Below are 139,031 nucleotides of genomic sequence, written 5' to 3'. Positions count from 1 at the left end.
CAGAACCAGGGGCCACAGTTTAAGAATAAGGGGTAGGCCATTTAGAATGGAGATGAGGAAAATAGTTTTCACTCAGAGAGTTGTGAAGCTGTGGAATTCTCTGCCTCAGAAGGCAGTGGAGGCCATTTCTCTGGATGCTTTCAAGAGAGAGTTAGATAGAGCTCTGAATGATCGCGGAGTCAGGAGGGAGAGGGCAGGAACAGGAAAATGATTGTGGAGGATCAGCCATGATCACATTGAATGATGGTGCTGGTTCGAAGGGCCAAATGGCTTACTCCTGCACCCATTGTCTATTGTCTAAGTACAAGATGGGGCACTCGACCCTGGAAGAGGTGAAACATCATCCCTACCTGGGAGTGGAACTTAGCAGTGATTTGAAATGGTCTACTCACATCAACCAAACAACCACCAAGGCTAACAGAATGCTGGGATTACTGAAGAGAAATATTTATTATTGTAACAACAGAACCAAGTCTATAGCCTATAAGACTCTGTTAAGACCCAAACCTGAGTATTGTTCCGCGGTCTGGGATCCACAACACAAAACAGATGGGGACAAGTTAGAAAGAATTCAAAATAGACCTGCAATGTTCACCGTTGGTGATTACAGCAGGGAATCCAGTATCACAGTATGACTGGCCAAGTACAACACCAACTGGATCTTTATGTTCACTGATGATACCACCGCTATTGGAAGAATGTAAACAATGATCAGGCAGTGTAGAAAAGATTGAGAATGTAGCGTCACGGTGACAGGACAATAACCCAGCCAGGTATCGGCAAAACTGAAAGATGTGAACATTTAAGATAGACACAAAATAGATCAAACGTAGATTGGACGATCGTTTTGCGGAGAACCTTCGCTCAGTCCGCCTGAACCTACCTGATCTCCCGGTTGCTGGACACTTTAATTCTCCTTCCCATTCCTACACGGACCTTTCTGTCTTCGGTCTCCCTCATTGTCAGAGTGAGGCTAAACGCAAATTGGAGGAACGGCATTTCATATTTCGTTTGGGCAGCTTACAGCCCAGTGGTATGAATATTAATTTCTCTCACTCCAGGTAGCCCCTGCATTCCCTCTCTATCCCTCCCCCACCCAGGTTGCACTAGCTTCTCGTTTTCACCCTACAAACACCTAACAATGGCCCGTTTCCTTTTTCATCGTTACTTTTTTGCATATCTTTTATTCATTGTTCTTTTTCTCTCCACGTCATCGTCTATGTCTCCCATTTCCCTTATCCCTAACCAGTCTGAAGAAGGGTATCGACCCGAAATGTCACCCATTCCTTCTCTCCAGAGATGCTGCCTGTCCCGCTGAATTATTCCAGCTTTTCGTGTCTATCTTCGGTATAAACCAGCATCTGCAGTCCCCTCCAACACAAAATACTGGTCAGCGGGTCAGGCAGCATCTCTGGAGAAAAGGAATCGGTGACGTTTCGGGTTGAGACCCTTTTTGAGACATTGAATTAGCTTGCAACCTAACGGTCTAAACATTGAATTCTCCAGTTTTACATAATTAAAAGGCAAATACCCCTCCTCCCCCCCCCCCTTCCCGTGTCCCACCTGGATGCGCACCCATTTCTCCCACTATATCTTTGCACTAAATGTTGTATCCTTTATCTTTACACTGTAGATTATTTGATTATTTATGTATAGTCTTTTTCTTGACTGGATAGCATGTAAAAAGCTTTCCACTCTAAATACATGGGACAATAATAAACTAAACTAAAACAACAATCCTATACCCGTCCACTTATGTCCCTTCCTCCGGCTTCACGTTTCATGCTTCTTCTCTCCTTATCTCACAACCTTTTGTCGTTTCATCTTTGGTCTTTGTCCAACCATCTGCCAATCAATGCCCCCCCCCCACTTATCACTTGCCTGGTTTTGTCATGCCCCCACCTCTTTTCCAGCTTTCTACCCCCTTACTACAATCCTGAAGAAAGGACAAGACCTAAAGTGTCACCTATTAATGTCCGCCAGAGAAACTACCTGACCTGTTGAGTTACTCTAGCATTTGGTGTCTTTCTTTGTGGCAACTGCTCTGTACTTGACCACCTAAACCTGAAGAGAGCGTTGAACACAGCCCAGCGCATCACAGGCTCATCACTTCCTTCCATCCAATCCATCTTCACTCTGTGTTGCATCAGGAAACCTGGAAGAATCGTCAAGGATGCCTGCCACCTTAGCCATTCCCTTCCCTCTTCTACTGTCTAGGAGAATATATAGGATGTTGAAAACTCAGATGTTCAGACTTCCAAACAGTGTCTTCCCTTCTGCTATCTGATTCCTGAACAAATTGGTTGGGAGTGTTACTCCCTTGTAAGTTCATAACAAAACCTTTAATTTGAATACCGAAAAAGGTTGACACTCAGTAGCAGTGTTGAAGAAATCTTCCATCTTTAAGCTAAAATGTTTGCACTTTCAGAAGATGTCAAAGATCCTGTTGTACTTATTCAGTATTTGATGTCCTAGCCAATTTTTATTCCTCAATCCACTGCTGAAACATCGTTCAATAACTGTGAAATTGTTTGTAGTGATTTTTACGTTTTGCACACTGAATTCAATTTGGAAGTATTTAATGATGTCCTGTAAGGATAATGAAAATGATGTAATTACAAATACTTCTTTTGATGTATGTGATTAAATGCTGGTGCTCACTTATTTCTTGTAATCACTACTGTCACATCCCTTAAAATTACTTGCTTAATCTTGTCTCACCGCTCCTAAATAATTATCAGAACAGGTCTTAAGTTTACCTCCATATTTTTTTAATATATCTTTTGTGTAAACTTTTATCAGTCGTCTCTGGGAATTTAGTGTTGTGACTTCTCCAGAAATTTTACGCTTTGTCAGTGTTTCTGATGGAATCCAGTATTTTCTCCTCTCCTGATGTGAAATTGAAAATAATGTAACTTTGTTTGGAGATACAGTGTGGAAACGGGCCTTTCAACGAGTCCATGCCAACCAATGATCACCTGTACACTAGCTCTATCCTACACACTCGGAACAATTTACAGAGGCCAATTAACCTACAAACCTGCACGTCTTTCGAATGTGGGAGGAAAATGAAGCAGCCGGACAGAAACCCCATGCGGTCGCAGGGAGGACGTCCAAACTCCGCACAGACAGCACCCATAGTTAGGATTGAACCTGGGTCTCTGGCACTGTAAGGCAGCAACTCTGTCGCCCCCTCACTTCCATTTTTTTCTCTTACCATTTTCTTTAAAGAAACATTAGTTGCGACTTTCCTGTCAAGGACGGTGCAATCACCTGTCATCCCAAAAATTGAATATAACATGGTAATGTTTACATGTGTTCCTCACTCACAAAAAAAGGAAATGTATATTTCTGTGCATGCTATGTTGCAAAGGCAGAAATCCTAATTCTAAAGCTTTGTGCGATTCAGTTCAGTATAGTTTATTGTCATGTGTACAGTGAAAAGCTTTTGTCGCGTGCTCACCAGTCAGCAGAAAGACAATACATGATTACAATCAATGCATTTACAGTGTATAGATACATGATAAGGGAATAACATTTAGTGCAAGGTAAAGCCAGCAAAGTCTGATCAAGGATAGTCTGAGGATTATCAAAGAGGTAGATAGTAGTTCGGCATTGCTCCCTGGTTGTGATAAGATGATTCAGTTGCCTGATAACAGCTGGGAAGAAACTGTCCCTGAATCTGGTGGTGTGCGTTTTCACACTTCTATGCCTTTTACCTGGTCGGAAAGGGGAGAATGACTAGCATATTTAAATTTCCTCACTTTTTTAATAGCTGAGGTAGAATGCATCTACTCTTGAAGATTTGCAGACTATAAGGTCTGCTTTTTTTGTGAGTGGGGAACACATGTAAACATTACCATGTTATATTCAATTTTTGGGATGACAGGTGATTGCACTTCATTCTCCGTCCATGACAGGAAAGTCGCAACTAATGTTTCTTCAAAGAAAATGGAAAGGGGAAAGAAATGGAAGAGTGACTGCCTTACAGCGCCAGAGACCCAGGTTCAATCCTAACTATGGGTGCTGTCTGTACAGACTTTGGACATCCGTCCTGTGACCGCATGGGGTTTCTGTCTGGGTGCTCCATTTTCCTCCCACATTCGAAAGACGTGCAAGTTTGTAGGTTAATTGGTCTCTGTAAATTGTTCTGAGTCATACAACACAGGAAACAGCTCTTTCACCCACCACTTCCATGTTCATTTTTTTACCCACATTTTGTCCATTTGCCTGCATTACAACCTTGTCTATTCTATAATGTGGCGATGCCTTGTCTATTCTATAATGTGGCGATGCCCCGTTACATTCTCTACCACTAAATCCAACACATTTGTTAGAACATATCTGTTTTTCAAGGATGTTTAGAGTCCGGTGGTAGGGTGCAAGGCTTCACAGCTTACATTTCAGCCAAGAGGAGAAAAATCCACCAAGACAAACAAAATCCAAAAATCACTGCTTATACAAGCTTACTTTATACAAATAATTTGCATATCCTCTGCCATTCATCTCACTGACCTAAACCCAGTCTCCAGGTCATGTCCTCGTCCCGTCCTTATTGGTCCCGATCCCAGGGGTCTGGTTGGCATTACTTCATGACCTTTGTCCAAATAAGGGTTTGGGTTACCCATATCGAATTCGATTTTGTCAGTTATAACCTGTTCAGGCTAGTGGCTGGACTCGGATTACCCCAGTAACAGGCTGTTCTTTGTCCCTGGGTTCAAGTTACTTCAGCTTGCAGACTGTTCTTTTCAAGGAGTCAGCAGTTTCTAAGGCTCACTCCACCAAATATGAAGTGTAGATCTGGGCCCATAAGATTTAATGCAACATTTCTCCGCTTTAACTGCACCAGTGGGGAACAGTGGGGACTTGCCCAAAGATTGATATTTTACCACTGTGTGTTTTCTTTAAAGTTTGCTGCTATAACAACAGATTAAAGGATGCCCAATTGAATAGACATACAGGGCATGTCTTCAACAAGTTGGGTCAAATGGTATCCTGTTGTATTATATATTTCTATAATTATGATTTCTTGGTGCTTCTACAATAAAATAAAGTTTGAAATGTTAACAATCCACATTGGAATGACACAAACAAGCACCTGAATGTGCAAAAAAAGCTGGAGTAACTCAGCAAGACAGGCAGCATCTCTGGAGAGAAGGAACGGGTGATGTTTCGGGTCAAGACCCTTCTTCAGACTATCCTTGATTGAGACCCTTCTTCAGAAGGGTCTCGACCCAAAACATCACCCATTCCTTCTCTCCAGAGATGCTGCCTGACCCGCTGAGTTACTTCAGCTTTTTAGAAACATAGAATCATAGAAAATAGGTGCAGGAGTAGGCCATTCGGCCCTTCGAGCCTGCACCGCCATTCAATATGATCATGGCTGATCATCCAGCTTAGTAGCCTGTACCTGCCTTCTCTCCATACCCCCTGATCCCAAGATTTTGTGTCTATCTTCGGTTTAAACCAGCATCTGCAGTTCATTCCTACCTATGAATGTGCAATGTCATTTTTTCTCTGGCATATATGATATGGAAAGATTCAGAGAGAGAGATAAAGCAAAATAAAACTTAAAATTCACAAATAATTTTCAGTCAAAATTTTGGGGGGGTTTCTCCCAATTTCATTGTGGCTAATTGATACTGCAGAGTGATAACGATTTGTAAGAGATGCCCTTTACCCAGTAATATTGTGCGAACTTACTCAAATCTTACAGCTTATTTAGAACATTGCAGAACAGCTCGAGCTATTTTCATTTGGCATTTTAACTGCATTCAACGTGAAATACTTAAAATCTTTTCTATTTTTAAAATTAAACAAACAATTAACATCATCGCATTTGCAGGAAAGGAATCATTTTGCCACCTATTTGAATTCTGCTGCAGGTCATTGGTAAAATTTTAATTACAGTCCCAGAATTTCAAATCTAATGATTTGAGCACAAATATTAAATTATTGCTTTATAGAATGTTACACTGTTTTACCAATGCAATTTACAAAAAACAATGAATCATCTTTCCTCCCATTTGGATCACATCCCAACATCTGGTCTTAACAATGTTATTAAATGTGCACCTTGCAGCATATACAAAAAAAACTAAGCTGACTGTATTTACAGTACCTTGTGCAACATCGCTTATTACTAAGTGGCACTGCACGAGCTTTACTTGAATGCCACCAAACAAAATCTGACACAATGCCACATTAGAACAGGTGACCTAATGGTGGTTGAAAGACGTGTGCTTTCAGAAACGTTTTAAAGGAGGAGGAAGTGGAAGAGCAACAAACAAGCTTGAGGGAATTCCACAAATTTGGGCCAAGCTAGATGAATTCACAGATGGTTTAGGTACAGTGATGACAATCAGGAAGCACAATATTTCATACTGGAGGAACACAGATTTTAAAGTTACACAGCTAGAGGCAAAAGTTTCTGCCAGATGTCGCATTTTGAGAAGTCATGCCAGGTCAGGACCTTCACGGTGAACGATTGTGCCCTTGTGAGTGTTGTAGAGCAGAGGGATCATAGTGTCCTGAGAGGTAGATGGGGTGGTGAAGGCCTTTGGCATGTTGGCCATCGTCAGTCAAGGAATTGAGTGCTGAAGGTGGGACGTTATGTTACAGTTATTCAATACATTGGTGAGGCTGCACTTGGAGTATTGTGTTCAGTATTGGTAACCCTGCTATAGGAAAGATAGCACTAAGCTGGAAAGAATGCAGAAAAGGCGAACAAGGATTTTGCCAGGACTTGAGGGCCTGAGCTATGGGAAGAGGTTGGGCAGGTTAGGACTTTATTCCTTGGGAGTGTAGGAGACTGAGGAGAGATCTGAATTTGGAGTCTGTTTGGAATTTGAAGTTTTCAACCATCTCTACTTCAGCGCATGCGATGTATGTGTACCGCTTCGCTTCTTGAAATCGATCACCATCTCCTTTGTCTTGCTGACATCGAAAGAAAGGTTTTCTCAACAGCAGGACGCGAGGTTTTCAATCTTCTTTCTATACTCCATCTCATTATTATTTGATATCCGGCCCACAATAGTGGTGTCGTCTGTGAATTTGTAAATTAAATTAGATTTGTAGATGGTTGCAGAAGGAGTAAAGAAAGGGGGCTGACAAATGTATCTTTGTGGAGCACCAGTGTTGAGGATTATCGTAGAGGATGATTTGTCTCCTCACTGATTGGGGTCTGTTGGTCAGGAAGTCAAGGATCCAGTTGCAGAGGTGAGTGCTGACTCCAAGTACCGCGAGTATGGTGATGAGCTTGGAGCTGATGAACATGTTTTCTCAGTTCTGATAAGGTCTTTGACCTAAAATGTTTACTCTTTTTCTTTGTTTACATAGATACTGCATGACTTGCTGAGTCCAGCACCCTGTTTTGTTTCAGAATTCTTTGGTTTTTTTGGTTCGCTTTTTTGGTTTACAGGGCTGAATGATTGTTCCATCAGTTTTTACAAATCTTTCTTGCTAGGATACTGCATCTCAGTAGAGCACATCTTTTTCACAGGATGAGGGTATCCAGAACTAAAAGGCATAGGTTTCAGGTGAGAATGGTAAGATTTAATAAGGATATAAGGTCATAAGTGATAAGCGCAGAATTAGGCCATTCGGCCCTCAAGTCTACACCGCCATTCAATCATGGCTGATCTATCCGTCCTAACCCAATTCTCCTGCCTTCTCCCCCAAATCCCTTGACACCTGTACTAATCAATAATTTATCTATCTCTGCCTTAAAAATATCCATTGACTTGGCCTCCACAGCCTTCTGTGGCAACAAATTCCACAGATTTACCACCTTCTGACTAAAGAAATTCCTCATCTCCTTTCTAAAGGACCTGAGGAGCAACTTTTTCACGTGGAGGTTGGTGCATATATGGAATGAGCTGCCAGAGGATGTAATTGAGGCAGTTACAATAACAACATTTAAAAGACGTTTGGGCAGGTACATGGATAGGAAAGGTTTAGAGTTATCTGGGCCATTGTGGGCATATGGCACTAGTTTAGATGGGGCATCTTGGTCAGCATGGATGAGTTAGGCCAAAGAGTCTGTTTCCATGCTGTAAGACTATGAAGTGAGATGGAGTTGGAACCAAAGCAATTAATTTCTCATCCGTGATTATCCATTAAAGACTTTTGGATGTAAGGTGATAAGTAATAGGACCAGAATTAAGCCATTCGGCCCACCAAGTCTACTCCGCCATTCAATCATGGCTGATCTATCTCTCTGTCCTAACCCCATTCTCCTGCCTTCTCCCCATAACCCCTGACACCTGTACTAATCAAGAATCTATCTCTGCTTTGTAATTTTACAAATCTGGGAGATTTTTGCTAGAATATTTCTACAATCCAGTTATCGATGAAATTCTCAGGCGCTTTTATGAGGTTAATCAATAGACAATAGACAATACGTGCAGGAGGAGGCCATTCGGCCCTTCGAGCCAGCACCGCCATTCAATGTGATCATGGCTGATCATCCGATTCAGCATTTATTTGCAGATTTTTATTACCTTAATAACGCTTGTCATTGCAGCAGCTAACTGACAAGGATAATTTTAAATATTCTATAAAGAAAACATTTCATTGTTCCATGCCCAATTAGCTTCCAGTAAATTGAACATCAGAACCTATAACTTGTCATGTCCACGTTTAGGAAATGCTCAACTTCTGATGTTGATTCTATGAGAATTCACTTTTATCAGTTGCTGTTGGTGTAGTGTAGGGACATACGGATTAGCGGGGGGGTCTCGAACCCTCGGTTGGGCTAACGAGGCATGAGATGCGGGAGCACGGGATATAGTTGTGTCTGGCGACCAGCTGGAAAGATGAGATTAGATTATTATACCTAGTTAAGTAGTGTGTGTCCAAAAGCTGCAGTCTGTTTGCAAATACCTTTGAATAAAGACTTTGAACAAAGACGCTCGTTGTGGACTCACTACATTGGTGACCCGAACGCGAAGAAAACACGCAGCATGTCGCAGGTGGGAGCGAGCGCGGGCGAGGTGCACCTACCGCCGTTCTGGGCCCATCAGCCGCACCTGTGGTTCGTACAGGCGGAATCACAGTTCCACATTAAAAAGGTGGATAGCGAACTGGAGAAGTTCCACCACCTCGTGAGCTGTCTGCAGGCGGAGGTGGTGGCGAGGGTCAGTCAGTATCTGACCAGTCCACCCCAAACGGAGCAGTATGTGGGGCTCAAGAGGCTCCTACTGAAGAAATTCGGCTGGAGCCAGAACCAGCGGGCTCTGAGGCTGCTCCATCTACCAGCGCTGGGGCAGCGGCTGCCGTCCGAGTTGATGACGGAAATGCTGACCTTGGTGGGCGACTATCAGCCGTGCATGATGTTCGAGGCGGCATTTCGAGAGAAGCTACCCCAGGACGTCAGGCTGGTGTTGGCCGACGTCTCGTTCGACGACCCGGAGACGTTCCCCGAGAAAGCCGACGTGCTCGTCAGGGAGCGGCACAACCGGGACGACTCGGTCAATCGTGTCTCGAGGCCCAGCGGCAGTCGGGGGAGCGGCCGGGAGAGCGACGGCTCGACCGCTATTTCGCAGTCTGCCAGGCAAGAGGGGGCTGCAGAACATGTTTATTGGTCGCGGGCACAACCAGCACGGCAGAATAAAAGCGGCTGGTGTTTCTTCCATCGGCGGTGGGGCAGTGATGCCCGAAGTTGCAGAGCCCCGTGTACGTTTCCGGGAAATGCCTGGGCCGATCGAACGTAGAGGCAGTTTCGATTGGCCGTAATTGCCGCCTCTACGTGACGGACCAAGAGACCAGGATCGTGTTTCTGGTGGATACGGGAGCGGTTGTGAGTATTGTGCCTCCTTACGGCTGTGAAGTCCAAGCGGGGGGGAAGGGGCCGCCCCTCATTGCGGTGAACGTTAGCGCCATCCGCACTTACGGTAAGAGGACTATGTCCCTGTCCTTTGGGTCTAGGACCTACCGTTGGAATTTCATCGTGGCGGATGTGGGCCAGGCCATTTTGGGTGCAGACTTCCTATGGGCGTTTTCGTTGGTCGTAGACGTCCACGGTAGCGGCCTGCAGCCCTCGGCCGACGTACGGCCCCGAGGTACGGGGCCTGCGGCCCCTCCAAGCGCCGCCCCCCCCAGTTCAGCGATCCAGGCCATCACCACGGCCCCCGGTCAGTTCGATGCGGTCCTAGCGGAGTTCCCGCAGCTCCTCGTTCAGCGTTTCGATGCACCTTCCGAGAAGCATGGGGTGGTGCATTTCATTCCGACCGAGGGCCCGCCGGTTTTTGCCCGGGCACGGCGCCTCCCTCCCGAAAAGCTGGCCATGGCTCGAGAGGAGTTCTTGAACTTGGAGAGGCTGGGAATTGTGCGGCCTTCAAGTAGTCCGTGGGCCTCACCCTTGCACATGGTTTCCAAAGCATCTGGGGGGTGGAGACCATGTGGGGATTTCCGACGACTTAACGCGGCAACACGGCCGGACCGCTACCCGATTCCGCACATACAGGACTTCTCAGCTAGCCTGGAGGGGGCTACAATTTTTTCAAAGATCGATCTGGTGCGGGGGTATCATCAGATCCCGGTCCATCCGCCGGACATCCCAAAGACGGCTACCATTACTCCGTTCGGATTGTTTGAGTGGTTGCGCATGCCTTTCGGCCTTAAAAACGCAGCTCAGGCATTTCAGCGTCTCATGGACCGTGTGGGTCGAGGGTTGCCGTTCGTGTTTATTTATCTCGATGACATTTTGATTGCCAGCCGTTCGGTCCAGGAGCACTTAGTCCACCTCCGCACTATATTCCAGAGGCTGCAGGACCACGGCCTGATTCTGCACCCGGACAAATGCCAATTCGGCCTGTCGGTGGTAGATTTTTTGGGTCACCGGGTTACATCGGCCGGAGCCACCCCTTTGCCAGCTAAGGTGGAGGCGGTCCGCTCTTTTCCACGTCCTACTACCATCAAGGGATTGCAGGAATTCGTAGGCATGGTGAACTTTTATCACCGGTTCGTGCCTGCAGCAGCTCGGGTCATGCGCCCCCTTTTTCTATGCCTCGCGGGTAACCCCGCAGAGTTGGTATGGTCCGCATCTGCAGAGACGGCTTTTGTCGCGGTCAAACAGGCCCTCGCCAACGCCACCATGCTGGTGCACCCGCGCTCCTCCGCCCCCACGGCGCTGACGGTGGACGCCTCAGACGTGGCGGTGGGTGGGGTTTTGGAGCAGCAGGACGAAGGTCAATGGCAGCCCCTGGCGTTTTTCAGCCGGCAGCTGTCGCGAGCCGAGCTCAAATATAGTGCGTTTGATAGGGAGCTCCTGGCCCTCTATTTAGCAGTCCGCCACTTCCGCTATTTTTTGGAAGGCCGTTCTTTTGTGGCCTACACGGATCACAAACCTCTGACATTCGCTTTTGCTAAGGTTTCTGATCCGTGGTCAGCTCGCCAGCAGCGGCACTTCACCCTAATTTCGGAGTTTACCACCGATGTCCGTCATATTGCGGGTAGGCTTAATACTGTTGCTGATGCCCTGTCCCGGCCGGCCATTCCCTCCGTTGCCATGGTAGGCGGACAGGTGGATTTCCAGGAGCTAGCGGAGGCTCAGCGCCTGGAAAAAACGGCCGAGGTGTACGGCTCCACAGCCTCGGGACTGCGTTTGGAGCAGGTGGCATATGGCCCCACAGGTACCAAGTTGTGGTGTGACGTTTCCCTTTCACGCCCTCGCCCGGTGGTGCCTGCCGCCCTGCGGCGTAATGTTTTTGAGGCCATTCACGGCCTGGCACATCCGTCTATCAGGGCGACTTCGGCCATGGTGGCCGCCCGGTTTGTCTGGCACGGCCTGCGGAAGCAGGTGGCAGCCTGGGCACGGGCCTGTATTCCGTGCCAAACCTCCAAAGTTCATCGCCATGTCCAGCCCCCATACCAGAGTTTCGAGGTTCCCCCAGTCCGTTTTTTCCACATCCACGTGGATTTGGTGGGTCCATTGCCTTATTCCCGGGGTTATACTCATCTGCTGACGGTGGTGGATCGGTTTACACGTTGGCCGGAGGCGCTCCTATTGTCGGACACCTCGGCGGCCTCCTGTGCACGGGCCCTGGCATTGCATTGGGTGGCCCGTTTCGGCGTACCGGCTATCATCACCACAGATCGGGGAGCCCAGTTCACCTCCTCCCTCTGGGCCGCGCTGGCACAGTTGTATGGGTCTCGCTTACAGCAGACCACCGCCTACCATCCCCAATCCAACGGGATGGTAGAGCGCTTCCATCGGCAGCTTAAGGCGTCCCTCTGTGCCCGGCTGACCGGCCACGATTGGGCTGACCAGCTGCCTTGGGTCCTCCTCGGCATTCGTACGGCCCCGAAGGCCGAGCTAGGCACATCCTCGGCCGAACTCGTCTACGGTTCGCCTCTGCGGGTACCAGGTGACATCCTCCCTTCCGCCCCCGCTTTGCCACCACCCGTTACGTCGGTGTTGGGTTCCCTCCGGGCACGGGTAGGTTCTCTGGTTCCAGTCCCGACCTCCTGGCACGGAAGCACGGCGGTCCACGTCCCGTCGGACTTGCGGGACTGTGATTTCGTGTTCCTGCGGAAAGATTCCCACCGCCCCCCTCTTCAGCCGGTTTATCAGGGCCCGTTTCTGGTACTTAAGAGAGGGGCTGTCACTTTTACCTTACAGGTGGGTAATCGCCAGGAACTCGTTTCCGTATCCCGGCTCAAGCCGGCCCATTTGGACCAGGACCTCCCTGTGTCGGTGGCCCAGCCGCCGCGCAGGGGCTGGCCTATGGCCGCCCCCCTGGTGCCGCCAGCGGCGCCTTGGTTGCCACCCCTCAGCCCCCCGCCGCCTATGGTTGGGCCCGGGCCCCCGTTCCCGATCAAGCGCTCTCCGTCGCCTACGCCCTCCACATCCATGGCCCCTCCATCGCCTCCGGCGGCGGCGGCCTTCCCGCCTCCCGTCACATTGGCGGTATCGGGTTCCCCCCTCCGTATGCGTTCCGGGAGGGAGGTCCGGGCACCCGTGAGGTGCGGTTTCGAGGGTTCTGGGGGGGTTCATGTAGGGACATACGGATTAGCGGGGGGGTCTCGAACCCTCGGTTGGGCTAACGAGGCACGAGATGCGGGAGCACGGGATATAGTTGTGTCTGGCGACCAACTGGAAAGATGAGATTAGATTATTATACCTAGTTAAGTAGTGTGTGTCCAAAAGCTGCAGTCTGTTTGCAAATACCTTTGAATAAAGACTTTGAACAAAGACGCTCGTTGTGGACTCACTACAGTAGAATCTTTTACATTTAACTGACATTATTTTATTTACTTGGGATTATTGAATTTATTTGCTTTTCTTTCGTATCATTGCAGATATTAATCTAGTGGAATAATTTTCTTTTTTTTTGTTGAGACACTAATTAAAACATATTTAAAAAATTATAATCAGTTACTGAATAAGAGGAGAAACATTGATCAAGTATCTACACAAGTTCCTTCAAGATTTTCTCTGAGCAATAATTCCAGTGGTGTCAATTATTGCATGTAAGTATTGATGTTCTATAACATCATTTATATTCATGATTATCTACAGAATTCAAGTGAATATCATATCATATCATATCATATATATACAGCCGGAAACAGGCCTTTTCGGCCCTCCAAGTCTGTGCCGCCCAGCGATCCCCGTACATTAACACTATCCTATACCCACTAGGGACAATTTTTACATTTACCCAGCCAATTAACCTACATACCTGTACGTCTTTGGAGTGTGGGAGGAAACCGAAGATCTCGGAGAAAACCCACGCAGGTCACGGGGAGAACGTACAAACTCCTTACAGTGCAGCACCCGTAGTCAGGATCGAACCTGAGTCTCCGGCGCTGCATTCGCTGTAAAGCAGCAACTCTACCGCTGCGCTACCGTGAATATATATCACAAAAACAGGGCAATCAGACACTGCTACAGTTTTGATCTCAAACTTTGGAAAGAATCTACATACTAAAACTCTCGTTTGTTTGTTTGTTCCTGAACTAAAAACGGTACACAATAGCACGACAATTTTAGGCCCACCTTACTCACCGTCGTCCCTTTGGTGCTAATGGAAGAAGTTTCATTGAAATCGGTGTTATATTTTCAAAGCTATTCACATTTTAAAGTTCAAATCTATCTCCTAGAGAGGGAGGAAGGGAGGGAGTGGAGGGAGTGAAGGGGGTGGAGGGCGGGAGGGAAAGGGGTGGAGGGAGGGGGGAGGGAGGGAGAAGGGGGAGGGATGGAGGAGGAGGGAGGGAGGGGGAGAGAGGGTGGGGGATGGGGAGAGGAGGGGTGGGTGGAGGAGAGGGTGCTGCACCAATGCAGGAGAGGTTTGGGCCCAACGGGTCCACTTGGTCTAGTAAACATAGAAACAGCAAATTGGTGCAGGAGGAGGTCATTTGGCCCTTCGAGCCAGCACCGTCATTCATTGTGATCATGAATGAATGAATGAATAAGTTTATTGGCCAAGTATGCATATACAAGGAATGTGCCTTGGTGCTCCGCTCACAAATGATAACACAAACATACAGTTAACAATTAAGAATAAAGCATAAACACATCAAAACAATAAGGATACATCATTACGGTCTAAACATGTGGGTGAAAATAAACCAGAGCAAAAAAGAGACTACAGATTTTGGTTATTGAGTAGAACTATCACTCGTGGAAAAAGCTGTTTTTATGTCTGGCGGTAGCTGCTTTGACAGTCCGGAGTCGCCTTCCAGAGGGAAGTGGAAATGATCATGGCTGATCATCCACAATCAGTAACCTGTGCCTGCCTTCTCCCCATATCCCTTGATTCCACTAGACCCTAGAGCTCTATCTAGCTCTCTTTTAAATTCATCCAGTGAATTGGCCTCCACTGCCATCTGTGGCAGAGAAAATAAGTAATGAATATAATCTCCACCCAGAAACTTTCAACTTTGCAATTACACTGCAGTGAACTGCCAATCCATTCTGTAACAAAGACAGATGTATTAGTAAATAATTAAAATCAAAGGGAAATTGGGTTGTGAAAAATAATTCACAAAAGCATTATGAATGTGTTAAGATAATGACAGCAAAGGCCACTTGAGTTGTCCCATATTTTTTATCAATACTGTTGAGACCTGATTAACACAGGTGAGTGAAAATTCACAACATAGATAACCATTTGGCTCATGTCTTCTGCACTAATTGAGTAAATTTGCAGTATTCCACCCTCAGCACAGGTCATGCAACCCCGTCCAACACCATCCACCCTTAACCCTCTGCGATTCCCAGCACATTTTCGTGCAACTTTCGGATGTGATGTGTGCTTTCACTTCAAGCATCCTCCCAGACACAGAGTTTATAGTTCCATACCATCACTAGGCCAAAGAGACTCTTCCTCCCCTCCCTTCTTATCCTTCCACCACTTAAATCTCTGCTCCTTGGTTTTTGATAGCTTTGCCATTGACCACTAATTTACCTCAATTAGGCTTCTCTGGTAGAAATGTTTAGACATCCCGACACATAGAGCAGAAGACTTGACTTGACTTGACTTGACTATACTCAAAGAATGGAGATCAGGGAAGCAGTGTGGTAATGGCATTTTCACATACAGTGAGAAAATAATGTAGAATATTTTACGGCAACCTTTACAAACAACTTATTTTGAACTGACTAGTATATAAGCCATATGATAGTGATTATAAAGAACAGAATTGATTACTAGGAGCAAATACAAAGAATTACATTCTTACTTGCTGTAGCTTAACAGACCTGTAAATAAAATAACACACAGATAAATACATAATAAAAAAATAGTAACACGGTCACCATAATCGTGCAAAAATCCAAATCTATAGAGCAACCAAAGAGACAGTCCATAGAAGATCATAGTTGTTGAGGTAAGTACAGTGTAGTGTTAAAAAGCCTTATGATTGTTGGGAAGAAGCTATTCTTGAACCTGGAGGTCCTGGTTTTCAGGCTCCAGTCCTGACTTTCCGATGGTAGTAATTCTGTCTTTCTCCATAGTTATTATCTGATCTGCTGAGTAATTCCAGCATTTTATGCTTTTTTTTCATGAGGGACATATTGGGTTTTGATAATACAGAATTATTAGGATAAAATTGAGGATTAGGGAATAACTTTGAGGTATAAATGGTTATGAGGACTGGCCACACAAACTTGAGTAAATTTCTCCCCTCAATATTAAATGAACTATAATTATCCATTTTACATTTTTAAATAAATGTGGTTAATTGGCTGTTTCTCCTAATAAACTGTAAAAACATGCCTGAAATGTAATCCCTGAAGAAGGGTTCCGACCCAAAACGTCACTTATTGTTTTTCTCCAAAGATGCTGCCTGACCTGCTTAGTTACTCCAGCATTTTGTGTCTACGGTATAAACCAGCATCTGAAGTTCCTTCCAACACCTGAAATGTAATTCCTCAGCATATCAATCTTTTAACACACCTTCCACAAGATACAGCCCATTAGGCTCAGGTACAATTTTCCTTTAGATTCTTCCAGGAATGTGATACTAGGCATGCAAATGGTGTGATCTGTCCATTGGAGTATACTGAGTGGAACAGGGGTCACAATACTGGTTACATTGGCCTGGGAGAGGGCACTGATGTTAGTTTCCTTATCCCTCCAGTGCATTTCTGGAAACAATATTGATGGTATCTTTCTAGAGCATTGGGGTATCTACTGTATGTAGTCCAGGTCTCAGAAGCATATTGGAAATCAGGGATTATTGCTTATCGATAGACCATGAGTTTAGTATCAGGTCTGTGGTCTTGATCTTTAAACATCTTTTTCTCAGTCAACCAAAGGCTGTGCTGATGTATTGAAGACAATGTTGAATTTTATTATTGATGTCTGCCTTTGCTGAAAGATGGCTCTCAAAATATGAGTTAACCTATGTTTTCCATGGCTTTGCCGTGAACTTTTATTGTCAGAGGGTAATATTATAGATGGGTAGTTTGGTGGAGTTAAGTGTAGAGTCCATCTCCAGTGGTTCAGGGATCTTCTGATAGTTTATTGCACTATGCTGTGGTGGAGGAAACTTTTTATCTCTTTCCTCGTTGGGGAGATACTTTTTCACGGTGTCTCTCTGCACTGCAACATCTAGGAGCTTGTATCTTTGTTGTCTACACCAGGTTGTGTAGGAAAATAACAGCAGATGCTGGTACAAATCGAAGGTATCACAAAATGCTGGAGTAACTCAGCGGGTCAGGCTCAGTCTGAAGAAGGGTCTCAACCCGAAACGTCACCCATTCCTTCTCTCCAGAGATGCTGCCTGACCCGCTGAGTTACTCCAGCATTTTGTGATACCTTGTCTACACCAGGGATCAACTGCTGGAGCTCTGACCATCCAGACCGGCTGGCTTCGCCAGGCTTACATCAGAAATTCCCAAGGAACTGAGGAGAAAATACAAGGGATGCCGGCCGGGAATAAAATGACTTGTGGAGAAAATGAGGTACAAGCCATACTTGCCTTCCATCACAATGGGGAATGTGAGATCGCTGGCTAACAAGATGGATGAGCTAGCTGCACTAGTGAGGACCCAGAGGGAGTACCTTGAGAGCAGTGTGATGTGTATCACAGAGACATGGCTCCACAAGAACATCCCGGAGTTGAACACGAGTGTGGACGGCTTTCAGACTGTTCGGGCGGACAGGGACTGCAGCGAGTGGCAAGTGTAAAAGGACTTGCTATTCTCGTTAACAACAAATGGTGCAACCCTGGTCACGTTACAGTTAAGGAGCGTGTGTGTAGCCCGGACATTGAACTGATGGCTGTGAGTCTCCGTCAATACTATATGCCATGGGAACTTTCACACACCACTGTAGTGGCTGTTTACATTCCCACCCACTGCGATCATGTGACATCATCCACACAGTCACCGCAAGATCCCAGACACAGCACCCGATTACTTTCATTGCAATCTCGAGGGATTTCAACCACGTGACTTTGGACGCTACCCTACTCACATACACTCAGATTGTTGACTGTCCCACCAGGGATATGAAAACATTGGACCTGCTGTATGCCAATGTTAAAGAGGCGTACAGCTCCATAGCCCTTCTGCCACTGGGAAGATCCGATCACAACCTGGTTCACCTCCTGCCCAGTGACCACAAGGTCAGTGAGGATGTGGTCACAGGGGGGCTATGATGCTCTACAGGGCTGTTTTGAGGACACAGACTGGGACGCACTCTGTAGTCCCCATGGAGAGGACATTGATGGACTCACGGTCTGTGTTACCAGCTACATAAAGTTCTGTGTGAATAACGTTGTCCCTGAGGAGACTGTACACTGTTTCCCCAACAACAAGCCCTGGGTCACCGGTGACATAAAGACCCTTCTCAACCAGAAGAAGAGAGCCTTCAGGAATGGTGACAGGGAGGAGGTGAAACAGGTGCAGAAAGACTGAGACAGGGCAAGGACGACTTCAGGAGGAGCTGAAACTTCAGCAGAACAACATGAGGGATGTGTGGAGTGGTATGATGAGCACTACAGGCTACAATAAGACAAGTGGCCTGGGATGGGAAAGCAATCGGGACTGGGCCATCGAGCTAAACCTGTTTTTTTAAATAGATTTGATGGCGGGGTCTCTGCCCACCCTCCCCCCTGCTCCCCGACACTCTCCCACTCAACCCCTCTGGTCCACTTCCTCTGCCCTTTCTTTGTCACATCTGGCCATCAAGGCTGAGCAGGTGAGGAAAGAGCTGAGCAGACTCCACTCAGGCAAAGCCATGGGTCCCGATGATGTCAGCCCTAGGGTACTCAAGGCGTGTGCCAGCCAGTTGTGCAGAGTACTCCAGCATATCTTCAACCAGAGCCTGAGCCTGGAGAGAGTTCCTGTGATGTGGAAGACATCCTACCTGGTTCCTGTATCAAAGTGGACATGTCCCAGCTCCTCCAATGACTACCGACCGGTGGCGCTGAGCACTCATCATGAAGTCGCTGGAGAGGCTGGTGCTCACTCACCTGCGACCCCTCGTTAAACCCCACCTGCAACCCATGCAGTTCGCTTACCAAACATAGATGGGGGTTGAGGACATCATCATCCACCTGCTCCATTGTTCCTCTGCTCACATGGATGAGCCGGGAAGTACTATGTGAGTCATGTTTTTTTACTTCTCCAGTGCTTTTAAAACCATCCAGCCTGCATTTCTAGGGAGAAGTTTGAAGAAGGCTCTCGACCTGAAACGTCACCCATTCCTTTTCTCCAGAGCTGCTGCCTGTCCTTCTGAGTTACTCCAGCATTTTGTGTCTACCTTCCAGGGAGAAAACTGACGAAGATGCCGCTGGACACTCCATTGGTGTCCTGGATCACCAACTACCTGACTGGACGACCACAATATGTCAGGCTACAGAACTGTGTCTCAGACATGGTAGTGAGCAACACAGGGGACGGTCCTCTCTCCCTTCCTGTTCACCATCTACACCTCGGACTTCAGATATAACTCGGACTCCTGCCACGTGCAGAAGTTTTCAGATGACTGCAATGGGCTGCATCAGTGAGGGGAGGGAAGCTGAATACAGAAGTGTAGTCAACGACTTTGTTGAGTGGTGTGGGCTGAATCACCTGCAGCTTAACACCGACAAGACTAAGGAATTAGTGGTGGACTTTAGGAGGAGAGGAGCACCCCTGGCCCCTGTCTCCATCAATGGTGTGGATGTGCAGTTTATCAGGGAGTACAAATACCTTGGAGTGTACCGAACAGTAAACTGGACTGGTCCAGGAACGCTGAGGCCCTACAAGAAGGGACAGAGGTGGCTGTACATTTTGAGAAGGCTCCGCTCCTTCAACGTCTGCAGTAAGATGCTGCAGATTTTCTACCAATCGGTGGTAGCCAGTACCATCCTCTTCACTTTCGTGTGCTGGGGCGAAGGCCACAGACACCAATAGGATTAACAAACTCATCAAAATGGCTGGCATCGTCTTGGGGGCAGAGTTGGATTCATGGGAGGTATTCTTGGAGGGGAGGATGCTCCTCAAACTGCGGAGCATCTTGGACAATACAGCTCATCCCCTCCATGACACACTGGTCAACCTGAGGAGTACTTTCAGCAACAGACTGGTTCCACCAAGATGCAGGACAGAACGCCACAGGAGATCCTTCTTCCCTGTGGCTATCAAACTGTACAACTTTCTGTCGTGGGCCCACTTTCGCATCCTAAACACTAGGAGCAATTTACAGAAGCCAATTAACCTACCAACCTGCACGTCTTTGGAATGTGGCAGGAAACCGGAGCATCTGGAGAAAGTCCAAGTAGTTACAGGGAGAATATGCAGACTCTGCATGGGTAAAACCCATAATCTGTCCTGGGCCTCCTCCATTGTCAGATTGAGGCCACATGCAAACGGGAGGAACAGCACCTCATAAAGATTGTGCTTTTTGATAGGTACAGTAAGTGTTGTGGAATAACATTTTAAAATTTGCAGATGAGTAAGTCTTGGGGGGTCAGGTAAACAGTGAGGAACATTATATCAGATTGCAAAAGGACATAGATAGGCTGGCAGAATGGACAGCGAATCAGATGAAATGTAATAAAGAGAAATGTAATTAATTTTGGTAGAAAGAATAAAGAACACATTGTAGTTTCAATGGCCATTTTGTAGAATGAATATAAACAAAGCATCTATCTATATACTAAAACTCTCGTTTGTTTGTTCCTGAACTACAGCCAAAACGGTACACGCTAGCACGACAATTTTAAGCCCACCTTACTCACCATCGTGCTAATGGAATACGTTTCATTGAAATCGTTGTTAAATTTCTAAAGTTATTCACATTTTAAAGTTTAAATTTATCTCCGAGGGAAGGAGGGGGGGGGGAGGAAGGAGGATAAGGGGGTTGAAGGGGAGGGGGAGAGGGGAGGAGGGAGCGGAGAGGGAGGGGTGGGGGAGGAGAGGGTGCTGCACCATTGCAGGAGAGGTTTGGGTCCAACGGGTCCACTTGATCAAGTAAATCTTTAAAAGTGCCGGAACACATTTAGAAAGCTGAAAGTAATGGGTTATTACTTCTGGCCAACGTCCAGTCCCTGGAGAACAAGCTGGATGACCTGAGGGCAAGGATCAGATTCCAGAGGGACATAAAGAACTGTAACATCCTTTGTCTGACTGAAACATGGCTGACCCCGCTGGTGCCTGACCAGGTGATCTGCCCATCCGAGTCCTTCACTGTTTTCCGGGCGGACAGAACGAAAGAATCTGGGAAATCCAAGGGCGGAGGAGTCTGCTTCTTGACCAATAATAACTGGTGTAATCCTGGGAATATTAAGACGCTTTCTCGTTCCTGCTCGCCGGACCTGGAACATCTAACTATCCTATGCCGACCATTCTACCTACCCCGGGAGTTCAGCTCGGTGATCATCACAGCCGTCTATATCCCACCGCATGCGGACACCGACGTGGCACTGTCCACCCTACACGATGTGTTGTGTCAACACCAAAACAAGAACCCTGATGCGGCTGTGCTGGTGGCTGGAGACTTCAATAGGGGAAATCTCAAAAAGGTCATGCCCAACTTCTACCAACACATCACGTGTGTCACCAGGGGGGAAAGAACTTTGGACCACTGCTACACGCCGTTCAGGAAAGGCTACAAGGCCGTTTCTCTCCCTCCTTTTGGGAAATCTGACCACGCTGCCATTTTCCTGCTGCCGGAGTACAAACAACGGATAGTACGGGAAGCGACAGTGACGAGGGACGTAAAGCGGTGGGCTGACCATTCAGAGGCCATGCTGCAAGATGCACTGAGCGAAGTCGACTGGAACATGTTCCAAGCAAGTTCCAGAGACGTAAATGAGTTTGCGGAAGCGGTTACGGACTTCATTGCCACAATAGCCGATACCATCATCCCCACGGTAAGGGTCAGTATCTTCCCTAACCAAAAACCCTGGGTAGACAGGTCTATTCGCGTGGCCTTGAATGCTCGCACCGCTGCTTACAACTCCGGCCTGGCATCCGGCAACATGGACGACTACAAGGGAGAGTCCTACCGACTGCGAAGGGCAGTGAAGGATGCAAAAAAGAGGTACCGGGACAAGATGGAGTCACAGATGGAGCAGCAGGGCACCAGGCGCCTTTGGCAGGGGCTACGGACTATAACTAGCTACAGGTCCAGCACCCCCTCAACCGGAAGTGCCGGCTCCTCCTTAGCTGATGACCTGAACTCTTTTTACGCACGGTTTGAGACGGGTAACACCACCAGCTCGCCGTCTAAAAACAGCACCGAAGGGGCGCTGGCTAGCGAGGCTGGAGGGGGATCCACCGCCGGGGATGTGCACACATTCTCGGTGTCCGAGCATGAGGTGAGGTGGGCTCTGACGCGTGTGAACACGAGGAAAGCTGGAGGCCCAGATGGTATATCTGGGCGAGTACTAAAGTCTTGTGCTACTCAGCTTGCTCCAGTGCTCACCACAATATTCAACCTCTCCTTGGCAAAGTCCGTGGTCCCTGCATGCTTCAAAAGATCCATCATTGTACCGGTGCCAAAGAATGCCTCTCCAGCGTGTTTAAATGACTACCGACCGGTGGCCCTCACCTCGGTTGTCATGAAATGCTTGGAGAGGCTAGTCAAGAAGCACATCTGCGCCCTCCTTCCTCGCAACATGGACCCACTACAGTTCGCATACCGTCCGAACAGGTCCACGGATGATGCGGTCTCCCAGGTTCTACACACCGCTCTCTCTCATCTGGACAGCCAGGGGGGCTATGTGAGGATGCTGTTCATTGACTTTAGTTCAGCATTCAACACAATAGTCCCCAGCAGACTGGTTGAGAAGCTGCTGGAACTGGGGCTTAGCACCCCTCTGTGTGCCTGGGTCCTGGACTTTCTCACTGCCCCAAGTGGTCAGGATGGGGGAACACACATCTAGCTCCCTCACCCTGAACATAGGATCCCCCCAGGGCTGCGTCCTTAGCCCCCTACTGTACTCCCTGTACACACATGACTGTAGGGCCAGGTTCAGCTCAAACTCCATCATCAAGTTTGCTGATGACACTGTGGTGGTGGGCCGGATCTCCAACAACGATGAGAAGGCCTACCGGGAGGAGGTGGCTGATCTGGCACTCTGGTGTCAGGACAATAGCCTCCTCTTGAATGTCACTAAAACAAAGGAGCTGATTGTGGACTTCAGAAGGGCTAAACATCCAAGGACGTACACGCCACTGGAGATAAATGGGTCTATTGTGGATAGGGTGAGCAGTTTCAAATACTTGGGAGTCCGCATCGCAGAGGATCTGACGTGGGCAACGCACATTGCCGCACTGGTGGGTAAGGCTAAGCAGCGCCTTTACCACCTTAGACAACTGAGGAAATTCAGAGTGTCGCTGAGGATCCTTCATTGCTTCTACTCTGGGGCTGTAGAGAGCATACTGTCCGGCAACATTACAGTCTGGTTTGGGAACAGCTCTGCCCAGGACAGGATGGCCCTGCAGAGAGTAGTGCGTTCGGCAGAACGCACCATGGGAACTACACTCGTCCCCCTGCAGGACCTATGCATCAGGAGGTGCAGATCCAGAGCAAGCAAGATCATGAGGGACCCCTGCCACCCCAGTAACAGACTGTTCCAGATGCTACGGTCAGGCAAACGCCTCCGCTGTCACGCTGTGAAAACGGAGAGGATGAGACGGAGCTTCTTCCCACAGGCCATCAGGACTGTCAACTTTGATAAACCCAGAGACTAAATTTTTGTCGACACTTTTTGTGCTATGTTTAGTAACTTATTAACTTTATTTATATGCTGTAACTGTAATTATTTTTGTGCACAACCCGCAGGCATTGCCACTTTCATTTCACTGCACATCGAGTATGTGTATGTGACAAATAAATTTGACTTGACTTGACTTGACTTGACATAGCATGGGATATTGGGCAGGTGAGTCATGTTGAATCTTGATATATATATCACAGAAAGGTTTTTTATGGGAATGGGAAGATTTTTAGATTTAGATATACAGTGCGGAAACAGGCCCTTCGGCCCACCGAGTCCGCGCCCCCCAGCGATCCCCGCATTAACACTATCCTACACACACTAGGGACAATTTTTACATATTACCCAGTCAATTAACCTACATACCTGTACGTCTTTGGAGTGTGGGAGGAAACGGAAGATCGTGGAGAAAACCCATGCAGGTCACGGGGAGAACGTACAAACTGCGTACAGACGGTGCCCGTAGTCAGGATCGAACCTGAGTCTCCGGCGCTGCATTCGCTGTAAGGCAGCAACTCTACCGCTGCTCCACCGTGCCGCCGGAGTAGAAATGATTAGTAATTGTGAGATTCAGCAGGCCTTGGCGGACTGAGCACATGTTCAGCAAATTGGCCGCTTTGTCTCGCCATTGTAAAGAAGGCCACATCGGGAGCACCAAATGCAGTAGATGTCCCCCCTCACTTTCCAAGCTTTGTCCTTCCCCCCATCGCTCTTTCAGCTTGTTCCCCCCTCCCCCCCCCCTCCCCCAAGGGTCCTGACAAAAAACACCATCTATCCAAGTTCTCTTGAGATACTGCCTGACCCATTGAATTACTCCAGCATTTTGTGTCTTTTTTCCTCTAGTTTGTGTTTGACTTCACCCTGGCAGAGGAGGAGGCCGAAGTTTTAATTTAATTATTGCTACTTAATAAAATAGAGACCATCAGACTTTAATTTCTCAAGGGCTTACAAATAGAACATTTTGATTACAAATGGTTTGAAAATCATTTTTATTTACCTCTCTATATTCACCTCTCTCAAACAAAACAGGCTGTATAAATTGAATCAATAAGTTACCAGAGCATTTTAATTGTCTGAAAGTGTAGCCACTTAAAACATAATGATTTATTCTCTATAAATATCTTCTCTTCACTGATCATCAGCACACCTGCATCCCCACCTGCATTATCAATTTGTCAACACCACCACTGCTGTTGCCGAATCATGGGTGGTTTTGAGTCAGAGTACAAGAAAGAGATAGAACAGTGGTACGGCAACAGCAACCTCTTGCTCAATGTAAACAAAACCAAGATCCTTATTGTTGACTTCATAAAGGGGAAATCGGGGGACCACGCAGCAGTTTTCATTGGTGGGTCAGCGGTGGAGAAAGTTAGCAACTTAAAATCCAGGGTTTTAACTTCATAGATGACTTGTCATGGGCCCAGCACATAGATGTAATCACAAAGAGGCTATCTCTACTTCCTCAGTTTAACAGATTTTCAGTATGTCACCAAATCTTCTATATACTAAAACTCTTGTTTGCTTGTTTGTTTGTTCCTGAATTACAGCCAAAACGGTACACGATAGCGCAACAATTTTAAGCCCACCTTACTCACCGTCATCCCTTTGACAATAGACGCAGGAGGAGGCCATTCGGCCAATCGAGCCAGCACCGCCATTCAATGTGATCATGGCTGATCATTCTCAATCAGTACCCCGTTCCTGCCTTCTCCCCATACCCCCTGACTCTGCTATCCTTAAGAGCTCTATCTAGCTCTCTCTTGAAAGCATTCAGAGAATTGACCTCCACTGCCTTCTGAGGCAGAGAATTCCACAGATTCACAACTCTCTGACTGAAAAAGTTTTTCCTCATCTCAAGATCTGTGTGTTAATTATGTTATGAATTTCTTTTATAGCTACACCAAACTGACATAGGGATAAGAATACACCTTTCAGCCCTTTATGTTGTTCTACATTTGCTCAGATCAGCTCACCTGCTTATGATACTTGCTAAGTGTGTAGGAAGGAACTGCAGATGGTGGTTTAAACCGAAGATAGACACAACTTTGGAGAGAAGGAATGGGTGACGTTTCGGGTCGAGACCTGAAGAAGGGTCTTGACCCGAAATGTCACTCTTCCCTTCTCTCCAGAGATGCTGCCTGTCCCGTTGAGTAATTTCAGCTTTATGTGTCTATCTTATGATACTTGCTGACCTGATCTCATTCTTGAAGATTTAAATGGATTGAGAATTCACAGGATTTCCATAACATTGAGGAAAAGTGATTTCTGCCTCACTCCCAGAGGACATATTATATGGTTCTTTCGAGATTCTCTGACATGATGTAATAACTTTTCTGTATTTATTCTGCCCAATCCCATACTCATTTCAGCCAAGATATGCAGACTGTCTTTATTTAACCTAATGCCTCATATCAGTGTCAAAGTTGTGCTATATATTTTTTCCAAGACCAAAATATATTTTTCTAAAATTCAGTCCTCCATAAAGAGTCTATTCAGTATACAACTGATACACCATATCCAGTCTCACACATTTTGCCATATTTTTGATAAAAACAACATGATTTTATAATATATTAATTTATTGGATTTGTGAACATGGACTCTAACTCCCTTCCCTGTTCCACATATCTTGGTCTCTCATTATTCATAAAATATTCTGATCTGCATTTCTCAGACCTAGAGTTTGTTTAATCTGATAATTTAGGTATACAGCTGTCTTAACATCCAGATTAGTTGCATACATTGCAAAATGCTGAGCCACAGTAACACTCCTGTTTATCTTTTCATCCTACTTCATGAGGTCCCATGTACTTTCTGTTTATTATTCTAGATTATCTCTGAATGGAAACTCATCTAGCTTTTAGAAATCTCCATTGACACTTACTTCCGTAGTGCTTAAAGTCTGTGATTTGATTGGTTATTTTTGAATGTGAAAGTGAAAGGTAAAAATAGAATTTAAAAGATATATATTTTGAGTATTTTGTTTAAAACTGACCAAGCACTGTTGAGGTTTAATTAGATTTTTATTAATAGCAGGGATTGTAGTGTTGAGTCCAGTAACAAGTAATATTTTGCTGCCAAGATGCAGCTGTGTTAAACTGACCTTCATGTCACAGTCTAATTGTTGCACATGGATAAACCTCAACTCAATTTAGTCTTAATTATTGTTTTCAATAAAAATATAGTGTGACAGTTAAATTCTACAGAAACCTGAATTAAATGAATGTTATTTTTAATACTTTCAACATTTTGAAATGAATGTTGATTTGAGAAAGACAAATTGCATATTCAAATCTTTAATGATATAATGATGGATGGATTGAAGTCCTTCATTACTTGTCCTCCATGAGCATGGCAAATATGTTGCCACAATTTCTAAACGTATTTTGCTCCACAGAAACTAGACGATAAGTACCATTTCAAAATCATTTATACAAAAATAAGTAATAGTGACTAAAATTGTTCCTAATTTGCGTGAGAATGCAGGATGTTCTGAGGAAGGAGATTAAATTCAAGGACATCTGTATAAACGTATCAATAATGCTGAATAAACATGCATGGCATTGAATATGAAGTGTTACTAAAAATACACATGTGATTATAAAGTGAATGATCCATCATTTTAAAATAACTAGGTGTTCGGTCGTATGGTAGTCTTTTGATTGTTTTGTAAATGAAATCAATGTTAAAAATGTACTATTTATTTCACATTCATGGTTTACATCTCAAAAGTTCAAAATATTTTAGATTGTAAGCTTAAATAATAAATTATAAAAATACTATTATGTTTTATAAAAACAATATTATAAAACATTTTATATATTATATTATAAACTTTTTCTAATTATCATTTAAATGTAATGTGCAACATTTTATTTAAAAACAAATAAAGGGCTGTATTCTTTTTAAAGCAGCTGCGTTGAGAAAAACTTTAAGATTGTCACGGAACATTAAAACTGTCACACATTATGTAATTATGTCATGTCCACTTCACTGAAAAGCATTAGTGACCCAGCTGATCTTTTGTTAAGATTTGACAGCTTTCATGGTCTTTTGGGGAGGGCATTATTGGATTTGAACTCATTATCACTTCATCACTAGTATTCTACAATAACCAAGGTATTTAGCTAGCTATAAAAGTTTCCATGACACCATCTTGAAGATGACCTGAGCAATATATCTTGTCCAATATTTATCATTTTATAAACACAAAATCATATCATTTACATGTTATCATGCTGTTCTTTGTGGGAGCTTGGAATAATTAAATTGGGTGTTGTATTTTCTCTGTTACAGCGGTAACTATGGGCAGCTCGAGTAATGTAAGGGTTCCATTCCTGAGAATTGTCCGTAAGCCCATTTATCCATAAAATATTTGTTTTCCTAGGCTACAGGTATCATCACACTTGCTATAATTCATTCATTTAATTGCATAAGGCACCTAATGCTCCCCGTAATTAAACTAATGGGATGTACATTGCATCCAGTCATTGATGTATTCCATGAAATGTTTCATTATTGTTATCATGGGTTTGTAAAATGCTTTAAAAATGTATGGGAAAATTTGCATGAAGTTGGATTTTGTAAATGAGATCATTCGTAACACAGTTAATGCACTTCAGGTTACTTCATTTGAGCATCCTGAGATAATGGCTACATAAATCTAGGCTCTTACTATTACTGTCACAACTTTGTATGATATCAATAAAAAGTGTAAAATATTGTAAAACCTACAAATTATCAAATTTTCGTTTGGGTGGAGTTTCATACCCCTGTGGGAAGATTCCACCAATAACTTGAAGTGTATTCCGACTTATAACGATGTCATGCATCTGCTCTTGTGAAGCTAACCAGAGACCATGATTTTAAAATAACTTGTACTTTATGCTACTTTTAATTTAATTAAAATATTATAATATGTTTCACAAGAGTTTTATCAAATGAAATTTGATGTTGCACTGAAGGTGATATTTTACGGCCTGTAAAATAAAATATAAATGTTACTATTCACGGACATAATTTATGATTGCTGCCGTGAAATAACGTTAAATGCTTTAAAATTATTTAAAAGTAATTGTTAAGTATTTCCTTTTCCTTAAATGTCCGGAATTTTCACTTGGGCATCTGCAGTTTTAGAATCCACACCAACCTAGGGCCAGGAAAGTGGCATCCGTTGTATATCCTGTCTCTTTAGAAATCTAAGTCAAGAAAGTGTGGAAAGCGATTGCATATTATGACAGATTTGTCAGAAGAGTGGTGAAGTATCTGAAAAAGGCTCCTACCTGAAAGGTCGCCAACCACAGATGCTGTCCGACTTACTGAGTTACTCCAGCACTTTGTGTTTAGTATTAGAAAAAGTCATGATAAATTTGAATTGACACCAGACAGGTAAATCAAATGGTTGAAAATAGATATAACAGGAATGTAATAAAGTTTAACATTTTGTAGCGATGTGATTGACATATAATTTTGCTGCAAGCGAATTTATAATACCAAGACGCTGAAAATTAGCAATAGCACATTAGATTGGTGTTTAGGTTGAGCCGGGCGATTAACAAACTGAATTAATTTCAATGACTATTCGATGCAAGATTGTGATTTGGGGGATGCAAAGGTCGACCGTCGGTAATGGCTGCCATCAGATGCATTTGGCCTACACGCCACACGTAACATCTCCACCTCACTGTGCTGCTGCAATGAGCCTGTTGTATGTGAGCTGCATCAACAAGTCGGCGAGTGAGTATTGTGACAGGTCGCCTTGAGGCGGGTGTCATTTGACACGGGTGCGGGTGAGGGGTGGAGGTCTGGCCCTGTCCAGCTGGACAGTGCTCCTGGCGGCCTGAGTTTACTGAATGAAGATTAGAGCGGGCAAGCGCTGCTGCCACACCACTGCTGCCGAGTCCGGAGCGGAGCCGGCGCTCGCCCTTCTCGCCGACCCGATTCGCTTGACATAGAGCTGCAGTGCGCCTGCGCGGAAGCGCCGCCATTTTGGCCGTGCTGATAGTCTGATGTTGTAAGGGAAGGCTGAGCCGAGGCCGAGCAGCGTGTCGCGAAATGGCCAATATCGCAGTCCAGAGGATTAAACGAGAGTTCAAGGAGGTCTTGAAGAGCGAAGAGGTGAGGTTCGCACTGCGCTCGCTCGCCCTTAATCGCCTTGGTTGAGCGGCTGCTGACGGGAAGCTGGCGGGCGGGGAGAGTGGGCTGGCGGTGACGGGCTGGGGACCGGCTGACGGACAGGCGCCGGCGGGGGCGAAGCTCGGGGTTGCGCGGCTCGCCACAGGTCACTTTTAAATACATCTTTGAAGCGTCGTCACCTCTGCTCTTTAACGGCATCTCAGGGAGGGCCAGGTCAAGGGAACCGCCGTAAAGCCAGCGAAATCCAGCATTTTGGGAGATCCGGCCGGTGTGTACAGCGAGAGGATGATGACTGCTGGTTGGCATTTGTTAGGTGGGATTAGAATGTGTACATTTATTTACACCTTTACAGTTCTAAGCAAAGGAAAGTGTATTAGTACAGTCAAGAGTGTTTTATTGTCATATGTCCTGAGACGGAACAATTAAATTCTTACTTGCAGCAGCACTAAAAATATGTAAACTTAGTACTCCGTAAATGCCATAATAAACAAACAAGTTGTGTGTATATTATATCTATATATATATAATATACACAAATAATAATAGTACAAAGACAAAAATTATCCTGAAGTCTCTGTAGTTCGAAGTTTATTTGGAGGTTGTTTAATAGCCTGATGGTTGTTGGGAGGAAGCTTGCTCCAGGACATCATAGTTTTCAGGCTCCTGTTCCTTCTTAGACAATAGACAATAGGTGCATGAGTAGGCCATTCGGCCCTTCGAACCAGCACCGCCATTCAATGTGATCATGGCTGATCATTCTCAATCAGTACCCCGTTCCTGCTTTCTCCCCATACCCCCTGACTCCGCTATCCTTAAGAGCTCTATCTAGCTCTCTCTTGAATGTATTCAGAGAATTGGCCTCCACTGCCCTCTGAGGCAGAGAATTCCACAGATTCACAACTCTCTGACTAAAAAAGTTTTTCCTCATCTCGGTTCTAAATGGCCTACCCCTTATTCTTAAACTGTGGCCCCTGGTTCTGGACTCCCCCAACATTGGGAACATGTTTCCTGCTTCTAACATGTCCAACCCCTTAATAATCTTATACGTTTCGATAAGATCCCCTCTCATCCTTCTAAATTCCAGTGTATACAAACCTAGTCGCTCTAGTCTTTCAACATATGACAGTCCCGCCATTCCGGGAATTAACCTAGTAAACCTACGCTGCACGCCCTCAATAGCAAGAATATCCTTCCTCAAATTTGGAGACCAAAACTGCACACAGTACTCCAGGTGCGGTCTCTCTAGGGCCCTGTACAACTGCAGAAGGACCTCTTTGCTCCTATACTCAACTCCTCTTGTTATGAATGCCAACATTCCATTGGCTTCTTCACTGCCTGCTGTACCTGCATGCTTCCTTTCAGTGACTGATGCACTAAGACACCCAGATCACGTTGTACGTCCCCTTTTCCTAACTTGACACCATTCAAATAATAATCCGCCTTCCTATTCTTAACACCAAAGTGGATAACCTCACACTTATCCACATTAAACTGCATCTGCCATGCATCCGCCCACTCACACAACCTGTCCAAGTCACCCTGCAACCTCATAGCATCTTCCTCACAATTCACACTGCCACCTAGCTTTGTATCATCGGCAAATTTGCTAATGGTACTTTTAACCCCTTCATCCAAGTCATTGATGTATATTGTAAATAGCTGCGGTCCCAACACCGAGCCTTGCGGTACCCCACTAGTCACTGCCTGCCATTCTGAAAGGGACCCATTTATCCCCACTCTTTGCTTTCTGTCTGTCAACCAACTTTCTATCCATGTCAGTACCCTACCTCCAATACCATGTGCTCTAATTTTGCCCACCAATCTCCTATGTGGGACCTTGTCGAAGGCTTTCTGAAAGTCGAGGTACACCACATCCACCGGCTCTCCCCTGTCAATTTTCCTAGTTACATCCTCAAAAAATTCCAGTAGATTAGTCAAGCACGATTTCCCCTTCATAAATCCATGCTGACTCGGAACGATCCTGTTACTGCGATCCAAATGCTCCGCAATTTCGTCTTTTATAATTGACTCCAGCATCTTCCCCACCACTGATGTCAGACTAACTGGTCTATAATTTCCCGTTTTCTCTCTCCCTCCTTTCTTGAAAAGTGGGATAACATTAGCTACCCTCCAATCCACAGGAACTGACCCGGAATCTATAGAACATTGGAAAATAATCACTAATGCGTCCACAATTTCTAGAGCCACCTCCTTAAGCACCCTGGGATGCAGACCATCAGGCCCTGGGGATTTATCAGCCTTGAGTCCCATTAGTCTACCCAAAACCTTTTCCTGCCTAATGTGGATTTCCTCCAGTTCCTCTGTCACCCTAGGATCTCTGGCCACTAGAACACCTGGGAGATTGTTTGTATCCTCAGTGAAGACAGATCCAAAGTACCGGTTCAACTCTTCTGCCATTTCCTTGTTCCCCATAATAAATTCCCCTGCTACTGCCTTGACTATTTTTTTCCTCTTCACATACCTAAAAAAGCTTTTACTATCCTCCTTTATATTATTGGCTAGTTTACCCTCGTACCTCATCTTTTCTCCCCGTATTGCCTTTTTAGTTATCTTCTGTTGCTCTTTAAAAGAGTCCCAATCCTCTGGCTTCCCACTCTTCTTTGCTATGTTATACTTCTTCCCTTTTATTGTCCTTGACTTCCCTTGTCAGCCACGGGTGCCTCTTACTCCCCTTAGAATCTTTCCTCCTCTTTGGGATAAATTGATCCTGTAACTTCTGCATTATTCCCAGGAATACCTGCCATTGCTGTTCCACAGTCTTCCCTGCTAGGGCCTCCCTCCAGTCAACTCTGGCCAACTCCTGCCTCATGCCTCCGTAATCCCCTTTGCTATACTGCAATACTGACACCTCCGATTTTCCCTTCTCCCTCTCCATTTGTAGAGTAAAACTTATCATATTGTGGTCACTGCCTCCTAATGGCTCATTTACCTCGAGTCCCCTTATCAGGTCAGGTTCATTACATAACACTAAATCCAGAATTGCCTTCTCCCTGGTAGGCTCCAGTACAAGCTGTTCTAAGAATCCATCTCAGAGGCACTCCACAAACTCTCTTTCCTGGGGTCCATTACCAACCTGATTTTCCCAGTCTACCTGCATGTTGAAATCTCCCATGACCACCGCAGCATTACCTTTGTGACATGCCAATTTTAGCTCCTGATTCAACTTGCACCCTATGTCGAGGCTACTGTTTGGGGGGCCTGTAGATGACTCCCATTAGGGTCTTTTTACCCTTACGATTCCTCATCTCTATCCATACTGATTCTACATCTCCTGATTCTATGTCACTCCTTGCAAGGGAGTGAATATCATTCCTTACCAACAGAGCTACCCCGCCCCCTCTCCCCACCTGCCTGTTTTTTCTGTACGTTGTGTACCCCTGAATATTGAGCTCCCAGCCCTGGTCCTCTTGTAGCCATGTCTCAGTGATTCCCACAACATCATACTTGCCAATGTCTAACTGAGCCTCAAGCTCATCCACTTTATTTCTTATACTTCGCGCATTTAAATACAACACTTTAACTTCGGTATTTACCTCCCCTCTCACACCGGTCACCATTGGCCCTGACCTTACTCTCATATCCCTTCTAGAACTTCCCTTCCCATTCATACGAGAGTCCTTTACAGTTTCTCCTGTATTCGCTTCCCCTTTAACTCCATATTCCCAATTTGTCAACCCCTCCCCCCCACTACTTAGTTTAAAGCCACGCTTGTAGCACTAACAAACCTGCCTGCCAGAATGTTGGTCCCCCTGCTGTTAAGGTGTAACCCGTCCCTTTTGTACAGGTCACCCCTACCCCAGAAGAGATCCCAGTGGTCCAGAAATCTAAATCCCTGCTCCCTGCACCAGCCCCTCAGCCATACATTCATATCCCCGATCTCTCTGTTCCTGCCCTCACCAGCACGAGGGACAGGCAGCAGTCCAGAGATAACCACCCTCGACGTCCTGCTTCTCAGTCTTCTTCCTAACTCCCTAAACTCACGCTGCAGTATCTCCTTCCTCTTCCTCCTGACGTCGTTTGTGCCCACATGCACAACTACCTCCGGTTGATCACCTTCCCTCGCTAGGATGTTCTGAAGCCACTCCGTGATGTCTTGAACCCTGGCACCAGGGAGGCAACAAACCATCCTCGACTCCCGCCTGTCGCCACAGAATCTCCTGTCCGTACCTCGGACAATGGAGTCACCGACTACTATGGCTCTTCCTGACTTCGGTCTCCCCGGTCGAGTTTCCTTGCCTGGGATAGAACCGCCAACGCGACTGCCGCTCGGACTGGAAGCGTCTTCTGCCCCAACAGTTCCCAATAGGGTGTACCTGTGTGCAATAGGGTCTCCTGTAGTCCACGTTCGCTTCCCCCTGAAACGGTCTCCCACCTTCGCTCGACCTGGACCCTTGGCGTGACAGCCTCACAGTAGGTCCTGTCCCGGAAACTCTCGCATTCCCGGATGGCCCTGAGGTCAACCAGCTGCTTTTCCAACTCTGCCACACGTCCAGTCAGGAGCTGCACCTGGACACAGTTCTTGCAGGTGTAGCTCCCAGAAGCTCCAGCAGTGTCTCTACCTTCCCACATCCTGCAGGAAACATACTGCACCAACTTGTGCGCCATCACTTCGGTGTCAAAAACAATTCCGGCTCAAAAAACAAGCGTAACCTCCTCGCCGAAGACTCGCACTTTACTCACAGGGCACTTCCCTCAACAGGGCTGCACCCCTTGTGCAAGCCTTACTTATATCAGTCACTAAATTACTTAAATGGTCAATTTACCAATCGTCTGCTTTAATTGATCAACCAATCTCACTTCTCTGCTGCCTTCCTGACCAGCTTCGAGTTATGCGCTCTTATTAGTCTGCCTTTTCCACTGCAATTGCCAATTACTTTTCTTCTCAGCCAATGGGCGTCCTTGCTCTGCTCCCGGACTTTTCAAACTGACTACTAGCGTCCTCTTGGCGCTCTTTTTAAACTGCCTTTTCCACTGCAATTAACACTTACTTTTCTTCTCAGCCAACGGGCGTCCCAATGGCAGGAGTGAAATGAGAGTGTGGATAGGGTAATTTGGGTCTCTGATGATACGGGCTGCCTTTTTTGAGGCAGCGATTCCTGTACATCCCTTCGATGGTGAGGTGGCCAGAACCTGTGATGGACTGTACAGTGTTTGCCACTTTTTGCATTCTTGCCGAACCAAGCTGTGAAGCAACCAATTAATATGGTCTCTACAGTACACCTGTAGAGGTTCAAGAGAGTATTCATTAACATACACAATCTTCTAAGGAAGTAGCGGCATTGATGTGCTTCCTTTTTGATTGCATCAATGTGCTGGGTCCAGGATAGATCTTCGGAGATATGCATGCCGAGGAATTTGAAGTTTTTGACTCTACCGCTGTCCTGTCAATGAAGACAGGTTTGTCGATCCTCGGCCTTCTTCTATAGTCAACAATGAGTTCCTTGATTTTACTGACGTTGAGAGCAAGGTTGTGGTTCAGGCACCATTTGGTCATTCGATCGATCTCCCTCCTGTACTCCGACTCATTGTCATCTGCAATTTGTCCAATAATGGTGGTGTTGTTGGCGAATTTGAAGATGTAGATGTGTCTTTGTGGCGACACAGTCATGAGTAGAGTGTGGGGGGTGAGCATGCAGCCTTGAGTTGCTGATGGCTATGGAGGAGGAAGTGTTGCTGCCAATTCATACAGATTGTGGTTTGTTGATGAGGAAGCCGAGGATCCAAAGGGATGCAAAGAGATCCAGTTTCGTGAGCTTGGTAACCAGATTGGAAGAGATGATGGTATTGAATGCCAACTGTAGTCTAGGAACAACAGTCTGATGTATGTGTTTCTATTGTCCAAGTGGTCCAATGCATAGTGGAGAGCCAATGAGATCCCATGGTAGACACAAATTGCTGGAGTAACTCAGTGGGACAGGCAGCAACTCTGGAGAGAAGGAATGGGTGACGTTTCAGGTCGAGACCCTTCTTCATCCTTTGTTGACCTGTTTTGTGGTAGGCAAATTGTAATGGGTCCAGGTTCTCGTTGAGGTAGGAGTGGCATTACCAAATTCTCAAATCACTTCATCATCATGTTAGTGCCACTGGTTGGTAGTCATTGAGGCACGTCACCTTACATAATTTTGACTGGGTGATTAGTGGGTTTCCGCTAATGATATTTAGCTATTTTGCTTTGGTAGTGTGTTTTTTACTTTTTCTTCCTCATTGTAGTCAAGTTCGTCTTTTAATAAATACATGATAATGCAATTCAATGACAGGATTAAACAAAACTGTTGTGAAATATTTTATGATAGCTATGACTTCAATATTTGCACCTTAATTGCTCATTACACTTTATCTCTACACATATTTGAGACTCTTAATGATTATTTAGTTTTTTAGCAATGTTCCTATTTATTTAAAGAATTATAATCTGGCTTGTCATTATGGGGATAGACACAAAATGCTGGAGTAACTCAGTGGGACAGGCAGCATCTCTGGAGAGAAGGAATGGGTGATGTTTCAGGTCGAGACCCTTCTGTCATTATGGGGAACTGTTATTAGCATAGTATGATGTACAGAACCCTTTATAGTTCAGTGGTTGATATGTCTACTTGCCTTATCATTTTGTTGTGTGCCTCTACAAATATGTAGTTCACAGATATTTAAATTAGACATTTAGTGGACTCATTTAGAGGTTGTTAATAATGAATACATCTCAATGTGTTTTGTAGTGGCTCAGCTATCTTTTGAAATATTGAGTTTTTCAAACAACAAATGAAATTAATATAGGTGGCTAATCTGTTTTGGAGATAATGACCGATGGTGTTGACATGTACATTAGAAGTACTGATCTTTTACGAACAGTATAATTTTTATCTTTCAAAAATAAAAAGTTAGAATTTGAAAAGAAACAGGAAATGTGGAAAATGGGCCAGGCAGAATCAGTAGAGAGAGAAACAATTAATATTTTAGGCTAATAAGTTATTTTATGTCAACTAGAACAAACAGATAGGATCTCTATTTCTTGTTTAAAATATGGCACCTCTGACAGTGCATCTTCTGCCAATTATGTTTTGGCCTGCAATGAAGTAAGCCTTAGTCTTACAATCTTGACTGAATTGAAGTACTTTGAATAAACTAATCATAGCTCTCTAACTGTAAGTGTAAGATAGAACACAGAACAGTACAGCACAAGAACGGGCCTTCAGTCTACAATGTCTGACGAATGTGATGCCAATACAATCTCTTATCTACCTGCGTACAATCCATATCCCTCCTTTCCCTGCATATTCATTTGTTTATCCAAAAGTCTCTTAAAAGCCACAATGGTATCTGCCTCAACCACCACTACCAGCAACATGATCCAGGTGCTCAGCACCCTCTGAAGTTAAAAAAAATGTTGCTCTGCACATCTCCTTCAAACTTTGCCCCTCTCACCTTAAAACTATGCCCTCTAGTATTTATTTTTTCCATCTAGGAAAAAGGTTCTGATTGTACTGCATACCATATCTATGCCTCTGATCATTTTATTTTCTTCTACCAGGTTTCCCTGCAACCTCTGGCATTTTAGAGAAAACATTTCAAGTCTGTGCAACCTTTCCTTGTACCTAATACTCCCTAATCGGGGCATCATCCTGGTAATCCACCTCTGCACTTTTTCCAAAGTCTCTACATACTTCCTGTAATGAGAGCAACCAGAACTGCATGCAATACTCCAAATGCGGCCTAACCAAAGTCCTGTTAAACTGCATCATGACTTTCTGACACTTGTATTCAATGCCTCAACCTATGAAAGCAAGCATACCACATGTCTTCTTTACCACTCCATCTACTTGTGTTGCCACTTTTAGGAAAATATGCTCTTTGACTCCAAAATACCTTTGTACATCAATGCTTTTGTGTCATACTATTCATGTATATTCCCTTACGTTTGACCTCCAAAAATGCAACACTGCACACTTGTTCATATTAAACTTCATTAGCCATTTCTCCACCCTTTTCTGCAGCTGATCTGTATCTTGCTGTATACCTTGACAGCCTTTGACGCTGTCCTCAACCCTAGTAGTCTTGGTGTAATTCACAAATTTACTAGCCAACCCATCTATGTTAATGTCCAAGTCATTTATATATATCCTAACAGCAGAGGTCTCAACACAGATCCCTGTGGAACTCCACAGGTCGCTGACCTCCATCCTGAATATTGTCTGTCCACCGCAACGTTTTGTCTTCTATCAGTAAGCCAGTTCTGAAACTATACAATTAAGTTATTGTTAATCCTGTGCCATCTTAATCTTTTGGATCAGCCTACCATGAAGGACTTTAACAAATGCCTTACTAAAATCCATGTAGGCAACAGTCACCACCCTACCTTCATCGATCACCTTCATCACTTCCCCAGAAAACTCGGATCAAGTTAGCCAAGACATGAGCTGCCATGTACAAAGTCATGCTGATTGTTCCTAATTAACCCATTCTCTTCCACATGGGAGTAAATCCTATCCTGAAGCATCCACTCCAAGAGCTTCCCTACCACTGACATGAGGTTCATTGGCCTATAATTTCCTGTATTCTCTTTACTTTTCGTAAATAAAGAAACAACATTAGCTACATCCAGGCCATCAGAACCTTGCTTGTGGCTAGAGAAGACACAAAGATCTTCTTCAAAGCTCTTGTAATCACCTCTCTTGCCTCTCTCCTGCATAAATCTCATCAGGTCCTGGGGATCTATCCACCTTGATGCTCTTGAAGAGCCACCGCCATCTTAATCTCAAACTACTCTTGCATACTGATATTCACCACAGTGATCTCATTGTCCTCCATATCCTTCTTCATGAAAGTAAATGCAAAGTACTCGTTTAGTGCCTCGCCTGTATCCCAGACTCCACACACAAATTCCCTCCTTTATCCCTAGGTTGTCCTACCTGGTTTCGCTCTTATTTTGAATATGTGTGGGATTTTCCTTAATCTGACTCGCCATAACCATTTTGTGGCTCTTTTTGGCCCTTGTGATCGCCCGTTTGATTTATTTCCTCCTTTCGTTATATTCCTCAAAAGCCCTGTCTGATTCCATCTTCCTAAACCATGCATGTGCTTTGTTTTTGACTAAATTTACAACCTCCTATTTCACTTAGGCAGTTTACACCCCAGTGGTATGAATATTGAAATCTCTAACTTCAAGTGACCCTTGCTTTCCCTCTCTCTCTATCCCTCCCCCTTCCTAGTTCTTAGACCAGTCTGACTGTCCCCCTGATTAAATGTTATCTCTGTATGCTTTGTTGTCACTTTCTCCAAGTTAACAATGATCTATTCTACAGTTTCCTTGAGCTACATACCCTTTGATGTCTTGTTTTCACACATTACACTTCCTTATGTCTGTGTCTCTGTCTCCTTTGACTCTTTGTCTGAAGAACGGTCTCGACCCAAAACGTCACCCATTCCTTCTCTCCGGAGATGTTGCCTGAGTTACTCCAGCATTTTGTGTCTATCTTTTACAACCTCTTTGGTCATCCTAGATTCTCTTTCTTTGCCAACCTTATCCCTCCTCCTCACTTAGAACATGCCAGTTCTCAACTTCAATCAAATGGCCTTTAAACAACTCCCACATGTCAGATGTGTTGCATAGTTAAACCAAAGATGGACACCAAATGCTGGAGTAACGTTGCGGGACAGGCAGCATCTCTGGAGAGAAGGAATGGGTGACGTTTTGGATTGAGACCATTCTTCAGGCTTGTATGTCAGCTAGTTTCATAAGATGAAATTTACTGGGTTCTGCTTCCTGTGCTCGTGGGGAAAAAAAAGACATAAAAGTATGTCCAATTGTCCAAAAAATCTGCTCGTCTGGTACACCAAAGTTCTGAAGATGCTGGAGTATCTGGTCTTTATCGTAGCGGGAATCATTTGACTCTTTTTTGGAGCTGCATGCACAATCCATCTTTTGCATCACCACTTCACCTTGCAGCAAAGTTACAGATATGTAAAGAGAATTTGTGACAGATCAAATTGATTTGCAGACCTGCTTGTCTTAACAGTCAAACCAAAATGACTGTTCTTTGACCACAAGGCAAGTTAGGAAAAAGTTAGTTGCCTTATTGGTTATAGCCCACCTGTTAATCTTTTGGAGCAATATTTATGTAGTTGTTAGTTAGATGACTTGCACACAATCTAATCTGTTTCTATTTATCACCCACCGTCTCAGTCTCCAATTTTCACCCATCCTGGCTCCATCTATTTGTCATCCTTCACCCCTCCTCTGTCTACCTATCACCTACTGGCCCTGTCTCATCCCTCTTTTTATATAGCTATCTCCCCCTTCATTCTCACTTATGACCCAGTCTTGGACCCGTCTACATCTACTATCCCTGTTCCCACCACAGCTGTTGCTTGACCCACTGAGTTCCTCAGCAGTTTGTTTTTTACATGTATCTTATTTTTCTCTCCTTTTCCTTGTTTTAATCTATTCCATTGTGAAAGTAGAGAAAAAAGCTAGTATGAATGCTTATAGCTCAGTAGTTCAGTAAAGTATTATCCTATTTTAATATCACTATTGAATGGCGCAATCAGAACAATTTTTCAGTTCTTGATTTTTTTAATTTTCCCTTCCCATCATCCAATAATTCACTTCATAGAATGAATACATTTAGCAGTTTATTGACTTGCCTATCCAAATTTAGCAACTGATTTCAGTGACAGATGGAATTATTGGATACCTAAAAGGACAAACTTAATTGTGTAATTTCAACAATGCATCAATAAGACAAGCCAGTGGAGAGGTTAAGGGAAGTTACTTCATTAGAAAATGAAACAGTTCCAAACCAGAGTGAGCAAAGCTGGTGAATTCTTCATTTGTCATGGAATTATTGAAGAAAATGTAATGTAGACAATAGACAATAGGTGCAAGAGTAGGCCATTCGGCCCTTCGAGCCAGCACCACCATTCAATGTGATCATGGCTGATCATTCTCAATCAGTACCCCGTTCCTGCCTTCTCCCTATACCCCCTGACTCCGCTATCCTTAAGAGCTCTATCTAGCTCTCTCTTGAATGCATTCAGAGAATTGGCCTCCACTGCCTTCTGAGGCAGAGAATTCCACAGATTCACAACTCTCTGACTGAAAAAGTTTTTCCTCATCTCTGTTCTAAATGGCCTACCCCTTATTCTTAAACTGTGGCCCCTGGTTCTGGACTCCCCCAACAATGGGAACATGTTTCCTGCCTCTAACGTGTCCAACCCCTGTAATAATCTTATACGTTTCGATAAGATCCCCTCTCATCCTTCTAAATTCCAGTGTATACAAGCCTAGTCGCTCCACTAAAATCCTGTGTGTACAAGCCTACTCGCTGTACTAAAATGATAACCGTACAAACAAAATTGTGTAAATTAACCTGTTAGTGCCACCCCTGAGTATGTTCGGGTCATGGCCAATAGTGATAAAAAAACATGACAGTGACCAGGTTAATGTTAGAATTTGCATTTATGATTTTGTTAGAATTCTGACTTGCCAAACTGTAGTCATTTTTCCAAAAACAAGTGGAGGTTTAGAGGGGGGTGTGTCACAGAGAAATACTGTGGGTGCTCAATCTCAAAACAAAGGTTTGTTGGGAAAAGTGAATGGATTTGACAGCATCTTGAAATTAACTTTTAAGGTTGATCTTGTATTAATCCCATTGTCATGTCAAGCTTATTGTCATAGGCACAAGTGCAGCGAGGTACAGGTACAATGAAAATCTTACGTGCAGCAACATTACAAACATATAGACTGACAACACCAAAAAACATAAATTATAAGTATATTAGCATGAAAACATACTTGCATCACAGATTAGCTTGGGAACAGCTCTGTCCAGGACCACAAGAAATTGCAGAGAGTTGTATTGATGTATGGTATTATCTGATCTGATTGGATAGAACTTTTCACTGTACCCCAGGTTATGTGACAATAATAAAACGAAAACAGTAAAAAGAAAAAGACTGCAAAAGCAGTTAGAAAACAAGTCCACAGTAGTGTCCATGGTGGTTCGTGGTGTTCTGTTGCTGAGGTCGGATTACAGTTGTGCAAGTTGGTTCATGCACCCGATGATCATAAGTAGAGCCAGGATTTTGCCATAAGTGCCTTTTCATGCCTTTTTTGATGATTTCAGCAAGATAATGCCCTTTTCACGATCGAGTGCCTAAATCTGCCTTTTTTTTGCCGTGTTGACGTAACTTACAAGAAAATTTCCACCACTGGGGTGAAACCGGGGGCGCCACCATCGGTCGTTCATTTGTAGGCAGTGGAGGAGGCCCCGGTATTTTGCATTCAGGCTGTAAGTGGGTGTTAAGTGGTGAATGGAGAGGAGTGGATGGGGAAGGGTCCAGTCTTTTCAAACTGGAGTCAGGATGTGAGTAGGTGTGAAGTGTTGGTTGGGGAGGGGGGGAGGGGTACCAGGGTTAAGATTCTGTTTATCGAACCTGCAGTAGAACTCGTTCAGGTCGTTGGTCAGCTGACGATTGTCCAAGGAGCGGGGGGTTTTCCTCTTGTAGCTTCTGATTTCTTGCAAGCCCTTCCAAACTGAAGAGTCATAGCTGAGAACCAAAGATACTAGAGGAACAAGATGGACCACTCCGTTGAAATCGCCATTACTGAAGTGTAGTACGCAAAGGAGCGTAACGGCCGCCATTTTAGTTGACAAAACCTACCGCTATGCCTCTCGCAGTGCAATCAGTGTTTTGGCGGAACAGTATGTGTGATGATACCATTAAAATGCAGAATATTTCTCATCTATCAATTCACAGATTTTTGTTATTTTTCTTTAAAAATGTTTCTGCAAGTTTCTGCCTACTAAAATGGCGCTATGACATACTACGGTTTTTAGGGTCGAGTGGTCTATCTTGCTCCTCTAATATCTTTGCTGAGAACTTGCTCTTCAACTTCTCAGAGTACCTTTCCTTGGCAGCTCTGATTCCTCTTCTCAGCTTGTACTTGGCCTGCCTGTAGAGGTCTGCATCCCTGCTCCTGTAGGATTTACCCCTCAAGCGTCAAAATGCCTAAAGTCAAGTCAATGCCTTATTAAAAAAATGGAACGATTTGGTGAGTGTACGGGAGTGATATATTCTCTACAGTCAACTGTGTGCTGTTTTGCAAAGCATGTGAGAAAGCAGAGAATCATGAGAAGAAATATTTTGTCTCCCAGCATGTACAGACAGCTAAACACAAGTTGGCGGCAGAGAAACTGAAGGCGGGAAATAAGCAAGCTTGTCTCCTCACTACATTTACTGCTGGCTCCAGTCGCAAATCTGAATTTTTGAGTGATCTGTACAAGGCATTCATTGATGCTGGAATTGCACTGTGGAAATTGGAAAACAAATCTCTGAGTTTTTTTTAGAGAAATACAGAGAGGAACATATACTGAATGAGTCATCATTACAGAAAAATGATGTTGACAGAAACTTCAACATTGTTGTGCAGAAAATTAGAGATGAAGTTGCATGCAACAAAATATGGATCTCAATAGACGAGACAATATCTGTGGGGAGATATGTTGCCAATGTGGTCATCGGTACACTGGAGGCAGGTCAACCATCAAAGGAGTATTTGTTGACATCGGAAGTATTGGAGAAGTCAAACAGCTCAACTATTGCTCAGTTGTTTACATCTTCTCTTGCTGTACTTTGGCCAGAAGGTATAAAACACGAAAATGTTTTTCTGTTTGTGACTGATGCAGCTCCGTACATGAAAAAAGCTGCTCGTGCTCTTAAAGTTTTATTCCCCAAAATGTTGCATTTGACATGCTTAGCTCACGGACTTCATAGAATTGCTGAGCACATACGTAGCTTGTTTCCAAATGTTGATCGCCTAGTTTCCACTGTCAAGAAAATCTTCCTCAAAGCAGTGCAGTTGTTGAAGGAAATGGCACCCGAGATTCCGCTACCTCCTCAGTCCATTTTGACTACGTGTGGTACATGGCTCACTACTGTACTCTACTATGCTGCAAATTTGGAAAAGATAAAATAAATCGTCAACTGTTTTGAAGAAGAGGAATCTGCTGCAGTCAGGATTGTCAGTGAAATCATGCAGAAAAAGTCCCTCCAACGCAATCTTGTGTTTATTGCTTCCAATTTTGCAAACTTCCCACAAGCTATCACTTCCCTTGAGAAACATGGTGAAACATTAGTGAATAACTTGCAGGCTTTCAACAAAGTAACTGACGATATTCGTAAAGGTCCTGGCGATGTAGGTTAAGTCATACAAGGAAAATGTGAGAGAGTGATTTTAGGTAACAAAGATCTTGAAGAAACACAAAACATAACTAAAGTTCTCAAAGGCAGTTGTTATGCACAAGATAACATCATGAATATAAAGTCTGTAGCTTGTTTCGGGTATGCACCAGTGACAGCTGGGGTCGAAATAAGTTTTTCACAACTGAAGCATATTATGTCTGACAGACGGCATAGTTTAACACCAAATAATTTGAAAAAAATGCTCGTAATTATGTGCAACCAGGCAACTTTGGTCATTTAATGTAGTATACCTTTATATTATCATTTTTAACCATATGTTGGTGGGGGAAATACATGCTTATGCCTTTTTTTTGTCAATAACTGCCTTTTTCGTGCCTTTTTTGTAATTTTATTATGCCTGTTTGCCTGCCTATTTCAGAGATTTTTAGTGCCTAAACATCCTGGCTCTAGTCATAAGAAAGTAGCAGTTTATTAACCTGGTGGTGTGGGACTTCCGGCCCGATGGTAGCAGTGAGAAGAGGGTGTGGCCCTGCTGGTGGGAATCCTGAATATGCAGTTCTCTTGATGTAGTGCCTCGTGTAGATGTTTTATCTGGTGGGTTGGGCCATGATGGAATGGGCTGAGTCCACTACTTTATTTTTAGTTTTTTGTTTTAGAGATACAGTGTGGAAACAGGAACTTTGGCCCACCGAGTCTGCGCCAACCAACGATCATCCATACACTAATTATATCCCACAAGCTAGGGCAATTTACAGAAGCCAATTAATCTACAAATCTGTAGGAAGGAACTGCAGATGTTGGTTAATTCCACCACTGACCCACCAATGAAAACAAGACAAGTGATTTCTCAACTTCCCCTTTCTCCAGACAACAATTCAGTTCCTTGGTTTTGTTGATGTTGGACGAGAGGTTGTTGTTGTGGCAACAGTCTACCATGTGCTTGTTCTATTTCCTGTGCATTGACTATTCACCACTCTGCCAATAACAGTGGTGTGTTAGCAAATTTGCAGGTGGCATTGGAACCGTGCTTACCCCACAGTCATGACTGTAAAGAGAGTAAAGCAGGTGGCGAGTCATACAGGCCTGCAATGCAGATTGTGTTGATGGTCAATGAGAAGATTGTGTTACTAACCCTTACTGAATGAAGTTTGCTCACGTGGAATTCAAGGATTCAATTGTAAAGTGAGATACATAGGTCCAGTTCTTGGCATTTGGTGATGAGTTTGTAGGGAGTTATAGTGCTGAATGCTGTAGTTAATGAACACCTGATGTAAGTATTCCTGTTATCCAGATTGTCCTGAACAAAGTGAAGTGCCAGTAAAATAGTATCTGGCATTGACCTGTTGTGACAATAGGCAAATTAAAGTGGATTCTAATATGTTCCAAAGCAAGATTTGCACCATAACCAATCTATCATAGCACCTCATTGGAGATGTCAGTGGATGCAAATGCTACCGAATGGTAATTGAGGCAGGTCACCATGCTCTTCTTGGGTACTGGTACAATAGTGCCCTTTTGAAGCAGGTAGGAACCTCGGACAGCAAAAGTGAGAAGTTGAAGATTGTAAGGTTGAGAATAATCAGCCATGATCACACTGAATGGTGGTGCTGGCTTGAAGGGCCGAATGGCCTACTCTTGCACCTATTGTCTATTGTCTATTTAGCCACATGTGCCTTCTGGATAGTTTTGCATAGTTTTACCCTCTTGAAGGATAAAACTTGACTTCAACCTTGGAGACTGAGATCACAGTCGTAGAGGTTGTGGGGGCTCTTGTAAGTGTGTCAATGTCCTCCCTTTCAAAAGCATGCATAGGAGGCATTGAGCATCCAGAAATTATGCATTGTTGCCATTTATGCTACTCATTTTGTCTTATAGCAAGTGTTAGTGTGCAAGTCTTGCAGCAGCTTTTGAGCTTCTATCTGTGATTCCAGCTTAATCTGGAGTTATCAAGTTGCTTTTGATGACCTTCAGAAGGTCATACCTGGACTTCTTGTATGATTAAAGATCACCAGTCTAAATACCTCCGATTGAGATTACAAATTTTCTGATTCATCCAGAGCTTCTGGTTGGGAAGACCTTTGTGGGATTACACTTGACCATGCAAAACTTTATGAAATTGTTGATGACTGTGACATATTCACACAGGTCTTCTAATGAATCCTTATGTGTGGCCCAGTCTACCGATTTGAAGCAGTCCAGTAACTGTTTTTCTGCCCAAGACCAGCTCTTCACAGTCCTCTTCGCTGGTGCTGAATTCTTTAGTCTCTGCATGTTCACAGCAAGAAGTGCAGCCAGCTGACCAGATTTTCCAAAGTGCACATGAGGAATGGAGCAGTCGGCATTCCTGATAGTAATGTAGCAGTGGTTAAATGTGTTAGGTCCTCTGGTGTTGAAGGTGACATGGTAGTTAGGCAGCTACAACTTCAAACTAAACTGACCTCAAACGTCACCTATCCATTTTCACCAGGGATGCTGCCTGACCGGCTGAGTTACTCCAACATTTTGTGTCAATCTTTGGTATTAACCAGTATCTGTAGTTTCTTTTTTTCACAACTTCAAACTAGTTTGTCTGGTTGAAGTCCCCAGTGCTGAAGAGGAAGTCATTGGGGTACGCCGTTATGCACTAGCTGAACGTGGCTCTCAATTCCTTAGGTGTTAGCTTGATATCTGCTTGAAGCGGGGTGTAGACTGCAGTTGGGATGATGATGGAGAAATTTCTTTGTAGGTAGAATGATTAGCATTCAACTGCAAGATGTTCCAGCACGAATGGGACAAGACTACCAAATTTGAACACCACGATGAGTTTATCACAAAGCAGACACTGACCTCTTTTCTTTTACATGATGTTGCCGTCCAGTCCATACAGTGGATGGAAAAACTTGGATTGCAGTGCATTGTCTGGAAATTTGGGGATGAGCCATGTCTCTGTGAAACACAGTATACAGCAGTCCTCGTCCTTTTAATACAGCAGTCTCCCTATTGTGTCTTCTATTTTATTCTCTGGCGATTTGGGTGTTGGCCAGAAGATGTGAGGGAGGTGGAGTTAGGGGTTACATGCCTTCATTACCTTTATGCCTTCATTACCTGAAGACCTCTCTGCAACCATGTGCTCTCTTACAATGGAGGCTTCTCCATTGCTTTCAGGTGCCCTGCTGGTGTTTCTGGGAGTCGGGTCTGCTGGCCAATCGTAAGGTCACAATGCATTTAAAAGTCCATTTCCTACTTTTGTTGTAGATTTCAGCTATAAAAGGGCAAAATATGAGTGTACATGTGTTAAACTAGGTGTTAAACTAGCTAACTAACAGGGATGGCGATTTTCAAGTAGAATAATGGGCAGGAAGTAAAGCAAAGCTGAAAATGGATGAAAGGGGTCTGGATGAAGGGGTATTTAAGGAAGCGAATAAAAGCATTAGTGACAGTGGCACAAGTGACATTGACAGAGTCAACAGTAATGAGAATATCATGGAGGATGAATGAGAACACAGCAAATGCGTAAGGAATAGTAAGATTAAGGCTCTTCTCTGCATGCAGCATTTGCGACTAGAGAGATGATTTGATGGCACAAAGAGCAATAAAGGTTATTATTAGATATGGTTACAAGGTAACCAGGGCTGGAAATTGAATATTTGGGCGTATTTGAAAATTTAAGGATAGACAGAAAGAAAACCAAGATCAGGTAGATTAGACCGAACATCGAAAATGTGTCTCGATTTGGACTTTCGTGACCCATCTCTGGTATCTACTTGAAATTTGGCACAGATTTAGATTAAAAAATCATTGAGAAGTAATTCATAACTCATCAGTGCAAAAGGTTGCACATTAATTAATTAAGCAAATTAGAAAAAGTTAGCCGCGGGCTCTGTCGATCTGCGAGACCTCGCTCTGGCCTGCTCCGGTCCCGGCTTCTCCGTGGCTTTCCGGGAGCTCAGAGAGAGAATTCTGAACATATACTGCAGGGTTTTGCCAGGCTTTACTGCAGAGATATTCTGTTTGTGTTAATATGAAAACTAAATTGGACGGAGAACTTCTTAATCTGTGAATTCACGTTCTTAAATTGGTATCGGTGAATGCACTCTTTATTTAAAACATTAATTCAAGGGATGTGAGCATCACAGGCTGTGCCAACATTGAATTATTCATCTCTAGATGCTCTTGAGAAGGTGCAGGTGAGCTGCCTTCTTGAATCGCTGCAATCCTTGTGTTGTTCATGAGTGAGTGAGTTCCAGGACTATGACCCATCAACAGTGAAGGAACAGCGACACGTTTCCAAGTGGGGATGGTGACTGGCTAGCAGGGCAACTTCCAGGTGGTAGTGTCCCCTTGCACTCGGGGGAGGGGGTAATGAGGACCGACGTAGTCACAGGGGGCCCGCTTCCAATGGACATGGGAAGGGTGGTTTGTCGAGCGGGGGTGAGGGCGCCCTCTAGCCCCTCCACCAGCACCCTTGGGCCGTGTATCTTCCCGGGATCCCCTGGGACTATGGTATGTTCTGCCCCAGTGTCCACTAGGGCCAACCAGCGCTGTACATTCCCCCCGCCCCAATGTACTGCAACGGGTACGTATGGCCACGGGTCTCCCTGCCGGGAGAAGGGCTGCCAACTATATTTGCCGGGGGACCTGGCCACACCCTTATGGGAGCGGGGCAGGGGGTCTCCATCCCTCACCCCCTCCCCCTGTGGATGCAACCCCATGGGTATTGTGACTGGCCATCTGTAGGGTGTCAGGGGGAGGGTCGAGAGAGGACATCATCCCTCTTTCTGGGTATCATCATATCATATATATACAGCCGGAAACAGGCCTTTTCGGCCCTCCAAGTCCGTGCCGCCCAGTGATCCCCGTACATTAACACTATCCTACACCCACTAGGGACAATTTTTACATTTACCCAGCCAATTAACCTACATACCTGTACGTCTTTGGAGTGTGGGAGGAAACCGAAGATCTCGGAGAAAACCCACGCAGGTCACGGGGAGAACGTACAAACTCCTTACAGTGCAGCACCCGTAGTCAGGATCGAACCCGAGTCTCCGGCGCTGCATTCGCTGTAAAGCAGCAACTCTACCGTTGCGCTACCGTGCCGCCCATTTTGGTTCCTTTCTCCCCAGACTCGCTCGTCCTCCCCTGTCAGTGATCTTTCCACAAAGCATAGATGGTGGGAGTGGGTATCCCAATCCACCCTCTCCTTAGGGAACCCAGCGCTCAATGAAGCTATTAACATCTCCTTACGGCTGAGATGGGGGCCGAGATGGAATGTGCCCCGGTCCCCACTTTACCATGTTCTATCTTACGCACTCGGCTACTGTAAGGACCCCCCAAATGTTCCAGCCCCTCCAGGAGAACTAGGGCCTCCCCCACAGATTTTGCCTACGGACAGTCCCAAAAGAGGCAGAAGTATACCTTTCAAGTGAGGAGCTGCCGTTTTCACTGAGAATCCAACCATGGTGGAGGTTAGCGTTCACTCCTCAGGGAATCCCAGCTGCCCATTATAAATGCCACTGATGAGGGCCCACTGTCTGAGAACACTGCTCCCCTCGTCCACCGTGGGCCACTCCTCTCGAGACCGGGTCCCAATCCAGCAAAGAGGGGGTTCGTACCCAGCGAACAGGGCTGGCCATGGTTAAGCATTGCTCTAAATTTTGCTCCAATTCAATTATTCGCTGCTCTTCCCCATGGCCTCGTGTTGGTTCCTAATTAAGGTGGCTAGCAACCTGAAAGCCCCCCCCCCCCCCCCGTTGACTCCCCCTTTTATTTTGGCAAATCCACTATCCCGTAGGACCGAAACAACATGGTAACCCAATTTTGGGGATGGGTCTTGTCTGACCAGCCGACTGGCCACCAGGAGATTAGCCAGAGCCCCAAATCCCTTGGTATTGTCAGACTACCCTGGAATGCGGTACTCCTCTGGACCGTTTGATTTCTTTTTACGAAACATTATTCTATTCGTCAGATCCTGCCGACTACGCTAAATATTACAAGGGAACAGGTTCAAGGATCTGTGTAATAGAACAGAAAAAAGGCACACTCTTCCGTTAAGTGACAAATCAGTTTTATTGGCACGAGAGAGAGCAAAAACAATACTTATCTTGGTGTGCGCGGGGGCCTATCTTACAGCAGCACACCTCCCTCGCGTCCTCCGTCTGCGGGGCTGATCGCAACCCAGCCCTTCGGTGAACCCCTCTCGTCAAGAACTACCTTCTGGCTTACCGGCACCTGCCTTTATAAAGGCAGAAATCAGTTATTGAAATGACCACCTTGGCCAATAGCGCTGCTTCCAAATTCAAACTACAACCAATGGCAGGGGACTGCATCCGAGCAAGGCCCCCCCCCTGCATCCTTTGGAAACAGCACTATCGGCTGCAGACTGGCGCGTAAAACAATACACACAGCGCTACAGACTTGGCATGCAAAGCAATACACACAGCGCTACAGACTTGGCGAGTAAAGGTAATAACACACGGCACTGCCGGTTTGGCGCGCAAAGTTTTAAACAGCGTTGTCAACTCGTGGGATTTTAAACAAAGAGCTGTCGGCTGCAATGCTATGGGTTCTAAATATAGTGCTACTGCCTACAGCACAATGGGGTTTAAACATGGCGCTTTGGGCTTTAAATATAGCGCTATGGATCATAGACTGTTCGGGCAAAATTCTCGTATAACAATCGGTGATGTGAAAGGTACAATTAATGATTTTGAGGTAAAGTATCCCCAAAGTAAGAGTGATCAAAAGTATAGTAGAATTTCAAATTCAGCTTGAGAACGAGCAATTTATGTTTAAAACTGGTGTCCTAAACATAAAGCCAACCACAATGGTACGAAGACAAATGATTGAAATCAACTGGGAAAATTGATTAAATAGTGAGATGGTAGATCAGCAATGGCACATATTAAAGCAGATATTTCACAAATCTCAGCATCGAGGAGAGATTTTTGAGTCCTGGCTGACTGAGATATATGAATACACAGACGTGATGTGCCGGATGGATATCTGGAGGATGGCTAATGTCTGGAGGATAAGAAGGGCTGCAAAGTAAAGCCTTGCAACTATGGACGTAAGCCTGACATTTCTGGTAGGAGAGTTACGAGAGAAGAATCTGAGGGATAAGATATACATGCATTTTAAAGGACAGAGGTCGATAAGGGATAGTAAGCATGGTTCTATGTGTGGGAAATCGTATCTCCTGAATTTGATCACATTTTTTAAAGAAGTATTTAAAGGACAGAGGTCGATAAAGACGCTTGGTGAGGCAAGGCCGTAGTCTAACTGGACTTCAACAAAGCTGCGTTGGAAAGTTAGTTTGCATGGGGTCCAGGACGAGCTAGCTAACTGGATGCAGAAATAACAATGGTTAGAAGCAGAGGGTGGTGGTGGTGGAAGATCGCTTTAAGGATTGGAGGCCTGTTACAAGTGGTGAATGCCAGGGATTGGTGCTAGGCCCATTGCTGTTGTCATCTATATCAATTGTTTGGATGAAAATGTACAAGGTATGATGAGTAAGTTTGCAGATGACATTAAAATAGGTTGTATCGTAGACAGTGAAGGTGGTTATCAAAAATTACCAACTGAACTGTAATCAACTAGGCTAGTGGGATGAGGAATGGCAAACGGTGTTTAATTCAGATAAGTGAGAGGTGTTGCAGTTTGGGAAATCCGACCAGAGCAAGACGGTAGCGCAGCGGTAGAGTTGCTGCTTTACAGCGAATGCAGCGCTGGAGACTCGGGTTCGATCCTGACTACGGGTGCTGCACTGTAAGGAGTTTGTACGTTCTCCCCGTGACCTGCGTGGGTTTTCTCCGAGATCTTCGGTTTCCTCCCACACTCCAAAGACGTACAGGTATGTAGGTTAATTGGCTGGGTAAATGTAAAAATTGTCCCTAGTGGGTGTAGGATAGTGTTAATGTGCGGGGATCACTGGGCGGCACGGACTTGGAGGGCCGAAAAGGCCTGTTTCCGGCTGTATATATATGATATGATATGATATGATATGATAAGACCTTCTCAGTGACAGTAGGGCGATGGAGAGTGTTATCGAACAAAGGGATCTATCAGTAAAGTACAGTAAACCCTCGTCTTTACAGCCCTCTTTATAACGGACTTTGGTAAAAGCAAAGTGTTTTCAGAACACAGGCTGCTAGTTACACCATGGAGGCGACTGAAATTGACAAGGCATTGATATTAACAAACAATCGACTGCTTCAATCGGCACTTAACTCTATTAAACAATGTAACAAACAGCGCTTATTATATTTAGCTTAAAGTAAAAAAAACATTTTTAGTTGTTAAAATTAACTTTGTACACAGCAGGGGGTTAGTGTCATTGGAAGGAGAAACGGAGTTAATGTTAAAGATCGATGTCCTTTCACCCTGAACTTCAGACGGGCAGTTGATTGTGGGGATCTCATTTAGAGCAGGACACTGCTCATCCTCACCCTCAATGCTGCAGACCTCTCCTTTTTCACTCCATCTCTGAACGTGGGAATCAGCAGCAAGGGCAGCGGTTATTTCTGTTCCCAGCTGCGCTGGACAAGGTGGTGCCCGGTGGCCTTCTTGGGCAGCTGTGCGGTGAGAGTGGTCTCACTAGGCTCCAGGATTCTGACCCAGCACCCGGGCAGTGATGTCAATGGGGGATTAACCCTTACTTGTCATGGCAGAGAATTGCCAATAATGAACAACATCACCACCCCCCTCCCCCCATGATCCGTTATAATGAGGCTTTACAGTACATAGTTCCCTGAAAGTGGTGTCGCAGATTCAGGATGGTGAAAGCGGCTTTTGGCGCATTGGCATTCATTAGTCAAGGAATGAAGTGTGGAAGTTGTAATGTTATTTTACAGATGTACAAGATATTGGTGTGACCATACTTTGAGTATTGAGTTCAATTTTTGCTGCCCTATAATAGGAAACATGCCATTATGGTGGAAAGGGTGCAGAGAACATTTATGCGGACATTGCCAGGACTCGAGGGCCTGAGCTAAAGGGAGAGGTGGCGTAGGAAAGGACTGCTCCCTGAAGCGCAAGAGGCTGAGGGTCAATCTTATCAAGTCACGAGGGAAATAGATCAAGTGAATGCACAGAGTCCTTTTCCCAGGGTAATGCAATTAAGGACAAGAGGCATATAGAGTATGAGAGTAAACTGGTGAACAATATAAAAGCAGACAAAGAGATTTGGCAGGTAAGTGAAAAGAAAAAGGGTAGCAAAAGTTAATGTTTAGGAAAGAACTGCAGATGCTGGTTTAAATCGAAGGCAGCTAGAGTAACTGAGCGGGACAGGCAGCATCTCTGGAGAGAAGGAATGGGTGATGTTTTGGGTCGAGACCCTTCAGACTGATGTCAGGGGAGTGGGCGGGACAGAGATAGAAAATAGTCGGAGACAGTAAGACTGGTGGGAGAACTGGGAGGGGAGGCGTGGAGAGAGAGGGCAAGCAAGGCCTATTTGAAGTTAGAGAAGTCAATGTTCATACCGCTGGGTTGCAAACTACCCAAGTGAAATATGAGGTGCTGCTCCTCCAATTTGCGCTGGGCCTCACTCTGACAATGAAGGAGGCCCAGGACAAAAAGGTCAGATTGGGAATGGGAGGGGGAATTAAAATGCTGAGCAACTGGGAGATCGGGTAGGTTAAGGCAGACTGAGTGGAGGTGTTCAGCGAAACAATTGCTGAGCCTGCGATTGGTCTCACCGATGTACAGGAGTTACCACCTGGAACAGCGGATACAGTATATGCGGTTGGAGGAGGTGCAATTGAACCTCTGTCTCACCTGGAAAGACCGTCGGGGTCCTTGGATGGAGTCGAGGGGGGAGGTAAAGGCACTGGTGCTGCATCTCCTGCGGTTGCAGGGGAAAGTACCTGGGAAGGGGGTGGTTGGGGTGGGAAGGGACGTGTTGACCAGGGATTTGTGGAGGGAATGGTCTCTGCGGAAAGCAGAAAGAGGTGGAGATGGGAAGATGTGGCCAGTATGGAGATCCCGTTGGAGGTGGCGAAAATGTTGGAGGATTAAATGCTGTATGCGACGGCTGATGGGGTGGAAGGTGAGGACAAGGGGGATTCTGTCCTTGTTACGAATGGGGGGAGGGGGTGCAAGAACGGAGCTGCGAGATATTGAGGAAACCCTACCGAGAGCCTCATCTATAATAGAAGAGGGGAATCCCCATTTCCTAAAGAATGAGGATATCTCCGATGACCTGGTATGGGAAAACCTCCTCCAGGGCGCAGATGCGGCGTATGAGGAATTGGGAGTAGGGGATCGAGGTTTTACAGGAAGCAGGGTGGGAAGACGTATAGTCCGGATAGCTATGGGAGTAAGTGGGTTTGTAATAGATGTCGGTCAATAGTCTGTCTCCTGTGATGGAGGCAGTGAGATCTGGAAACGGTAGGCAGATGTTGATCCAAGTCAATTTCAGTGCAGGATGGAAATTAGTCGTGAAGTTGATGAAGTCAGTGAGTTCTGCAGGTAGAGTTCGGGGATAGGGCCAGTGTACAACTGAAACGGGGATTGTTTGACGTACCCTACAAAGAGGCATAGCGTGGCCCGTGCGAATGCCCATAGCAACGCCTTGGATTTGGAGGAAGTGGGAAGAGTCGAAGGAGAAGTTGTTGAGGGTAAGGACCAGCTTTGCAAGGTGGAGGAGGGTATTAGTAGAAGGAAAACGGCTGGTTCTGCGGTTGAGGAAGAAACTGAGAGCTTTAAGACCTTCCTGGTGGGGGATGAAGGTGTAGATTGACTGGACATCCAAAGTAAAGATGAGGGAGTGGGGGCTTGGAGAACGGAAGTCATTGAAGAGACGAAGAGCGTGTGAGGTGAATTGGACTTAGGTAGGGAGGGATTGGACCTGGGGGGATAGGATGGAGTCGAGGTATGTGGAAATTAATTCAATGGGACATGAACAAGAGAAACAATGGGTCTGCCACAGATCCCCCAACCCTTCCGAATTTGGCGGAAAGTTTAGGCTTTCTTATTTCATTTCCGCCATTCCGATTTCACCTCACATTTTTCCGCAAAACATGTGCCTCGCCCCTCGCCCTGCTTCTCGCCCCGCCCTGCCCCGCCGCTCGCCTCACACCGCTGGCCTTGCCTTGCCGCTCGCCTCGCCTTGCCGCTGGCCTCGCCTCGCCTTGCCGCTGGCCTCGCCTCGCCTTGCCTTGCCGCTGGCCTCGCCTCGCCTTGCTGCTGGGCTCACCTTGCTGCGTAGCGCGAGGCCCGTTGATGAGGGGGGAGGGGGCCAGGGGGGTCGGGGGATGGAGGAAGGGAGTGGGGGTGGGAGGGGGGTGGGGGTGGATGGGAGGGGGGAGGAGGGGAGGGGGAGTGGAGGTGGGGGGAAAAGTTGGGGAGGGCAGGAGTGGGGGGAAAGGGGAGAAGGGAGTGGGGGGAGGTGGTAGTGGGGGGGGGTAGGGCAGGAGTCAGGGGGGAAAGGGGGAGTGGGGAGAGTGGGGTTTGAGTGGGGGGAAGGGTAGTGGGGGTGGTGGGAGGGAGGGTGAGGGGTGGTGGGGAGGGTAGTGGGGGGTGGGGGGGACATGGACTGTTGTGATTTGCTGTTGAAGACCACTGGAGCAAGTATGTCTTCAATGAATTTAGGTATGTGCAGTTTTAAATGAAACTCTTTCTTCATAACTTAGTCATACATTTTGTGTAAGGATAAAGCAAAATAGAAAAAACTAAACAAAACAATTTTTTCTTTGTGTTGTGAAAAGTATCTCTGTTCAATAACCTTTCTAAAAATAGCAGGATATACTCATGATAGGCCTGACATTGTACATGTAGTCAAAGAACTACAGACAGTTGGAAATAATAGGGGGAGGGATGGTGGGTGTTGAGAGAGTAAGGAGGCATGACTATTGTATGGGTGGGGAGTATCCCTGTAGGAGGGGAGGGGGGGGGGCAGGAGGTCTATTTCAGAGAGGAGGGGGGCATGAGGACTATTGTATTTTGTTTGGAGAGGAAAGTAAATGTTGGTCTCTTGGCAGGGGAGATTGAGGAACTAATAATGGGAAATTGAAAACTGACAGATTCTAAATCAATATTTTGGGTTGGTCATATTAGGACAATATAAGCATCCTAGTAATAAAACAGATAATCAAAAAGTTGTAGGGAGGATTTTCTTCATCACTAGAAAAAAATGTTAGGCAAAGCATTAATGAGTGGTGCAGCGGCAGAGTTGCTGCCTTACAGTACCCAATGCCAGGTCCAATCCTCACTGTACTAGATGCTGTATATTCTCCCTGTGACTGCGTGAGTTTTCTCTGGGTGCTCCGGTTACCTCCCACACTCCAAAGATGTACAGGTTTGTGGGTTTTGGTAAAATTGTAAATTGTCCCTCGTGCAAGTCACAGAGTGACACAGTGTGGAAACAGGTCCTTCGGCCCAACTTGTCCACACCGGGCAACATGTCCCAGCTACACTAGTCCCACCTGCCAGCATTTGATCCATATCCCTCCAAACCTGTCCTATCCATGTACCTGTCTTAACTGCCTCTTAAATGTTGGGATAGACCCTGCCTCAACTACCTCCTCTGGCAGGGTGTTACATAGAAACATAGAAAATAGGTGCAGGAGTAGGCCATTCGGCCCTTCGAGCCTGCACTGCCATTCAATATGATCATGGCTGATCATCCAGCTCAGTAGCCCGTACCTGCCTTCTCTCCATACCCCCTGATCCCTTTAGCAAAAAGGGCCACATCTAACTCCCTCTTAAATGTAGCCAATGAACTGGCCTCAACTACCTTCTGTGGCAGAGAATTCCACAGACTCACCACTCTCTGTGTGAAGAAATGTTTTCTCATCTCGGTCCTAACAGACTTCCCCCTTATCCTTAAGCTGTGACCCCTGGTTCTGGACTCCCCCAACATCGGGAACAATCTTCCCGCATCTAGCCTCTCCAACCCCTTAAGAAATTTATATGTTTCTATAAGATCCCCCCTCAGTCTTCTAAATTCCAGCGAGTACAAGCCCAGTCTATCCAGTCTTTCCTCATATGAAAGTCCCGCCATCCCAGGGATCAATCTGGTGAACCTTCTCTGTACTCCCTCTAAGGCAAAAACGTCTTTCCTCAGGTTAGGAGACCAAAACTGCACACTATACTCCAGGTGCGGTCTCACCAAGGCCCTGTACAACTGCAGCAGAACCTCCCTGCTCCTAAACTCAAATCCTCTTGCTATGAATGCCAACATACCATTCGCTTTCTTCACTGCCTGCTGCACCTGCACGCTTGCTTTCAATGACTGGTGCACCATGACACCCAGGTCACGTTGCATCTCCCCTTCTCCCAATCGGTCACCATTCAGGTAATACTCTGCTTTCCTGTTCTTGCCGCCAAAGTGGATAACCTCACATTTATCCACATTATATTGCATCTGCCATGCATTTGCCCACTCGCCTAATCTATCCAAGTCACTCTGCAGCCTCCTAGCATCCTCCTCGCAGCTAACACTGCCACCCAGCTTCGTGTCAACCGCAAACTTAGACATGTTGCATTCAATTCCCTCGTCCAAATCATTAATATACACTGTAAATAACTGGGGTCCCAGCACTGAGCCTTGCGGTACCCCACTAGTCACTGCCTGCCATTCCGAAAAGGACCCGTTTATTCCTACTCTTTGCTTCCTGTCCGCCAACCAATTTTCTATCCACCTCAACACTGAATCTTCAATACCGTGTGCTTTAAGTTTGTACACCAATCTCCTATGTGGGACCTTGTCGAAGGCCTTCTGAAAGTCCAGATATAACACATCGACTGGTTCTCTCTTATCCACTCTACTAGTTACATCCTCGATAAATTCTATAAGATTCGTCAGACATGATTTGCCTTTGGTAAATCCATGCTGACTTTGTCCGATGATTTCACCACTTTCCAAATGTGATGCTATCACATCTTTAATAACTGACTATAGCATTTTCCCCACTACCGATGTTAGGCCAACTGGTCTATAATTCCCCGTTTTCTCTCTCCCTCCCTTTTTAAAAAGTGGAGTTACATTAGCTACCCTCCAGTCCTCAGGAACTACTCCAGAATCTAAAGAGTTTTGAAAAATTATCACTAATGCATCCACTATTTCTGAGGCTACTTCCTTAAGCACTCTGGGATGCAGCCTATCTGGCCCTGGGGATTTATCTGCCTTTAATCCATTTAATTTACCTAACACCACTTCCCGACTAACCTGGATTTCCCTCAGTTCCTCCATCTCATTAGACCCCCGGTCCCCCGCTATTTCCGGCAGACGGTTTATGTCTTCCTTAGTGAAGACAGAACCAAAGTATTTGTTCAATTGGTCTGCCATCTCCTTGTTCCCTATGATCAATTCACCTGTTTCCGACTGCAAGGGACCTACATTTGTCTTAACTAATCTTTTTCTCTTGACATATCTATACATGCATCCACCACCCTTTGTGTGAAATGATCACCCTTCAGATCCCTATTAAATCTTTTCCCCTTCACCTTAAATCTATGTTCACTGGTCCTCGATTCTGGGAAAGCGACTCTGGGCATCTACCCGATCTATTCCTCTCATGATCTTGTAGACCTCTATAAGATCACCCCTCATACTCCTGCGCTTCAAGGAATCAAGACCCAGACTACTCAACCACTCTCCATAGCTCAGACCCTCTAGCCATGGCAACATCCTCGTAAATCTTCTCTGTACACTTTCAAGCTTGACATCTTTCCTATAACACGGTGCCCAGAACTGAACACAATACTCTAAATGCAGCCTCATCAACGTCTTACACAACTGCAACATGACCTCCCAACTTCCATACTCATTAGGCTGGCTGATGAAGGCCAATGTGCCAAAAGCCTTTTTGACCAGCCGATCTACTTGTGACTCCACCTTCAAGGAACTAAGCACCTGCACGCCTAGATCCCTCTGCTCTACAACACTACCCAGGGCTCTACCATTCACAGTGTAGGTCCTGCCCCTGTTAGACTTCCCAAAATGCAACTCCTCACATTTCTCTGCATTAAATTCCATCAACCATTCCTCAGCCCACTTGGCCAATCGATCAAGCCTGCTGCAATTTGTCACAACCATCTTCACTACCTGCAAAACTACACACTTTTGTATTATCTACAAGATCTAGTGTGCAGGGATCGCTGGTCGGTACAGACACAGTGGGTCAAAGGGCCTGTTTCCATGCTGAATCTGTAAAGACTACGGTCAAACTAATGGGTCTAAAGGTTAGCAAGTGTCCAGACCTGATGATCAACATCCTGAGGCATTAAAGTAGCTGAATTCTGGAGAGGTCCAAGGGGATTGGAAGATGGCAAATGTTATGTCTGTTCAAAAAAGGAAGGGGACAAAAACCATATTGGTCTATTGCCTCATTATTGAGGTAATATTAGGACATTTGGAAAATCTTAAGACAGGCAGCATTGTGAAATGGTTTAATGCAAAGGAACTTGTATTTGACAAAGTCGGATGAGGCCTTCGCACGTGTTTCCTCTATCCCGTAGCTCTGCTTCTTGCTTCCCCTCTCCCCAGTCGTAACAGGGACAGAATCCCCCTAGTCCTCGTCTTTCACCCCATCAACTGTCGCATACAGCACATAACCCTCAGACATTTTCACCACCTCCAACGGGATCCCACCACTAGTCACATCATCCCATCTCCACCCTGTGTCGCTTTCCACAGAGTCCGTTCTTTCCACAACTCCCTGGTTCACTCATTCCTTCCTACACAAACCATCCCAGAGTACCTCCTTAGGTACTTACCCCTGCAACCGCAGGAAATGCAACACCTGTTCCCATACCTCCTCCCTCAACTCCATCCACGGATTCCAACTGGCCTTTCAGGCGAAAGAGAGGTTCAGTTACACCACCTCCAACCTCATCTACTATATCCGTTCTTGGATATATCAGTAAGACCAAGCGCAGACGGGGCGATCGTTTATCTGAATGCCTACGCTTCATCTGACTTGGCCTACGTGATCTTCCGGTTGCCAAACATTTTAACCTCCCTTCCAATTCCCATACTGACCTTTCTGTCTTGGGCCACCTCTACTGGCAGAGTGAATCCACAGGCAAATTTGCCTGGGCAGCTTACAACCCATTCAACTCAGTATGTGTATATTGATATCTCTAATTTCAGGTAACTCCTGCATTCCCTCTCTCTCCACCCCTTCCCCTCTCTAGTTGTCCTGCTAGTTTCACTGTTCGCATCCATATATCCCTTCATAATCGCCGCTTCCACAGTCACCAATGGACCATTGTGAGCACCACTTTTCCTTAGTCATCGGTGCTGGCTCTGATTTGTTCTGAAGCTTTTCATACCTCTAGTTTTCCTCGCCTCTGTCAATCTGAAGAATGGTCACCTATTCCTTTTCTCGCGAGTTGGTGCCTGAGCCGCTGTGTTGCTCCAGCATTTTGTGTCTATTGTGTTTGGCAAACTTGCTAATGTTTTTTGAGGATGTAATGAGCAGTGTATATGTAGTGTATTTGGATTTCCAGAAGGCACACGATAAGGTGTCATAGCAAAGTTTACTACAGAAGACCAAGTGGGTTTGTGGATTGTAGCAAGTATGCAGGAATAGCTAGCTAACCAGAAAGAGTTGGGATGAGCATTTTCAGATTGATAATTATTAACGAATGGGATGCCAGACGAATTGGTGTGATAATTTTATATAATTGTTCAGCATTTTCATTATTTTTAGCATATAGTTGCATTGCATAATCACACTCCTGCGGGGGTTTTAAGATCTCCTGGCTTCCTCCTTGTTAAAGACATTCTACCACTCCTTTTCTTTGAGTCTTAAAACCCGTGTAATGTTAATTATTCCAACTCTGATGAAAGGTTATTGGCTTGAAATTTTCTGTTTCTCAACAATTGCTGCCTGACAAACTATTTCCTGCAATTTCTAATATTTCAGAAATTAATGTATTTCATTATGGTGAAAAATTAAGTTGATTGTCACATGCCTAGAAAATGTGATTAAACTGTGAATGAAAGTGATGATTCTTCAGGTGCAGTTGTTACTCTAGTGTTTGGAAACGTGTTCTATTTTTGTGCTTTTTTTAAGACCAGCAAGAATCAAATAAAAGTAGAACTCGTAGATGAAAACTTTACAGAATTGAGAGGGGAGATTGCAGGGCCTCCTGATACACCATATGAAGGTAAGCGACAATGTTATTCTGTGAAAATTTGGCTCTGAATGCTGAAGGATAATTTTAATCAATTAATTCTAAATTGCACCGTAACTATTTTCATTTAAGGGTTTTGCACGAACATAAGGGTTAGAGAGAAGATTTTTTTTGTTATGAATATTTGCGGAGGATAGGTTTGTTAAATTATCTTAAATGGTTTTTAATGTTGCAGTTTCTTGGGGAGCTATTGAAATAAATGTTTGGAAAAGTAAGACAAAAAAGAAAAGCCATTAGACCCAGATCGTACACAGCCTTGGATATGGCAGAGGAGTTTTGAAATAGCACCAACATTAACTATGATTTTTCGAAACTCTTAAATGCGAATTGCCTTAAAGAATTGGAGAGTGACAAATTTTAAATCCTTTCAAGTCAAGTCAATTTTATTTGTATAGCACATTTAAAAACAACCCACGTTGACCAAAGTGCTGTACATCAGTTCAGGTACTAAGAAACGAACATACAATGGCACACAAACATAACAGCACATACATAAACAGTTCACAGCGCCCCCTCAGAGGGCCTCAAACGCTAGGGAGTAGAAATAGGTTTTGAGCCTGGACTTAAAAGAGTCAATGGAGGCGGCAGTTCTGATGGGGAAAGGGATGCTGTTCCACAGTCTCGGAGCTGCAACCGCAAAAGCGCAGTCACCCCTGAGCTTAAGCCTAGACTGCGGGATAGTGAGTAGCCCCAAATCGGCCGACCTGAGGGACCTGGAGATAGAGTGGTGGGTTAGAAGATTTTTGATATGGGGGGAGGGGCAAGCCCGTTTAGGGCTTTGTATGTGAATAGGAGGAGCTTGAAGTTGATTCTGTACCGTACTGGGAGCCAGTGGAGAGAGGCCAGAATCGGGGTGATGTGGTCCCTTTTACGGGTACCCGTCAGGAGTCTCGCTGCGGCGTTTTGGACCAATTGTAGGCGGGACAGGGATGATTGGCTGATCCCAGTGTATAGGGAGTTGCAGTAGTCTAGGCGGGAGGAAATGAATGCGTGGATGATTTTTTCAATGTTGTCAAATTGGAGGAATGGTTTGATTTTAGCTATGGTACGAAGCTGGAAGAAGCTGGCTTTTACCACAGCGTTGACTTGCTTGTCAAACTTTAATGCAGAGTCAAATATCACGCCCAGGTTTTTGACATGCGGTTTGACCAGGGAGGATAGGCTTCCAAGGCTGCCTGTTATCGTTTTGATGGAGTCGGGGGAGCCGAATAGGATGACCACAGACTTGCTCTCGTTTAGTTGAAGGAAGTTCTGTGCCATCCAACATTTTATGTCCTCAAGGCAGTGCATGAGGCTGATTAAATTTGACCGGTTGTTGGGTTTCAGGGGGAGATCCGCATAGCAGTGGAAAGAAATGTCGTGCCTTTGAATGATTTGGCCGAGGGGGAGCATGTATAGAGAGAAGAGAATGGGGCCTAGGATGGAGCCTTGTGGAACCCCGCAGGGATTCCACAAGGGAAAGGTTGTAATATGGCATTGGGTGGGGAAGGTCATTGAGGAGAAAAGAACATTGCAAATTATAGGCTATCTCTATCTGACTCGGCATGTGCAAGATTGTCTGAATTGGATAATTGTAAGATTTTAAAATATTTCACAGACTTAAATGCATTCTATGTCATTGGATTGTTATTTTAATATAATGCAACACCATGTCTGAGAAATCTACTGCAGTGCTATTGAGTAACTTCAGAAGTACTATAAAAATGGCCTTTTTACCTTCCTTCTCACCATTGAGTGCCCTAATGGTTGCTTTCTGTGAAGCAGCAATATACTTGTACAATTAATTTTAAATATTACATTAGCTGCTTGTGATTTGTGGTTGTGGATCTATCGTCCACAGCATTCCCTTATGAAATTGGGATCTGCGCTGGGTCCACTGTGCTGTGAGAATCTATGGTGGGTCTACTATTGTTTGTCATTCAAATGGTTAACATAGATGTGAATGTAGGTTATAATGTTAGTATATTGCAGATAGCAAAATTGGTGGTTTAGTGGACAGTGAGGAAGCTTATCTGAGTTTTATAAAAGGAATCTGGATCGACGAGGGAATTGGGCCAAGGAAAAGCAGATAGAATTTAACTCAGATGATGATGCATTTCGGTAAGTCAAACCTGGCCAGTATTTACACAATAAATGGTTAGGCCCTGGAGAATGGTGTAGAGCAGAGAGACTTAAGGATACAGTTCCCTGAAAGTGGTAACACAGGTAAATGGGGTGGTGAACAAGCCGTTTGGCACACTTGTCTTCGTCATTGAGGGTATTGAGTACAGGAGTGGAGACATTAGCTGTGCAAGAAATTGGTGAAATCATATATGGAGTATTGTGTAGAGTTCTGGTTTATAGGTAGAACATTGTTAAACTGGAAAGTGTACAGGAAAGATTTGCCAAGATATTGATAGGACTCAAATGTTTGAGTTATAAGGAGAGGCTGAATTGGCTGGGACTTTTTTTCCTGGCTTGTAGGAGGCTGAGAAGTGACCTTTTCAAGGTATACAAAATCGCAGGAGGCATAGATAAGGTGATGGGTTGCTGTTTTTTCCAAGCTAAGAGATGTCCAGAACTAGAGGGATAGATTCATGACGAGAGCGGAAAGATTTAAGAGACCTGAGGGGGCATTTCTTCACACATGGACTGGTGTGTATTTGGAATAAACTGCCATAGAAAATTGTATAGGAGGGTACAATAGCGATATTTGAAAGAGTTTTGGACATGTACATGAATAAGAAAGCTTTGGAGAGATATGGGCCAAACGTGGACAAACGAGACTAGCTCAATAATAATACCCGGTCGGCATGAGGTAAGTTGGGCTGAGGAACCTGTTTAGTGCCCTTTGAGTGTAGCTAAAATGAAATGTTAAGTTGGGAACTTGGTGAAAATGGGGAAAGGAAGTGTTACTTGGTGCTTATGATGCTTGTGGTTTGTGGAGTGCTTAAATTTTGACCTGTGCTTGATGCAAGTTGATATGTTTTGTTTTAAAAAAAAAGTTAAAGTAGACTAATCAACTTGTAGATAAACTAATGACTTGAACGTAGATTTTAAGCAAATAGAAACCACAACTAATTAAAAGAAAAATGTCAGTGAACAGCAACCACAACTAATTGAAAGCAAACTTTTATGTATCACATAGGTCAGATATTTTGTTGTAGCATATGAGAGTTTGTGGAGACCCATGAGGTTAAACATTGCTATTGTAATCAGTATATTGAGAATTGATTGGCGGCACTGGTACAGGAGGTAGAGCTGCTGCCTCACAGCTGAGCTCGGGTGCTGTCTGAGGACTTTCTCCCTGTGACCACTTGGGTTTCCTCTGGGTGCTCCAGTTCGCTCTCATATCCCGAAGATGTGCGGTTTTGTGGGTTAATTTGCTTCTGTAAATTGCCCCTAGTGTGTAGAGAGTGGATGAGAAAATGGGCTAACATAGAACTAGAATGAACAGGTGATCGATGGTCGGTGTGGTCTCGGTTTGCCAAAGGGCTTTTTCCCATGTTGTATCTCTAAACTAAACTAAACTAAAAACTTCAGGTCAAGAAGTTAAGTTGGAATCTAAAATTCAGAGGTTAAGAGCATCAGAAAGGGCAAGTTACCGTTGCAGTTTGATGCAGGAGGGAGAATTGTCTGTTAAGTTGCAATGTCCTGGATTCGGCCAGTGGTCAGACAATAATGAATGCGATTTTGTGTCAGGTAGGTATGGGGATCCAAGATCTGCCAAATTGATTTAAATTTTAGTGCATTTAGTTAATTGTATGGCCCAGATCCATGTGAAGTAGAGATAGATATTGGTAGTACACTTGCTTGGAAAGGCTATTCCAATGAGTGGGATTCACAAACTGGGCTGAGACCATGGACTGAGCATGACAGAAGGCAGGTGGGGTGTTATGTGGGAAAATGTGAGGTTTTGCCGTTGGATAGGAAGAATAGAAACAGTGTTTTAAATGGTAAGATCTGAGAAATGGTCTCATGACAAGGTTTGACCATTTGGATTGACTTGAGGTGAAATTTCTTTACGCACCAGTTTGTCCATCTTTGGCATTCTTTATTGCAAAGGGTTGTAGCTGCTCAGTCATTGAATACATTCAAGGTTGAGAAGGATAAGTTTTTTTAAATTTAGAAGATGTGAGGATCAGCGGTCACAATGTTACTGAATTGTGGTCAAGCTTAAGGGGTTGTTTGAGTCATCAAGCCATACAGCAGGGAAACGGGCCCGATCTACACGTTCCACCTGCCCGCATTTAGCCCATATCCCACTAAACCGTTCCTATCCAGGTACCTGTCCATATGACTTAAGTGTTGTTATAGTACCTGCTTCAATGGTCTCCTCTGGGACCTCATTCCTTATATACACTATCCTCTATGAAAAAGTTGCCCCTCGGGTCCCTAATAAATCTTTCCCCTCTCACCTTAAACCTTTGTCCTCTGGTTTTGATTCCCCTACTCTGGATAAATGTGCATTAACCCTTTCTATTCCTCTCATGATTTTATGCACCTCTATAAGATCATTCATCTTCCTGTGCTCCAAGGAATAAAGTCCTAGCCTGTTCAAGCTCTCCCGATAGCTCAGGCCTTCGAGTCCTGGCAGCATCCTTAAATTTTCTCTGCGCTCTTTCCAGCTTAACAATATACTTCCTAAAGCAAGGTGGCCAAAACTGAACACAATACAGTTGTGAGTTGAATGGCAGCATCTTGCATCATTAGTTCTCAGACCACAGTTGCTAGGCATCCATTGCCCCCCCCCTCCCCCCCCCACCCCGGCTTAGTCTCATGTTTAAGTTTTTAGAATTTTCCTTTTTCCCAGGCAAATAAAATAAGTAAATTTAGTTTACCTACTTTGTGACTATTACTTGAACACTTCAGGCAGATATTAAATTGAAGAAACTTAATGTGCCAAGTGCTGTAGTGAAATCCATGTGAAAAATGTAAGAGCAAAAAACTTTGTATCCACGGTCTTAGTTAATTCCAGAATCCTGTGATCCGAGTGTGTAACTCAGCACATGGGATTGTGATATTATTGCAATTATGAAGTCATAAGATCATGTGATAGGAGCAGTATTAGGCCATTCGGCCCATCAAGTTATGGCTGATCTGTCTCCCTCTTGATCCCACTCTCCTGCCTTCTCCCCTGGTTGAAGGAGGGGTAGGACTTGCAGCTTGGTGTTTTGGGGTATGGACGTTTTGGGTATGACAGGTGGGGTGCAACTGCTCTGCCTGATACCACAAGAAATTGCAGTTGTGGATGTAACACAGTCCATCACATAGATCAGCCTCCCCACATCAATTCCATGTACACTTCACGCTGTCTTCAGAAAGCAGCCGACATAATCACGGATAATTTGCACTCCTTCATTCCTCCTTCTCCCCTCTCTCGTCGGGCAGAAGATGTGAAAGCATGTACCACCCGATTCAGGAACAGCTTCTCCCCTCTGTTACCAGACTTATGAACTGTCATAGAAACATAGAAACATAGAAAATAGGTGCAGGAGTAGGCCATTCGGCCCTCCGAGCCTGCACCGCCATTCAATATGATCATGGCTGATCATCCAGCTCAGTAACCTGTACCTGCCTTCTCTCCATACCCCCTGATCCCTTTAGCCACAAGGGTCACATTTAACTCCCTCTTAAATATAGCCAATGAACTGGCCTCAACTACCTTCTGTGGCAGAGAATTCCACAGACTCACCACTCTGTGTGAAGAAATGTTTTCTCATCTCGGTCCTAAAAGACTTCCCCCTTATCCTTAAGCTGTGACCCCTGGTTCTGGACTCCCCCAACATCGGGAACAATCTTCCTGCATCTAGCCTCTCCAACCCCTTAAGAATTTTATATGTTTCTATAAGATCCCCCCTCAGTCTTCTCAATTCCAGCGAGTACAAGCCTAGTCTATCCAGTCTTTCTTCATATGAAAGTCCCGCCATCCCAGGGATCAATCTGGTGAACCTTCTCTGTACTCCCTCTAAGGCAAGTACGTCTTTCCTCAGATTAGGAGACCAAAACTGCACACAATACTCCAGGTGCGGTCTCACCAATGCCCTGTACAACTGCAGTAGAACCTCCCTGCTCCTAAACTCAAATCCTCTTGCTATGAATGCCAACATACCATCCTCTGGTAAGGTAGGATATATTCCCAATCTTTAGATTTTTTTTTAGAGATACAGCGCAGAAACAAGCCCTTCGGCCCACCGGGTCCGCGCCGCCCAGCGATCCCCGCACATTAACACTATCCTACACCCACTAGGGACAATTTAAAAAAAAACATTTGCCTAGCCAATTAACCTACAAACCTGTATGTCTTTGGAGTGTGGGAGGAAACCGAAGATCTCAGAAAACCCATGCAGGTCACGGGGAGAACGTACAAACTCCGTACAGTACAGCACCCGTAGTCAGGATCGAACCTGAGTCTCCGGTGCTGCATTCGCTGTAAGGCAGCAACTCTACCATTGCGCCACCGTGCCGCCCTTCTAACCAATGTCATTGCAAACCTTGGACTTTTTTCCTGAAATAATGCTATATTGCTGTTACACAATATTCTGTACTCTAGTATTTTACTCTTTGCACTACCTGTTGAACTGGCTTGATTGCATTCATGTATAGTATGATTTGATTTAGGTACACATGACAATAATATACCAATATGAAAAAGAGGAGGGAGTTACACCGCCAATATAAGACAGCATTATGGCTGCACCCGGGAAATCTATCCTGCCACATATGGCTGATGTGGCTATATGGGTAGAATATAAGATGGTCACCGATGTTGTAATACTGTAGGCCTCCTGATATCAGCAGAAATTATAATGAGAACAGGCATGCAGGCAGATTGCAGAAAGCTGTAAAAGCAATTGGGTAGTATAGTTGGGGATTTTAACTTTCCCAATATCGACTAGTGGTGGGGGGGTCAACAAAGTGGAAGTGTACGGGTGGAGTTAAAGGGAAAGAAAGTGCCGGAAAGGTTACAGAACTTTCCAGAAGTAATAGGACGGAAAGTTTAAGAAGAGATAAGAGAGTAACTACGGGTAAAATTGTGACTGATGTGAGAGGAGGGGTGGTGAACACCGAATTAAAGGTGTTATAGTTGAACGCACGCAGAATAAGGAACAAAGTGGATGAGCTTGCGGCATAGTTAGAAATTGGTAGGTATGATGCTGTGGGCATTACAGAGCAGTGGCTGCAAGAGGGTTGGAGCTGGGAGCTGAATATTAAAGATTACACATCTTATCGGAAAGGCAGAGGGGGTGGGGTAGCTCTGCTCCTGGTAAGGAATGAAATTCGGTCCTTGGCAAAGGATGACATCGGATCAGAAGATGTCGAGTCCTTGTGGGTAGAGCTGAGAAATTGGAAGGGTAAAAAGATCCTAATGGCCTCCAAACAGTAACCAGGATATATGGTACATGTTACATCAGGAGATGCAATCTGCATGTAAGAAAGGCAATGCGATGGTGGTCATGGGAGATTTCAATATGCAGGTATTCTTGGAAAATCAGGTTGGTATTGGACACCACCAAGAATGGGAATTTGTAGAGTGCCTCCGAGATCAGAGCAGTTTGTAGTGGAGCCTAGCAGGGAAAAGACAATTCTGGATTTAGTGTTGTGGAATGAACTGGATTTGATGAAGGACCCCAAGGTAAAGGAACCACTAAGAGGCAGCGACCACAATACGATAAGATTTAACCTGCAATTTGAGAGGGAGAAGATGAAATCCGATGTGTCGGTATTACAGCTGAGCAAAGTGGACTACAGAGCAATGAAGGAGGAGCTGGCCAACGTTGACTGGAAAGGGACCCCAGCAGGAATGATGGTGGAATAGCAAAGGCAGGAATTTCTGGGAATAATTCAGAAAATGCTGGATCTTTTCATTCCAAAGAGGAAGAAAGATTCTAGAGGGAGAATGAGCCTACCATGGCTGACAAGGGAAGTCGGCAGATTAAAACTAAAAGAGAAGGCATATAACATTGCAAAGATTAGTGGGAAGCCAGAGCATTGGGAAGTTTTTAAAGAACAACGGAAGGTAACTAAAAAGGCAATATGGGTTGAAAATATGAAATGCGATGGTAAGCTAGCCAACAATATAAAAGAGGATAGCAAGAATTTCTTCAATTATATAAAGAATAACAAAGAGGCAAGAGTGAATGTTGGACCTTTGGAGAATGATGCAGGAGAAGTGATAATGGAGAATAAAGAAATGGCAGAGGAATTGAACAATTTTTTTGCATCAGTCTTCACAGTGGAAGACACCAGCAACGTGCCAGATATTCATGGGAGTCAGGGGGTGGAAGTTAGTGGAGTGGATATTACTAAGGAGAAGGTGCTTGGGAAACTGAAAGGTCTGAAGGTGGATAAGTCACCAGGACCAGATGGACTGCACTCCAGGGTTCTGAAAGTGGTGGCTTTGGAAATTGTGGAAGCATTAGTAGTGATATTTCAAGGATCATTGAAGTTGGAGTGGTTCCAGATGATTGGAAAATTGCAAATATTACCCCGCTGTACAAGAAGAGAGCAAAGCAAAAGAGTGGAAACTATAGGCTGATTAGCCTGACTTAAGTGGTTGGTAAGATTTTAAAGGATGAGTCATAGAGTCATAGAGTGATACGGTGTGGAAACAGGCCCTTCGGCCCAACTTGCCCACACCGGCCAACAATGTCCTAGCTACACTAGCCCCACTTGCCTGCGCTTGGTCCATATCCCTCCAAACCTGTCCTATCCATGTACCTGTCTAACTGCTTCTTAAACGTTGGGATAGTCCCAGCCTCAACTACCTCCTCCGGCAGCTCGTTCCACACACCCACCACCCTCTGTGTGGACAGAGTACTTAGTTCATGATAAAATAGGTCTAAGTCAGCCTGGGTTTTGTGAAGTGGAGATTTTGCCTGATGAATCTGTTGGAATTCTCTGAGGAAGTAAAGAGCAGGACAGACAAAGGAGAGTCAATGGATGTTGTTTACCTAGATTTTCAGAAAGCCGTTGATAAGGTGAGGCTGCTAAAGAAGATGGGAGCCCATGGTATCAAAGGGAAGATACTTGCATGGAAAGCTGGTTGGCTGGATGGCAGAAGACAAAGAATGGCAATAAAGAGGGCTTTTTCTGGTTGGCTGTCAGTGACTAGCAGAGTTCCGCAGGGGTCGGTGTTGGGGCCACTACTCTTCACGTTGTATGTTAATGATTTGGATGAGGGGATTGAAGGCTTTGTGACCCAATTTGCAGATAATACAAAGATAGGTAGCAGGGTCAAGTAGTGTAGAGCCACATGCTATCAATTTCTGAACCAATGTTGCTGAAGTATAGATTATTTGTTTATTAAAAAGTTAAGTTCACACCTTTTCTCAATGTAGGGGGGTATATCAGAATCATACAAGTGAACATGTGCTACCAATATTAGTATTGATTCTTGCAGTGCAATGCAGTCCTGAAGCAGGGGAAAAGAAGCAGGGGAAAAGAAAATCCTTGCTGGCTGTTCATCTTACTTGGTATGATAAAGAGCATTCTGAGGAATAATGACCCGGGTTCCCTCAGAAATTATCAACTGAAATATTAGCTGATTGCTCTTTAAACACACTGCTTGAGCTGCTGAGTATTTCAATATATTCTGCTTTACGAGACTTCTGCAGTACTTTACTTTTGAAGTTATGCCAAACTTTTATGGATATCTGGTTAGCCATAGCTATGTATCCATAACTGGGCACTATACTTGAGAAATGGTATAAAGATTTTGGATTAGAGTAGAACGGACTAATTGACATGATGCTAGGAATTGTCAGATTTTTTAAAAGACGTGCAACTGTATTCTCATTACAAGCAGAAATTTACATGGGAGACTTCCAGTCCTTTTGAAATATTTGATAGAATTATTGCTTTTCCAGCGGCAAAAGTCTATAGATTACGGTGTAGACTTCATTATCTAAAAGGTGGTGGAAATAGATTCACCAATTTACCATTGCTTTCAAATGGAAAAATAATATATTCTTGAAAGAGAAATTGTGCAGCAGGATGTTGAAAGGGCATGGCAGTCAGACTAATTAGTTACATCTTTCAAAGAACTGGCACAGGTTAAATGATTCCCTTATTCCACGTAGTGTAAGAAAATAACTGCAGATGCTGGTACAAATTGAAGGTATTTATTCACAAAGTGCTGGAGTAACTCAGCAGGTCAGGCAGCATCTCAGGAGAGAAGGAATGGGTGACGTTTCGGGTCGAGACCCCTCTTCAGACTGATTTCCATATGATCAGGTAAATCACTGGAACTGCAGACGTGCTCTTCAAAGCCTTTCGATTATAGAATTAGTATGGTAGTTATGTTTCATTATATATTTTCAAAATGGAAACCAGGAGATCTTGAGATTTGGCCTGTTTGATCCTGAAGATCACCTTACTGGAGGCTTGTTTTAAAAGAAAATTAAACACTATGTGGTCATGTTAGCTTAGTTTTGATTCAGCAAACAAAAATGCTGAGGAACTTGGTGGTTCAGGCAGGATTTTTGCAGGGAACAGATGGACAACATTTCAAACTAATGGAGAAAGGATGTGAAGAAAGCTGGAAAAGACGTAGGATTGCGGCATTGCCTCGCTAGTGATAGGTGGATGCAGGTGAAGGGGAGTTACCGTTAATTTTCTGTTCTCCTTAACCTTTTAAAATTATTATGGAAATGCTTCTCAAATTGATCATATTATTTATTATAGCATCCAGAATTGATTGAGCAAGGATTTCCTAAATACAGTAAGAGTTTGTTCATAAGTTTTAGGAGCAGAATTAGGCCATTCGTTCCATCAGGTCCACTCCGCCATTCAATCATGGCTGATATATCTTTCCCTCTCAACCCCACTCTCCTGCCTTCTCCTATAACCACTGATACATGTTAACATGCCACATGTTAAGCTGGCATGCTTGGAACTTCCATTTTCCAGACAATTGAATATATTCCAATTAGTGCTCCCAACATATTTTGAATTAATATTACAAAGTAGTATAATAAAGATTCCAGCAAACAATGTGTGTTTCAAGCTAATTTGGGAAATGGGATGTCAGAGAATTTCAAGGGAGTACAGGAAGCGGAACCTGCTAAGTTTCAAGAGAGTGCTGGAAGAGCAACTAGATCTGTTTCAAGGGAGAGTGGAAATGGAACCTCATTTGGTTCAATGAGAGGGCATGAACTGGGACCCAGCTCTGTCAAAGTGAAGGTGGGAGCTGGGGCCTAGGCCTGTCACGGAGGGATGGAATTAGCTCCCAGAGTGCCAGAAGCTGATTCATGGAGATTTCCAATCAATTGGATAGCAGATTATCAGAGTTTTACTCTATGTAGAATACCAAAGACAGTCAATCAGTTATCAAAACCTCTGCAAAATCTGTTCCCTTCCCATTTCTGTCCCAAGCCAGATCTTTCACACCATTGATGTTGTGTTTGACATGAGTTTTTGTCTACATATAATAAAACTCTGATATCAGCTGTCTGATTGTTCAGAAATGTCAGTGATTCAGCATTGGTTCCTGCAGTGTAAACTCATCTGGGTTGCTGGAAAAGTTATTATAATACTGCGTAACATCTTAAAAGATAATTCAAAGCATGTTGGAATATTAATTGGAATAACATCGAAGAGCTTGGAATAATCCAGCTGCACCACAGTGCAGGATAATGGAACTTTTACTGTATTACTCCATTGCCAAATCTTCCTTGTAATATTGCCTCTGTTTCACTTTTCATTAATGAATATTCATTAATGACTGGATAATTATATCTTCGTGTTTGGATGAGTGATATATTATGGGTTACTATAGAAATAGCTTATGGACAGTTCTCATGAATGGAACCCTTGCATTCCCCAAGCACTGCCTGTAAAGGCCGTTCACACAGTCCTAGTTTTAATGGGTCCACCTCTGATAACTGATTTAAACTTTCTAGAACATAATCTCTAGAATACTCTCTCTAAAACTAATCACATTTTAAAATTTCTACTCTGGCACAATTTCTTTGATAAAGCCTTTGGTCATTGTTTCTAACAACGATTGGGTGAGAAATTATTTTAGTAGTTTTTTTGAGGAAAGTAGTTATTTCAATAGAAATACTAGAATTTAAATACTAAGTATGGTGAATGATTATTGAAGTATTTAAATTTGTGGGATACAGTGTCTGCCATGTCTTAAAGATAAATTTACTGCATTTTGCCAAATTTCAAACTAGAATATTGGTGTGATGACAAACCTAAACAAATGTCAACCAAGAGATTAAAATATATCCTAATAAACAAACAGCTCATCATTACTTTGTGAAATATTCGACAATTCAGAATATTCTTCACCATTGTCAAAGACAGTTCTGTTAAAATTTACTTCATAAGATCATAAGAGATAGAAGCAGAATTAGGCCATTCGGCCCATCACGTCTACTCCACCATTCAATCTATCTCTCCTAACCACATTCTCCTGCCTTCTCCCTACTTATACTTATTGTCTGAATGTACATTATCAGTACTAGGTAACTAGTATTTCATACAAGTTTAATGTTGCTAATCAATTAAAAAAAAACATCTGGCTGTCACATCAGTTCTGGCAAGTTAATCAGTTCACGTCTGGTCAGCAAACATTCTGTTCAAGGGACCACTTAGGAAACCTAGAATGTAAAGGAAATGGACATGTCTGGGGCTCAGTTGCAATGCTTGAGGGGTAAAGTGATTTTGGTTAAGGAGATGGATTGAGGGGTAAGGAGGAGATGGTCAATGAATAGTTGGGGCAGATAATTTAGCAGCTGGGTTGGCACATAGGTCAACTTCAAAATTTTAATGGGCCAGAGATGGAACCTCTGGGTATTTGGGCTATTGAATTACTTAACTGTGATCCGCATGAGGCAGGTTTCCAACAGTTTTCCATGGGTTAACTAATGCTGAATAGATTTTTCAAACATTGCAAATATCCACTTGAATGGACAAAATATTTCAGTGATGTGCAGGCAAAAGGAAAAGTGCAAAGCATTTCATGTTTTGTTGTATTTTTTGTTGTGAATTTTGAATTATACAATACAAAAAATTGAGCATTTTGTGATTCAATTCTAGATGATAATTCCTTTGTGGAATAAAAGCAAACATTTTGTTATCACAAAAAATTGAGCATTTTGTGATTCAATTCTAGATGATAATTCCTTTGTGGAATAAAAGCAAACATTTTGTTATCAATTATCTTCTATCTCACTCTATCAAAGTTTAAAAGTTTTTGATAAATCTATTGAATGTTAATTTTCAAGTATTATAGTGGATATATGCAGATGTATGTAATTCAAAGGAGAAACAATGAGAAAAGTATATCTCAACATGTTGACAAGATGAAGTTAGTAGATTTATAGGGGGATTGCACGGCAGGCAAGGTCACTGCCCCTCACCCGTACTGTTGCCACGCAAAGCCTGCTGGAGGGCACGCTGTGTACTGCAGGCAATCACTTACTCTGGTTTTCAGTCTTTTTCGTCGTCTTTTTCTTCTATTTTATGTTTGGAACGACTTCTGTTGTGGAACAGTTCGCCAGTCCTAATGAGAGGGTGTTGCAATTCAATTTTGCGGCTGCACTTTGCTCCTCCGGTTGGTCTTCTCCCATCAGCGTGTCTCCGGCTCCCTCTCGGCGCCCCGAGTGTCCCGACACCTCTTCCCGTTCCTGCGCTCCTCGCTCCTCCACTACTCGCTTACTGCGACTCTTCGGCCCCTCGCCGCTCCTGCTAGCCCTCCAGCCCGTCTCGCCATCTCTGTCAGCCGGGGTCCGCTTCTACTTGGCCGGCGCTCAACACCTCGTGGCTGGGGCTGCCGAGCAGAGCCGTGGGCCTGGTCCTCCGCCTCAGCGCCCAGCCCAGCTCTTGCTGCTGCTCGGCCTCCGCTGCCGATCAGCCTCTCCCCGGCTCCTCTTCCTCCTCTTCGGGCACGACACTCCGTTCCTCATCGTCCACCGCCTCCTCCTCCAAGGCCGTCGAGCACGGCTCCCTGGGCCCTTCGCCCTCAGGCCCCGGCGGGTCGCCAACCTCCAGCACTCGCTGCTTCTGCCCCTGCAAACCCTCCAGGCCCCTCGGCTCGGGTTCTTCCCTCGGCTCGGGTTCTTCCCGCTGCTCCTCTCCCAGCTTGCTCAACCACGTCCTTTCCTCCTCCTCCTCCTCTTCTTCTCCCAGCCCTCATCTTCTCCCCCTGCCAGCCGGTCGGCGGCCCTCTGCTTCTCGGCCTTGCTCTCCTGCCTCCCTTCCCGGCCGCATTTCCCCTTCTCCCGCTAGCTGGCCAGACGTCTTCCCAGCTGCTTCTTGCGTCCGCGGGCTTGGAAGCCCTTCTCCTGGTTCCTCTTCCTCCGCCAGATCCTCCAGCTTCTTCCTCATTTTTTTACAGCACAAAAGCACTCTGATGGAAATCACACGAAGCATGTATTTTTGCATAGGTTTTTGACTATTAGTAGTAGGTTTTAAAAAATATTTCTAAAAGTAGCCAAATATACTATCCATTTTTGACTGACAGCATTTTATATTCAAGGAACCAATTCAGAATCCATGTGGTTTATTGTCAGTGGAGTGGATTTGTGCAGAGTCTTTGGGGGTTTTTTGGGGGGGGGCATCTTCTTACCCTACACATTTAAATCCAAGGGGTTTTCTTTTACCCCACATTTCCCCCAAAAGCTATTTAATTTATCGATTTCTGAATTGCATAAAATTAGTCCTGTAACCACTTGTTTACACGATTTATTGGTGAGAGTTCAATTTTTATGCCATTGGGTATTGTCAAGGGATCTCACTCCAAGTACCTATTAATTTCAAATAATTACTTCCAGTGAGGAATATCTTGCTCAGTGGTTTTCTTTTTGTAATTAAATATGAAGTTACAATCTCAGGGAAATTAGAACAGAATGCTGGAAATAATTAACGGGTTGGGCAACATGAAGAAAATGAAGTTTATGTTTGGTTGATAACTGTTCATCAGAACCAAAAGGTCGTTGACTTGAACATATTTTTCTTCACTGACTTGTGTATTTGCAGTATTTTCAGTTTATTTTGCATTTTTAGCATCTTTTGTTTTTCTGCTTCACCATGCAGTCTATTGTCTTGTCTATTGTCGAGTTTAATGTCATATGCGCAGGTAAGTTGAGGTAATGAACATTGAAAAATCTATAGGAAAAAAACTGCAGATGCTGGTTAAAATTGAAGGTAGTCACAAAATGCTGGAGTAACTCAGCGGGTCAGGCAACATCTCTGGAGAAGAAAGAATGGGTGACGTTTCGGTTCGAGACCCTTCTTTGTAAACCCTAGTTTGTATCAGCATCACAGGCATGCAGACTTGGACAAACACACTGGTAAAAATGTACAGATATATTATTTCATACTCGAGCATCAGAGATGTCATTCTTTAGGAAACGAGGGTTCCCCTCTTCTTTTATAGATGAGGCTCTCACTTGGGTCTCCTCCATATCCTGCAGCTCCGCTCTTGCTCCCCCTCTCCCCATTCGTAAAAGGGTAGAGTCCCCCTTGTCCTCACCTTCCACCCCATCAGCCGTCGTATACAACAAATTATCCTCCAATATTTCCGCCACCTCTAATGGGATCCCACTACTGGCCACATCTTCCCATCTCCACTGCTTTCTGCAAAGACCGTTCCCTCCGTAACTCCCTGGTCCACCCGTCCCTTCCCACCCAAACTACCCCCTCCCCAGGTACTTTCCCCTGCAACCGCAGGAGACGCAACACCTGTCCCTTTACCTCCCCCCTCGACTTCAGCCAAGGACCCAAACAGCCTTTCCAGGTGAGGCAAAGGTTCATCTGCACTTCCTCCAACCTCATCTATTGTATCCGCTGTTCCAGATGTCAACTTCTCTACATCGGTGAGACCAAACGCAGGCTCGGCGATCGTTCACTCAACACCTTCACTCAGTCCGCCTTAACCAACCTGATCTCCTGGTGGCTCAGCACTTCATCTCCCCCTCCCACTCCCAGTCTGACCTTTCTGTCATGGGCCTCCTCCATTGTCATAGTGAAGCCCAGCGCAAATTGGAGGAGCAGCATCTCATATTTCGCTTGGGCAGTTTACACCCCAGCGGTATGAACATTGTCTTCTCCATCTTCAGATAGTTCCTCTGTCCCTCTCTTTCCCTTCCCCCTTCCCGTTCTCCCACTGTCTTCCTGTCTCCTACTATATCCTACCTTTGTCCTGCCCCCTCCCCTGACATCAATCTGAAGAAGGGTCTCGACCCGAAACATCGCCCATTCCTTCTCTCCTGAGATACTGCTTGACCCGCTGTGTTCCTCCAGCATTTTGTGTCTACCTTTAATTATCCATAAACTTCTAAAAGAAACAAAACTTTCAAAAACCAAGACATTCGTGCAAAAACATAATAGGACATAAACACAAGACTATAATGTTCCATTGTCAAGGTGGGATTACGGTTATGTAGCTTAGTTCAAGAACCTGATAGTTGTGGGAAAGTAGCTATTCCTTAACCTGGAGATGTGGAACTTTGGGCTTCTGTACCTCCTGCCCGGTGGTAACAGTGAGAAGAGGGAATGACCTGGATGGTGGGATATTTGATAATGGACACCACTTTCTTGAAGCAGCACCTTACATAGATGCTTTCGGTTGAGGGGAGGGCTGTGCCTATGGTGGACTGGACCGAATCCACCACTCTCTGTAGCCTCTTGCATTCCTTTTGAAATTGCCATACCAGACCCTATTGCAACCAGGCAGGATGCCTTCTACAGCACTTTTGCAGAAGCCCAAGAATTTGAAGTCGCTATTTCTCTCCACTTCATTCGCTCTTGTGTCAGCCGACGTTCTGCCATCGCTTTGCCACAGCCAGTGCCATATCTGTGCCTCTGTGGTGATCATCTGCAGTGCATGCCTCTTCGCCGCAAGTTAGTAGGTGGTCCATCGTCTGTACCTCTCCACAGTTACATTTGTCAGAGTCCGAGAAGCCCCACTTTTCAGGTTGAGTCCGCAACGTCCCACTCCATTGCAGAGGCGGTTTAGGGCTTTCCAGGTAGTACAAGGCAGGTGGTGTCCTGGTGCCATCTGTTGTTTGGTTTTGGTACCTGGCACGGTTGGCTCTAGTTCCATGAAGCTGTTACGACTCTTCAAGCTTTTCTTGGCATGTTGATGATTGTGCAAGGGGTGATGGGGTCTATGTCCACATTGAAGCGTTCTACTGCAGCTGCCCGATTACGAGTTTGAGATGGTTCGTCGATGCCAGCCAGCTCGTACAGATGTGATTTTCCTGCAGGCAGTGTTCAATGCATAGTCCACCTTGCGTGCATGTTTAGAGCGGCTCCAGACTCTGCCACTGAGTAACAGAGCGCCAGGGCTGCAGTGCGGATTGTTGTTGGGTCACTTCCAAATGAGCTGTTTGCCAGTTTTTCAATGACATTGTTCCGGGTGTTGACCTTTGCCTTGGTTTTCCCAACATGTTGGCGATATGATAACGTGCGATCGAGGAGCGCACCTAGGTACTTTGGGACTTTGCACTGTTCCAACAGGACATCATTCCATCGCATCTGCAGTTGACATTTCGCATCCCGATTCTGGAAGAGGAAAGCTGCACTTTGCGTTTTTGTTGGGTTTGGACGCTGGGAATTCTGTTGGTAGTATGTTGTCATATTCTGCAGAGCAGCCTCTAGTACGGTCTCAATCTGGCTGAAGTCTGAGGACTGTGTTGCGATGCATAAATCATCAGCATACATATACGATCTAGAATTCGGGGTGATGGGTTGTTCATTGGTGTATATATTGAACAACGTTCAATCCACTACCAACACACTGATGAAAACTGGTATGTGGTGTCCTGTATTCCCAAGTCTGAAGTCAACGATCAGTTTCTTGGCCTTGTTGATATTGAGTGAGAGGTTGTTTTTGTGGCAGCATTCAACAAGGTGTCCTTGCTCTCTCCTGTGTGTTGACGCATTTAATTGCATTGTTAAAGGATTGATTAGGAACATTGTGCACATATCTTTAGTGTAGTTTGGAGATACATCGCGGAAACAGACCCTTTGGCCCACCGAATCCGCGCTGACCAGCGATCCCCGCACCGTTACACTATCTTACACGCATTTGGGACAATTTACAATTATACAAACCTGTATGTCTTTCAAGTGTGGGAGAAAAATGGAGATCCTGGAAAAAATCTACACAGGTCACGGGGAGAACGTACAAACACCATACAGACAGCATCCATAGTCAGGATTGAACTTGTGCATCTGGAGCTATCAGGCAGTAACTCTAACATTGCCTCACCGTGCTGTCCTTTCCATGGCCTTTCATCCCCATCACTAAACTTTTCTTTCAATAAGATAACCTTCAATATTGTGTTTCTCTAATTTTGAGCTCTAGACCATTGCTGATTTCCTTTATCAGTTTGTCTTCAAGAACCCAAACTAAAATGTAGGTATGTACCGTCAATAGACAATTGGTCTATTGGCCTTTAGGACCAATAGGACAATAGGCCCTTCGAGCCAGCACCACCATTCAATGTGCTTATGGCTGATCATTCTCAATCAGTACCCCGTTCCTGCCTTCTCCCCACCTTCTCCCCATACCCCCTGACTCCACTATCCTTAAGAGCTCTATCTAGCTCTGTCTTGAATGCATTCGGAGAATTGGCCTCCACAGGTTGAATTCCACAGATTTACAATTCTGACTAAAAAAGATTTTCCTCATCTCCGTTCTAAATGGTCTACCCCTTATTCTTAAACTGTGACCCCTGGTTCTGGACTCCCCCAACATTGGGAACATGTTTCCTGCCTCTAACGTGTCCAACCCCTTAATAATCTTTGTCAAATGTTGTTGATAAAGCATTTGAGAAGTGCTAGATCAAGCTGTTATATAATTGCAAATTAGTGATGCATGTTTGCAGAGCATTCTCTAATAAACAGAACAAAGTAGACCTACCATAGGTTAAATTTATATTCAAAACTGATAGTTTGCAACAGTATTTAATTAGTTTATAGGAAAGAAAACTGCAGATGCTGGTTTAAATCGAGGGTAGACACAAAATGCTGGAGCAACTCAGTGGTTCAGGCAGCATCTCTGGAGAGAAGGAATGGGCGATGTTTCGGGTCAAGACCTTTCTTCAGATTAGTTTATGTTTTATTAATAAAAAGTATCTCTGTCAAAGCAGTTGTATTTGAAAGACAGCAGTGATGCTTATTTCCTTTGATTAGTGGATTTTTCAACACTTCCATGACTACGCAGACTTGTTTTCCCTGTTAGCCCTCTGAGGAGACAGTAATCTGAGGTGTCAATCTTTATAACATTATACGTTTAAGGAATTTTTGTAAACTAAATTTTAGAAAAGGGACTAGAATTATTTCACCACCCACAATTGTTCAGCCTCTGTTTAAATTTACAAAGAGCTAATAAAATAAACCCTGTTGCTGAAGTGATTTTTCATGTTGAATAATCATATTTGATATATAGAAAAAATAACCAGGTAAACAAAATTGAATGTGGCTCACCCTCAAAAGCACAAAACCGTGTTGGTTACGAGTTTGTGGTCCTTACCATCAATATTAATTTCATCCTTGTTCCAAATATTTATTTTCTGGATAGGTATTAAATCTGTAATATCTGCAATGTTGAATACAATAAATCCACAAATAACTTCATATGATTACGTTAAACATGTGAGTGTGATGCATTTATTCCATTAATTTAAGATTGTTTTAAATTGAGACTACTGATATTAGCTGGGTTGCTCTGTGTTTCTCAAATACCATTTATTGAATTGAATGTAGGAATTTTTGCAGTGGCCTTTAATCCTAAAATGTTCTTAAATTGATCTCTGTTGTTTGAAGTAGATGAATTTAGTCAGTGATCCATTGGTATTTTAAAGTTAGGAAAAATGTTTTGATTTCCTATTGCAATGTAAAACCTGGACAATTTTAAGTTTACATTAAATGTAGTAGATGGAGACACGAGATTGCAGATGCTGGAATCTGAAGCAACAAATAATGTGCTGGAGAATTTAGCAGTTCAAGCAGCAACCGTGGGGGGGAGGGGAAGGAACAGTCACTGTTTTGGATTGATATATCAACAATTCCTCCCCCCACAGGTGCTGTTTGACCCGCTGAGTTCCTTCAGCAGAAGATGGACACAAAAAGCTGGAGTAACTCAGCAGGACAGGCAGCATCTTTGGAGAGAAGGAATGGGTGACTTTTGGGTGGAGACCCTTCAGACACGAGTTCCTTCAGCAGATTGCTACTTGTGGTGTATATCTTTAAAATCACTGAAAATAGTACTGTTAAATGATTTTCCAATATTTCTGCTTTATATTTATGCAGGAGGGCGATATCAACTAGAAATTAAAATCCCAGAAACGTATCCATTTAATCCACCAAAGGTGAGACTTGACTGCATGTGTTCACAGATAATCTAGCGGGCATTTACTTGCAATTTTGAAAGTAGCCTTTTTATATGTTCTTTAGACTTAATGGACACTTAAATGGAAAGTCTTTCAATTTTTTTTGGCCAAACCTAAACAATGTCAATCATTTATTGAATCTTCGAACAAATTTCACATTTTTAGAATGTTGTTAACGTCTCTTAAAAGACTTTTGCTTTCTGTTCCTTTTACTGATAACCTGATAGTACACTATTAAATTGCACTCTATTGTTGCCTTTCGGGTGAGACATTAAACTTATTTGAGCCTCTAGAATGATGTAAAAATAATTGGGAATTCTCTTGCTAACCTGGCCGATATTTTTTTTTACACAACTGTACTTAACATTTCTAAAAGACATTAGCTGATTAATTATTTAATTGGCATTAGCGGGGTTTTGAGATGTGGAAATCATTGCTACAATGGCTTCAGAAGTACTTTATTAGTGTAAAATACTTGGGATATTCGGAAGTAATTTTGTTATTTTCTGAGTACATTATTTTTTGGGTTTCTGTAAAAGCAGAAATTTGATTCCTCAAGATTTTATTTTTGCATTCACTCTGCTTTTTGCCCTTTATCTCATTAGCAAGGATTTATTTTCATAAATCGTGGAAGGGGTTACATGAATAAATAAAGTGAAACATACATGGCCATGACCTGGGCAGGGAGAGGGGATAGAGATTCCATTTGCTTACACTATAGGAGCTGCTTCACTTTGTAAGTGCTCAGTATATATGGATACAGATTTTTTTTCTATTGGAAATTAAAATATGGAAACCATTAGACGACCAAACAGGCGAGCTACAAAATAATATTCTAATATTGAAAAATATTTATCCAGGCTTTGTATATTTCCCAGTTATTCTGCTATTCTCTGTTTTTATTGCTACCTCTTTCTACCAAAGCCTTCTATTTGGTGATCACACACAATAAATAGAAGCAAAAAAAAATCTGTACATTTTTGGGATTTACTTGGCGCTTAGCGATGCTGGGTCATTTCTTGCCTCTAACGTTTGGAGGAATCAAGATAAATTTTAGTATACCATTGAGATTATTTGTTTTTTTCCTAGTTTACTGGCTTGTCGTGTTCTCATGATAAAATTAATTGTGTTTTTTTTCAAATAATGAAAGTTGAATGGCAAATATTTTTAAATGATTGTTTCAGATACGAATTATTAAAAATATTTCTGAAAAAAAGATTAATAAGTGCGGTACTGTTTTTGGTAGAGTTTTAGAATTTTAAATTTTGTCCTATGCATTGTGTGTAGCTTCTGCAGCGTTATTTACAATTTTAGATTACTATGTGTCAATTATACTTCCAAAATAGCCTGAATTGTAAGGGGTAAATTATTGGTATTTGCTGTTTTCGCTTGAATGCCTGAGACATATTCAGTAATTTGGTATATATAATTTACATTTTATTTTTCTTGTTAGCATAGGTTGTTTGCAAAAGTTTTCAACCACAGTTAAAGAATAGGGAATCAAGCGATTCATAAATATCCATTTGTGTTAGAACATAGAACATAAAACAGGCCCACAATGTTTGTGCCGAACATGATGGCACGGTAGCGCAGCGGTAGAGTTGCTGCTTTACAGCGAATGCAGCGCCGGAGACTCAGGTTCGATCCTGACTACGGGTGCTGCACTGTAAGGAGTTTGTACGTTCTCCCCGTGACCTGCGTGGGTTTTCTCCGAGATCTTCGGTTTCCTCCCACACTCCAAAGATGTACAGGTATGTAGGTTAATTGGCTGGGTAAATGTAAAAATTGTCCCTAGTGGGTGTAGGATAGTGTTAATGTACGGGGATCACTGGGCGGCACGGACTTGGAGGGCCGAAAAGGCCTGTTTCCGGCTGTAGATATATGATATGATATGATATGATATGATATGATGCCGTTAATCTAACCTCCATGTGCATGTCTAAAAGCCTCTTAAACGCCACTATTGTATCTACCTCCATCACCACCCCGGCAATGTGTTTCAAGCCCCCAATACTCTCTGTCCCACACATCTCTATTAAACGTTCCCCCTCTCACCTTGTTGCTATGCCCTCTCGTGTTTGGCGTTTCCACTCTGGAAAAAGGTTCTGACTGTCCACCCTACCTATCCTCTCATAATTTCAAATATATCTATCAAGTCTCCCTTCAACCTCTGATGTTCCGGAGACTTGCCATGGAAACTATTTTATGAGAAACAGCTGTCAATTTGGTTGATTGCAAACACCACAGATTATAGAAAGCAGATATTTGTTCATATGTGTTCAGAAAATAATTTTACAGTTTTTCATGGCATTTAAGGAATTGGAATTAGAATTTATTTTACCACCTATGAAATATCAATGAAAATGATTGTATCTTGCAGGTTCGGTTTATCACAAAAATTTGGCATCCAAATATTAGTTCAGTAACAGGAGCCATTTGTTTGGATATTCTGAAAGATCAGTGGTGAGTTTCCCTACCTTCATTCTTGAACTACAATCAATCTGACCCTTTTTAAAATTTGTCGTCAGTATTGTTTGTTGTATCTATCTATCTAGGTTTTTAGGAGTTGTACTTTTTAGTTGCCACTGCGCAATATCGTAAAGAATGAGGAAAAACATAACTGGGGCTGTTAAGGAATGTTTCAAATGAAAGTAATTTTAAAGTTATTGTATATTAAAAGTAATTAATAGTGCCTTTAGAATATTTTGTTCTTTCAACATTTAATAACATATTATCTTTGCTTATAAATTTGAGATTTGAGTACTTCTGAAATCATAAACAAGATAATTATATTGCTTCTTACTGAGCATAGTTTTCCCTTTACATTGTTTTTGTTGGCATTTTCTATTTCTCTAAACCCCAAATTTTCTTTATTTTGTCAGTGTTTTATTGTCTTCCATTTTTGGCAATGATGGATTATCAAGGGGTGAGAAGAAAATCAAAGTCAAATCAGTCGCCTTTATATCTTCCTTGTTGACAGCCAGTTGGTGTGCACCGGATCTGTACGCCGGATCTTTAGCCAAATGCAGATGCAGCCGGTTCATTGGATTTGGTTGATTCGATTTTGTAAAGTAGTTTGTATATAAATGGCAGAAGTGTAGGAAATTCTGACTATAATCCCTGCATTCAGTGATCTCTTGCCTGTGCTCATCTGAAGAGGTCTTACGAATCTAATTGTGCATATTAACCTTTTCCGATGCCACCACATGTCTCCACATGCCCTAATTCTCTGATATTAGTTTGTTGTGATTAGTTATTTTGGAGTTTTCTGGCTTGATTGTTGGTAGTACTATTTCTGCTTTACATCCAGTAGCTTGCCAGTCAAAGATGGACACAAAATGCTGGAGTAACTCAGTAGGCCATGGAGCATCTCAGGAGAAAAGGATTTTTTCTTATTCCTATTCCTTTTCTCCAGAGATGCTGCCTGATCTGAGTTACTCCAGCATTTTGTGTCTATCTTCAGTTTGAAAATTCATACCTCCAGATTCAGGGGCAGTTTCTTCCCAAATGTTATCAGGCAACTAAACTGTACTCTCACCAGCTAGAATGCAGTCCTGACCACCCATCTGCCTCATTAGAGACCTTGAACTATCTTTAATAGGACTTTATCTTGTAATAAATGTTATACCCTTCATCCTTTACGTGTACACTGTGGACGGCTTGATTTGTAATCAAGTTTTTTTCTTTGAAATGGATAGCACACCACAAAAAGATTTTCACTGTACCTGGGAACACATGTCAATAATAAACTAAACTAAAGCTTTAAAAAAAAAAAACCATATATCAAGCATATCACTGGGTATGTCTCGATGGATGAAAGCTCTAGTTCTCCCACAATGGGGGGGGGGGGGATTTCAAGTGCTCTCTCGTGATTTTGTCTGGGTTAAAGGAGGTGCCGGACCACCAGTTGCCAGAAAACCGATGGTGGACCTGTAGTATGTTGGAATATACTTTGTGTCTGGGTGAATGCAGCTCCAGTAACCCTCAGTATTAGCACCATCCACCCTTGTCCAATTGACAGATTGTGGCAGGGATGCCAAATATTTGTTGTCACTGGCACCCCATGGCTGCAATGTGTACCATCTGTTCAATACATTACAGTAACCTATCAGCTATTCAGACTGCATACTTCAACTCTCTGATTTTCACCACATGCAGTAAGGCCTGCAGACATGTGGGACACTTGCAATAAAGATTTGGGTGAGGGATTGAAGGCTTTGTGGCCATGTTTGCGGATGATACGAAAATAGGTGGAGGGGCAGGAAGTGTAGAGAAAGCAGGGACTCTGCAAAAGGACTTGGACAGGTTGGGAGAGTGGGCATGCCAAGATTGAGAGTGATCAGCCATGATCGCATTGAATGGCGGTGCTGGCTCGAAGGGCTGAATGGCCTACTCCTGCACCTATTGTCTATTGTCTATTGGCATATGGATAATAGTGTTGCAAAGTGTGGAGTCGTGCATTTTGGTGGTAGGAATAAAGGCGTAGACTATTTTCTAAATGGGGAGAGAATTCAGAAATCGGAGGTGCAATGGGACTTGGGAGTGCTGGTGCAGGATTCCCAAAAAGTTAATCTGCAAGTCAAATCGGTAGTAAAGAAGGCAAATGCAATGCTAGCATTTATTTCAGGAAGGCTAGAATACAAAAACAGGGTTGTAATGCTGAGACTCTATAAGGTGGTGGTTAGGCAGCATTTGGAGTATTGTGAGCAATTTTGGGCACCATATCTGAGGAAGGATGGAGAGGGTCCAGAGGAGGTTTACAAGAATGATCCCAGAAATGAGTGGGTTAACATAGGATGAGTGTTTGATGGCACTGGGCCTGTACTCGCTGGAGTTTAGAAGAATGAGGGGGGACCTCATTGAAATGTACCGAATAGTGGAAAGGCTTGGATAGAGTGGATGTGGAGAGGATGTTTCCACTAGCAGGAGAGTCTAGGACTAGAGGTCATTTAAGGATGTTCCTTTAGGAAGATGAGAAATAATTTATTTAGTCAGAGGGTGGTGAATCTGTGGAATTCTTTGCCGCAGAAGGCTGTGGAAGTCACGTCAATGGATATTTTTAAAGCAGAGATAGATATATTCTTGATTAGTATGGGTGTCAGGGGTTTTGGGGAGAAGGCAAGAGAATGGGGTTGGGAGGGAGAGATAGATCAGCCATGATTGAATGGCGGAGTAGACTTGATTCCCCGAATGGCCTAGTTCTGCTCCTATCACATAACCTTTTGGCCTAATAAGGGCAGTGAGCTTATGGGAATGTCACTGTCTGCAGGCTTTACCCCCACGCCTCTCGTGTCAGACACTATCCTGGCTTGCTGCCTGACCCATTGAAATTCTTCAGCACTTTGTCTTTTTTAGTAAGCCAGTATCGGCAGTCTCATGTGTCTCCAGACAGTGGTTCATCAGGTCCTCTTGCACAGAAGTTAGTTTCTCCACCCAACTATTTCCCTTTCCAGTTCCTCCTGCTGCTTGCTCACAAGTAATTGCTCCTTCCCTAACCTGTAAAACTCAACTTCTCCAGCAAAGGTATCGTAAACCAAGAACTGAATTTATGCTGTTCTCTGTCATGATTTCCTGGGTTTGAAGAAATGAAAGTTATCTTTGGTGAAGCACAAGGCTTTTTTAATTTGATATTTTTCATTGTTGTTGCTGTTTTCTTCTTTAAATTTAAGATTTGTTGTTGACACTTAGTATGTATTCCTAAACTGGAATGTATTTAACTGGAGTCAAGATATTGTCGGGGCAGTATAAAGTAAATTTTAATATTTATTCGTAAGATACTGCAACTGATCAAAGATCAAATCTCTTGCACAAGTGCTGACATTACTTGCCCTCTTCCCTTAGACCTGCCATTTATTTCCTTTGAGTTACTTATCCTACTCCCATTTAAATGCTACAATTGAATCTTCCACCATTGCTGCTTTGGGAATTACATTCCAGATTCCACTTGCTGGATTTGTAAAAAATAATCCCCAGTTACCTTCACTGTCTCCTAATTCTTGATCCCTCCACCAATGGCACGGTGGCGCAGCGGTAGAGTTGCTGCCTTACAGCGAATGCAGCGCCGGAGACTCAGGTTCGATCCTGACTACGGGCGCCGTCTGTACGGAGTTTGTACGTTCTCCCCGTGACCTGCGTGGGTTTTCTCCGAGATCTTCGGTTTCCTCCCACACTCCAAAGACGTGCAGGTTTGTAGGTTAATTGGCTGGGCAAATATAAAAATTGTCCCTAGTGGGTGTAGGATAGTGTTAATGTGCGAGGATCGCTGGGCGGCGCGGACCCAGTGGGCCGAAGGGCCTGTTTCTGCGCTGTATCTCTAAATCTAAAATAAATCTAAATGGGAGCACACTCTCTAGCATTTTAAGTGCATTGCTCAGACTCTCCTCATAGCCTCTGCTCGAAGGAATACAGCTCCAGTTTCGGTCATCTATCCACACACCCCAAAGTCCATCATTGCTGGAATTGTCTAAGTATGCTCTTCTGCACCCTTGAAGTCCTTTTATATCTTTCCCAATATATGATCATATGTGTTAATATATGTTGATGGCCAGGCCCAATCCTAATCCTCTGTTCATAGATCAGCACAACATAGGAACAGACCCTTCAACCCACAATGTCTATGCCAAACCTGATGCCAAGTTAAACTAATCCTCTTTGCATGCAGGTGATCCATATTCCTCCGATCCCTGCATAACCATGTGCCTTTCTAAAACCCTCTTAAATGCTACAATTGCATCTGCTGTGAACCCAGGCAGTGTATTCCAGGCACCTGCCACGGTGTGTGGAAAAAAAATTTGCTCTGCACATCTTTAAACCTTTCTTCTCTTACTTTAAAACTCAGGTCTTTGACGTTTTCACTTTGGACAAAATGATTGTGCCAGTCTACCCTATCTATTCCTCTCATAATTTTACGTACTTCTATTAGGTCTCCCCTCAATCTCTGACGCTCCAAAGAAAGTATTCCAAATCTGTCCATCCTCTCCTTATAGCTCTCTATTCCAGGCAGTATTCTGGTAGACGTCCAGTAGACTAAAGGAGAGTTGTATCCTTTACTTTGTATTCCTTACTTTGTATTCCTTATTCCTCCTCTCTACTGGAATATGCCAGGCCTGAATTCTGATCAGGTGGCTTTTAAACACTCTCACATACGTATATGAAGCCCAATAACAACCGCTAATTTTCTCTACCTAGCTCCTACCTAATAGTGCTGTAATCTGCCATTTTAGTACCTTCCCGCAAGGTCCAGACTTTATCCAAATTCACAACTTTCTTAAAACTTAATGGAGTTGTGATCATTGTTTCCAAAATGCTCTCCTAATGAAATACCAGTCACCTGGCCAGGCTTGTTTCCCAATACAAAGTCCAGTATGGTCCCTCCGAGAGTTGGACGATGCACGTACTATTTCAAAAACCCTTTGTGGATACACCTTACAAATTCTGCACCGTTTAAGTCTTTATACTAAGGAAGTCCCAGAAAACAAATTAGAAGGATGAGAGGAGATCTTATCGAAACGTATAAGATTATTAAGGGGTTGGACACGTTAGAGGCAGGAAACATGTTCCCAATGTTGGGGGAGTCCAGAACAAGGGGCCACAGTTTAAGAATAAGGGGTAGGCCATTTAGAACTGAGATGAGGAAAAACTTTTTCAGTCAGAGAGTTGTGAATCTGTGGTATTCTCTGCCTCAGGAGGCAGTGGAGGCCAATTCTCTGAATGCATTCAAGAGAGAGCTAGATAGAGCTCTTAAGGATAGCGGAGTCAGGGGGTATGGGGAGAAGGCAGGAACGGGGTACTGATTGAGAATGATCAGCCATGATCACATTGAATGGCGGTGCTGGCTCGAAGGGCCGAATGGCCTCCTCCTGCACCTATTGTCTATTGTCTATTGTCTAAATCAATTTTAATGGTAAGCTTAATTTGTTTCCTGCATATTCTAGAATGTTTAGTAACAAACATTTAAAGATAACAGAGTTCATATTCTCATTTTATAACTAGTTGTGGAAATAAATATTGTCTTTAACATTTTACATGTGAGGAGTACATCTCAGCAACCCGGAGATACTGGCTGAATGATGGTTATTCTTGGTATCGTGGCCATATCTTGATCATTGATGCCAAGCCCCCCTGCAAATCTTCTGAAATCGATGATTAATAGTGTCCACCTTCTCACTATTTTTAAAGGCTATCGAATAGATTACGAATTTTCAAGAGTGAATTGTTCAAGAACTAACTAGGATTTTTAAATTAATGGAGCTTTAAACTTTGTTCACCGACCAACTGTATGTTCTCAATCATGTTTCTAGGGCAGCTGCTATGACTCTACGGACAGTTTTATTATCGTTACAAGCCTTGCTGGCAGCGGCTGAACCAGATGACCCACAGGATGCAGTAGTTGCACAACAGGTTAGCAAAGATTTGCCAATAGCAAATGCAATTAGTTGACTTGCTTTTTAATCTTGACAAAATTATTGAGGGGTTAACCATTAATGTTGTTAATCTTCACTATCCAATGCTATTTCACAAAAGTTTATCCAACAATGAAAATAACTGGCATTGTACCAAATGTACAGACAGAGGAGGTAACTTCTGCACATGAAATTGCAATTTAGCATTACTTTTATAAAAATCTGAAGAACACGTCTATGGTTTAAATTACTTCTGTCTCTACCTATTGATAAATAATTATGGTCAGTATGAAATATACGGTAATGTTTAGCTTACACTTAAAGCTAATTTACTTTAAAATGTCTTGAATAATGTTTAATAAAGACTAAATAGAATATGTTTAGAGAAATTTAAGAAGGAAGAGTAATCCATAAGGTCCCTTGGTCCTGCTCTGCCATTGAATACAATCATGGCTGATCTGGCCTTTGGCCTCAATTGCAACTACCTGTCTGATTATTTTATTTTAGCGTATTACCCAGAACCCCTTGCAGTCCATCAATATTAGTTTTGAACAAATGCAGTGAGTCGGCATCGACAGTCATTTTGGATAAAGAATAACAATGATGGAATACTGGGAGAAAATATTCTTCTTCATCTCACCCTTAAACACCCATCCCCCAATTCTGAGTCTCTGCCTACATTTAGATTTTCTAACCAGGGAAAATATTCAGGGAAAAGACCCTTCTTCAGACTGATGTCAGGGGGGGGGAATCACAAAATGCTCGAGTAACTCATCCTTTCTTTGTCCCGCGCCCCTGACATCAGTCTGAAGAAGGGTCTTGACCCGTAACGTCACCCATTCCCTCTCTCCTAGATGCTGCCTGACCTGCTGAGTTACTCCAGCATTTTGTGATACCAAGGGGAATATCGTGTTTTTCTCAAAGTTGTGCCATTTCATCTTTTTGTTAACTTGAGGTCTAGTTGGGACCCTGGTTAAATATGTTTTAAACTAATAGTTTTAAACTGTTACTAAATTTAAATGTTTTGTGAAACCATTTTTTATATTCACTCAATTTTTAATTTAGAAATCTATTTGTTCTTGGAGGATTTTTCAATGGAATTCAATTGTAGAGTGAAGAGGATCGCTAATCTTGGAGTTGACCAGGAATTGAGGATTAATAGCAATGTCTGGTGTTAATTCAATTGTTTGAAAATTAGTGGAAAATTCTGTGATTGTATATTTGATATTAACTCTTAATCATTCTGATGGAGTGCTTTCCTTTCATGTCCATTTTGTCTTTAAAGATTTTTTTTGCACCTGAGAGGATGAATGCCTGGACTCCGGAGTCATTTGATGTTCAATGTTACATGATGCTTTTTTTATTAAACAAAAGGCTGTTAATTGTCATTTGTGAACCAGGTTTAAATTTTAATCCATTAGGTCATTAACTCCTCATCATGGCAATTTAAATGTGTTTCTTTACTGTCCCCATTTGAACAGTAGATTTATGGATTATGTTCTTTCTGCAGTACAAGCAAAATCCAGAGATGTTCAAACAAACAGCCAGACTCTGGGCACACGTGTACGCTGGAGCACCGGTACCTAGCCCTGAGTATACTAGAAAAGTAGACAAATTGTGTGCTATGGGCTTTGATAAAGTGAGTAATAAAAGTGATTTTAACAACATACAATAATAGATCATTTAAAAATAATTTCACACTTGTAATTTACTTTTAACAATTTTATTCTGATTCTGCATTTATAGTTTACCTGCATTTTACGTGTGTTCTCATTGGGTTGAATTGCCTCAAAGTGTTTGACAAAATGAACTGTTGGGAAAGGGATGGAATGAAAACTGAACTTAAAATATAAAATTGTAGCTACATAATTTGTTTCTTAGAATCCCGATTGATGCCAGAGGAAGGCTGTGGTTCTGCTGAATACTACTTCTGTCGAAAGAAAAGTGTTCTGTGACAAATGTCTGGAAACAAACAGTTCCATATACACCGATCAGCCAAAACATTATCACCACTGACAGGTGAAGTGAAGAACATTGATTATCTTGTTACAATGGCACCTGTCAAGGGATGGGATATATTAGGCAGCAAGTGAACAGTCAGTTCTTGAAGTTGATGTATTAGATGCAAAAGAAATGGGCAGGAGTAAAGACCTGAGTGACTTTGACAAGGGCCAAATTGTTATGGCCAGATGACTGGGTCGGAGCATCTCTGAAACAGCAAGGCTTGTGGGGTGCTCCAGATCAGCAGTGGTGAGTACCTACCGACAGTGGTCCGAGGAGGGACAATCCACAAACCGGCAACAGGGTGTTGCGCGCCAAAGCCTCATCGATGCGCGAGGTCAACGGAGGCTTACCCTTCTGGTCCGAACTGACAGAAGGTGGCACAAGTCACTGTGGCACGTCACAGAAAATTTTAATGGTGATCACATGAGGAATGTGTCACAATACACAGTGCATCGCACCCTGCTGTGTATGGGCTGCACATGGAGGACCAAAAGCATATTAGGCAGGTGGTCATAATGTTTTGACTCATCAGGTCATAATGTTTTGGCTGATCGGTGTATTTTCCCATTGGAGGGAGGGAAATTTAGATTTCAAGTTTAAGTTGTGTGTATATAAACCCTATTGTTTTAGGACTTCTCTATTATTTGTTGGCTTGCACACCAAACTGCTTGATATTTCTGTAGTACTGAATTATGTATGCATAATTCTATTTTCCTCCCATTTTCTAGTTAATTGATACTGTGTCTAGTGCTACCAATCCAAATGCCATCAGTGCAACTCCAATGGCTGCTCTTTCTAAACCCATACATTTCCAGGGTCCCCAAGATTTATCCTTGTTTAATTTCCCCAAATTTACATGCTCCTTTTTGGTGACATGGTAGGCAATTATGCCAGCTTTCAGTTTTATTTTTCTGTTTTTTTTGTTATTTTTCTCTAGCTCTTTATCATTTTTCTCAAGTTTTAATTATACTTTTGGTTTAAGAATGCTTGTGCAGTGAAAAATCAGGAATCAATTACAACTTCATTGGGAAGTTTCTATTTCCCAGCTCAGTTTCTGAGATAATTTGTGCAAACCCATGGAAAGATTCTGTGGTGTTCTGAACTAACATTATGTCATTAATTCAAATGCGTACAGATATTTGGCAATAACAGGGATGTGAAACCCTCTGCAAATGTTATAAATGAGAATGTTTGATGTGATTTGGATAGTGAATGTGGTAGTGAAAGCACACAAACCTGAAGTATAAACAGTCTGAGGCAAACAATTAGGATTTTTTAATCAACCTAGTTGTTGAATGGTCTAGATTTGTGCCCGAGTTGTCTGGATGTTGTCATGAGAATTATTCGGTGATTTAGTTTGTAAGAATATTTATACTAGTGTGCTACTAATCAGTCATGGAAAATTCTTGCTAGTGAATGAATTTGCACTTGTTTTCTCAGGCGCACGTTTGAGATCTGCTGGAGGCATTTCAAATCTGAAAAACAGTTCCATCATCATTTAAGTGTTTAAATAACTTTTATAAGGCAATTTGGGTCGCAGAATTTCAGCATGCCAAGTTAACTATAATTTTTGATACACTTTTTGGTGCAAATTTCTTGCAATAAGTGTGGTTATCAGCTCCCTCTGTCGTAGTGAAATATTATTAGTGAAAGGATTATTTTCATATTTTATACACAGAACCCTGAAAATGTACCTCATTGAATGTGGTGTAACTTGATTAAATGATGCACTGATTCATCATTACCGATCTCTTTTATTGGCTCATCAACAAACTCTCAAAGTTTATCCATCTTTACCTTGTGTTTTTGATATGGATTTCAGTTAGGAAATAGTTTAAAACGGTGCCTAAGAATTAGTGCTTTTTCTGTTAGTATGGGAATTTTTTAACGTTCTTCAGCCTGATGTCAGCATTGTCACTGCCTAAGAACTAATGCCAAGAAGCCAGTGATGTTGGGACAAGTGAGATCCTGATCATAGAAACAATCCACAGTACCTTGTAAGCTTTTGGTGTGCATTGTGACTTCGATATCTGGGCCATTTTACCAAGGGATTTGAAGTGATATACTTTATGCTGTGGTAGTGGCATAAGACACATGTGCAGCTTTCATGAATATTGAATGTAGCATCGAAGTGTAGCCAAGGGTTGCAACTTGAGTTCTATGAAATGTTTGACGAGGTGGATATCTGACATGCACTGTGAATGTTACTTCTCACCCAGTTTAATATTGAATGTCAATGAGGTTATGTTGTACTTAGGAATCAATAGATTGTTTCATTGTTTGAATGTTGTGAATAGAATGCAATGCTCTGTGGTCTTCCAAAACACATACCATGGGGTATGTTCCGATTGTAGGGTGGAAAGAAGCTTGATTAGGTCTTTAATATTGCTTTTAGGAGAGAGTACAGGGTTGACATAATTTGTTTCTGCTAATCAGTAATTTTCCTTTCTACTGCATATGAATCAGCATGAGGAGAATTTGACTGCTTTTTGACTGCTGTGTGACATCATGCAATTCATGATGTCACACAGTAGAGTGCTGCACAATGTTGAGGATTTTGCATCTCTGACTTCTGTCAGAGTGATACAGTGTGGAAACAGGCCCTTCGGCCCAACCAGCCAACACCGGCCAACATGTCCCAGCTTCACTAGTCCTACCTGCCTGCGTTTGGTCCATATACCTCCAAACCTGTTTCACAGTGCAGTCAGAAAGTATTCAGACCCCTTTTACTTTTTCCACATTTTGTTATGTTACAGCCTTATTTTAAAATTGATTAAATTCATCTTTTTAATCATCAATCTACACACAATATCCCAGAATGAAGAAGCAAAAACAGGTGTTTAGAAATTTTTGCAAAGTAATTAAAAAGAAATAACTGAAATATCACATTTACATAAGCATTCAGACCCTTTGCTATGACACTCAAAATTGAGCTTGGGTTCATCTTGTTTCCATTGATTATCCTTAAACTACAACTTGATTGGAGTCTACCAGTGGTAGATTCAATTGATTGGACATAATTTGGAAAGGCACACACCTGTCTATGAAGGTCCCACAGTTGACAGTGCATGTCAGAGCAAAAAAACAAGCCATGAAGACGAAGGAATTGTCCGTAGACAGAGACAGGATCATGTCGAGACACAGACCTGGGGAAGGGTATAAAACAATTTCTGCAGCATTGCAGATCCTGAAGAGCACAGTGGCCTCCGTCATTCTTAAATGGAAGAACTTTGGAACCACCAGGACTCTTCACAGAGCTGGCCGCCCGGCCAAAATGAGCAATCGGGGGAGAAGGACCTTGGTCAGGGAGGTGACCAAGAACCCAATGGTCACTGTGACAGAGCTCCAGGGTTCCTCTGTAAAGATGGGAGAACCTTCCAGAAGGACAACTATATCTGCAGCACTCCACCAATCAGGCCTTTATGGTAGAACGGAAGCCACTCCTCAGTAAAAGGCACATGACAGCCCGCTTGGAGTTTGCCAAAAGACATCTAAAGGACTCTCAGACCAAGAGAAATAAGATTCTCTGGTCTGATGAAACCAAGATTGAACTCTTTGGCCTGAATGCCAAGCGTTACATCTGGAGGAAACCAGGCACCACTCATCACCTGGCCAATACCATACCTACGGTGAAGCATGGTGGTGGCAGCATCATGCTGTTGGGATGTTTTTCAGCGGCAGGAACTGGGAGACTAGTCAGGATCGAGGGAAAGATGAACGGAGGAAAGTACAGAGAGATCCTTGATGAAAACCTGCTCCAGAGAGTTCTGGACCTCAGACTGGGTCGGAGGTTCACCTTCCAACAGGACAATGACCCTAAGCACACAGCCAAGACAATGCAGGAGTGGCTTCATGACAAGTCTGTGAATGCCCTTGTGGCCCAGCCAGAGCCCGGATTTGAACCCGATTGAACATCTCTGGAGGGACCTGAAAATAGCTGTGCATCGACGCTCCCCATCCAATCTGACAGAGCTTGAGAGGATCTGCAGAGAAGAATGGGAGAAATGACCCAAATACAGGTGTGCCAAGTTTGTAGCGTCATACCCAAGAAGACTTGAGGCTGTAATCACTGCCAAAGGTGCCTCAACAAAGTACTGAGTAAAGGGTCTGAATACTTATGTAAATGTAATTGAGTTATTTATTTTTAATTACTTTGCAAAAATTTCTAAACACCTGTTTTCGCAAGCCATAATGAGTTCAGTGTAGGGTTACTTGATGTGTAAGAAGGAACTGCAGATGCTGGTTTAAACCGAAGATAGACACATCTTACCAATAGCCTGTTTCCTTTATCATTGTTACTTTTTTGCATATCTTTCATTATTCTTTATCTCTCCACATCACCGTCTATATCTTTCGTTTCCCTTATCCCTAACCAGTCTGAAGAAGGGTCTTGGCCTGTAACATCACCCATTCCTTCTCTCCAGAGATGCCTGTCCCGTAGGGTTACTTGATGGTTGGTACAGACTTGAGATGGGTCAAAGGGCCTTTACCTGTGCTGTGCAACTCTAACTCTAAAACCATTTTAAAATTAGCTATAAAAGTTTACTTTTTCATTTTGTGGCGCCCATTGTGTAATGGTAGAACAAATTTTCAGTTGATTATATATATCCCCCAAATGGGTAGAAGAGAAAGATGTGCAATGGCTTCTAAGTGCTGTTCAACGCGACATAGATGGTTTGCTGACCTTGATGTTTAATGGTGTTTTAATTTTGCTGGCATCAAATGTGGGACTGGCCTAATTACACAATATGCATTTGGTATTGTTGCTCCAGTGCAGTCTGGATAACTTGTAGGCTAGCACTGCCATTGACCTTTGCATGCACAATTAATCTCAATGTTAAGGGAAAAAGATGAACCAAGTAAGTGTGTTCTTCGGTCTTCAAGTAAAGGTATGGTAAAACAGTTAAATTCTAATGGTGCTTATTTTCTAATGCACTCCTTTAGAATGGTGTTTTCAGTACTGGTTTAAACAGGATGCTGCTCCAAAACATCTGAAAATGTTACTTGTGGACCACAGGTCCTCCCCCAATTTACAAACACTCGACTTGCATACAAGCCCATTCAGAAGACCGGCGAGATAGATTTGCTGGCTGCTGCAGGCATTTTCTGCCATGTGATAACTTTGCAGCCACATTCCAAAATGTGAATTGTTCAGTCTAGGAATAATTCTCAAGAACGGATCCCTCCATTATGGCGTTATACAGTGCAACTATTTGTGATAAGACCTAATAGATACTTCTGCTTTAGAAAACATTGTTTTTACTCTGGCATTTGCAGTTTTTGACTTTTGTATTTCTTCTACAGAATGCAGTAATAGTGGCCTTGTCTTCACAATCCTGGGATGTGGAATGTGCAACAGAACGACTGCTCAGTAACTGAGGAATTTGGGATTACTTCTGTAGCCAGATGTCCATTCATTGACAAACACCTCTGCCCTTTGTTCTTACAGGGTTCTGCATAGATTCCATTTTAAACATCACTGTAATACGTGATAATCGCTTTAAACAAGACTGGATTCGATGCTCTGTAAATAAAGCTCTCAAAAGATCTGTGTAAATTAAAACAAAGGGGAAACGTGAAATACTTTAAGTTTTTTTCCTACTCTGCATTGTAAGGATCCTGAGTTGATTTGCATTCATCCCCGAAGATGACACAGTACACCTGCTTTAGTGCAGTTTAACAAAATGACCAAGGTTTTCAATTGCATCAATTTGTTCTTGATAAAAACATGTAATGTTGCCTACATCTTAAAATATGGTTGTTTTCTACTTTTTGAATGTGTCATGGTTAATAGGTAGCCAGTGCTTCTGATCAAACTTTCTATTTGGTTTGCTATTTACTGAGAGGCTGCTTCACCATTTAATTGTGGCAATATTGCACGTTATCCTGGAGACATTTTCAAGAGTTAAGTCTTCATGGTTACCAAATCAAAGGTTGAGGCATTTGCCTGATAATGAATGGATTACTTGATTATTCTTCCATGGTTACATTCTTCTCCTAAAGCCTTTGCTATGACACAGTCAAAAAGTCTTGACACGCTAGGTTTTCTCAATGGTTGTAGCTGTTAAGTAATGTGGTAACCACTTTCAATTACTTGACAGGTACTTAAATATTCAGTCCCAGCTTGAGCGTCACATTTTCTATAATTTACTTTGGAAGCTGTGGTGGCTGTTCTCTTGCTGTACATAATTTAAAGTTCACTTAGAAATAGAGGTGTGTTATTGATCAGATTGTCTGCACTCTATTGAGTATCTCTGAAAGTTCCAATAATGGGATATTTCCTGTATATACAGCCAAGCTTTCTATTCGTATTAAAATATTTCATCTTGAGTTTCCACTAACGTTGGGGTTATTTAATATGATCGATTTCTGAATTTGAGACATGTATTAATTTTGTGGAATTGAAAAAAAAGAAAAATTTTAAGTTGCACGTGTCTATTTTCAGAAAGGATTTTTATTTGCTGACTAGTGCTTGGAGATTAGAACAGTAGTCATTCCAATATCATATCTTTAAGAAAATATCTATTTCTGATTGCTTAACTGAGGAACGGTGCATCCTTTAAACATTCACATTGGGAATGTGATGAACTGAACTTTCAAATTGTAATCTTTGCAGTCAGAAGAATTTGACTTGATTTATCAGCCTTGTTCAGTCTTATCGGTGACTACAGGCAGAGAAAATGCTGCAGTATCTCAGTGGGCCAGGCAGCATCTCTGGAGAGAAGGAATGGGTGACTTCGAGACCTTCTTCAGACAATTTGTCTATTCGGTGACTATTTGTACTCTATTTTCTGGAACTGCAACTCTGCCAATCTCATTATATTTGAATTGCAAATTCTGTCGTCATATGAAATTTCACACTTGTCAAGTATCCCATTTGCTGTAACTGGCAGCTGAAAAAATTATCTGATCAGCTGTGTCTGTGTTTGGAATAACAGAAACGGATCCCTGCGGAGCATCAAGTACTCATCTTTACTTACCCCATTTTCAGGCACAGTCTTCGCCTTCCATGCCGTGGCTACACCACTGCTTGTCTAGATACTACTTAAATGTTGTCAGAGTCCCTGCTCCCACCACCCCTCAGGCAGTGTGTTCCAGTTTTCAACCATTCACTAGGATGGAAAAATTCTCTAGGCGTCCCTCTATACTTACAACTCCTTATCTTAAATCAAAACGTTCTAGTTTTAGACAGTTCTGCTATAGGGGAAACATTTTCTTCGATCAATCATGTACACCCCACATAATTTGGTATACCTATATCAGGTTTTCTCAGCTGCCCCTGCACAAAGGTAATGGTGTTGGGTAAACTGTTGGGACTGAAGGCAGATAAATCCCCAGAGCCTGATGGTCTGCATCCCAGAGTACTCAAGGTGGTGGCCCTAGAAATCGTGGATGCATTGGTAATCATTTTCCAATTTTCTTTTGACTCTGGATCAGTTCCTGTGGACTGGAGGATAGCCAATGTAACTCGACTCTTTAAGAAAGGAGGGAGAGAGAAAATGGGGAATCATAGACCAGTTAGCCTTACAACGGTAGTGGGGAAGATGCTTGAGTCGATTGTTAAAGATGTTATAGCAGAACATTTGGAAAACAGTGATAGGATCAGTCAAAGTCAGCATGGATTTATGAAGGGGAAATCATGTTTGACTAATCTGGATTTTTTTGAGGATGTAACAAGTAGAATGGATAAGGGAGAGCCAGTGGATGTGGTGTATCTGGACTTTCAAAAAGCATTTGACAAGGTCCCACACAACAGATTAGTGTGCAAAATTAGAGTACATGGGATTGGGGGTAGGGTATTGACATGGGTAGAGAACTAGTTGGCAGACAGGAAGCAAAGAGTAGGAATTAACAGATCCTTTTCAGAATGGCAGGCAGTGACTAGTGGGGTGCCACAAGGCTCGGTGCTGAGACCCCAGTTATTTACAATATATATTAACGATTTAGACAAGGGAATTAAATGTGACATCTCCAAGTTTGCGGATGACACCAAGCTGAGTGGCAGTGTGAGCTGTGAGGAGGATGCTATGAGGCTGCAGGGTGACTTGGATAGGTTGGGTGAGTGAGCAGATACATGGCAGATGCAGTATAATGTGGATGAATGTGAGGTTATCCACTTTGGTGGCAAGAGCAGGAAGGCAGATTATTATCTGAATGGTGTCAGATTAGGAAAAGGGGAGGTGTAACAAGACTGGGTGTGCTTGTAGATCAGTCACTGAAAGTAAGCAAGCAGGTACAGCAGGCAGTGAAGAAAGCTAATGGCATGTTGACCTTCAATGCAAGAGGATTTGAGTTTAGGAGCAAGGAGGTCCTACCGCAGTTGTACTGGGCCCTGGTGAGACCGCACCTGGAGTATTGTGTGCAATTTTGGTCTTGAGGAAGGACATTATAGCTATTGAGGGAGTGCAGTGTAGGTTCACCAGGTTAATTCCCGGGATGGCGGGACTGACAGATGATGAAAGAATGGGTCGACTGGGCTTGTTTGTATTCACTGGAATTTATGATGAGGGGATCTTCTAGAAACATATATAATTCTTAAAGGATTGGACAGGCTAGATGCAGGAAAAATGTTCCCCATGTTGGGGGAGTCCAGAACCAGGGGTCACAGTTTAAGAATAAGGAGTGGGCCATTTCGGACTGAGATGAGGAAACATTTTTCACCCAGAGAGTTGTGAATCTGGAATTCTCTGCTGCAGAAGGAAGTGGAGGCCAATTCACTGGATGTTTTCAAGAGAGAGTTAGATTTAGCTTATAGGGGTGAAGGAATCAAGGGATATGGGAAAAAGCAGGAACAGGGTACTGATTTTAGATGATCAGCCATGATCATATTGAATGGCGGCGTTGGCTCGTAGGACCAAATGGCCTACTCCTGCACCAATTTTGCTATGTTTCTATAAACAGAGCTTACTTTTGTACTTTTAACTGAGATGCATTATCCAAAGCAGCATCCTGATCCATCTCTGAGGCATCCATTTCAGTGCAACCATATCCCTTCCTGTTGAGTAGTGACCAGAATTGTTTGTCGTACACCAGCCATTACCCAACCAACTTTTTATAACCCTGTTTCATAACCTTCCAGCTCTTGTGTTCTGTGCCCAACTAATGAAGGAAAATATCTTGTATTTCTTCATCACCACATCTACTATGCTGCCACCTTCAGGGATCTTTGGATGAAGACTGAGGTATTTTCCTCAACATTCCCAAGGCCCTACCATTCATTATGTATGCCCTCTATTTATAAGGCCTGCCATAGGACATTACCAGGTATGTATCAGGATTAAATTCGATCTGCCATTGCTCTGCTCATTTAATCAAATAAACAATATCATCCTGAAGCCTGTGATTATTCTCCTGACTATTAATAACCTCTCTAAATTTCATGTCATCAGCAAAGTCATGAATCTCACAATGTACCATTTGGTACATTGACTCATCAGTTGGGGTTTTGAATATAGAATGTGTAGGAGCAGATGGTGATTTAAACTGAAGAAAGACACAAAATGCTGGGAGTAACTCAGCGGGACAGGCAGCATCTTTGGAGAGAAGGAATGGTTGACATTTCAGGTCAAGACCGTTCTTCAGACTGAGTCGGGAGAGGGAGACACCGATATGGAAGGGTAAGGTGTGAAAATGAAACACTAAAGGGGAGGGGACGAAACTCAAGGAAAATGTAGAATAGATCATTGTTAGCTACGGGAATATGACAACGAAGCATACAAAGATACAATTTAATCAGGAAGACAATCAGACTGGTCAGAGAACAAGGATGGAGCGAGGTAATGCAGGGGTTACTTGAAGCTAGAGAAATCAATATTAATACCACTGGGTTGTATGCTGTCCAAGTGAAATATGAGATGCTGTTCCTCCAATTTGTGTTTAGCCTCACTGATAGTGGAGAAGGCCTACGACAGAAAGGTCAGTGTGAGAATGGGAGGGGAATTAAAGTATTTAGCAATCAGGAGATCAGGTAGGTCCAGGTGGACTGAGTGAAGGTATTCAGTGAAATGATCGCCCAGTCTACGTTTGGACTTGCTGATGTATGAGTCCACATCTTGAACAATGGTTACAGTAGATGAGATTGGAGGAGGTGCAAGTGAACCTCTGCCAAACATGAAAGGACTGTTGGGGTCCCTGGACAGAGTCGAGGGAGGAGGTATAGAGACAAGTGTTGCATCTCCTGCAGCTGCAGGAGAAGGTACCTGGCGAGGGGTGGTTTGGTGGGAAGGAATGAGTTAACCAGAGAGTTGCAGAGGGAACAGTCTCTGTGGAAGGCTGAAAGGGGTGGAGATGGAAAGATGTGACTAGTCGTGGGATTCCATTGGAGTGGCGAAAATGTCGGAGGATTGTGTGTTGTACGAAAATGTTGGAGGATTATGTGTTGTATGTTACAATTATGCAACTTGGTGAGGCTACATTTGGAGCACCTTGTTCAGCAGGTTAGACCTGCAATAGAAAGGATGTCATTAAGTTGGAAAGAATGCAGAGAAGATTTAGAAGAATGTTGCCAAGGGTTATGGGGAGAGATTGGGCAGACTATGAGTTTATTTCTAGGAGCGCAGGAGGTTGAGGGTGATCTTTTCTGGTGATATAACATGAGGGGAAACAGGGTGAATGCAGTCTTTGATCCAGGGTAGGGGAATCAAGAACCAGAAGACAACGGTTTAAGATGAAAGGGACAAAATTTAATAGGAACCTTAGATGCAGCTTTTTCGCTCAAATGGTGGTGGGTATATGGAACAATCTGCCAGAGGAGTTAATTGAGGAAGGTCGTATTATAGCATTTATAGGCACTTGGACAGGTGCATGGATAGGAAGGGTTTAGAGGAACACAGGCTAAATGCAGACAAATGGGACGAGCTCATATGGGCCATCTCGGTTGGAATGGACCAGTTGCGCCGAATGGCCTGTTACTGTATGACCTGACTTGTTATTTTTGTGGGAGGCAGTTTAAGATATCTGATCATTTATGCAAAGTGCTTGCTGAGATAATCCAAAGTATTTAAACTAATTTCGGATCTCTCTAGCCCCCCCCCCCCCATTTCTGTTTGAGGACATAGTTTCTCCTTATCTATTGGCATGTAATTAATGCGAAACATATCAATTATATAAATCTTGATCTATCCTCAAGCCCAGCATGGATTTGTAAAGAGCAAATCCTGCCTGATTACCCTTATTGAATTTTATGAAGGAGTGACTACAATAATTGGACATCTAATGACGGTTTCCATAATTTATTTGAGCTTTGTGGAATTTAGGATATTAGCTGAATGGAGGAGAAAAAGTAGGGATAGTGGGCAGAATAGAGGTATTCCGTTGATTATTAGCACCTTTGGGGAAACCGGACAGAAAAATAAACATTTTGCTGTGGAGACTAGGACTGGGATCCTGGTCTTGTTTTTTTTAAAAGCTAAGCTTTCCAGGAGTGAGGTTAGGAAATGTTATTCTTCGCAACAAGGATGGTGGAAATTCGGACCAGTATTGCAATTGCATTCGATATTATGTATTTTGTTTATTTTGTATCCCTTGATAGATTTTGATATTAAAAGTGGAGGAAAGGTAGGAATGTTGTGTTGAATCCGAGCTCTGGATGGTGTTTGATGGCAGTGCCTGTGATGTACCCCGTCTGTGCTTTCCTTCCTCATCATTTTACAGGTTTCAGCCCTCGCCCTGTTTTCGACAGCATTGCACCGGTTTCAATCTTCCTTGTAGTGCAATACCTAGAATTTAAGGTATTACTCCAGATATGAATTTGCCGGCTTTATAAAGTTAACGCAACTTGCATTTCTCTCTATTTTTGGCCCTTTGTTTTGTTTGGTTTTCCCTCGGATTTTCGTGGTTTTTATTTCCTGCTCCCCCACAGTTTGTATCGAGAAGATTCTGTTTTCTTTCTTGAGCTCAAAGTTTGAACTCCACTTGTCGGTTTCTCCTAATCACGTAGTTCGTCAGGTTCAAACTTCTCCGTGTCGTACAGTTGGTTGCCGGAGATCTCGATTATACCCAATTTATTAATATAGCGAGAGCCCTATGCGCCAGTACGGACTCTTCGCCATTTGTGTAAGGGGGAATCCACAAAGAGGGCAACTCTCCCCCCGATGTCGGGGTGTAAACGTGTAATGAACGGGGAGCACACGGGCGCGTCCTCGTTTAGCCAAGCCACGTTCGAGGTTTGAACGCTCCTCAAACCATGCATGAGGTTACAATGTGGAAAGAGGCAGTCTGGTGAGTCTTTTCCCACCTCCCTTTCCTACCCCCACCCACGTCTCTAAACGCTGTGGGATTGGGAATTTTAATCTACATCCTGCCTTGATTCTGCAACGACCAATTTTTGAAAAAGTATAAATGCAGCGTGGAGAAATACCGAAAACAATGCTCCCATGTTATTGACCGGCCGCATTAAGTTAATGGATATTTAAGTTGGTGCGTGATGAGATATTCAACTATTCTGAAGAAGGTTCCGATCCGCATCATGTTCTCCAGAGATGCTGCCTGACCCGCCCAGTTACTCCAGCACTTTGATTCCAGCATCTGCAGATCCTTGTTTTCATATTCCTTGTTTGGTCCGTGCACGCTTTATTGTTAAAAGGCTCAAAAATTGTTAATGAATCGGAATTTTCTATTTCAATGATGTGACATATTTTAGACATCTTTAATTATTGTAATGTTCTTTCGAAGACGAGTGTTCAAGAATATAGAAACAACTCGAGCAGTGCACTGGAACTAAATCGCCGACAATCTGAACCATTAAATCTGCATCGAATTCATCAGGACACAGGTCTTCTGCATATATCAAGCTGTCCCATTTTTCATGCGATCTAACATCATATTAATGTTGGAATAATAAGTAAGATGCCAGTCTTGCTATGAACAAACGAAATCTTCATGTTATCACTGGAATTAGCTAATGCGTCCCGACCACACTGTTTAAACGCGTCTTTGTCATGTTTTGCATTGCTTCTTTGTTGATAGAACTCTTTAATTGTCATTTGAAATACGAAAACATTCTCAGACTAAAATGGTAAACATACGCAATCTATGCCAACTATTTAATAATCCTTTAAGGAACCCGTTTTACAATGGTAAAAAACAATCGATATCATTGTGATAAAGTTTGCAACGCGAAACTCTCAAGATTTACTTATGCATTGAACAAAATGTGGTAGATGTTGGATAATTACTTGTGCGGCCTCGCACACAGAATGGAAGATCTTAGAGTGGCACCGGATCAGCGCCATAGAATTTGAAATTATTGTAGATTCAGTTACTACGTTTACTGGTTTGTTTTAGAGGGCATCATTCATAGTAGAACGTAATAAAATTTATGTGCGATTAATAAGAATCCTAGGAAGTCACGTTTCAGCCATCAGTGTAATTTGTTTTAAAAGCTGTTAAAGGATTGAGTTTTGCTTTGCAAAATGTTTATTTTATATGCAAGGACTAATTACTTTCATTATTGTAAGACAAGTTTGCTCATTTGTCTTAAATTGGAAAGATTCTTAGTCGTGCAAACTGTGTAAAGATAGATTTACTACTTGATTCTAAACGGACTTACATTTAATTAACTAATTGCACCTTGTCAATAATTGCCCATCATTTTTCAATTCTTTGGTTTTCCTCTCCTCTCGTTTTAATTGGGTTTTTTGCTTAAATGATTCTTGGTGTAAAATAACTTTAAACTATGTAGTAATTAGTGCATTCTTCATTATTTTTCTCCAATCGAAGAACGTTTGAAGAACACAAAGTAATTAATATTAAAAAAAAAGCACGAGGAGGCACACGTGGAGGTCATTTTCCAATCAGTCTTTAAAAATCGTTGTTTGAAGCGCAAGGGCTATTTTTCTATCATTGGGTGGGCAATTTTCTTTCAATGAATTATAATGACTATATGATAGTGAAAGCTACCCTGGTGTAACGGGACCTTGAGGCACTGGGGACTATATAATCAGAGTTTATTGAGCCACACTTTCGTCTATCTCATTTAAATGCGATTTCCTTCAACCTCCAATCATCAAAAAAAGATGTCAATGCAAGCAAGCATCCGTGGAAGTAGTGCTTTGTAACCAGTGGTTGCGATTGCGAAATAGGAAGAAGGTAAAACATTCTAAGTCGACTTTGGGTGGTTGTTTCCCAGTCTGTTCCAAGCAGATTTACTGATATTTGTACAGCAAATGTTCTCCGTTTTAAACCAATCTCCGCCCGAAACCGTGTTAAACTTTAGCTAAATATATTTGATCCTTGAATTGAACGTAAAAGTTCAAAAGGTTTCGCCCTTAGAGTTAATGTGAATTTTCCACATCTTTCCTTGCACGGGGCTGTGAAGTGGTTTTTCTTTGGGCCTGCAATGTCTCCAGGAGTCATTGCGTGGGGATGGAGTCAATGCCCATCCCGGAGACCGTCTGCGTCTACGAGAGAAGAAGCCGTATAGTGGGGAATTTGTGTTTGTACTTATTGGAGGATACCGCATACTTTCACTCCTCGCTCCTTCCTTCAAAACAAAGGCATAGGTCTCTTTGTCAGGAGAAACGTCCAGTTTTCATTCGGGGTCATTTCCTTAGTAGAACAATGATCTATTCTACATTTTCCTTGTTGTCTCGTTTTCACACCTTGCACTTGCCTATCTCTACATCTCCCTCTCCCCCGACTCAGTCTCGACCAGAAACGTCACCCATTCCTTCTCTCCAGAGATGCTGTCTGTCCCGCTGAGTTACTCCAGCATTTTGTGTTTATCTTATCATATCATATATATACAGCCGGAAATAGGCCTTTTCGGCCCACCAAGTCCGTGCCGCCCAACGATCCCCGTACATTAACACTATCCTACACCCACTAGGGACAATTTTCTTCGGTTTAAACCAACAGTTAAACAGCATAGAAAAGGCTCTTCGATTCGATATGTCCACCATCCTCATTCGCCTACAGCTGGAGTATATCCCTTTTCTACCCATGCACCTAAATAAATGCCTTTCAAATATTGTAACTGTACAAGTCTCTACAGCTTTCCCTGGTAGCTCGTTCAATATATGCACCACCCTATGGGGAAAAAAGTCGCTCCTCAGATTATCCCAGCTACACTCGTCTCACCTGCCTGCGTTTGGTCCATATCCCTCCAAACATGTCCTATCTATGTGCCTGACTAACTGTTTTTCTTAAATGTTGGGATTGTCCCAGCCTCAACTACCTCCTCTGGCAGCTTGTACCATACACCCACCACCTTTTGTGTGAAAAGGTTACTCCTCAGACCCTCTAGTCCTGGCAACATCCTCGTAAATCGCTGTACCCTTTCCAGCATGACAACATCTTTCCTACAGTCAAGTCAAGTCAAATTTATTTGTCACATACACATACACGATGTGCAGTGAAATGAAAGTGGCAATGCCTGCGGGTTGTGCACAAAAAAGAATTACAGTTACAAATGCATATAAATAAAGTTAATAAGTTACTATTAGTGTCGACAAAAATTTAGTCTCTGGGGTTATAAAAGTTGACAGTCCTGATGGCCTGTGGGAAGAAGCTCCGTCTCATCCTCTCCGTTTTTGCAGCGTGACAGCGGAGGCGTTTGCCTGATCGTAGCATCTGGAACAATCCGTTACTGGGGTGGCAGGGGTCCCTCATGATCTTGCTTGCTCTGGATCTGCACCTCCTGATGTATAGGTCCTGCAGGGGGACAAGTGTAGTTCCCATGGTGCGTTCTGCCGCACTACTCTCTGCAGGGCCATCCTGTCCTGGGCAGAGCTGTTCCCAAACCAGACTGTAATGTTGCCGGACAGGATGCTCTCTACAGCCCCAGAGTAGAAGCAATGAAGGATCCTCAGAGACACTCTGAATTTCCTCAGTTGTCTAAGGTGGTAAAGTCGCTGCTTAGCCTTACCCACCAGTGCGGCAATGTGCGTTGCCCACGTCAGATCCTCTGTGATGCGGACTCCCAAGTATTTAAAACTGCTCACCCTATCCACAATAGACCCATTTATCTCCAGTGGCGTGTACGTCCTTGGATGTTTAGCCCTTCTGAAGTCCACAATCAGCTCCTTTGTTTTAGTGACATTCAAGAGGAGGCTATTGTCCTGACACCAGAGTGCCAGATCAGCCACCTCCTCCCGGTAGGCCTTCTCATCGTTGTTGGAGATCCGGCCCACCACCACAGTGTCATCAGCAAACTTGATGATGGAGTTTGAGCTGAACCTGGCCCCACAGTCATGTGTGTACAGGGAGTACAGTAGGGGGCTAAGGACGCAGCCCTGGGGGGATCCTATGTTCAGGGTGAGGGAGCTAGATGTGTGTTCCCCCATCCTGACCACTTGGGGCCTGGCAGTGAGAAAGTCCAGGACCCAGGCACACAGAGGGGTGCTAAGCCCCAGTTCCAGCAGCTTCTCAACCAGTCTGCTGGGGACTATTGTGTTGAATGCTGAACTAAAGTCAATGAACAGCATCCTCACATAGCCCCCCTGGCTGTCCAGATGAGAGAGAGCGGTGTGTAGAACCTGGGAGACCGCATCATCCGTGGACCTGTTCGGACGGTATGCGAACTGTAGTGGGTCCATGTTGCGAGGAAGGAGGGCACAGATGTGGTTCTTGACTAGCCTCTCAAAGCATTTCATGACAACCGAGGTGAGGGCCACCGGTCGGTAGTCATTTAAACACGCTGGAGAGACATTCTTTGGCACCGGTACAATGATGGATCTTTTGAAGCATGCAGGGACCACGGACTTTACCAAGGAGAGGTTGAATATTGTGGTGAGCGCTGGAGCAAGCTGAGTAGCACAAGACTTTAGCACTCGCCCAGATATACCATCTGGGCCTCCAGCTTTCCTCGTGTTCACACGCGTCAGAGCCCACCTCACCTCATGCTCGGACACCGAGAATGTGTGCACATCCCCGGCAGTGGATCCCCCTCCAGCCTCGCTAGCCAGCGCCCCTTCGGTGCTGTTTTTAGACGGCGAGCTGGTGCCCAGAACTGAGCACACTACTCTAAATGCGGCCTCGCCAACGTCTTATGCAACTGCAACATGACCTCCTGACTTCTATACTCGGTTAGATATCATTTAAATCTTTGCTCGTGACTTTTACAGTCCTACCATGGGAAAAAGACTGGCTATTCATTTTATCTGTGCTCCTTGTGATTTCCAATACCTTTAAAACCCTTCCAGCACACAAGGGAAAAAATGTCCTCGTTTATCCCATCTCTCCTTTATCTCGAATTACCCAATCTTGTTAACATCCTCATGAATCTTTTCTGCACGCATTCCAACTTAATGACTTTCGTCCTGAAACTGCTACACACTTCTTTCTGCAACTGGCGACTACCACACGACAACCGAGTGTAGTCGCACTGATGATATGTACAGTTGTACTACATGCCCCAGCTGATGAAGGCAAGCTTGCCAAATACTTAACCACGAAGAAACAAAACTGCAGATTCTGGTTAGACATAAAGTGCCGGATTAACTCAGCGGGTCAGGCAGCATCCCCAGAGAGAGAAAAAGCATAGTTGACGTTATGGGTCGGGGCTTCAGAAGAAGGGTTCCGACCCGAAACGTCATCCATCTTTTTTCTCTGGAAATCCTACCTGACCCGCTGAGTTACTTCACCACCCCATCTATCCTTGCTGCATTTTGGGACCTTTAGATCTACACTCCCCTGTTCTACAATACTGTCCATGGTCTAATTCAAAGCAGATGCTGAAAATGTGAAATAAAATGTGCTGGAAATTCTCAGTAGGTTCAATGTTAATTATGAAAGATTATTGACCTGAAACGTTATCTCAGTTTCTCCCTTGGTTTATGTCTAACCTGCTTTAAAATGGCCAGCAGAATATTTTCAGGTATTCTTAACGGAATATTGTTGTTTCTCCCTAATTAAACACATGTTTGTCATGGATTTACTTTGGAGGAGACAAGAGGTTGTCGATGCTGGAATATGGAACAACTTTCCCTAAAGTTTAGCTGGGAGTCACGTGATTTAGTTATCACGTTATAGCATTTGTAGGAGATCGAGGATAGTGGAATAAGTGGGCTATGGCTCCTAGCTTTCCTACACGAGTGATTGCATTTAATTGACTGCAAAATGCGCATTAAGTCTGATTGATGTCGAATCCATGAATGCTGACTACACCTTTTGGGTGTTTCCTTAAGACTATGGTTGGCCTGTTTCTATTCTGGTCCAAAGGCAACCAGATCCTCGGTGGGATGTGCAGATTCTTGCAGATCTGGGACAGCGACAGGATGGATGGATGGTTTTGGAACGAGGGCTTCAGCTGTTGGGGAACAACCCGAGTGTTTACCACTTTTCTGTGTGTCTCCATTTCGATCATTCATCTACACTGACTCCCAGCTAAAATTCTTGTCCGTTTTCAAATCTCACCACTGCCTTTCCTTCCCTCGAATCTTCTTCTCCAATTTCACAACATTTTAGCTTTTCACCTTCAATAGCTCTGTGGTCAATTTATTCCATGTTACATTTAGTTCCACAATTTACTTCTTAACACTATTTCTCAAATTCTGCAACGTGTGACTATTTTATACACAGCTGCCAGATCAACAGAGACAAAGCTGCTGAAAATCTAAATTAGAAACAATAAGTGCAGAAACTACTGAACTGGTCAGTTAAGATGTAAAGAGAAACGGTTTAGATAGCGTGCAGTTCTCGTTGCTCCATTACAGGAAACACGTAGATGCTTGGATTTGAGAGTAATATGTATAAACATAGTAGAGACGTGTAGGAAAGAACTGCAGTTGCTGGTTTAAACATGATGATACAAAAGTGGTTGCAGATAGTGAAGATGGTTGTGAAAGATTGCAGCATGAACTTGATCGATTGGCCAGATGGGCTGAGGAATGGTTGAGGGAGAAATGTGAGGGACTGCATTTTGGGACGTCTAACAAGGGCAGGACCTACACCGTGAATGGTAGGCCTCTGGGGAGTGTTGTAGAGCAGAGGGATCTAGGAGTGCAGGTGCATAGTTCCTTGAAGGTCGAATCGCAGGTACATAAGGTGGCCAAAAAGGCTTTTGGCTTTCAGCAGTCAAGAGTATTGAGTATAGAAGTTGGAAGGTCATGTTGCAGTTGTATAAGACGTCGGTGAGACCACATTTAGAGTATTATGTTCAGTTCTGGGTACCATGTTATCAGGAAGATATTGTCAAGCTTGAAAGGGTTCAGATTTACAAGGATGTTGCCAGGACTAGAGGGTGTGGTTGACTAGGCTGCGTCTCTATTCCTTATAGCACAAGAGGATGAGGGATGATCTTACAGAGGTGTACAAAATCATGAGAGGAATAGATACACAGAATCTCTTGCCCAGAATAGGGGAATCGAGGACCAGAGGACATAGGTTCAAGGTGAAGGGGAAAAGATTTAATAGGAATCTGAGGGATAACTTTTTCACACAAAGGGTGTATGGAACAAGCTGCCAGAGGAGGTAGTTGCGGCTGGCACTATCCCAACGTTTAGGAAACAGTTAGACAGGTACATGGATAGGACAAGTTTGGAGGGATATTGACCAAACGCAAGTAGGTGGGACTAAGTGTAGCTGGGACATGCTGGCTGATGTGGGCAAGTTGGGCCAAAGGGCCTGTTTCCACACTGTATCACTCTGACTCTATAAACCAAAGATAAACACAGAAAGTTGGAGTACTCAGCGGGTTAGACAGCATCTCTGGAGAAAAGGAATAGGTCGAGACCCTTCAGACAGAGTCGGGGGGGGGGGGGGGGGGGGCGGGGGGAGGGAACAAAGATATAGACAGTTATGTAGAGTGGGTATAGAACAAATGAATGAAATATATGCAAAAAAGTAACAATGATAAAGGAAACAGGCCATTGTTAGCTGTGGATTAGGTGAAAATTAGTATGAGACTCAACAAGGTGACTTTGAAGCTGGTATGACTGGGGTGGGGGGGGGGGGGAATGCAAGGGTTACTTGAAGTTAGAGAAATCAATTATACCACTGGATTGTAAGCTGCCCAAACAAAATGAGAGGCTGTTCCTCCAATCTGCGTTTGGCCACTCTCTCTGACAATGGAGGCGGCCTAGGACAGAAAGGGCAATGTGGGAATGGGAATTCGCTCAGTCCACCTGGAGCTTCCTGATCTCCCAGTTGCCAAATGCTTTAATACTGAAGAAGGGTCTTGACCTGACATGTCACCCATTCCTTCTCTCCAGAGATGCTGCCTGTCCCACTGAGTTACTCCAGCTTTTTGTGTAAAACTTTGGTTTAAACCAGCATCTGCAGTTCCTTCTTACACACTTTAATTCCCCTTTCCATTCCCACAGACCTTTCTATCTTTGGGATCCTATACTCGTTTTCCTAGGCCACAGCTAACAATGGCCTGTTTCCTTTATAATTGTTACTTTTTTGCATATCTTTCATTCATTTGTTCTACATCTCTTGTTTCCCTTTCCCCTGACTGTCTGAAGAAGGGTCTCGACCTGAAACATCACCTTCTCTCCAGTTGAAATTACTCCAGCTTTTTGTGTCTATCTTTAGGTATAAGCATAGGTTGGACAAACTTGAATTGTTTTCTTTGTAGTATCACAGCCTGAGGGGAAGACTTGCTAGGTGTATATAAAATTAATGACAGGCAAAGATAGGGTAGACAGAACCTTTATTCCCCGGATGAAAATGGCAAATATTAGAGGTCGCAGCTTTAAGGTGAAATGGGGAAAGTTTAGAGATATATGGGGCAAGTTTTTTTAGTGGTAGGTGCCCGCAACTAGTCAGGAGTGGTGGTGGTGTAAGCAGATGTGATATTGGTGTTTCTGAGACATTTATAGGTAGATGAGGATGTGGGGATTAAAAGATGGATCACATGCAGGCAGAGGGCTGAGTTTAATTTGGAATAGTGTACAGTGCAGACATCATGGGCTGAAGGACTTGGTCCATCATCAGAGCTGAAAAAATGTAATGCAAAGGGGACAGAGAAAATAATTTCACAAAAATGGATGGAATGTTTAGATATGGCATGTTTAGATATGGCAGAATGATTGCCTGTAACTATTGAATTCAACCTCCAATTTGGAAGGGTGGATTGTTCCCAAGCAAAGATATTTTTGCTCTTTTTCCTTTTCTGTAACTCAAAATGCATCTCGTACAACTTTTTTACAATTCTGATGAAAGGTAATTAACTTGATATATTAAATTCCTTTTTTCTCCCACTCAGTCTGATCTGGTAGTATCAGATTGTGTTTTATATTTTGTATTCCTCCAGGTGAAAACTGATATCTTCATCTCCCCCATTAAATTATTTTGACGGCTGCATTAAATTTCCAGAGGCAGATTTTTTTGTTCCAAAGAGCTCAAACCTGCTCAATATCTCATTATTATAACTCTCGGTTCTAATGAGTTCCATGACTTAAGAATATTTCTTTTAACCCCTTTCTAGTGTTTCCATATCCTCCCTGTAACAGGGAGACCAAAACCAATGTAAGGTTGTGAGTCTATAAAGTTTGCTTTCAATATAACCAAACCATCCCAATTTTATGCAATTAGTTCATATCTAAATTGTACTTCTGATGGGCGATTCCTTTTCTGTTTTAATACTTGGTGATCCACAATGGCTAACTTACCCGGGTTTGATCCTGACCATGGGTGCTGTGTGAAGCTGACATATTTTTGTTTGACACTCCAATTTACTCCCACAATCCAAAAACATGCCAGTAGAGAAATGCCACTAAATTACTGCATCAAAGAGGAATTGATGGGTGTGTGAGAGAGGATAAGTTGCAGGGTAGAAGGAATGGCACTGGTAGGATGCTGTGGTGGGAGTCAGATTCTGAAGGGTCTCGACCCAAAACGTCACCCATTCCTTCTCTCCAGAGATGTTGCCTGTTACTCCAGCTTTTTGTGTCTACGGTTTAAACCAGCATCTGCAGTTCCTTCCTACACATAGATTCAGTAAGTTAATTTGGTGTGGAACTCCATTTCCACCTCTGTACTACAACAACCACCGCCATCTCTCTCCCCCCTCCCCCAGGTTTGTAGCCAGCTTGGTATCCATTCCATTAATAGACCCAACTGCACATAGCCAAATCATGAATTACAATGCATTCTACCGTTTCAAAGGCCCTGCATTAAAAAATAGGGTTGTATTTATTCCAAGTCACCGTGGTGCACTGGTGTTAAATGAAATAAAATGTATGCTTAAAAAGTTTGTCGTTTTTTAAAAAGCTGATTGTGCACTTGCAGATGCCACATTCTATCTTAAGTGTGAGATTATCTTGGAAACATATTGATAGAGGTTGATGAAGAAAGTATGACAATTTAGGGAAGTACATTGAATCTTACTACTGTGAAGATTCAGTTTGCATAAGATCCAATTTTAAAATTTGAAGTCATTGTGGTTGATAATTCTTTTAAATTGTGATCTTATAAAAAATACATGTAAGCAAGGTCTCCAAAGTAGAATACATTAGAAAGATATTTATTCAAAAAGGGCACAGACATAACTTGGGAGACAGAAGTAGCTCTGAGCTAATAGATCAGTTTTAACAGAACATCATAAAATTAAACTTGAAAGAGTGGAATAGAGTAATATCATTTTTGATTGTTAAACAAAATAAACTGTCAACATGCTAATAATTGGAATTAAGGTACATACATAGTTTTGTCAAAGGCTGAAATAGTCTACACTCTTTAAAAAATAGCAATTATCAGGTAAATTACCATCCTGCATTGCAACTTTCATCATCAATGCTACCCGTTTCACTAAAATGTGCAATAGAAACAGATTACACTAGTAAACTTTAACATTGTATATATTATGCATGCCCAAAAATTTCCACGTGTGTAAAACTAAAACAGTCCCAAATTTGCTTTTACCCATTCACTCATTTTCTTTAGCAATTGGAATTAACCAGAAATGAACAGCAGCACAGTAGTTGTAGCCCGTTTGAACAATAACATAGCCCGAACTGAAGATATGGAGAGATTGCAAATCCTATATTGCAGCCTCGAAACTTAATTAATTAAATATCTGAAATCTGTTATGATCAGTGATCATAAAATTCCATCTGATTGACTAGGTATTCTGATAGTCTACCTGGGTCTGGCCCAAACAAACAGTCCTGGACAGTCTAATAGTTAAACCAAACCACAATGACACAAATAATGCCACATAGACCATGCATTGGTTCAGGATACCACCAGTTCATTCTACACCTTCCTCAAGTGCAGGTAAATGTGGAGTTATTCTGCACCTTATTTAAGAAACAGCTTGACCTAATCACACTCTACAAACATGTTTTGACCAACAGAGACTCTTCTATTAGAATTCCCCAGAAATTAGAAGGCTGGTATTTATTGGTGGCCAATCTTCTCAGCCTAGCCGTATCCTGGCACCAACCATCCTTTGTAGAACGGGGCAGAGGGACATAGGAATTCCCATCAATCAACTGCATGTTCATCATGACCTGGAAATGTAATTCATGCCCATTTATTGCCACTAGGTCAACGACCTCAACCAAAACATAAAATGGGAAAAATCGTTCAAGAAATGGAAAGCTGAGTATTTCCTTTAGAGCAATTAGCATGGACGATAACTGCTAATCTATCCCTATATGCCCTACAAAATTAAATTGTCATTTTATGATACTTGTAATTTATTTGGAGTTTGATTTTACTTGTCGTCTCTGCTCCAGTTAATCATGAGTAATAAAAGATAATGCACATTTGAATCCTATTTTGTTTGCTTTCTTCATCTGTGACTGTTTTTAAGCAACATACTTAATATAATGAACACGTGTACCAATACATTGTTATCCACATTTTCTGAAGAAGCTAATGTCAGTGCATTAGGTCCAAATGAGCTACTGTTTAATTTATAACTTATTTTCAAATATCAAATAAAATCCGAGAGTTTTAACAGAAATGGTTTAATTAACAAGTGCCACAAATAACATTGTAGTCCCTGAAATTTAAAAAAAATGCAGGTGCTGGAAATCTGAAAAAAATCAGCAAAATGATGGAAACACTCAGGTGGTCAGACAGCATCTGTGGAAAGAGAAATGAGGTTTCAGGTTGAAAACCCTTTAATACGAAACATTAGTTCTGTTTCTCTTTCTACAAACATTCCCTGAAAGGTTGACTTTCCACACTTGAGCTTAAAAAAATTGTCAGTAGTTTAAAGTAATCGTCATTCCTTCTGTAAATTTAACAATGTGTAACTGGCAAGAGTTGTTATGGGGACAAAGCATTGTTGTCCAAACATTAGAGAAGATGACTGAGAAATACAAGTATTGTTTGATCACTCTTGCATTACTGGCTTTGCCATATTGCACTGCAGTAGAAGTATTTTGATCAGTTTGTAAATAGTTCCAACACTGGTAGTGTTGTGAATAAGGTCTTGAACAAACTATAAAATATGCTACTACAAAAAAAAAATTGATCTGGGAAATTTTAAGCTGACGGGTATTTCTATTCCCTGCCCCCCTCCCTTCAAGTTATAGTTATAACGTTCACATAGTAGTTATAGAGAGTTTTTCAATTATATACCCAAATCTAGACAATATCATGCGTGGGTAAAGTACTTTGGGGCAGATAAACCTGATGTTTTGTATTGTTGCATTAAATTGGTCATCTTCAATGTAGTGTGCTCTGAATAACAGTTTTTTTCTGATCACTACCAAAAATCAGTTGAATAATTTTTGTTCAGCATCAAATTAATTCTACATCTTAATGTTGCTCAATCTTCTTTAAGTGTACATCCCTGTGACCATGTAAATTCTGGACAATTGGAAAAACATACTACTTAAGAATGTTATTTATTTGGATGAAATTAGTATTTTAGAACTGATTGGCTGTACAATAATTTTTACAAAATAATGCATCAGGGCAAAAATATGGTGCAGGATAAACAAACATGTCCCATTTCAGAAATCCTGCTTTTAACATGTAATTGAAAGTATTATAACTCTTCCCCATCCCATCTCTAACGACTCTCACTCACATTACTCGATATACATCCTGGACACTTCTCCATTGAATGCTTATTGGCAAGGGTCAACAATGGGGATAAACATGACAATTTCCTCTTCTTGCCGCCTACATCCTCCCTTACGATAAAACTTAGTATCACTCAGGAACAGACTAGTTCTAGTAATAGTTCAGTTATTTATTGGAAGAGCCCACTGACACATTGAGAATTGGAAAAATGAATTACGTATACAGAAATTTATTTGTATTCAAATCATATGCATTACTTCAAAATAAAACATATTTGATCATTACCAGCATTGGTCCCTAAATCAGAATGTGACAAAACTCACATTAGTTTCTTTCCTTAATCTTTTATTTCAAGTGATTGCCAAAAAAAAAAAAAATTCCATTCACACTTTGAAACTGCAAAAGAAGCAAACCCTTTGCCAAATGGAAGCCTTTAATAGTCAATTAAAATTAGGCCACAAGCTTTATTTCTTGTGCTTTGAGGGAAAAAAAGCCCTGTGTATCACCACTGCCCTCCTTCCACTTTCCATTAATCACTCAGTTTACATCTTTCTTGGGTATTTGCTGGCAAACTAGTGGATATCACCTACTGTAATTTTTGCTGGGATCTGCTGCTATAATTAATTGGTGGAGCTCAAGAGTACATTTCTCCAGAAAATATTAAGATTTATTGGTGGGGCTTGATGTCTTTCCAAAGGCATGTTCTTTAGAAAAGTATCCAAGCGATTGTCTTTGGACATTTGCTGCCTGTTTCACGACCAAAAGTTAATTACCAAAAACGTTCATTGCTAAGATGAAAATCAAAGACTGCAGATACTGGAAATCTAAAATCCCAACAGATCACTAGAAATATCAACCGTTTCTCTTTCCACAGATGCCACCTAGCCTGTTGAGTGTTTCCAACACTGTTCTTAATTACCAAAACACTGACTCTCCTAAATCACATTTCCCCAAACATTATTCATTCTGTGGAGATGTTTCTGGAAGCAGCAAAATTGATCTGTAATGTCAATACGATTAGTCCAATACACCCAGCTAGGGGCAAAGTATACCTGCATCTTTAATTTATTTCTCAAACAGCAAATTCCCTCTTTTCCAAGTGGAACAGCAGCTTTGGACACATTCAGATTTTTTTAATATAAAGAAAACAGTAGAATCTACAAAATTCCCATTAAAATAAATACTTGCAACATCTCCGCTAAGGCTTTCCATGGGTAATAAAAGAGTTCCATTTTTACATGTTCATAATTGGATTTTGTCCCCAAGTCAAAAAATGCACAAACATCACTCAATATCTTAGCCAGACTGCCACAGTGTTATGAGTGGCAACAAAACACATACAGATAAGAAAGAACAATTCCTCAAAGTGGAGAAAGAAACCAGATGTGTTGTTTGCAGATTGTCTTTTGAATTTAATATTATGGGAGCTTGTTCGTGTGTACAGGTGTCCATAGGCCAGGCATTTGTAACCCAGGAACAGCATGCACACCCCAACCACTCGCCTCCCCACCTTCAAACGCACACATTTTCATGGAGACCAAATACTTAGGCAATTTGAAACCCTGTTCTATTCTTGATTTTTTTAAAACTAGATTTAAAATTTAGTTTCAAATAAAACAAGGGCTTTCTCAATTTACTTCTATTAATTTTCTAGGTAAAGAACATTGAATTCGAAAAGTTCCTTGCCAGATAGTGTGCAAGTCTAAAGACAAATATCATCTTTGTCATAAATTGCCAAAACTCAAGATGTTTTGTTTTCCTGCAACACAAACACCCCTTGCTCGAACTTTGACCAGCAGCTAATGAGATGGGGCGTACTTATCAGACTAGTCATTCAGCAAACAGGACAATTGCATTAAATTATTTTTGAGAGTTTAAAGCTAGGGCTATTCTGCTTAAATCATGGAATCAGATGCCAGAAACATCATTGAAATTGTACAAACTTAACAGGTCTGGTAAGGCACTATTCAGAACTGGTGGAAAATCAGTTATATGTTTTGAAAAAGAGCAAATTAAAAAATGGTACCTGCCTTGACACGGTGATTACTTGTGTTTAACTGCAAATTCCAAAGTTGGGCAGTTAACGTTTCCGTATTATTTGCAGAGTCTGATAAAATGGTGTTTTATTTCCATGCACTTAAACTGAACATGGGAGAAGAAAATTTACATAAAAGCTAAGGGATTATATACAGCGTTATTTAGAGATACAGGATAATGGAGTTTAAATTTAAAACTGATGTTGGTACTCGTCATTAAATTAAATAAAAGCCAGCCCCACGGTATGTTTGGATAACTTTGGATTAATGTAATTCTCAATTCTTTGATTTATGTAGCATTAATATAACTCAACATGAATCAGTAAACTAATCGCACACAGTAACATTTATGGCTTGGGTCTGCTCAATCTCTTAAAGGCATGGAGTTAAGGACAGCTCTCTGGTCTTTCAGAAAGGACGATGGTTGAAAGAAAATGTCATAGGCACAGTCCAACAGCTCAGGAAAAATGCATGTCTAACATTTCCTGTCTAATATGCATTTCTTGGTGAAGTGTGTTGGGTGGAGGAAAATGCAAGAGGTTCAGGTTCATGCTATATGGTAGAGATGGATTAAATTTCCCAGTTGTCTAAATAGGCTCATCCTCCCTGGACAGTTTCTCCTTCCCCGCTCCTGACTCCAGACCATTAAATTTTTTAAAGATAGTCTGAATTACTTTTAATATCCATCTCTCGCTGTTAATCTGTCCTGTTTTGGTTATTCAGGAGTACAGGTTTTGAGAGAGAGAAACAGAAACCAGGAGACACCTAAGAAGCATTTATTTCTTTATGCAACAAAAACTTAAATATGATCATGTGTACATCAAAATGTACACATTAACTACAATGAACAATGTCTGGAATCATAACATTGATGCAACTGCAAATAATTTCACCAAAATAAACAAAGATGAATGTGAACTGGGAGACAAACTAGTGAAAAATAGCTTAAAAAATTCAACATATCAATAAAACACTCACTTCAATGCATTAACAATTTGAACTGTTGAACTGTCTTCGCAAGCTGCCAAAATCCATTTTTTTTTCTCTAGAACACTTCATTTTTTACATCATTGGTTACAGAGCCTGGTAACTTGAACAACTCGTCATAAAACTGGTCTTTCAAAAGTACCTCATTCACTTCAAGATCTGATACAAAAATCTGAAACTCAAAAAGTTTCCGTTACCTTTCAGAGCAATATAGTTTTATAAGAAAGTAGAACATAAAAGGCCTCTTGATAAAATTTCATAAATTAAAAGTACTAAAAGCAGGTTTTAAAAAGTAATGTTGGGATAGAGGAAATGCTTTAAAATCCTGTTCTAATTTTGATTCTTTCCACTATTCAACGTTAGGTGAAATTCACGAAAACCCTTTAAATAGAGTACTGAACTCCCCACTGGGACCCTTGAAACCACAAATTAAAACACTTGCTTGAACATTTGAATTTGGCTTGCTGTAAAGGTTAAGCTTGACCAATGCTCAGTCAAGCTGCCAGATAGGAGAGCGTTGTTGTATAGCATGCTCGGCCATGGAAGGGAGGGGTACACAGAAAGGCGCAGCAGCCCAATTCCATCCTAGAAAGCGTGCTGGCATGTTGGCCAACTAAATCAGCACATTGGCAACTGTGAAGAAATGCTTGGATCAGATTAGCCCCACTTTCCCTGGTAGAGGAAAACACGAGGATACATTGAGGGAATAATTATTTAAAAGGCAGCATTTGCAAAACAACTGCTATCACCAGATTTAAGTCTCTATTCACAAAAAAATCCTGTGCAAGTTTCATTAACTGTCAATATGAATTACACAAAAACATTTTTGCAAACACAGATTCTGGACAGTATACAGATACAGAGATCTTGCTGAGATTCATTTTATAAAGGATAAAACAATGTGGACTCAGTGCAAATTTTAGAGAACAGTGTCAAAAATATCCCCAACTTAATGGCAGACTTCAGTATTACACCTTTTAAATCTTTACTACAACGTTTATGGCAGTAGCTTCAACATATTCAACTGCTCTTTTATCCACAGCTTTATTCTTTCACTCACCAAAATCAAATTATATTCAAATTGGGACTATTTTAAATAATACAAATGCTTCTGCTTGCAAAAATGAATAGTAACATGTGACTTTATAATGCACCATTGCCGACTTCATAAGTCAGTATAATAACTTACTTTGGAAGGTAAAACTGTTGCAGCAAATTACTAAAGCATAATTAAAATGGTTACATAAGACATTTGTAACAAAATCTTAATCTAGTGATTATTTTTAAGAGTGTCAATAATTGTTAAGTAATCTTAACATCTAAAGATACTTCATAAAAATAATCTCACGGAATTACAATGCCGACCCTACAACATTGCAAAAGTTAAATTTTCAGTTAAAATTTAAATGAATGAGTTCAATAATATCTTCTCAATATATAACCCAAACTCTGATGCAGTGTTGTCCTGATATTTCGAGGGTGAGGAGTTGTGTAAACTAATTTAAGATTTAGTATAGTATCTCAATCCTTTTATGTGGTACATTTCCCCAAGTGGCAAGGAATACTTCTTTTCTACAGCCTTTGTCTCCTTCCCTTTGGCATGGGCTTTCTTCTTACCTACACAAAAAAGGAAAATATTTTAGAAAGTAAAATAAATGTGCCTTACTAAATAGATACTTCCTCAAATTGCTTTATGCAATTATGTCTTCTATTAGATGAAAGATAAATACATTAAGGCTGAGACCCTTAATTTCCACCAATCCACATCTGAAAAATTTTGAAACCTATGATGACTAGCATTTCTCCAGCAAACTGACTAAGAGAAAATTATTTCTTCTTAACACCTTAATAATTCTATGCTGGGAATAGGCAAAATATAGACCTAGGATGTATATGAAAGCCAGACAGTAAATGGAAAAGATTTTCTTTTCAAGACACAAGGGGAGGCATGGTGGCGCAGACGTGGAGTGACTGCCTTACCACGCCAGAAACCCGTGTTCGTTCCTGACTATGGGTGCTTGCCTGTACAGAGTTTGTACGTTCTTCATGTGACCAGAGTAGGTTTTCTCCGGGATCTCCAGTTTCTTCCGACACTCCAAAGACACAGGTTTGTCGGTTAATTGGTTTTGTATAATTGTAAATTGCCCTTAGTGTGCGTAGGATAATGTAAGTGCGCAGAGATCTCTGGTTGGTGCGGACCCAGTGGACCGATACTGCGCTGTAACTAAACTAAACACAAGAAAAAAAGTACAACCAACTTTCTTCAGTACCATACTCCCTAACACATCTGATGGTATTTACATCTTTTAAAAATGTTTTCTGGAAGATAATTTAGAATAATTGTAAAAAATTCCAAATATACTGATTGTTGGGTGGTTGCATCTTTGTTTGGAATGGTGTTAAGATCCACTTGTGCCTACATGAAGATCACTTTGCCCAGATGTTAGAGTTTCAATTATCGTTAACCCAGTCACAATACTGGTGAATGAAACTGGTTCAGAGCCAATTTTAAGGCAGTCTTTAGATTGCACTGGTCCACACACTCAAAATACAAATCTTGTTTTCCTTTTTCAGATCAATGGTTGCCAAAAATAATCTTTGTTATAATCGTGGAATTTTTCGATTTGGCGAGGACTTCCTACTTTTTAATGTGGAAATCCAAATAGTGGAATTTGGTAGGAGTAGACACACCCAGGGAATCCAATTTATCCTTGACTGTAATCAAGACTGGTTATTTAAAACCCACTGCCTTGAAACATTCTTAACAGATTGCATTTGCTTATAAATGTGGCCATCACATTTTCCACAGAAACAACGTAGATTTTGAATCAATTTTGATTGTGATGCTAGTTAACATAATCAAGATTCGAATTTCTGCGCTTTGACTGTGATTGCCTATTTTACTCAGAAACTTACTTCAGGAATTAATGTTTTGCTAAAGAGAGAAAATAATGACAGTTGATCTTGACTGGGTAGTACAATGGCACAGCTGATAGGGCTGCTGCCTCATAAGTCCAGCAGCGGTCAAGTTTTAATCCCGACCTCAAGTGTTGTCCATGTGGAGTTTGCACGTTTCCACTGTGATCAAGTGGTTTGCCACCAGTTGCCCCCCACATCACAAAGATGTGCAGGTTCGGAAGTTAATTGGGCACTGTAAATTGCCCCGAGTGTTGGGAGGCAGTAACATCTGGAGGTAGTTGATTAGATTGTGGGGACAGTGGATCACAGGAAGAATTGTGGAAGAATGGGATAGATTTGTGAGCTGGCACACGTGTTCAAATGGTCTTCCCCAATGTTGTAACAAAATATGATGTATAATACAAATACACAAAGTATTCCATTTGGACATTTTTACTTACTATAATGACACTACTCTTAATGTCAACATGCTATCTCCTCCAATAAGACTTTAAAACTGCTCATTATTACTACTGCACCTTTAGGAAGCTTCCCTCTGCTAGCTTTGGGTTATCAATCTCATTCTGACTGCTCTCACAGGATTTGAACAAATCCAGTTCCTCAGCTGAACTTTCTGGAGTTGACTCTAGTTCCATCACTGAGTATCCATCACTGTCCAATACCTGGATTCTGAAAAATAAGGAGGACTAGAATTCAGTAACAGGAACTTATTTTAATTCATTCACAGGACAGGGTGTCTCCTGCAAACCCAGCACTTTTGCCCACCCTTTCTTTTTCTGTAGTCGATCTGCTCTCTTCCCTTACACTTACATATTACACTTCAAGCTGCAACAACTTGATAAAACCTCTTAAGAGGGGGCAAAAGGATATAAAATCACAGAACAGATTAAATAGGGACCTGCACATTCATCAGATTTCTTTCTCATTACAATAACAAATTACCTTTGTAGATCCATCTGTCTCTGTGCTGGTGCTCTCTTAACATTTGTTTCTTGCTGTTTTGGTACTTTAATAGTTGTTGTTTCTGGTTCTGCAGGGCTTTCCTGGGTGGCTGCAACTCTTTTCCTGCCTCTCCCTGATGGTTTGTTTGTATCTGCATTCTTTGCAGAATTACTTTCTGACACAGCTTTGGGAGGACGACCTCGTCTTGCTTTGGGGGGAACTGGTGCTGCAGTCTCTTCAGATTTCTTCTCTTCTGGTATCTGTTGAATATTTTCTGAGCCAGCTGCAGGTGCTGTCCTTTTCTTTCCACGTTCTGTACTGGTCTGTGGTGGTAAAGACTGTTCAGAGGACATCTCCTGTTATAAGGAGGACAGAACGTACACAGAACTATGCATAATATCACACTAGATAATTACAAGAAATGCTAACTGATGTTATTTCTGCACTTGAGTTTTATGTTAAACAATCTATGGAAAAATTAGATTAGATAAAGTTAAATGGTATTTTAAAATAAATATCCATGTGAAAAACAGGAGTGTTTTATAAAATCTCAAACAAATAAAAATGTACTTAAAAAGAGAATGAAATATTCAAAACCTCAGTCGAAAAATCACTGATATAACATACCTAATGAATTCGCCAAGATCAAATTTTACTGAGCTGGGATTAATACCTTTTCTTGTTAGTTAACAATTGTACGTAAAGTGAAAGGTGGCTAGAAGCATAGAGGTTATTTTTCTGACTGGGTGACTAAGTGCATATAGTCTCCACATATTTGTTTCAAGCCAGCACTTTTCCTGTCATGTGGCCATGTTCTTTATTTCAGAATGATTTCTGCACTGCTCTGATAGACAGACTGCAGTAGAGGTTGAAATGACTTCATCCTCTTCAACTTCATTCTATTAAATCTTTGAGAAGGAACACTTTACAAAACTATAATGCCAACATTAAATTTTTCTTTGAATAGGCTGGGGCAATATGCTTCAAGATGACACTAAGCTAGCAATATTTCATTCTCCTTAAAGTTTTTTTAAGATCTGGATGCAAGAATGAATGTCATGGTGACCCAGAACCCTGCACCCAAACAAAGTACCTTATTTTTAACTGGTTCATCTTTCTTGTCTGTTTTAGCTGGGACCATTGTAAGCAATATTACTGGATGTTCTTCATTTTCGCTAACTTCAGTTTCTGGAACTTCTGAATTTTGTTCCCTGCGATACAGTAAATAAAAACAATTAAGTCATCAGCAATCCATAATAACCAATATGATTTTTCAAATCTACACCTAACAGCAGCAGCTTTAATGAAATTTCCATCTGTAACTAACACTAATGAAATGTGGATGGAGCCCTCACCTGTGCCTCCTCTGTGTCCCGCAGTCTAATCTCGTCTTTCCCTCCCCCCCGCTCACCCCCTGATAAAATAGGGATAAGCGATTCTCTGATCCTTGCCGTTCACCCCATTAGCCTCCACAGCCAACACATCATTCTCCAACATTTTTGCGAGCTTCAATTACATCTTCCACCCTTTTCTGCTTTCTGCAAAGATCATTCTCTCCGTGACTCCTTAGAGCCATAGAGTGATACAGTGTGGAAACAGGCCCTTCGGCCCACAATGTCCCACACCGGCCAACAATGTCCCAGCTACGCGAGTCCCACTTGCCTGCACTTTGTCCATATACCTCCAAGCAATGTACCTGTCTAACTGTCTCTTTAACGAAGGGATAGTCCCAGCCTCAACTACCTCCTCCGGCAGCTTGTTCCGTACACCCACCTTCACCTTGAACCTATGTCCTCTGGTCCTCAATTCCCCGACTCTGGGCATTTACCCGATCTATTCCTCTCATGATTTTGTACACCATTTGGTTACCACTCCCTAGACATTTTCCCTTATAACCGGTGTACCTAAACCACCTCCTTCACCTCCAGTCAGGGACTCCAAGAACTCTCCCAGGCCAGACAGAGGTTTACATGCACCTATTCCATTCTTGTCAATGGCATTTGCTGCTCTCGATGCGACTTCCTTTGGTCTTGGAGACCAAACATAGATTATTAGGTAACCGCTTTGCCGAACATACACATTCTGCCTCACAGCGCAAGGTGGAGGTTTTGGTTACGAGTCATTTTAATTCTCCTTCCCATTCCCACACCGACTTGTCTGTCCATTGTCAGAATGAGGCCACATGCAAACTGAAAGAACAGCTCTTCATATTCTGACTGGGTAGCCTATAACCCAATGGCATGAAATTGAGTTCACCAATTTCAGGTAATCCCACCTAAACCCACTCATTATCCAGCTTACAAACCTAAACCCACTCATTATCCAGCTTACACACACACACACCTTACTTTCCAAACTCCCTGCCACCATCAATCATTTATTTCCCTTTTCCTCACTCCATACACTTATCACCTATTCCAACTCCAGATCTATTTTCCTCTCTCTCCTTCCCCATCCTCTAACACCCACCATCCCTAACTCCAGTTCTTCATTTACATACCATATTCCTCTCTTCTCAGTTTCCATCATTTGCATCCTTTTTCTTCTCCATTTATCACCTCCAGCCTTGGTTACTATCTCCACCCTTCTCTCCCCCAGTTCTCATCTGCTAATCAACCCGAACTGGGATCACTCGCCAGATCTTGCCCCACTCTTTCCTCTCATCTATTACTACCAGGTATCTCCCCTCTAGTCCAGACTGATGTAGAATGCTAACCCAAACCGTGACCTGTCCATTTCCTCCACAGATGTTGCCTGACCAGCCATGTTCCCCCAGCAGCTTGTTTATTGTTTAAGATTCCAGAATCTGCAATCTATTGATAACTGTTAATGATTTGGATGATGGAATTAGAAGTAACACTAGCAAGTTTGCAGATGCCACAAAGCTGGGTGGCAGTGTGAACTGCGAAGAGGATGTTAGGAGGTTGCAGGGTGACTTGGACAGGTTGAGTGAGTGGGCAGATGCATGATAATGTAGATAAATGTAAGGTTATCCACTTTGGTGGCAAAACAAGGAGGCAGATTATTATCTCAATGGTGTCAGATTAGGTAATGGAGAAGTGTAACAAGACGGTGTCCTTGTACACCAGTCACTGAAAGTAAGCGTGTAGGTAAAGCAGGCAGTGAAGAAAGCTAATGGCATGTTGGCCTTCATAACGAGAGGATTTGATCATAAGTTATATAGATAAGGCCCTGGTGAGATCACATCTGGAGAATTGTGTGCCGTTTTGGTCTCCTAATTTGAGGAAGGACGTCCTTGCTATTGAGGCAGTGCAGCATAGGTTCACGAGGTTAATCCCTGGGATGGAGGGACTGTCATATGAGGAAAGATTGGAAAGACTGGGCTTGTATTCACTGGAGTTTAGAAGGATGAGAGGGGATCTTATAGAGATGTATAGAATTATAAAAGGACTGGACAAGCTAGATGCAGGAAAAATGTTCCCAATGTTGGGCGAGTCCAGAACCCGGGGCCACAGTCTAAGAATAAAGGGGAGGCCATTTAAAACTGAGGTGAGAAGAAACTTTTTCACCCAGAGAGTTGTGAACTTGTGGAATTTTCTGCCGCAGAAGGCAGTGGAGGCCAATTCACTGGATGAATTTAAGAGAGTTAGGTAGAGTTCTAGGGGCTAATGGAGTCAAGGGATATGGGGAGAAGGCAGGCACAGATTACTGATTGTAGATGATCAGCCATGATCACAATGAATGGCGGTGCTGGCTCAAAAGGCCTCCTCCTGCACCTATTTTCCATGTTTCTGTTAAAAAGTGATTTACGTACAGAGCAATTGCAATAGGTCAAATAAATAAATAAACTCAAAGTATTCAACTAAAGTTATTATAAAGGAACCCAAATGAAAGTGGGGTTGTCTGCACAAAATGAGAAAAACAGGACTGGTATTTCAGCTCCTAATGACGACAAAGTATAATTTTATAGTAATGAATGAAAAATCCTTCATGGGAAAGCTTAATTGATTGGCTTCATAAAACAATTCATAATTGCTGATTATAATCATAATTTCATGAAAGCTACTTACAAAATAGATTCATTTTGTCCAGTAGATTTGTGCAAATTATTTTTAGTTTAGAGATACAGCGTGGAAACAGGCCCTTTGGCCCACCGAGTCCACAGAAATTTGTAAAATTAACATAAAATACATAAAATATGATTTTACAAGATAACGAAGGGCTTTTTATTTCAAAAACCAGGAATATGAAGTAATAAATGTGATTGTATTATTTAAAATGAACAGAGATGCAAATTATTAAATTCAAATTCAATGCTTTGAAAACATATTGGATATTGCTTTTAGTCCAAATATGGATATTAGATATATTTACTGCACCAACGCTGAGGTTTATTAGTTTGCAACACCTGTTACTTTAATGTAAAGGGATGCATAATCAAAATGTACAAGCACTGTGGTTTTCCAGCCAAACTACCTCTATTTTGGGTATAAAAACCTACAAAGCCCTCCATAACCTGGCCCCATCCTACCTGACCGACCTCCTCCACAGGCACACTCCCACCTGTACCCTCCGCTCTGCCGCTGCCAATCTCCTATCCCCCCACATCCGGACTAAACTCAGATCCTGGGGGGACAGGGCTTTCTCCATCGCTGCTCCCACCCTATGGAACTCACTACCCCAAACCGTTAGAGACTCCCCCACACTCACCACATTCAAAACATCGCTGAAGTCTCACCTGTTCAGTACTGCCTTCAACCACTGAAGGTCACCTCACCTTCTGTCTCCTTTCTCTGTTCATTTATTTATTTACTTATTTATCTATTTATTCATTTCCCCTATGTTCTCAAAATCTCTGTAAAGCGTCTTTGAGTATATGAAAAGCGCTATATAAATAAAATGTATTATTATTATTATTATTATAAATACAAATCAGAAACTTCCTGCACATGGTGTCCAGAAGTGAACACAATACTGCAGGTGCAGTCCAGCTGGAGCTCTAACAGCTGTAATATCGCATTATATTCCTGGTTTCTTGAAATAAAAGGCCATTTGTTAGCTTGTAAAATTGCATGTCATATATTTTATGCTAACATTTACAGATTTCTGTACTTGGACACTATGTTTGAACATTTATGCTCAACTGTTTTTCTTGGTTCTAAAGTGGATAAGCTCAATTGAATACCAATTATTGCAGTTTTGTCCATTTAATCTGTCAATGCCTATTGCAAATTATTGCTTACACCTGTTCTATGTATCATGTCACCTTGAGACCACATTTTGCCGATGAGTACCGAAACATTATCCTTACTCAATGTGTCCTCTGCATAGCGAATTCCTTATTCAAGCTAACAAGTTGCACCCAACAAGTGTCACCCTTACGTGGCACCCTATTAAATACCTATTCTAAGTAAAACCCCAAGACACAGTTCACCACTCACATTTGTACGATTTAACCTTCACAAACCCACAGGTGTTATCTGATCAGCTCATTTGTCCACACTCTCAATTATATGCCTCTATAGAAAGTCTACATACTTCCACAGGTCAAGTGGAGAGGTCTAGAACTTACATCTTATTTTTATTACCCACCTCAAAAATCTAAACTGAAAGCATATTGGAAGATCGCAACATAAAATGTTTAATTGACCACTTCATTTAACACATTACGGTGAGAAAGCATTAAGTCTTAAACATGTGCCTATCCTTGATCTTACTGAATTTTCCATGAATATTTTTAAAGCTGAATCAAATTAGGCCCCTAACATTTATTTATAGTTTTTGGCACCCATTCTTCAATTTAAAATCTAAAACAAGCTCTTCAGTAAAAAAAGACAGAGTGCTAGAGGAATTCACCAGGTCAGACAGCATCTCTGGAGAACATGAATAGGTAAGGCTTTGGGTCAAAACAGACAGATTGTGGTGGGAAAGGGGGAGGGGCAAGACAAAGCCTGGCAAGTGATAGGTGGATACAGGTGGTGGTGGGTGGGGCTAGGCAGATGGTTGGACAAAGGCCAGGGATGAAAAGAGAAAAAATGTGAGATAAGGAGAGAAGAGATGAGAATTGTGAAGCCAAAAGGAAGGAGTATAGGTGGAAAGGGGCAGGGCAATGAGGGGAAAAGAGAGAAATGGGTGTGAATCCAGGTGGGGCACAGGGAAGAGAGGTGGAAAAAAAGGGGGAAAGGGAGAGGAGAAGTAGGGCATTGTTTGTAGCTTAGTTACCCAAAATTGAAAAATTCAATATTTATACCAATCACTGTCCAATGGCTATCCAACCACTCCCAATAGCTCAGGCTCTCAAGTCCTTGCAAATCTTATCTGCCCTCTTTCCAGCTTAACACTATCCTTCCTTTAGCAGGGTGACCAAAACTGAACATGATAGTCCACATGAGGCCTCAGTAATGTCTTGTACAATTGTAATATAAAGTCACAACTACAATACTCAATACCGAGACTGATGAAGGCCAATGTTCCGAAAGCTTCTTGACCACTCCCATCTCCTGTGACGCACCTTCAAGGAACTATGTCTCTGCACTCCCAGAACCCTCTGCTGTACAACACTGCCATTCATGGTGAAGGTCCTGCCCCGTTTGACTTCCCAAAATGTAACATCTCACACTTATCTGCATTAATTTGTGCTTGTCTCTGTTCAAGGAAGAACCAGAGGGCCATGAGACCTTCCTGGTGTGAGATGGGGGTATAAAGGTAATGGAATCCCCTTTGGGATTTGGAGCTGATTTCTGTGGGGCAGGAGCAGGTAGAAACAAAGGGTGTGCCAAGGCAGTCCTGTTTGTGGATTTTAGGTAGAAACAGTGCAGGGTTGGGAACTTTAGCCTTCATCAGTCTCGGTATTGAAATCTGTGGGGGATGATGGGGGCTCAGAGAGGAGGGTGCTGTAGGGATAGAGGTAGGAGAAGGGAGAAAGACAGCATTGTGATGTTAGTATTGAAGCCCCCTGTTGGAAGGCAGGAGTAGATGGACCAAGGGGAGTCAGTAGCATGGAGACCCCTGGCCAGGAAATCATTTGAGTCGATGACCCCATCCTGGTGCGGGGAGGTTAGGATTGGCAGTCAGTGGTCCCAGCCTGCGCTCCTCAGTAAATTTGCCAATTCATGATTTCAAATTATAGCATCACCAGCACATTTTCTCTACAAGCCACTGCCTTAGCCGTCTCACATGAGCTTTAATTTTACATATATTTCCTACAATATTTTGCACTCTTTACTCTTCTTTACATCTCCCAGTCCATGGAGCATCCAGTGTACACTCTCTTCTTGCTGCAACCATCAGCAAAGAGATACAGAAGCCTTGTCTCATACCTCCAACTCCAAGAACAGCAATCCCCTTGTTCAAGAACAGCAAGTCCCCCCAACCATCAAGTTTTTGAACCTAGTCTTGCTATGGCAACGGAATACTAGACTACTTCTTTGCACTGCCACGGACTTGTTTTTTAAAATATTATTTTGCACTAATGTTTTGTTTTCTTTGCAAAGTCTTTGTCTTGTCCAACTTGTCTAATTTGTGTATAATTTATATTTTTGTCTGAGTCTATGTGTTTATGATGCAGCTGCAATCAAATGCTTAATTGAAACTGTACCTCAGTACTTATCATACAACAATAAACTTGACTGGAATGCCCACAATTTCCAGCTACTATTTCAGTTTGCTGCTTTAACCTTCAGCCAATTTGTCAGTAGTGCAACAAAGAGTAGTGTTAACTTACCTTCCCCTGTTTGTAGCTGGCGAGTTAGGTTCGGAGTTTCCACTTATATTGCTTCCTGTTTCCAACCCCGGTGTTTTGGTTTGTGGCCTTCTACCAGCAGCTGACAAAGGTTTGTTTACTGCACCCAATACTGTTGCTGGTTTGGGCTGTGAAAATTATTAAGTTCCATATGTGTCAAACAATGCAAATATATAATTTCAAATTATACATTATTTAGAAACTGATTTATCAAATAATGCAATTGCTAAATGATTTTATTTAGTATTCTCCAGTTGAAACTATTGCAAATGCATGACCTAACTGGCAAGATGAAAACTAATACATATTTAAAAATTGGGTAGATGATGTTTCGGTATATGAAATACAATCCACTGTAATTAGAGTAATCTTACTATGTAATTGTATAAAAACACATATTATATCCCCCCCCCCCCACGAGATACCAGGTGTGTGGAACATGCTAACATGGTGCCTGGGGAGATGGTACAAAGGCATGGTGCCTGGGGAGATGGTACCAGGTGCAATGGCAGTGTTTAATAGAGGGATACAGAACACAATTAGTTTATATTGGCTTCATAGTCAGTGCAGACATAGTAGGCCAAAAGGCCTATGTGCTATTTGATTTTGATGTACTGGGGGAATGCTGAGATATTAAAAATAGACCATGTTTGTTCTCCCAGGAGGACATGAGATGCAATGGTCCTACTTCGAAATGGGCATTATCACCTGTGTTTGGGTCAAATGTTCCACACGATCCTGGCCAATATTCAGTCACTGGTCATTATCACATCTTTGGGAGTTTGTTGTGCATACATTAACATACTTGCCACATTACAATGTCCTTCAATAATTGGCCTTAAGCAAGCAACATACGGCAAACATTTCTCTTTGTTGCCTATTTTATTTGTAAGCTGTACCTGTAAGCTTTTCACTTCAATCTTTCATTAAATGCAGGCAGGTATGTTAACTTTGAATACTCACAGAGTCAAATATAGAACCATTGTGTATTGCCGAGTATGACATCAGCGGAACAACCTGAACGCCCAAATTATTATTTTCCATTCATAGTACCTTGCACTGAATTTTGGATAGTATTATAATATAGAAGTGTAGCAAAGAGGGTTGTGCTGAGATTTACCTTCCCTGTGAGTAATAGCGTCTTTGCTTCATCTGACAAGTAGCACTTATTATTGCAGGAATCCTAAACAAAAAGCAAAATAATATTCATGAGGCATTAAATCTTTAATCTGTGGAATAAATATTGCAATATGACCTGTTAAAAGAGATTTACGCTGACTTTATTTTGCTACACTAAGGTTATTTCTTCCTCCTATCACTAAATCCCTTTATTATGTATACCATTCCATTCCATTTCCAAAGTGTGTAATTTGGACTATTTTCAGTCTTACATTGACCATGAATTACACATATCTGATACAAATAACCATTTTCTAATTGAGCCTCCCTGTAGTTCACTTGGATGAACTACAAGGAACCGTGAGGTGCTCTGCAACCCACAAACTCGTGGTGTGGTATTTCTCGTATACGATCAAACTGTTTTCACAGTTTAAAGTAAGCAATAAACAAATAGAAATATTAAAATACATCTTTCAACATACAGATGATAAAAATAAATAAATGCTTTCAGGTAATTTTATTATCAACTGGCATTTTAATTATGAGCTAACTCATAAGGCAGAGATAGACAAATTCTTGATTCGAACGGGTGTCAAGGGTTATGGGGAGAAGGAAGGAAAATGGGATTAGGAGACAGAGATCGGCCATGAGGGAATGACGGAGTAGACTCGATAGGCCAAATGGCCTAATTTTACTCCTATAACGTGAACTGCTAATATTCATCGTTTATTGCATGGTTAACATTATCAACAGTCATCAACAGGAGCTATAAGTACATTGTTAAGGTTTTACCCATAGATGGAAATGCACCCAAATATACTCCATAGGAAAGATTATTCCCAGGAGGTTTGGTGCCTTTTAAACTCTAAAATGTTCTACACCGTCAGTGTTTGGTCAATCCTCAGTGAACATTCCGCTTACTTTTCACAATACACAGTTGTGGTATTGATTAAAATCCCTACATTCTGTGTATAAAGATTATACAAGACTATCTGAAGCCAATACTACAGACATCATGAATTGAAAAGGGGCAGTGAAACATTAAACTTCTAATTATAGCAAAAGAGTATAAAACCAATCTTGTTAGTCAGCAACTGACCCCAACTCTCCACTTCTCTTCCGAGTAAGATTGCAACACTCAAATCCTCAAGATCATTTGAATTATAGAAAATAGGTGCAGGAGGAGACCATTAGGCCCTTTGAGCCAGCAATGCCATTCATTGTGATCATGGCTGATCATCCACAATCAGTAACCTGTACCTGCCTTCTCCCCGTATCCCTTGATTCCACTAGCCCCTGGAGCTCTATCTAACTCTCTTTTAAATTCATCCAGTGAATTGGCCTCCACTGCCTTCTGTGGCAGAGAATTCCACAAGTTCACAACTCTCTGGGTGAAAAAGTTTCTTTTCACCTCAGTTTTAAATGGCCTCCCCTTTATTCTTAGACTGTGGCCCCTGGTTTTGGACTCTCCCAACATTGGGAACATTTTGTCCAGTCCTTTTTATAATTTTATATGTCTCTATAAGATCCCCTCTATCACTAGCACTAAGGACTAATCACTAGCACCAAGATATACCCAACTTCAGTTTTGCTAGTGAGAGTATGGCAACAGAGTACCAAACACCCCCTTCTAATATATGAAATAAATGAAGTTACTTTGTCAGGTGGGGTGAAGAACTTCGCTGGCAGTACAGGATCCTTCGGAGAGTCCAGATTATATGTTGTACTTTTGCTTGTGATGACAGTAAGAGCTACATCACACACAATGTAGAGTTTCTGCAAATATAAACAGAATGAAATTTAAAAAAAGAATCGCAAAATGTAAAAAAAAAATTTGCATTCCAAATTTAATATAACCTGTGGAATTTCCAACTCCAGCTCATCTTCTGTGGGACTGTTTAAGGTAGGATGGAAATTTACAAAACATCATACGTTGATATTAAAAAAAACCTAAAATTGTAATAAAAACTTGCAACATCTTTAAGAAACAGAAATAAATAAAACTACAACTGCGGATTAACTGGATTCCATGAGGCAAAATTCTCAGATTTAGAGTATATGTCATCCAGTAAATCACATAGTTCCACGCTCAAAAGCACACATGGAAGTTTGGAATTTGTCTCCATCAAACAGCTCTGCATTGATGGCACCATTTCACAAAACACAGCTTAACCTAACTCCACCATTAAAAAGAGTAGTTAAGATTGAAATTGCGAAGTGATATTTGAAGTATAAACTCAGAATAAGAAACAATGGTCATTTCGATCCCAGTATCTGCTGCCACTGTGTGAAAAGGCGAGGCCAGACATAAATTAATGCTACACTGCAAATGAACAAAAAGACTGAATTATCACAATCTGAAACTGTGAGATCATAGAAATGACTGAACATGTTAGACATCCACTTGTACTACTACTCTTATTTCTCATGAGTCAAAATGTGCTTTGATTGTTTTGTATCATGGACATGGCCTAAATGCATATTTCATCCCCAAATTTTACTGGAAGATTCTTCCTTCAGGTAAGTGCATTTACCCAATTCTAGACATGGCAGATGCATGAATTGCTCAACGGAATGAGCATTAATGTATTTCTCACTGACTTATAAAACAACAACTGTGACTCAGCAATCTACTGCAACACATTAAGAGACTGCACACTGCCCATATCAGGCAGGCCACTGCAGTCCTTCCAAATCTTCTGTTGATGGCCCAGGAGCCATCCATAACAAAATGTGTTTTTTCACCCATGATCAAAAGAACAAGCAGAGAAATTCATCCAGCATCAGGCTCCATTAACTGGACAACTGAAGCCTTTCAACTGAGGCAGTATGAGTGATAAAATTAAAACTTTCCAGAGATTGAGAGAAGTAAATAGCCTATGAACTATGAGAAGAGGAGGGGTGCTTGGAAAAGGGTACCAAGTGGTTGAGTGCTAGACAATGGGATGGGGCAGGGAGGGGAGTGAGGGAGAGTGAAAAGTTAGCTAGTGGATGGAGTAAAGGACAGGAAATTTAGGGTGGGGAGAATCATAGATATGGGGGTGATTGCGGTAAACTGCAGTAGCAGCAGTGGAAAATAGGCTTGAGCCTGAGTTCACTCACACCTGTGTGTGATGGTGAAAGACATCTGAATGCGTGTTCACCAGGGTTCGTACACTTGGAACAGCAAAAAATCCAAGGACTTTCACGGTCCAAAAATCCCATTAATCCAGCAAACATTGATGTTTTTTTCCAGTTTTTCTGCATATAGGTAAGAAAATACTGTTTTCAAAACTGCTAATTTGGTGTATATGGTTAATTAGTAAAAACTACGATGATTTTGTAGTTTTTTTTGCTTTATGCGGCGAGTTCCCCTCAACTCTCCCCGACTCTTTAACTTGTTCCGGAGCCGTGGAACTGTGGCTGCGGGGACTGGAGGCAGAAGCTGCCGGCGAAGGTTCACCGGAGAGCGGATCGTCACCGATCCAGGACAAGGCGAGAGATCACAGCACCCCCTCGCAAACAACAAAGCCAAGGAAACTTCCCTCCTCGCCACCACAGCCACCGCTGCTCACCCCGGGGATGCAGGCCTTCTGAACATCAACTACAACACTTGCGTTTATTCTTATTTTGCTGCGCTAGAGGGAGATGGGGCCGGGGAAGAGAATGGAGCAGCGCAGATCTCGCTGGTGCTAGGAGAGAGGGGGTAGAGAGAGATGGGGTAGAGAGAGAGATGGGGCGTAGAGAGAGAGGGGGGGTAGAGAGAGGGGGGGGTAGAGAGAGGGGGGGGGGAGAGAGAGGGGGTAGAGAGAGTCAGGTTAGAGGGAGCAGCGGGTGAGAGTGGGAGCGCAGGCAGGGGGAGGATGTCAGAGGGGAGGAGGGTGTCCGGTGAAGGGTGGCCGTCCGGTCAGAGGGTGTCCGGTGAAGGAGTGGGAGCTGCTCCCTCCCCCCTCCCTCTTCCTCCCCCCTCCCTCTCCCTCCCAGCGCCAGCGAGATCTGCGCCGCTACTCCAATCTCTTCCCCGACCCCATCTCCCTCTAGCGCAGCAAAATAAGAATAAACACAAATAAAAATTAAAAAAGGACTTTCAAAGACCTATGATAAATCCAAGGACTTTCAAGGCCTTGAAAAATAGTTTCAAATTCCAGGACTTTCAAGGAGCGTACGAGCCCTGGTTCACATTTAGGTTATGTTCATGCCCATTCCGCAGGGCTTGGCCTGCCATTGTCTGGGGCCCCCATTAGCTAAGATTGCTTTGTGAAATCCACGTGATAGCTGGTGAGAATAAGAAATCATCTATCCCACTATCCTCCCAACACACCAATTTCATCAATACAAGGCTCGAAATGAGTAGAAAAAATGAGTAAAAAAACAGTACACACAGAATACTCTTTGCTGCGAATGCCCTCAGTAACCTCACCAAACATTTTCCTAATACAACCCCAAAGCACCATAAGCATCATCAGCCCCCCACCCCCCTTCAATCAGTCGCACTAATAGGTCACCCCTAAATCATCAGGTTGCACACAGCTATTCATTCAGGCTGAACACATGGCCCTAGAAACAAAAATGATTGACTCTAAAATAGCCAGCCAAGGCAGGAACAATCAGAGTATGACAATACATGCTGGTGAGCCAGGAACACCATGTCCAACAGGATAAATGAAAACATGTTAGAATAGTGCACTTTCTCGCAATATCAACACATGTTAAAATTATGTGTAACTATTTAAAAGGTTAAAACTTTTTTTAAAGGATGGATCAGTTTTGATGGTAATAGACCAAAGTATTGAAATAGCTTTCCTAAAACTGTTATGCAGCATGCTCCAAATATGTACTTCTCACCTCATTCATTTTGCCATCATCAGGAGCTTGGGCATCCTTAGTTTGTTTCATGTTGTCCACCATTTTTCGGATAAAAGCATGGCTATTATTTTCATTTTTTGCCATTAAAACTTCCAACATGAACCACAGACACCTTGTGAAAAACAATTTTAAAAGGTCTTGGCTACATTGAGGATCAAATGAAGCATACATAACATGGAAAATGCTTTAAATAGCAATTTCTACATTTAACATTCAAATTAACAAAGTGTTCCAAGATCAAATTTAATGTTACTTACTCTTTAATATCACGCAGCTGCTCAATATCCTGTGTTTTGGTAAAATCTGGATCATGGGCAAGCAAATGAACTGTGTATGGAACTACATATTCCGGTAATAACGACAAAAGTTTCTCTGCAGAAAAGTAAAAAAGTGCATATAAAAAGTTATTAAATGGTTTTACTGCTGGGTCCATGCATACAATTCTAGGAAATTAGCAAAAGTTGACCAATAATCTTTAAAGTAAACCGAATATTGAACTTGACAAAAATAAGCAAATATACTTTACAGGATGTGGTTGCATCACATTTTAAACCATATCTTTGAAATGTGATCAATTTTACCACAAGAGGTAAACTGAAGTATGCAGCATTAGCAGTATTTATTTGAAAAGAAAGGCAAGTAATCACCATTGGGATAAGAAGACATTTGACCTCTCAAGTGTAGAAGTAGATCAAAGTTTATCTGTACCCAACTCAGTTTACCTGCCTTTATCCAATCCTCTTTGTCGAAAAAGTTTTGAGAAACCACCTTGGATGGAACTCAGTTTACTTTTTTGAAAAATGTTCCAAATTTAAAGATAATGTAATTTACTCTCAATTCCATCATCAAATTGCAAAAAAACCCTCTATACTCTACTCAAGGGAATTAAGAATAACCGCACAGGATCTGTATTCAAGGATTAGGCAAGTACTTAAGAAATTGTTATTTTTATTTATCTACTGTATCTTATTGCATTTTTGATCAGCAGAAACGGCACGGTAGCGCAGCGGTAGAGTTGCTGCTTTACAGCGAATGCAGCGCCGGAGACTCAGGTTCGATCCTGACTACGGGTGCTGCACTGTAAGGAGTTTGTACGTTCTCCCCGTGACCTGCGTGGGTTTTCTCCGAGATCTTCGGTTTCCTCCCACACTCCAAAGACGTACAGGTATGTAGGTTAATTGGCTGGGTAAATGTAAAAATTGTCCCTAGTGGGTGTAGGATAGTGTTAATGTACGGGGATCACTGGGCGGCACGGACTTGGAGGGCCGTAAAAAGGCCTGTTTCCAGCTGTATATATATGATATGATAAATATTGTTCTTTAAGCTGTCGCAAATGTTCTAGTGAGAACAATTTAGAAAACAACTGGTACAGCAGCTAATTAGGTGGTAGGAAAGGTACCAACAAACATCTACAAATCTAGCTAATTTCAAGGAGGATGTGAATTTGGAATATCAATAGGAGGGAGGTTTCAAATTCATGTTGAATAAGGTTAGGAAGCAGATGAAAAATACTAAGAAAAGTAGAATAGCTGAAAATGAGAGCAACACAGCAAGATCTAAAATAGACCAAAATATGTGAAATGTTAACCCTTTCTCTTTCCACAGATGCTGCCTGACCCCTTAGGTTTCTCCAGCTTGGTCTGTTTTACATCGTCTATAACCCTTGCTTTTTGAA

General features: G+C 42.7%; 2 protein-coding genes across 8 annotated transcripts in view; one reads left to right on the top strand and one right to left on the bottom strand.

Moving 5' to 3' along the window:
- The first annotated feature begins 29,450 nt into the window (after nt 1-29,450).
- ube2kb (ubiquitin-conjugating enzyme E2Kb (UBC1 homolog, yeast)) lies at nt 29,451-101,845 on the top strand. The gene is made up of 7 exons (XM_078399646.1): nt 29,451-29,781; nt 61,020-61,113; nt 81,394-81,452; nt 83,854-83,936; nt 89,774-89,873; nt 91,386-91,514; nt 97,184-101,845. The coding sequence occupies exons 1-7, from the start codon at nt 29,719-29,721 to the stop codon at nt 97,256-97,258; spliced, it is 603 nt and encodes a 200-aa protein (XP_078255772.1). The 5' UTR covers nt 29,451-29,718; the 3' UTR covers nt 97,259-101,845.
- A 14,764-nt stretch (nt 101,846-116,609) lies between these two features.
- The window catches only part of pds5a (PDS5 cohesin associated factor A), a 163,786-nt gene continuing 141,364 nt past the window's right edge, over nt 116,610-139,031 (bottom strand). For 4 of the 7 annotated variants that reach the window (XM_078399715.1, XM_078399706.1, XM_078399723.1 and 1 more), the window contains 9 exons: nt 137,614-137,728; nt 137,336-137,468; nt 134,168-134,287; nt 132,513-132,575; nt 131,375-131,520; nt 124,784-124,901; nt 123,691-124,046; nt 123,267-123,417; nt 116,610-121,446 (listed from right to left, as the gene is read on the bottom strand). In XM_078399715.1, the coding sequence (XP_078255841.1) occupies nt 121,402-121,446; nt 123,267-123,417; nt 123,691-124,046; nt 124,784-124,901; nt 131,375-131,520; nt 132,513-132,575; nt 134,168-134,287; nt 137,336-137,468; nt 137,614-137,728 (1,247 nt within the window). In that variant the 3' untranslated portion in view covers nt 116,610-121,401. The remainder of the gene's footprint in view (nt 121,447-123,266; nt 123,418-123,690; nt 124,047-124,783; nt 124,902-131,374; nt 131,521-132,512; nt 132,576-134,167; nt 134,288-137,335; nt 137,469-137,613; nt 137,729-139,031) is intronic. The other 3 variants (XM_078399742.1, XM_078399733.1, XM_078399752.1) reach the window with 3 other exon arrangements.

The sequence above is a fragment of the Rhinoraja longicauda genome, chromosome 1 (genome assembly GCF_053455715.1).
Source record: "Rhinoraja longicauda isolate Sanriku21f chromosome 1, sRhiLon1.1, whole genome shotgun sequence".
Lineage (NCBI taxonomy): Eukaryota > Metazoa > Chordata > Chondrichthyes > Rajiformes > Arhynchobatidae > Rhinoraja > Rhinoraja longicauda.
The sequence above is the reverse complement of the archived record's forward strand: the minus strand, read 5'-3'. Positions and strand labels throughout refer to the sequence as shown.

What these genes read in the sequence shown, in the direction of transcription:
- ube2kb (XM_078399646.1), top strand. Translation starts at nt 29,719, where the DNA reads ATGGCCAATATCGCAGTCCAGAGGATTAAACGAGAGTTCAAGGAGGTC. An exon ending in AGGTCTTGAAGAGCGAAGAG is followed by an intron (nt 29,782 to 61,019) that starts GTGAGGTTCGCA and finishes GCTTTTTTTAAG; the next exon opens with ACCAGCAAGAATCAAATAAA. An exon ending in ATGCAGTAGTTGCACAACAG is followed by an intron (nt 89,874 to 91,385) that starts GTTAGCAAAGAT and finishes TTCTTTCTGCAG; the next exon opens with TACAAGCAAAATCCAGAGAT.